Source organism: Myodes glareolus, chromosome 3, assembly GCF_982192425.1.
Source record: "Myodes glareolus chromosome 3, mMyoGla1.1, whole genome shotgun sequence".
In the NCBI taxonomy this organism is placed as follows: domain Eukaryota; kingdom Metazoa; phylum Chordata; class Mammalia; order Rodentia; family Cricetidae; genus Myodes; species Myodes glareolus.
In genome coordinates this window covers 36,709,913-36,818,230 of record NC_142028.1, presented here as the reverse complement: position 1 = coordinate 36,818,230, position 108,318 = coordinate 36,709,913, and the positions used below count along the sequence as shown (strand labels likewise).

Genomic DNA, 108,318 nt, shown 5'->3' with positions numbered 1-108,318 from the left:
ACACCCATTGGAAGGCTGAGTGAGGAAGATGGATGTCTTAGTCACTGTTCCATTGCTGTGAAGAGACACTGTGACCCAAGGTGACTCTTTAAAGAAAGCATTTCATTGGGGCCTTGCTTACAGTCTCAGAGGCTTAGTCCATTATCATCAGGCATAGAGCATCGCAACAAGCAGGCATAGTACTGGAGACACAGCTGAGGGGCCACATTGTAACCCATAGGCCAAGAGAAAGGAGATGGTCCTGGTATAGGCTTCTGAAACCTCAAAACCCATCCCCAGTGACACACTTCCTCCAACAAGGGCACATCTACTCCACAAAGTCACACCTCCTAACCATTCTAACCCTTCCCAAATAGTTCCACCATCTGATGAATAAACCCTCAAATACATGAGCCTATGGAAGCCATTTTAATTTAAACCACCACAAAGACAAGAACAGATACTGACAAGGTGTGGAGAAACGGGGCCCTTAAGCACTGCTTGTGTGAAATGTGTGACAGGTAAAGTGGTTCATTTGGAGCAGAATTTGGAGATTCATAAAGTTGACCAGAATTACAAGCCCTCTCCATCCCCAGCTCTACACCCAAATGGAGAGAATTCAAGTTCACACAAAAGCCTGCCCATTTGTCTATAACATCGTTATTGGTAACAACAGTAGACATAGCCCAGAAGGCTGTCAACTAGTGTACATGGTCACTAAAGGTACATGTAAAAGTACATGGTCAAAAGGTAGAACATCTGTACAATGGAATGAGGAGCTGATTCATGATATGATGTGGGGGGAAAAAAACCAAAGAAACCTTGAAAACACCATGTTAAATGAAAGAAGCAGCCATGAAACATCACAACCAGAGTTTGTTACCCATATGCAAGTTAGAAAGAGGAGATCTGCCCTTGTCAAGCAGATCCTTGGGTGTCAAGACCCAGGGAAGGGGGCAGAAGAGTTACAGCATTGCTGTGGGGGATGATGGAGTTGTTCTACAGATCGGGAGTGGTGGCAGTAGCTCAGCGGTGTGACTACACCAAAGCCATTGAATTTTCTGCTTGAAAGTATTTTCAATTGGAGGACTTAAGCACTGTGAATTTTAGCTCATAAAACTTGATTTTTCTAAGTAATGAAAGAAAAAAAAAGCAGCAGTCCCTCTGGGAGGCACAGCCTTGCAGACAGATGGCTAGGAACCAAAGGACGGGTTGGGGTTTAGTCCCTTGGGACTGGTGCCTGTGTGCAGGGCCCAGCTCAGGTGTTGATGTAGCCAGAGGTGGGTCAGCAAGGTTTCCACCCACATCTGGACTTCTGCTAGTCCATCTGATGGACAAGGAATGGCAGACCAAATGCGTTTGCTGAAGCTAGTGAAACCCCACCTGTCCCCCAGAGAGAACAAGGATAGAGACGATTTCTACTCAACAAGGAAAATAAGCCCTGCCTTCCTGCTCTGTGCAGAGCTGACTTTGGGCCCAGGCTCAAAGTTCTCGAGCATGCACACACCCTGCAGCTGCAGTCTCAACGAACCCTCAGACTGTAGCCACACCTCTGCCACACACCCAGCTTATTCATTCTTTCTATGCCAGTAATGTTCACCCTCTGTGCTCCAGCACGCCCTGGGAGCCCCGGCAACTTGCTCTGTCCCTCTCAGACCCTTTCAAGATCACGTTCTCCAAGAGCTCATTTCAGAACTCCACTGTTCAATCACTCACTTCTTCCAGAACCCTCTCCCAACTTGGAGGAACCCCATCTGCCTCCCCGCCCTCCCCCCCCATCCTGAAAGATTTGTAAAATAAGAAAGTGTAACTTTTACTGGGTGGTGGCCTTATCTGGCTCTGCCAGAGTCACACAGCTTTTCCAGCCTCAGTTTCCCCATCACACAAGAAACTTCTTGCTGTGTGATAGACTTTTCCTGGGGAGATGTAACCTACACATGTCTACTCACCCACAAATGGGGAGCCCCACAACAGGCCAATGTAACAATTGCATCAGAGTCCAACTTAGTAAACCAATGAGTTTTATTGGGGTTACTTACAGGAGCAGAAATGACTCAAAGATAGCGGCCTCACCAAAGCACAGCCCAGCACTGGTGACAGCTCACAGGAACTGGGAACCTGGAGCACACTGCACAGCCTGCAGACAGCTTAACAGGGTGGGGAGCGTCCTTTCCAGGTGCCTCTGTCGGCCTGGCCTCTTCCAGGTGGATCTGCTGATCATTATATTTTCTAGGCAGTTGGACTGGACTCGGCTTCTTTGAGACTCTCAGTGGTCTTTCCTATTTATACACTCTTGGGGAAGGAGGGGCCCAGGAATCAGCTTCAGGGATGACTTCTTGCTACTTTGAGTTGTTTACTTCCTGCCTTAAGGAGCTTCCTTTCAGTGGTTCTCAGCCTTCCTAACGCTGCGTCCCTTTAATACAGTTCCTTGTGTTGTGGTGACTCCCAAACATAAAATGTTATCCATTGCTACTTCATAACTGTAATTTTGCTACGGAGCAGTGTCTCAGTTGGTAAGACCATCAGAATCGTGTTTTCTGATAGTCACAACTCATAGGTTGAGAACTGCCGCCTTAGACCATCTTCCTGCCTCACCTCCCTGTCTTGAAGTTTCCCTCCAAGATGGAAGGTTTAACCTCAGAGGATGACTGCTGCATGGTGCCTGCTGGGAGCCATACTTCTTATGTGGGACTTACTAAGGGCAAAGTGCATCCCATGTTCTGATGGAAGTTTCTACCACTGTGTAGGCCAATCTATTTCTCTGCAGAAAAGCGTGCATAATCCAAGGCAAGAGCTTCCCAGAATTGTCAGGAGCTCTGAGGGAAGGGCGATGTTTGCTGTCTCTAAGACATTCTCTATCATTCCCGGCTAGGAAACCAGTTATTGGAAGCCAGACTCCAAAATTCCTCTCTCCCTCTCTGATTCCTGGAGTGTGTTACCTTGGGGCACTGAAAGGAAAGGGATTGTCTCGGGACCACCCCACCCCTCAGACTAAGTTTTCAGCACAAAGGAGATTTATTTGTTCCAGAGGGACAGAGAGCAGGGAATAGGAGACAAAGACAGGAGAGAGAGGAGAGATGATGAGGAAGAAGGGGAAGGAAACAAGGGAGGGGGAAGGGGGGTACTTGTTCTAGGGCAGGGGAGAGGGGGAAGAGACGAAGGACTGCTTCTGGATATGGAGACGACAGACTTGGATGATGTATTTAATTTTAATTGGGCATGTTAATTAGCTAAGTCAAAGCTGGACCTTGGTAATCAGCCTCAGGAGAAGGAAGTGGTCAAATAAGGGAACAGACTTTAGTGGTTAGCTTTAAGAATGCAATCTAAGGGTTTTAGAAAGGCAGAGGGAATGGAAGAGAAGGCAAGGCCTGCCAGAGCTCTGTTCACCATGCCCAGGTCAGCCAGCGTCTCAGTCATAGGTATCGGAGAGCAACTACGAAAGCCTCAAGCCAGGGTCTCTGCAGGGGGAGACTATGCTACTCCAAACTCCTTGCTTGTGAAATGGGGATTGCAAGTCTTTTCTAGAGGTTTGCTGAGAAGCTATGTAGGAAGCTCTCGGCAAGCATCCGTGATGGAGAAGAGAATGCCTGTTAGCTTGGCTGCTCGGTGAATCACCGCAGGCCATAGTGACTCACAGTAAGGTAAGGTCTGACCTCTCATAGTGTGGGAAGTTGATATTTCAGAAGCAACCATGCTGGGCGTTTTTAGCACAGTCTCCCCTGCTTTTGTCTTCTGACTTTTGAAGGCCTAAGTTGACTGAAGGAACCTGTTGCAATGGCTCACTCACCTGACCTCAGGTTGGTGCTAAATGCTGGCAGGAAGCCTTGGTTCATTTCATAGTGGCTTTTTCCATGAGGCTCCTAAGAGTGTTATGATTTAGAATGTAGCATCACATGTTGTCACTCTGAAGTGTTCTTTTGCTACACAGATCAACCCTATTTGCCATGGGCTCCACAAACACATAAGGTGTAGGAGGGAGGTGAAGGACATTGCACCAACTTGGAGATGAGCTGCCTCAGGCAAGGCTGAGGCCAGATGGAGAGCCACTGACCATGGGCATGGCAGGATTTAAAGTCAGGTTACCTGGCCCAGACTCTGAACTCAAAACTCTTACCTATGTGGTACCCACCATCTTCATTCAAGCAATTGCGTATTCTATTTGCTGAGCACCAATACGAGGGAGCTAGTCACTAGAAGGCACAAGGTGACAGAACTCCAGCTAGTTCCCATCTTCCCTGGCTGCCAGTTCTTTGCTCTTTCTACCCTAGAGATAAAAACTATCATGAGAGAGCCTGGCAAATCCTTTCACAGGAAAATGTGGGAAGAATTATAAAAAACTAACTGGCTTCAGAGCTCAGGCTAAACTCTGGTATTGACTTCAGGATGCCCTTGGTAAGTCCCTTCCATTTTCCAGGTCTAACTTCCCAGGTGTCTCTAAAGACTTTGGATGTGCCAACTGTTCCTTCCAGTGCTATTTGTTAGGCACCTGCTATGGATAAAGACAGAGCACCTGCCCAAGAGTCACCCACACTCAGATGGAGTAAAATACTCAGCTGGACTAGAGCCAGCCAGGAGAACCTGGAAGGCAACGTGACATACAGGGGGCTCGCCACACCCACCAGGTGCTAGGTGAGGAAAGATTAATGATGACGAGGTGTTTGTAGGCATGGCTAAGGTCTGAGTTTCCCTGGCAGACAGAAGAGACAAGGTTGAGACAAGGGCAGGGTGGGCACAGGATCAGATGACATGGGACCTCACGGCCCTTGGAAGTACATGGAATTACCTCTAGGTGCTGTCAGCTGTGGAGCAGCAGGGTCCTTGTTCTGTTGTGTGGGGAGTGGGTTACATAGAGGGCAAGGTTATGGTGCTGACAGTTTATTTTTGGTCCAGACTGCCAGATGTCCCAGTGTGGGGAGGCTGTATGACTTAGGGAAGCGAAGAGAGAAACATCATCAAGGATGATGGTGGAACCATCTGCCAGTCTGTGAGCTCACATCCATCCAGTTCTATAGGAACCTCAGATAACTCTGTTACCAAAAGGTAGTCTGTTCTCCCTTCTACACTCTTTCCTCCACTCCTCTTGCCAGGTAAAGTTGGCCTGGCCCCTCAACATTCCCTCAGTATCTCCCTTTCTTTTCCTGCCTACATGGCTTCCCTCCACCTGAAATCCAGCTTTCCCATGCCCAGCCAGGTTTTGCCTGGTGTCTTTTAAGCGCCATCTTAGAATTATGTCTCTACAAAACCATTTCATGGCTCCTTAAGCTTCTTTCTCTTACATTCATCATAAAAGCTTTTACAGGATATGGTTTGGATTGTGGGAAAGTAAGAACTTAGCATTTTAACCATTTAAGCATAGGCTTTACAGCAGAAGCACAGCCCAGTGTTGCTCAGCCATCACCTGCTGCCCACTTCCAGAATGTTCCTATTCTCCCGTGCAGAGGCTTGGTGATCACATAAAAGCTTTTTAATGGGGTCTGTACTCATTAGCACACCCTCAGTTAAGAGAAACTCCAGTCTAAACAGGACTGTTCTAAGACATAATGTATCATTTCACAAAAAGTCTTGGTTGGTTCCAGGCATGGCTGGATCTAGGTGCCAAACAGGAACACCCCGCACATGCTCTTCCATCCTTTGATTTCTGTTTGTTCAAGCGCTGGCTCACCCTGCCTTGGTGGCCATTGGCAGCTCTGGGTTTTCATCCCCCTGCTCAGAAAACCCTCAGAGAAGACAGACTTTACCAAGAGCACTGGTGCTTCCCAGGATTGATTCCTTTTGGCTCAGTGTTGGCTGTGTGCCAGTCCCTGAACCAGTCCTTGGGCTCAGAGAACTGGAACATGATGATTGGGCCAGAACAGAGTTCTATGTCCTACAGCCCAATGGCTGTATGACCTGAGCAAAGAGCACAGTGGTTCTCTACAGCACAAACTGGGTTGTTATCAAGGATGAGGGAACAGGAATGGGAATGGGCAGACCAGACTGCTCACCACGCTGACACTTGCAAATGTCCCTCCCCCTAATCTTTTCTTAGTAAATGACTTGTGTTGGCAGGAATCTCCTTAACTGTCTCTTCCCCTGCTGCTTAACAGGGCCGGCTCCCAAAGCAGTTTGGACTCTCCTCTCTTCTCATACCAGTCTCCAACTGTTCCTTGCCTGGCTTCGCATCCCCACCCCTAGCTCCTGGGCTATTAAAACCCTGTGACCATCTCCTTACCACCTCCAGGGTCATCTTTTCCAAGCTGCAAACTGATTAGCACTCTTGAGAGTCTACTGAGGCTTAGGTGGCTCTACTACATGGGACTTCCACTTCCATTTGTGGCCTCCCTTGCTGTTGGACCTCTCATGCACGACCTGAGTCTGGGGAGAGACGCCAGCATCTTAGACAATTCCCAGTAAAGCAGGATGTAGAGAACAGTACCGCTTTCCCCAGGCAGCAGGATGTGGCTACACAGAGGAGCCCTCTGTGCTCCAGCTGCTATGGAGCTGAACAGCTTCCTCGGGGACCTTGAGATGTGTCCTTGAGAGAGCTGGAGAGAGAACAAGGGACTACTTCCAGTGACCTGTGTGGATGGGAACAAGGATGTCTCCACAGATACCATTGTTGTACTTTCCAGGCTCAGGGGCTCCCCATGACACCCCTAGAATTAGCCGCCTGAGATCAGTCTCCCCGGGAGTGATGGGGTCACCGCAGGCCTGGGACTACTTCTCCTAAACTAAGCTGCCACTTTGCTCACCCAAGGATTTGGATTATGGGTCAGATGTAAGTAGAGTCTGAATCTCCCTGGAGTCAGCGGCTCCTGACCTAGGGTCTAGCAAGAGTTGGGACTGGGGATTCCTATACCAACTGTAAAGGCAAGAGAGACCCCACACATGTAAAGTCCTGTGCTGTAGGGTGCACAATGACCACCTGAGGACACTGACCATGCATATGTGTTCCACCATCTGGGTAAGTACATGACAACCTGTGTTCACAGAGCCTTCACCTTGTGCAAAGCCATTTTTTCCTGTGGAATTGACTTGCATAACCCTTTCTACTTGCAGTGAGCCAAATGCTACCATCTTCATCTGGGGATGGGGAGGCTTATACGCATAGTGCCCCAGTGCTTTTCCCAGGATCCTGCTAGCATTTGGGTGCGAGCAGCTCACCACCACTGCCCAAGTTTCTTTTCCCAGGCCTGTGCCCTGCTTCCTGGTGCCCTCCTATGCATGAAACCCCCTCCCTTATCTCCTGTCACAGAGTTCACCCAAAACTGAGCACTTAAGAGAGGAGAGAGAGGAGAGGCCTGGTCATCCCAGCGTAGTATCTGCCATTCGTGTCCCAGGACCTGGGCTCATCCCCGGTACCTTCAGATTATATATAATAATATTACATATATAGACAGACTTATATTCACACCATGTATCTAGCCAGCTTTGAAGTGGAAGAATCAGACTTCCAGTATTAGTTAGCTTTCCATCACCATGACAGAGAGCCTGGGAATAAATCAGCTTTTGCGACGAGAAGGCTGTTTTAACTCACAGTTTCTGAGGTCTGCTCCATTATTTGGGCCCTAAACTGAGGCACAAGTTCATGGCAACAGAAGTTTGTTGGGGAGGCAGAGGCTGCTTCTATCGTGGTAACCAAAAAGCCAAGGGACAGCAAGGGACAAAAAAGGAGCAGGGGCTAAAAACAACTATCTGATCATGCTCCCAGTGGCCTGCGCCCTCCCACTGGACCCCACCCTCTGACCCCTCCCTCAGTAGTCACACGAGCTGGGGACCAAGGCTTGAATACGTGAGTTCTTGAGGGACATTCCAGATCCAAACTCTAATACTGTCCAAGACCAGGAACTTGGATCTGAGTGAGAGCCAACTAAAAGGCTGACCTCGATGACTAAAGAGCCACCTGCCCTCTCTCCATTCTGGACCCATTTGTTCTCTCAACCCCAGCAGGAAAGAACAGCAAAGAGCCATCTTGTCTAATTTTGGCAGTTTCATAACAATAACCTTGGGGGTCTCTCAGCACCCAGAGTGTGCTGTCCTCGAGAAACTGACTAACCAGCTATAACAGGTGGGGAGCTGAAAGGGCGCTCAGCCCAGACCTCCCTCTCTTGTCTAGAGCTTGCAGCAGGACTTAAGAGCCCAGCGTAAGTGACACTCACTTCCTCTGGGTTGGGAAGGTTTTGTGAGTTCCCAGTCCCATCTATGCAGGACAGACAACTCCCTCCTCTTCGGTAGGGGTCTACAAGCTGTCAGCTGATTCCAGTGGTATTTGTTCCCCACTCAGGCATGGTTCTGTGGCTGACAAACCAAGGCACCTTGGGCAAGTCCCTTCTCTTCTATGGATCTTCCTCAGTTTTCCTGTGTGAACGGGAAGAAGTTAGCCTGGCTATGGTGAGCCACAGTTCCTGTTTTCCAGAAGAGGAAGGAAGGGAGGAGACTCAGTTACCGAGCACCCACCAGAGTCAAGTGGTGCCCCGACTTCCACACAATACACACATTGACCCGATCCCAGGAACACTTCTGGAGGGAGGGGACACCCGCAACTTCCAGATCCAGCGTCACATTCCACTCACCACACCTGAGTCTGGGGATCCAGCCCTTGCTTTCTTCTAGACCCTGGCGGCTGAAGAGTGACTGACCTTACCACTAGACCAGCCGTTAGCATGTGACTCTGGCTTGGCCAACCAGAGCAACTCTTATGATTACAGAGCCAGGTATGTGGCTCAGACCAGGCCAACTGCAGTTAGTCCTGGCATTTTTGTGGGAGTGGTGAGATGATTTCTTTGTCAATTGGTCATTCCTGCTTCCCTATAAGAAGACTCAGCTCGTAGTAAAGCAGACACAGAACAGTGCAGACTGGGGGCAGGCTCATAGTGATGTATGAGCTTCTGGGATAGGCTGTTCTGAATCCAGACTCATCTGGTAATCTGTAAGATTCAAGCACCCTTCCTGGCCCAAACTGGCTACTATTACTGGTTACTTTGCCTGCAGCAGAGAGAATCATCACCCAAATTCTGGCTATGACCTGGGCATTGTTCTCATTTTACCTACAGGTAGGGAAACTGAGGCTCCAAGATACAGAGTAAATGCAAAGGGGGCAACTAGCATAGCAGGGATGCTTGATGACCGTCTCCTCCTCTCCCTCCAACGACTGCTCTGGGACTCAGTTCCCCGCCTCTCACTTTTCTTCCACAAAGTGCAGAAGCCAGAGCCACCCAGGTTCCAGATCTGGCTTGGGACTTCTTCTCTGATCTTGGAATGACTTAATAGCTGACTGCACATTTTAGAACCAAGATCTCACCATGTGGTCTAGGTTGCCTCAAACTCAAATCCCTCCAGCCTCTACCTCCCAAGTGCCGTGATTACAGGCGTGTGCGTCATCCTGAGCTCTCATCTGCAAACCGAATGAAGACAGAGCCTCCTCCAGGAGCTGCTGTGGGAAAGTAGGCACATATTCTCAGGTGAAGCTCTCAGGGCAGAGTCTCCACAGGACAGGGGAAAGGGGACTAGCCTTAGTTTTTCACCTGCTGCCTGCCTTTTGCTAGTTGGTTGATCCCAGACAGACATGGCCCAGGTTACAATATGGTCTGTCAGTCACAGAAGCCATAGCAAAAATTATCCAGAAATCACCAGAGGCTTCAAATAATCTCTGACACATTGTTTCTAAAATGCAGATTTTCCTAAAACCTCCCCTGGGATAGAGCAGGCCTAAATTGGCCTTAGGAAGTGAAACTTTCCTCTAAGTAAAATTCCAAGTTATCAGGCCTTTGCTAACTTTCAGGAAACAGAGATGAAAGGACCCCACCATTTCCGAGGCTCCCCCAACTTCTGCACGCTCTCCAGCTGTGGAGAGGAAGTATCTTGCCTTCCAGTTTATAGCAGGTGCAACCTGGTGGCTCACTCAGTTCCAAAGGGTGCATTAGTCCCACAAAATGTAAATACCAAGGCCAGAAAGTAGCAACTGGTAGTGGAAGGAACTTGCCATGGATTCCTGTGCTCCTGAGGTACAGAGTGGGGGGGGGGGGGTTGAGCGGAGCCTTTATCTGAGTCACACCGGTCAGGCAGGGTTGGTACCCAGGTCTGACAGCTGTCCTGAATCCAGCTGCGTGTCTTTAGGGTTCCTAATGACATTGCTAACAATTCTGGAGCCCTACCTTTGCAACAGGCACACACAGGCTCAGGGTCTGTGGTTACTGCGGGGCCTTGTACCAAGTAAGCCTTGTGTGTAGATGACATCATTGAACTTGCCAACGGCCCCACTAAGATGAAGACTGGCTTGGCCTTGGCCCTTGGGCTCAGGCGAGGTGGGAGAGAAGTGTAATCCTCTCTGGGACCCTCTAGAAGCTACACAACCTCTCTAGGCCTCAGTTTCCCCACCTGTAAATGGGACTGATGACTGTTCTTTCCTCTCATGTAGTGTGAGGTTTAAGTAAGGGCACTCTTGTAGTGCTGGGAACAGAGTTGGGCCCATAGGACAGAATGGGATTAAGACCATACAGGTCTGTGGATATGAGCCCCATGGGGCTGGGCCTGCATTCCTAAGAACACTACGATAGGAGGATGAGTCCCTTCTAGGGGACAGGCTGTCATGCCAAGGAGGAACCACTTCCCTCCCTCCGTTGCCTTCCTCTCGCTGAGTGTTGCATCTGAAGCCATAATTATACATTTAAAAGGCTTTCCTGGAACGGAAGGAGAAAGGAAAAACGCCCTCTTCCAGCTCAGAAAATGAACACAGTTCCTCAAGTTCCATCCTGGAGACCTGTGGACACACACACTCACACACTCACACTCCCCTCTTCCTAAGTGAAACGGTACAGTGAAAGTTGAACTCTCTTCAATAGCTCAGTACAAGGTCCTTGGTTCCAGCTCTGCACTTCCAGGATGAGGAGAGAGGGAAGTAGAGAACTCTTTCTTCAGGGCCCAGGGAGAAACAGAAGGGTATACAGTTCTAAATCTCAGGAGTCTCAAGGTCACACATTTTTGTTTGTTTGTTTTTGATTTTTTGAGATATGGTTTCTCTGTGTAGCCCTGGCTGTCCTGTAACTTGCTCTGTAGACCAGACTGGCCTCGAACTCACGGAAGATCTGACTGCCTCTGCCTCCTGAGTACTGGGATTAAAGGTGTGTGTCACCACCGTCCAATTACACTTTTTGATCCCTCTCCTGTCTTCCTCCTTCCACCTGTGGTTGAATTTGCGAAGCATCCTGTCCGCACCTTCGTATCTGAGTGTGGTCTGCGGCTCTGGGTGCCCCCGGTTGCATGTGCGGTGGCAGTGGCGGAAGGCTGTCACCAGGTTTTCGACTCGTCCCTGGCCTATGGCCAGGCGCTGCGCTCTGCCATGACTCGGGGCGCGGCGGTGGAAGCTGGGCGGGGGTGGGTGCCCCGGGGCTGGTGTTGGGCGGGCCCCTCGGCGGCTCCTCCCCCGCGCCCGCCTCCGCGTGCTCCCGCCACCCCCGCGGCCTCCGCCACCGCACTGAGCCGCCTGGCAGCCGCCAAACTTTCGCCGGAGCCGGCGCGGGTGAGTCGGAGCGCGGCGCGGGCAGGGGCGGGGACCGGATGGCGGGCGACGATGCGCTCAGACCCGGCTCGGAGCGCATCCTCGCCCCCGCAGGGCGGCGGGGATACCCCGCAGGTAGCCGCACGAGGTGGGCGCGCCTGTACCTTGGCGACGGGGGCGGCCTGGGTAGGATGGCGAAGCTGTGGCTACTGCGCCCGGACGCACAAACACCTGTGGCTTCCTGCGGCTTGGTCCAGGCGCACCGATCCTCGTGGGTTTCTCGACTCCTGGGCCGGAGGGCTGCCTCTGGGGCTCCTCGAGCTTCCTGGGGGGTCTGACTTTGATGCAAACGGTGAACCCATCCTCAGGATGGAGGTGCGATCTCCGTGCCAAGCTCCGGGTATCCACTATCTTTCAAATCCTCCTGAATCCCCAGGACCCAGGTACTAACATATCCACTCTACAGAGGAGGAAACTAAGGCTTGGGGAGGGAAAGTTGTGCCGCAGAGAAGAGCCTTGAGCCTAAATTGGATGAATTCAAGCTACTTAGGTAGGTGGAACCCAAACCAGGTGTCTGGGTATGAGAAACATCTGAACCTGCACTCCCTTCTTTCCCCGCTGGCTATACCGTCTTCTGGCTGTACCAGAAGGGTTCCTTTGAGGAGAAAAGGGTGGATGCTGTGGCCAGGATGTGGATTATGGTGGCAGAGGTCTGTGGGGGACTGCCCTTTTCCGGGAGGGTTGGGGAATACCAAATTCTGGGATTTACGCCGGGTTGTTCTGGAAGCAGAGCACAGCGGGGCTCTCTACAGAAGCCACCTTTTGAGGCGCTTGCTAGCCGGGGATGCTCCAGGCAGGGTCACTGTCCTCCGACAGGGGGCTCCCACCTCAGACCAAGTGGAGCTGAGGGAACCGGCAGTATCCAGCTAGAAGATACCTGGGCTGGGGTACTTGGAAAGCACATTCCGTTGTTGGGGGAATTTGGGGGGGCGGGCAGGGAGAGGGAGGGCAGGAACCTGAGCACAGGTGAAGTGTGTCACTGGATCACGAAGAACAGGGCAGGTGGGGATCTGACAGGGAGGACTTGAATGCCCCCTTCTTGGCTTTGTTCCTGGGACCCACTAGCAGCCCAGTCCTTGGAAACAGAGGAAAAGCCCACTGGAGATGGTTATGGATTAACATAGTTTATCCAGCACTCATGCAAGGCACCATGACTGAACAATAGGTGGAGACTCAGAGAGGTTAAATAGATTGCCTAGAGTTGGCCAACTGGTCCGTGGTGGAGTGGGGATTGATTGGGTACCAGTCTTGCCTGTAGCTTGGACTGTCAGTGAAGCTCAGGTGGCAGATGGAACCTCACTCAGGTCCTTCTGTGCTGTGGCTGGCGGCAGTGGAGATAAACAATAGAGGGTGCTAGGCAACAGGGTCCACAGCACCCCTGCTTCTGCCTCCAGTAGGTCTCTTTGGGTGGGTTGCTGCCATTGAGTTCCTTCTTACAGGAATTCCTACTCACCTCGTGTTGATATCCTGCTGTGACCTGGGGCTAGATGGACTTTCAGTCCATGGCCACCTCGCCACCCCCAGATCGGTGCGCCTGGTGGAGAACAGGGTTTGCCTGATGCTGTTTTCAAATATGACAAAGACCTGAAAAGCCAGCACGTAGCTGGGTACCACCCATCTATAATTTCAGAGCTGCCTGCCAAGGTCCCTATCACCCCCCCAACCCCCAGAACATAATCTAGACAATCTAGGCTTGAAGGGGGTCCCCAGCCCTAATTTGAGTGTGGTGGGAAGGCCTTTATATGCGAATTTCTCCCCTTGTACACTTCCCTTTCTACAGTCAAGGAGTGCCTAGCAGAAGCCCAGGGGCTCTTCCTCAGTACCAAGGCATGGCAGAGAGGTTGTAGTGCATTTCTGGGCCCAATCACCTGCTGTCTCTTATGCGCCGTCACAAGCTGCTCTGCCTGTTTCTGTCTCCCCGTGTTTTGAATGGAGGTGTTCGTGGTTCCTTCCTCCCTGGGCTGGTGAGAGCATTAACTGTGTTCATTGACAGGGCGCTGCAAAGGTACCTTGTAATTCCCCAGAGTGCTCTGTAAGTGCAGCTGTTGTCACCGCCACCCGGACAGCCTCAGCACAGCAAGCCTGTGCGCTCCTGGCCACTGTCTGACATTTGCTGCTTTGGTTTTATTTGGTGATGCTGGGAATCTAGCCCAGAGCCTTGTTCATGTGAGGCAGACAGTCGACCACTGAGCTACATCTCCAGACACAAGGACCCCCACCCCCACCCCGCTTTCTCACCTGCAAAGTGGGGCAGATCTAGTGAGAGGTTGCATCCCTCAAAAGTCTTCCTGCAGCCTCTCATTTTAGCAGGTAGAAGACTCCTCGCTCAGCCAGCCCTGCACCCGGTCCTAGGGAAGCCCCAGGCATTGCCGCCATTGTCGCTGCTACCCCGGCCTGACTCCTTCACCTTGCAGTCTGAACTTTATGCTTTTGTGTGGTTCGGATCCAGAGCAGTTGTCAAGTAGATGTTTTCTAAAAGGAAGTGACCAGGCTGGGAGGGACTGGGGAGTTGGACAGAAGAAGGTGTTTTCTGTCTCTCAGCCTGGATTTGAACCCTGTGTTCATTGTCTCGGTTCCCCATGGAGAGGCAAGAGTCTCTTGACAATTACAGGGTTAAAGGGCATGTGTGAGGTCTGTTTCACAAGATCTGTCCACAGCTGTCCCAACAGAGGACACCAACCATTTCCTCTGAGCATGTGCAGCTGGCTGTGGCGATGCTGTGTGCCTTCAGAGGTCTGCAGGCTCTCTCCCAGGGAAGCACACGCAAGGTTGAAACCCATTTCCTTTCCTTAGAACTGAATGACCACGGACTCCAGTATCCTCATCTGTGAAATGGCCATGAATCTTCCTGTGTCTGGGATTAACACAGATAGACAGACAAAAGAAAAGAAAGGAAAGAAATGAAGAACCAGCTGAGTGTATAAATGGCAAAGAATTACATGCAATTGTAAATAATTCTCATTAGCATTCAGACTGGGCGTTAGCTGTAATTGCTCCTGATCCAAGATGCTTTATCTGCAGGCTGTACCTGGCAGAGGATCATTCAAGCCTCAGTCACCCGCTGCCCTCTCCTTTCACAGTGACGCGGAGCATTGCTGAATCTCGGGATGTAATTATAACAAAGCGTCTGCATCTTATAAGTGACTCACTTCTGCCATTAATGGTAGCAGAAGACTCAGCTACACTCTATCAGGGAACAATGCTGCTGATGCTGCCCAGGGTGGGAGTGGGGAGATGCCTCACCTCTTTTCTGCACTCATCAACCCCGTGGTAATTCTCTGCTGATCCTGCAGGAGGACCACAGGAACTGAAGCCGACAAGCTCTCACTTGGCCTGGTGGCTTGCTCACATGGTGAGGGACCATTGCACCTTGTTGCTGTTAGGTGGATGTGTGTTAGCAACCATAATACCATTAAAAAGGAGGGAGTGGAAGGGAGAGATGAAAGAAGTTCTGGGGATGAGTTGAAAACGTAGCCACTGGCGTCCGGTGGAGCTGAGTTTGGATGCGGGTTCTGCCAGTTTATTAGTGAGGTTTGGGTGGGTTCCCAACTAGAGAATGACTCTTGTAGAGCAGGGACTCTGTCTTGTTAAGTACCCCCATTACATGAAGGTGTGATGGCTGCCTAGTGGAGAATTGAACCTTGTCTTTCTCATCTGTAGAATGAAGCCAGATAAGATGACACCTTCTCTAGGGTTTGCTATGAGAACTAATTGAAGAAATGGTATGACCAGAGTAAGGATTCTGTGATGCCTTTGATGACAAATGGATGGACAGAAGGGAGGACACTGTTGTCCAGGTTAGAAGACAGAATATTAAGTCTCTAACCTCCAGACTATGAAGAAGCAATAGTACGAGCCAGAAGAGGGTCCTGTATTTAGCCAGCAGGGCAAGAGTGTTTTCACATTCATTTGCTCCTGACCCAGAGGCAAGAATCCCTGTCCTTGCTTTACAGGTGAGGAAACCGAGATTGATGGAATAGTGCAAATGCTTGTAGCTATTTCTACAAACAAGATTAATACACACCAAAGCCCGAGCTGAAAAGCAGTATGAAATGGAACCACAGATCCTTCTGTGCTGTGGCTGGTGGCAGTGGACATAAACAATAGAGGGTGCTGGGCAATAGAACTCACAGCACCCCTGCTTCTGCCCCCAGTGGCTCTCTTTGGGTGCGTTGCTGCCATTGAGTTACTTCTTATAGGAATCCCGGCTCATCCCGTGTTGATATCCTGCTGTGACTCAGGGCTTGCTGGACCTTCCATCCAAAGCTCCTCAGCTCCCCTCAGAGCATTGCCCCTGGTGGAAGAGGACACCGGTTAACCCAATTTCCAAGTCCCAGTTGCTACTCCCAAGCTCTCTGTTGCCCTCCAGAGGGTGGAAGGGGTATTGTTGAGACTTCCATGAACATTGTATCTCTTTTCAATGCAGGGTTTCTGTAACCACTTTTAACAGCCCATAGTGTGAATTCTTAACTTTCTCTTGATGACTCAGTACATCTTTTGTTAGCTATATTCCCAGGTACTTGATAGTTTGAGGCTGTTGTATCTGTTGGACATTTATATATTTTAAATTAATGTTCTGTTTGTTTCTTGTTAGGGAAATACATTTATTTTGCAAATTGATTTTGCATCCAGAAATATTTGCCAAACCTCTTACTAATTAAAAACTGCCCTAGTTAATTCTTTAGAAAGCATGGCATATACAACAATAGGAGATACAATGAGCAATTTTATCTCTTTCTTTCTAATTCTCTTTTTCCTCCTAAGACTTCAGTATGGTGAATTAAAGTGTCCTATGGGCATTGTGCCTCTTGCTGGGGCTGTGTAGGAGCTATTCTAATTTGAAGATTAAATATAGATTGACTCTAGGTTTGTGGTAAATCACTGTGTCAGGTTGAAGAACTCCCTTGCATTCCCAGTGTTTAGTTCTTAGTCATAGATGGAAGTGGGCATTTTACAGATGCTTTTCCTACATCACTCTGGATGGTCACATGATCTTTGCCCCACTCTCTTGGCCTGATAAACAACCTTGATTTTTGCCTCTTTGGCATAAACCCACTTTGCGTCATCCTGCAGCATCTCTGCTGATGATCTTTTAGCATAGGATTGTAATGTGAGTTTCCAGTGAAATTCCTGGTGGTTTACATATTCAAGCGTATTTATCAGACTTTGAGTGGTTTAACCTTTTTCTGGGCTGGAAGCAGTTGCTGAAGCAGGATGCTGTTCTTCATGGGGTGCTTGCTGGAGGTCACCAGTGGGGAAGAAAGCCAAGCTGGAGGTCAAGGGTGAGACACACAAGTGGAGGGTGGGGAAGAAAGCTAGCTCAGCCACGGCTGCGAGGAACTTTCCAGCGCTGGGAGACTCCCGCTGTGGAGGACAGAAATGCCTAGAGACTGCCAGCTATCAATCCTGAGCGACGTGGGGAGAGCCAGCTATGCACATTGTTTGAGAGGTCTGCCAACCCAGTACCCCAGAGGGGGGAGATTCAGCCCCAAGTGAAACCCAATGCTTGTGGGCTGCAGTGGAGTCTCCTCCTGAGCCTGCCGCAACTTCAGGCTGTGTGCTGGTGATTCATCATTCCCCCGTGGCCAGAGACTGAGGAACTTGGCTTCCTCCTGCATCCATCCTCTTTAGGGGTTGGCAGGGACTCTCCAGCATGTTTTACAGGACCCCGCCCCCCAGTGACCCAGTACTGTGTCTGCTCCTGACCTCCCTCCCACACCCTCCTCCACTCCTCTGGGTAACTAGATAGGGCCGAGTTTCTCAGCTGGAATCTTCTCTTGGTCCTCTTTGCTAGATGTGCCAGGTCCTGTACTAATTTGGATCCTCTTTCTTAGTCACTGTAACAACACTATGGGTGGTACTTCCTACTTCTCCCAGATGAGGAAAAGCAAGAGTTCTAGTTGATTATCTCTAAAGGTTTCGTTTTTCACAGTAAAATGATTTGCTTCTTACCTATTTAAGCAAGTTTTCTTTCGGCTCCCCATTCCGTTTACTGAATCCGCCTTCCTCCCTTATTGCTTCTCTTTGTTGCTTCATGTGTCAGAACTGGATCCCTTTGTGGAGACAGAGCCGCAAATAGAATGCTGCACAGCTCCAGAGGCCGCTGCTAGCATCGGCCACACTGGACACTGGCTGGAGGCTTCTGTCTGGGCTGTGGTGTTGTATTTTTGTCCTGCTGGCTCGAGGAGTCAGCAGAGGCAGGAAACAAGGTGTCTGCAAAGAGCTTGACCAAGGGGAGCTTGACCAAGGAACAGTTGCCTCGGGGATCAGGGCGAGAAGAGAGCATTTTTTTTTTTGTCCTACCTGAAAACACGGGTGAGAGAAGGGTGTTTATCGAGGAGCAAGCACACATAGCACAGAGCCTGAACACGCAGCCACCCTCAGCCACCCTTAGCCTCCCTTGGAGGCAAGGTAGGGAAGGAGTCAGGCAAGAAACACCTGTCTTATTATAGTCTCTCCAGCCAGTGGCCACTGTTGGCTGGGAAGAGGCAGACAGGTGGACGAGCAGACAGCAAGTTAGTCTTCTGAGGTCCATGCAGGCACAGAGGAGATATGGAGGAGTGGGGACTGAGCTGCACATTTGAGGGCTATTTGTATAGTGTGTATTTTATAGCTACCAAATGTATTTTATAGCTACCAAATGTCTACCCAGATGTATTTTATAGCTCTCAAATGTATTTTAAGCTGCCAGATGCCCGCCTTTCTAGGCAATTTCCCTGTGGTTTCTTCATTCAGCAGGGCTTCTTGCATTTGTCACTGCCTTTGCTCTGTTCTTGAAGAGGCTCTCCGGTCCTCGTTAGGTAAATGCACACTGCTGTCCTTTGCTCTGAGCTCATGTGAAGAACAGAGCCATGCCCTGGCCACACTCATGGCTCCAAGGCTTTGAATGGGACCTGTCCTCAGGGGTCTCACTCACTGTGGTTTTTGTGGTCTCAGGGACCTTTCTCTGGATTCTCTGGGTAACTAGGCTCCAGCCTCCCTGGAGGGCTGCAGACAGCCCTGCTCTTTCTAGTGTTTCCCAAGGCTCTCTGTATGAATCTGGGGGAAGGATGATCCTGCATTTAAATCAGGCCATTCCCACCTCTCCCTGAAAACAAGAACATTTGAGGCAGAAAGTGCCAAAGAGACTGTCGCATACACAGACTCAGCTGTACAGTGCTACTTGCCAATCCAGCCAAGGTCAGGGCTGGGGACATAGGGCTTTGTGTTGGTCCCATCACCTTCCAGATGGTGTTCTGGTAAAATGCCCTGGCTTGTCTATGTCTTGTGCCCTCCCTGTATAACGGGCTGTGTGACAGTATAGTCTTATGCCATATGATACTTTGGGCAAAGATGGATGTCTGTGTCTCATAGATTACAGTGAGGCAGAGTAGACATTGTCACCGCAGGAGGTGACAGTTGTGTGTGTTACTGCCGTCAGACTTTCCAGCGGGACAGATGTGATGACGATAGACCGCAAGGCCTCGGTTCATGTGCTTATGCCTTAAGCTTTAGCAAAGTGTTTAAAAAGTAAAATAATGATGATGATAAGGAGGCCCAGGTACGACAGCTCACGCCTGCTGTACCGGCACTAGCAACTGAAGGTGGTAGAGTCAGGAGTTCGTGGTCATCACTGGCTACATAGTGAGTATGAGGATAGCCTGGGAGACAAGAGGCCCTGCCTCAAACAGACAAAACCCAACCACCTCCACCACCAGTTACACACACACGCACGCACACACACACACGCACACACACACACGCACACACGCACGCACACACACACGCACACACACACACGCACACGCACGCACACGCACACACACACACACACACACACACGACTAGGGAAACGGCTCAGGGGTTAAGAGCGTTAGCTGCTCTTGCAGAAGACCTGGGTTCAGTCCTTATCACCCACATGGCAGCTCATTACCACCTGTAACTCCAGTTCCACAGAACCTGATGCCCTTTTCTGGCCTCCAGGGTACACACGTACATGGTACACATCCATACACATCAAATAAATACTTTAAACATTATAACCAGTCTTAGAGACTTCATGTATAGTATTCTTGGAGTCTGTGGCAGTGACGAGGCCTTTCCCTAGATAGACTTTACAGCTGATGACAGAGTAGTCACTACCCTATAGGATCCACCCACTGTAAGAGCAGGAATAGGGGGCGTCTGTTTATCCTGTTTCACATATTTTGACTGCTCCTTTTCTATATCTGGATGCTTTTTGATTCATTCATTCATTCATTTGTTTATGATGCATTTTTCTCCTTGAAAAAGTTTTTTGAGTTTTGCAATTTTACCTTTATGTCTGTCCATGTGTGCAGTACTAGAGGAGGCCAGAAGAGGTCATCGTATCCCTTGGGACTGGAGTTGCTGAAGGTTGTGAGCCGCCATGTGGGTGTTGGGAATTTAACTCAGGTGCCCTGCAAGAGCAACCAATGCTTTTCACTGCTGAGCCATCTTTCCAGTTCCTCTTTATGATTTTTTTTTTTAAGCTAGAGCTCACTCTGTAGCCTAGGATGATCTGGAACTCGCTCTGTAGCTCAGGCTGCCCCTGCCCTGCCTCAGCTTTCCAAGTGCTAGGGTTCCAGGTGTGCAGCCACCAGCCACATTGGCTTAGACATGTCCAGATGTGAATACTTAGAGCTGTGTCCCTGTCACCTGTGGTATTTGGAACACTCCGGGCTGTGCTGATTTGTAGCCAGGGGCAACGGTTCGTGCCATATAGCCTGGGTTGCTGCAGCCTCTGCCACTCTGGTACGCTCGTGCAGCAATGGAACCGCCTTCCAACGTGTGTCTCATAATGAATTCTGTCACATCCCTGTCGCTCAGTGACGTCCAACAATTTACTACCAGGATCGTTTATGAGTATTAAATGAGTCATGGAGCGTGAGAGAATTGATGTTTGAAAAGCATCTACAACAGGGGCGTAAGTATATTAAATAAGCTGATTAATAAACAGCTGCATGGGACACCCCCGCCCCTCCCACAGGAAGTCAGCCATCATTTTGTTGGGCTTTTAATTTGTAGAGGTATGGTCCTGTTCCTGAATGCCAGAAAAAAATGGCAATAGTATTTTCTGTGGGGAAGAGGCTCAGACACCGTGAGCTGCTGGGGAGAATCCTAGTGACTGTTGCTGAGACTTCCCTAGGGGAAGGTTCTAGGGAGGCATGCTGGAGCCTAAGGGCGTGTGGGTTTGGTGGTCATCAGTGGGGTTTCTGAGTCTTATCCTGGACGTGTTTTGGCTGCATGTATGCCTGTGCATGGTGGTGCCCACTGAGACCAGACAGAAAGCATCAAATCCCCTGGAAATGGATGGTTGTGAGCCTGTATGGGTGCTGGGAAGCCTCTAGAAGAGCAGTAAGTGCTTTTAACCACTGAGACACGTCTCCAGACTCCTGGACTCCAATCTTTAGTTTGCAAGGAAGCATTTTAATCTCCTTGGCCCCAGTTTCCTCATCTGGAAAAGGGACACAACAGTGATACCCATCTGACAGTATTATTGAGTGCCTAGTGTCCCAGGTCCTATAAAGGCCTGCACTTTCCCATCTCCAAGTCCCCAGTTGTCTCCTCCTCAGGGAGGCCTGCTCTGCCTCCCTGCCACCCCCATCATCTGACCATTCTCTTTTTGATTGTCTGCACAACCCCCAGCAGCCTGTAGGATGGAAACATATCTTCTGGCATCCCTTCATCTGTAGTGACTTTATTAGCAGCTGGCGCCTAGTAGGTGCACAAAACCTACCTAATGCAAGCTGAAAGGTAACAGGTGGCTGCACAGCCCACCACAGTGTCTCTGCTTAATGTAGGACTGGCACCAGGCCACTCAGACTGTGGAGCTGAATGGCCCGTAGTAGGAAACCCTGGACAGAGCCAAGCTGTCTTCACTATTGCTTCGGGAGCTCAATAAATATTTGTCGGTAATTTATCGATTGATTCTCACAACGCCTGGCACCGGGCTTGACTGAGGCCCTCCATTAGCAAGTCAGGAACACGAGATAGAGATAGATGGTGTTTCCTCCCGTGGTTTCTCCTGTAGGGGGGCTGGGTGAATAGTAGGCTTTGCCCAGCCACAGCTCTGTCCAACTGAATGAAGATAAAAAGGCCAGGCAGCTGGAGAACAAAATGTCACTGTGATTGCCAATCAGCATGGCTCGAGAGTGAGTGTGGTTTGAAGGCAGAGCTGGCTGGGTTCCTGCCCAGGTGCAGTGGTGCTGAGTACTAGCCAGGCGGTCCCTCTTTCCTTGGGGAGAGTCTGGCAGCCTGGAGGCTGCCCACCAGGCTATCTCTGGCTGGATCTGTTTGCACAATTCCTTTTAGAACTGTGTGAATGTGTGCGTGCGTGCGTGCGTGCGTGTGTGTGTGTGTGTGTGTGTGTGTGTGTTTGTGCGTATGTCCAGTTCTGTGGAAAGAGGTAGAAAAGACAGTTAATATTAGCTAGGGCAGGGAGGCGTGGCAGTTGAGGGTGTCAGGTACTGGCTTATTATCTGTGTAAGCAGAGGAGGATGGAAGAAACAGGGTCACTGGCCTTTTGGGGCTCCCACCTCATTGACAGAGGCAAGGAGCCGAGCTCTGGGCACTGAACAGTAGGGCCTTCCCTTCCTGAGGTATCCTGTTTGCCCAGTCACTCTGGGAGGTGAGCATTGAGGCTGAAGGTTCTGGCTGACATACCAGAGCAACCAGCAGACTCTGGAAAACTGTTGTGGAGGGCCAGGCAAGAGGAAACTGGTGTGGAGAGAGGGAAGCAGGGCAGCTCTTAGGAACCAGTGCGTGAGCACTGGGCAGGTGGCATGGTTGTCACCTGCTGTCATTGTTGGAGGTGGCGCTGAAGCTGTGTTCACGACTAGCTCGCTGTGCTTGTCTTGTTCTTCATTGTGGGAACTCAGTCCTGGGGTTTTGATTTTGCACTTAGGGTAGAAGAGACACTCTCCTCATGGGTGGAGCCTCTGCAGGGAATCCGGCACAGGGCTGTTTGCCCACTTGGGGGAGCTAGGAGTGGTTCTCTCTCTCTCTCTCTCTCTCTCTCTCTCTCTCTCTCTCTCTCTCTCTCTCTCTCTCTGCTGGAGCATATGCGGGAGTGTGTTTAGTGAGTGCAGTCTGCAGGGCTTCCGTGGGCTGGACAAATGGACTTGGGCCCCTGAGAGGGATGGTAGCTATCCAGATACATCCTTCCTGCACTTCCGTCCCTACAGGTGGCAGCATCTCACTGATTGCCAAACCTGTTCCCTGCTCTCTCCCTGCCCCAACTTTAGCATTGTCTCTTCACAGGACCCCTGATACCTGCCCCACTGCCTCCCAAAGCCCATTGTTATCACCTGACTATTCCAGGGTAGAATCTGGCCATGTCACCTCCTGTTCCAAACCCAGGGATGACGTCTAAGGCCTTTATAAGGAATGAGCCCTTGACTGAACCAAGAGAGACATCTGTGATGAATGTACTGGCAGGTGATGAAGAGTCAATGTCAGAAACACGTGGGCGTCATGCACAGTGTTCCGGTTAGTTCTGTCAGTTTGACATACACCAGGGTCATCCAGGAAGAGGGACTGCCAATGAGCATGTGTAACATGTGGGGCCGGCTTGTTGGGGTTTCTGTCCCTCCTAGTACTCCAACAGCCGGCAAGCAACAAAGAAAATCACACACAAGACTCCATAAGGTTATAAACTGATTGGCCCATTAGGTCAGGCTACTTATTAGCTCTTATAACTTATGTTAACCCATTATTCTCATCTATGTTAGCCATAATGGCTCCGTACCTTTCTCAGCTGGGCAAGTTACATGCTGCCTCTTTGGTGGTCTGCGCAGGAATGGCTGAGAGAGAGCTTCTGCTTCCAGAATACTCCCAGTCTCTTTGCTCCACCCCTACTTCCTGTCTGGCTTTCCCGCCTATACTGCCTGCTGGCCAATCAGCGTTTTATTAAAATATAATTGACAGAATACAGATAATTCTCCCACACCATTTCCCTCTCTTTTTTTTTTTAAACAAAGGAAAATACCCATAATCCATTTGTTGGGAACATGGGCGTAGTATTTCAAGCTACTTCCTGCTGGTTGGGGGCGCTGATAGTCTTAAGGAGGCCTAAAGAAAATTTAGAGTTATAATCAAGTCATGACTGGAGTATCCTGTGAGTCTCGATCATCTCAGGCAGCAGTCTTGGATCAGTTCTGGATGTAGACCTCTGTCATCTGGGTCATCTGTTCCTATCGGAGATTTTTCAGGTGGCCTCCCTTGGTCAAAGGTGATTATTCTTAACTCTGAATAAATCCAGAGTCTCTCGTTTTCTGTGGAAACAAAAACAGAATCTCTTCTCCAAAGTAGCATACCTTTTGACTTCAATTTTGAAGCCAAGGTATTTTCAAAATACCTATCTTGGGTTAGTTCAGCAGCATTTATAAACAAAAGTCTTTTAGCAGCTGTTGCTCCTTCCTCAGCATTCAAACAATTCAAAGAGAGCATAATGGCATACAGTATCAAGATTCTCTGTGTATTTTCCATCTTTATGCAGCTTTATTTCAACCTCTATTTTATTTTTTCTTTTATCTTTTGGCTTTTTGAGACAGGTTCTCTGTATATATCTTTGTCCTGGAATAACACTGTAGACCAGGCTGTCCTTGAACTCAGAGATCCTCTGTCTCTGCCTCCCCAGTGCTGGGATTAAAGGTGTTTGCTACCACACCTTGAACTCAGAGATCTGTCTGTCTCTGCCTCCCAGGCATTGGGATTAAAGGTGTGTGCTACCACACCCTGAAGTCACAGAGGTCAACTACCTCTGCCCCTTAAAGTCTCAGAGGTCAAGGTACCTCTTCCTCCCAGGCATTGGGATTAAAGGAGTGTAACACCACACCCAACTCCTCTCTTTTTACTTTAAGAACTTTAACTTTTATCCTGCATTTATTTTTAACACACTATAAACCATTTAGAGGTTTTCTTCATCTTTGAATCTCTCTTTACTGTATATCTCTCTTTTTCTGACCACATGAGCCTTTAATTTACAAAACAATACAGAAAGCCGTGGCTTTGACAGCTAGATCCTTAGCTTTCCAGCCTCTGTGGAGGTACTGGCTGTAGCCATTTTTGTTGCCACAACTCTATGGCGTTTCAAGGTCCTTGCTAGCAAGTAAGCTGGAGCATTCTACTCACAGACCACACTCAGTCGGACTGCCTGCCTGAAAGAGTCAGAGTTTGCCCTGGCAGGACGGCCCAGAAAGACGGCATTTTAAAACAGCACAGCTTTTTTCCAGCTACGGCTGAAAACCGAAAAGCATGCATTCAGCTTTTCATCAACACCGTTTAAGTGCTTCGTGGCAGGACCTCTTAAAAGAGCTGCAAGGTTTTGCAGCTAAAGCTGAGTCAGGAAGCCTCTCTTAGATGAGAGCATTTGCTTGCCTCTAGCAAGCAGAGCAGACCCGAGAAATTGCTGCTACCAAGAAACCATGCATAATGCTGTTATTTTGTTCTGGAATTACTTCCCAAGCTGTCTCAGGCTTTATGTGGATACAGTTGTCCACACGTTGGCGCCATATGTAACATGTGGGGCCGGCTTGTTGGGGTTTCTGTCCCTCCTAGTACCCCAACAGCCGGCAAGCAACAAAGAAAATCACACACAAGACTCCATAAGGTTATAAACTGATTGGCCCATTAGGTCAGGCTACTTATTAGCTCTTATAACTTATGTTAACCCATTATTCTCATCTATGTTAGCCATAATGGCTCCGTACCTTTCTCAGCTGGGCAAGTTACATGCTGCCTCTTTGGTGGTCTGCGCAGGAATGGCTGAGAGAGAGCTTCTGCTTCCAGAATACTCCCAGTCTCTTTGCTCCACCCCTACTTCCTGTCTGGCTTTCCCGCCTATACTGCCTGCTGGCCAATCAGCGTTTTATTAAAATATAATTGACAGAATACAGATAATTCTCCCACACCAAGCATGTGCTTACGTCAGTTTGCCGTAAGCAAGCCTGTGGAGGCATTTTCTTAATTGATTGATATGGGAGAGCCCAGCCCAATGTGGGTGGTGCCACCCTGGACGGGTGGTCTTGGGTGTCTGAGAAAGCAGACTGAACAAGCCACGGGAAGCCAGCCAGCAAACAGCATTCCTTCATGGCATCTGTTCCAGTTCCTGTGTTCAGGTTCTTATCCTGAGTTCTTGCACTGGTTCCCTCAGTGATGGATTCCAAGCTGTAAGCTGAAATAAAATCTTTCCTCCTTAAGTGGCTTATGGTGGCAGTGTTTTATCACAGAAATAGAAACTTAACAAGGACAGAAATCATAGACAGCCGAGTACCCTGGTCACAGCATAACTTAGGCCCGCTCTGACCAGGCCGCTTGGTGGCTGTGCACAGGAAAAAGTGCTTAACCCATCTACTCAGCGCCCTCACCTGTGGAACAAGAAAGAGTCTACGCCTCCTGGCACTGGATAGGTGGTAGGTGCTCGGCTCTCTACATTGCCAGCCCTTGCTGGGGACAAGGAGCATTTATGTTAGCTCTCTGATCCAGCCGCGTGACATACAAACACAGCTGCTTTCTCCTACTTTTCAGATGTAGGACTCAGGGTATGTGTGTCGTCTTCCAGGAAGCCCACCCTGATCACCCCCAGCCTGGATTAGGGTCTTCTCTGCCCTCACAACACCCCTGAACCTGTATCTGCCACACCCATCATTTCTTACTGTCGCCACATGTCTCCCTAGGGTATGAGCCATCTGAGGATGCAGGGCTGTGACCGGCCCCTTGTTATATGTTTGACATCCATCTCCGTGCAGGAGAGATGGTAATAGTTAGGAGGTTGTTTAAGAAATGGATGAGTGAGTGAGTGGGGGGAGGTGAGCAGGACTTTGAAACATAAGACTTCCTTGAGTAGACAGAGAAGATGGGCCATTCCAGGTGGAGGGGGCAGAGCACTGTCTAGGGTTGAGGGGTTGGAAGGGTGCACCCCATCAAGGGTGTATGAGAAGGTGCCCCTCGAAGGGTGACTTGGGAACTTAGCAGGAAGTAAAGAAGGGGAACAAAATGGGACAGGCTGGGATGCTTTGTGTAGTGAATGGAGTGTGGCTGTGTTGGGGTGGGCATAATGGAAGGAGGGAGGGGCTGAGGAGGAGTCCTTCACGTCTGTCTGACCCAATGGATCTGCTGAACACCTCTGTCACACCATGGATCGTTTATGAGTTGATGGGAGTAACTGACTCCTTCGAGGGCCAGGCTGTAGTGTTTCAGAGGTCAAAGTTGGAGGTCCAGTTGTGTGGTTGATTTTTGAGAAAAGAAATCTGTGTGTGCACAGAGATGTGCTGTTTGCTCCTCCCCTTTAACTTCCTCAGCACAGAGGATTGCAGGCATAGGGTGTGGGCTGCAAGCATAGCGTGTCCCGTGCATGCTGATGAGGTGCCCCAGCAACTGTCCCTCAGTTCCTGCAGGAGTAAAAATTATATAGCGTCTCCCTCAGATGAACTGTCTTTCCCAACTTGCCTCCTCTGTGGAGGCCTTGGATGGAGTAGTCAGATGCCAACACAGGCCTTTCGATGGGAGACTTCCCTCTGCGGTTTTTGGGACCAAACGGAATCCTGCTTATCTGAAAGCAATAGGAAAGACAGTGTATGGCCAGCAGCTGAGGCTCACAGAGGTTGGATAGGGGTTGGAGGTTGTTTATAGGTATTACGGGATTCTGCTCACTGAGGACCCTGTAGAGCCATGGCCTACAGTCCTGACAGGTGACAAAGTAGACGAGTAATGAGGACACAGGGAGGGGACAGTGCGAACGAACGGAGACTCAGAGACTGAGTGGCTCACTCTGCTGCGCGCAGCTAAAGAGGAGCCAGGTTAGAGTTTGAACTGGGATCTCCTGGCCCTCCTCCACGGTGTCACAAAGTCACTTGGATGGTGATGCCACGTGCCTGGTGCAGCGTGGGAATGGCCACGTTTAGCCGATCCTTACAGGTGGGAAGTCAGGCCACTTTCATCCACCTAACTCTTCCCGAACGATGAAAAGTGGATGCTTGCAGGACCTGTGTGTGTGTCGCCCATCCTTTGAGCTCCAGCCTGAATACTTGATTCTGGGGGAGCCTGATGTTGCTTGTTCCCTGATAGTTTTGTTAGAGGCAGGTAGGAGGAAAAAAGACTGCACAGACTAAGTAAAACCAAATACTGAGCATTGGGTAGATGTGCAACCTTGGGGTGAGTGACAGACACAGAAAGACACAGGCTTTGGACTGACACTGGGCTGGCTTGTTCTGTTGGTGTCAGGAGCTAAGGGTGACCTCAGTGGCCAGTCCCATGCTTTTCTGTGACTGATTTGGGGAGAAAGTTCCTCATAAGTGCACATTTTTGCTGAATGTGCCCTGTCCTTTTTATCTCATTTACAGAGCTGTGTGTCAGGGCTCTGAATGCCACTCTGAGAACACTTGTTTTCAAGTCGAGCATCTCCACATCCGTGCTTCCTGGGGTAATTGCCCTCATCAGTCTCGCCAGCATCACCTGACCCAAGGCTGGGTGATAATGGTGTGTGCTGAGCATCTACTGGGAGCATGGTGCTGAGCATTAGAGTGTCTGTGCTCTGAGCATCTCTGTGAGGTTGGGATTGCTGTTATCACATCTGTGGGATGAGCTGGGAGCTGGAGTTGCAGCATCAGGACGTGTCACCTCAAAGGTTTGCGTGTTAGGACTTGGCCCCAGCCTGTGCTGCTTTGGGAGTCGCAGAACCTTTGGGAGTTGGAACCTGATGAGAAGATGTTAGGCTATCAGGGGACGTGCTCTTGAAGAGACAGTAGGACCCCAAGCCCTTCCTCTCTGTCGCTGCTTTCTGGCTGCTATGAGGTGAACAGACAGTGACTTCGAAGTGACAGCTTGTGTTCCTGTCATGATATACAGTGTCAACAGAGACCCAAAACAGAAGGGCCAAATGACCATGGAACAAGGCCTCTGTGAGCCAAAATATCCCCTGTTCACTTTAAGTTGATTGTCCCTGCTGTTTTGCCACAGTCGCGGAAAACTAACACAGAGAGTAAGTTCTCCAGGGCATATCCTCTGTTGGTGGCAGTGCTAACCCTGGAGCCCAGGTCTCCTGACCCCTAAGGCCACCCTTGTGCTTTTTCTCCCAGGTGTGCCAAGTAAAGTTTGGAGTTCAGAACATAGGCTCTGTGAGGCTGTCCTGGGTACCATTTACTTGCTTGCCTGGTCCACAGCCAGCTCTCTCCTGCTATGGCTGTCTCCATCCTTAGCTCCATGTTTCCGTTGCCTGCATGGCTTCTCACCTTTCTGCCCACTTACAGCCCATGGTTCCATTTCACTGCATTCTTCAAACAGTGATATTAAAAATATTTTTATTGTGATGAAATTGATCTAAAGCAGGTGACATTGCCAAATGGACCACAGCTGCACTTGCAGCACCCAGGAGGCTAAGACAAGAGAATCATGAGTTTGAGGACAACCTACAGTAGAGTAATAAGATAACCACCCCCAGCTAAAAAATGATGAATGTCTGGGTCACCAAAACTGCTTAAAACCAATGAAAAGCACAGATGAAGGCTCCTGCCAGGTGTCCCCTGCCATGGCCCTGCAAGACAGGCAGATTCTACTTGCTGGGGTTGTGAATAGCTACAAGTCTGCACTAGGCTTGGGCAAGTGCTGGTTGCCCAGATGTGGGGACCTGAATAAGATCAAACACAATTTTATCACACGTGGCAGACCCTGTGGGGAGCTAAGGATCCATTTACAGGCAGGCAGCCCCTCAAGACCTGTTATCCTGATGCTCCCCCTCCCCCTGTAAGGGCTTCCCTCCCCAGTGCCAGGGAAGCGACAGCAAGAAGACCATTGGCTGCTCGGCTCTCTGCTCCTGTCAGCCTTTCCGTCCCTCTGCGCCTGCTTGCTGAGTCCCTGCTCTGCCCATCCACTCCTGCTCTGGCTCCTGGGCTCCCTGCAGGAGATGGAAAGGCTCCTGCATCCAGGCCAGATGCTAACTGGCTGTCATTGCTGCTCTGTGATTTCTCTTGCCCAAGGTTCCCGTTGTCCCCGGACTTCTAGGCTTACAACGTCTTTAGTTTTAACCTGGGTTGGTCCTTGATACCTTGATCCTCTCTTCTGCTGTCCCGTGCGGTTTTTCACTTTGGAAGCCTGCTGACTGTGCTGTCTCCTGGTCATGGTCTGAGGCCCCGCGGCTCTGCAGCCCCACAGCTTTGCGTCTCTGATCTGATTTTCCCTTGTGTTGGGTTTTGTTAGCCAAGGACCCCTTGGGCACAGTTTATCCCAGCCACACCATATAGAACCAATGGATGACTGTGACTGGCACTGTCCCCAACAGGCCTCATTGATTCTTTAGATTTCAGCAGTAGAGACTATTTCAACACCCCTCTCCACTTGGTATTGGAGACCATTCTGAGTGATGAAATACAAGAACAGATTAGACAAGAGGTTCTGCCTGGAAGTGTGCATGCACATGCAGAGCTTAGGGGTGAGAAGGAGCCTGCAGTTAGTGTACAGTATAGTACTCGGGAGTGAGCAGCATGAACAGAGGAGGGTCCTTACACATGAATAGATGTGCACACTAGGACTGTGAAGTACATGACAGCAAGGACTTGGGTCCCTGTGCTTAGACATCTTGCAGAGAGTATTAGAGGAGCCTCTCCCCAGCTCCTACCCAAAGAGCATTTCTCTAGAGAATATTCAATAAGCAGCAGACTGAATATCCTCTAGGGAGTCACTAAGAGGTCAGCAGGTGCCACCAAGGACCCTGGGAGATAATAAAGGGTCAGAGGTCCTCTAGAAGCAGTCCGAGCAAGCTTGGGAAGCCCCTTCTTCATCTTTCAAGTCCAGTTCTACCTGCCACTCCAGGGTCCGGGGCTGCTTGAAGACCAGAGTCATCTCCTTGGGGCCAGAACTATGGAGATTGTTGTCAGAATGGCAGAGGTGAGGTCCCTTTACCCAGAGAGTGAGAGGTGGGCGTTTGGATTGAGCGAAGCCTGGAGGTACACTCTTGAAGGAGAATATTCTGGAAAGAGGCCTTAGAAAGACCCTGGGGTGGAGGTAGTTAGAGAGAGTAAGAAGGCCTAAGTGAATAAGTGTAGTGAGCAGGCCTGCTGTGGAGGACGTGCCTGGCCATCGTGGTGTCTTGACTTTAGTTTAGATGACGCTGAGAGCCGCTGGGGGACTCTGGGTCACCAGCATCAGGACCAGAGATGGTGTGAAAAGCATCACTCTAGTGCCATTCATCTGGAGCAGTGAAGAAGGGAGGCAGCAGAGTGACACTAAGGTCGACAGCCAGGTAGTCAGGTCAGAGACCATCATGTGACCAGAGGCCTTGAGAAGTGGTGGGCTTCTGACGATTCTGTAGGCAGAACGGGCTAGCATGGCTGCCTCTCTGAGACACCTGCCCTTTCCTGGCTGGAGTAAGGAGTAGGGTAGGGCACCCATACAGAGGGTGCCTGGCAGGTTAGACCACCCTCCCCTCTGCAGCCTGTGCCTGTTCTCCTGTGTGCGATCCCTGCCAGCATTCTGAAGGAGACATCTCGTTGCCAGATGCTGTCATGGAAACGAAGGGATGGGGAAACAGGAGAGGCCCAGAGGAAGGATGGGGTTGGGAGAGACGTCATTTCCTTGCTCACCCTGTGGCCCACTCTCCCCAGCTCATTGTATCAGGTGACAGCTCCGAGGAACCAAGTTGGGGTGGGCAGATGGGGTTAGGGAGAAGACAAAGGCTGCTGATTGAACGGGGGAGAGGTGGGCGCCAGGGCAGCCCCCCATGAGGTCAGGCATAGCTTTGCTGTAGACTTTCCAGGACTCAGGCAGACTGGTGCCAGCATGTGACTCATCTGGTGACCCTTGCACATCTGCCATTGCTCCTGTGCTCAGTAAGAGCCACTTCCCTTGGACACCTTCAACATGTCATCGAATGAGAGTTTCTGATCGTCCAGTGCCCTCGTCACGGTGTGCAGTCAGGAGCTGTTCTGTGCTGTTGCCTCGTCCCCTCAGCGAAGTGTCCTCTGTCCCTCGATCTTTTCTGGCACCTTCTACTGACAAAAAGTGTTTCTCCTCTCTAGGCCGACCCATCCCACAGCTTTGCTGCATTCTTCCTGTGTGTGTCAGTTGTTTACTTAGGAAGCCAGCTTAGAGCTTTGTATCCCCCAAACTCAGCAGGACACCTGGGTTTTCAGGCCCCCAAGGCCGTGTTGGAACCTTGAGCTGTGGGCAGAATGTGTTCTCTGAGCTTCTGTTTTCTGATGTGTTCAAGGGGTTGGTTCTTGCAGCAGCCCTGGTAGGATTGGGTGGGTTTGCCTAGATCAGCCCTGTGTTACTGCCACTCACTGTATGTTGTTATTTTCTTCATTAATGAGACAAAAACTCCTGGCGAAAGCCATTTAAGGAAGGTAGGCCTGTTTTGGCTCATGGTTCGGAGGGTACAGTCCACCAGCGTGGGAAAGTGCGGCAGCAGGAGTATGGGGTGGCTGGTCACATCCTGTCTTCAGTCAGTGTCATGTTGAGGGGGTGTCTAGATTAAGTTGGCCTTTGGGTATGTTTGAGGGATTTTCTTTTAGATAGATAGATAGATAGATAGATAGATAGATAGTATTCTGTCTATGTGTATTCTGTCTATGTGTATGCCTGCAGACGAGAAGAGGACACCAGACCTCATTACAGATGGTTGTGAGCCACCATGTGGTTGCTGGGAATTGAACTCAGGACCTTTGGAAGAACAGGCAGTGCTCTTAACCACTGAGCCATCTCTCCAGCCCAGGGATTTTCTTTTTGAAGATTAAAAAAAAAGGTATTTATTTATTTAGTGTGTGTTCATGTGCACACACGTGTCTGTCTGTTTGTCCTAGTTAGCTTTAATTCTCACCTTTACATATCCTAGAATGGTCTGAGAGGAAAGCCTCAATTAAGTAATTGCCGAGATCAGATTGGACTGTGGTAGATCTGTGGGGGAGTGTCTTGATTATTAAACAGTGCAGGAGGACCCAGCCCACTGTGGGTAGAAATATCCCTAGGCAATTAGTCCTGTGTATGGAAAGTTAACTCAGCGTGAGCCTGAGTGAGCCAGCAAGCAACAACACTCCCCCCCCCCCCCAGCCCATGGTTTCTGCTTCCAGTTCCTGCCTTGGGCTTTGACAAGCTGTGGGAGGAGTTAGTTCTTGGCTTCCATCTCAGGTCTTCAGGCTCGACTGGAAGTGTCTTTGCTCTGGAAAGTCTCATTAACCCTGAGGGATTCTCTTAATTGCATTTATTGACTCACCTGAGAGGTGAGTGGCACTATTACTATTTCAAGGCTAGGTCCTGGTCCGAACGAAGAGGTGAAAGGGGCCTGGGCACCAGCATTTGATGCTCTCTGCTTCTGACGGTGATCCAATGTGACTGCTGCTGCAAACCCCTGAAGCCTTGACTCCCTGCCATAGTGGTCTGCACTGTTATGCCCAGTCCATGAGGCTCCCAAAAGACCACCAGGGAGGCCGACTCACCGAAATGCAAAAAGCAAGGTTTATTGTGTGTGTGTTACAAGCTGGCAGGGACCTCATCAGTACAGCAGCTAGAGGAGGTACCCCACCCTTCTATGTAAAGGCAAACCCAGAAAAGTTACATCACCATGGTGTAGGGTGATGGGCTCAATTCCGATTGGCTTGTGTCTTGGGACTTTTCAGAAATTTTATTTTCAAACCTCGCCTATTGCTTGTCAAGTTTTCTTATTGGCTAAACTTCAGGTGGGAACATTCTGTGGTTTCCTGTACTTTCCAGATGGCTACCCTGTTACTTTTGCCCCTAACCATTTCTGAGGACTGGAATGTTTTATGGGAAATAGCTTACGCAAGACACAAGATGGAGGCGGAGGACAAAATGGAGGAACTTTGGCTCTTCATGCACCTTGGACTGGGGACTGAAATAAACCCTCTTCCTTAAGTTACTTTGTCAGGATGTTTTATTGCTGCAACAGGGGAAAAACAAAACAAAACAAGACAATTAGGAAGCACAGAGACAAGTGCAAGTCTCCCCAGGAAAAATTTTACTGCTCCTCCCTCTTTCCCTTTTTATTCAGACTCAATCTCAGCACATGGGACGGTGCCACACACATTTCCTCCTCTGCCAGACCTCTCTGGAAATCCATAGACACTCTCAGAGGAATGTCTCCTAGGCAACTCCACATCCATCCAGTTTAACAGTCAAGATCACCATCACACTAACCTTTCAAAACTCCACAACAGAGGCGGGGAAGGGGGCTCCCCCACAGGCTTTGTTTATGAGTTGATCTTTTCTCAGTGAGGTGGAACAAATCTTCCAAATCTAATCCCCCCCTCCCCCGCGCCGTCCTTTGGGGAGATGGTGCTAGCCTTACACTAGGTCCTTTCTAGGCACTAGGCGGACAAAGGGAACAAGTGCAATTTGTGTTTGTGGGTTTGCTGCTTGATGGGACAGACAAATCTAACATGCACCACCTCCATAGTCTCCTCATGACAAGCTTTGTGTTATGGCCCAGAGGAACGCAGGACTGCAGAGCCTGAGGCTTGTAGCTCAGCCCGAGGAACCTGAGGACACTCCCTGGGGTGTCACAGAAGGGGAGAGGAGCACAGTGGCTGGCAGTAGCGTGGTATATGTGTGCTGGAATCAAGGTTGTGGACAGAGAGTGCAGGAGAGCAAACCTAGAGAGACGAGCTGAGACCTGCCACTGTTGGACTCAGAGTTAAGGCTGTGCCATTCCATCTCCTGGTCCAACCTACAACCTCTCCATTGCAGTGAGTTTGAGAGCCACCCGGTTTTGTGCATTGGTTAAGGATCCCTTCACAAGGCCTGTGTCTTGAAGGCTTGTTCTGTAAACTATGATGCCTTTGGGAAGTGGCAGAACCTCTAAGACATAGAGCCTAGGGAGGTCTGTGGGCCATTTGGAAGCTATCCCTGGGAGGGGATTGAGGGACCATGGCAACGTTCCCTCCTTTCTGTTTTGCTTCCTGGGCAAGGGTGCATGTGTCTATACTGCCACGTGTTCCAGCCTTTAGCATCATCTTAGGCCCAAAGCATCCGTGCCAGCTGCTTCCAATTGGAACTTCAAAGCTGTGAGCCAAGATTCACCTTCCTCTGTGTTGGTGGGTGATGGATTACAGGTATGCGTGGGGAAGAAGAGGGAGAAGCAGGGTCCTGAGATGCCTTTTGTGGCTTCCAGAGAAGTGACATGGAGCAGTGTTTCCCACAGTTGCTCTGGGGCTCATGAGTGAAAAAGGGTTCCCTGTTGAATAACTAGCCTGGAAATACTACTCAGAGTCCCCTGATCTCACTGAGAGTGCGACCTGTTTGGATAGAGCTTGGCTTTGAATCTCAGTCATTGGATTGACACATGGTAGTGAAACTTTTCTTCGACTTCTCTTCTTCTCTGTAAAATGGGAGCAATGGCAGTACTATTGACATAAAGTTGTGAGAATTTATGAGACCGTACACAGCAGGAAATGTTCAAGGGCAGCTGTCAGGTCACTATTTGTTAAATACTTGCTTTGGCATTTTTTTATTTAAAAAATCCATTTAAAATACATAAATTATGTTTTATTTTATCTCTAAAGGTTCTGAGAAGTGCTGTCATAAAACTGTTTTTGCTTTACTTGACCATTTTTTTTCTGAAATCTGTTTTGATTGTTTCATGCTGTATAATATGTGGGGGAGGGTCCTGGGGATTCACTCTCTGTGATACTCATTTGGGGAGACAATAAAGTTTTGAAACAGTCTGGGGAAGCCTTTGTCTTCGGGTCTGTATTCAGTCCAGATGGGTGTTGTGTTTCATCCTTGATCTCTCCTCTGTGTCCCCTTTTCTAGAGACTGTCATCTGAGAAGAAAGGAATGATGTAACTGTTGCCAGAATTATTAGTGCTGGGCCCTTGAAGGGGAGATTCTGAGTTCTAATCCGGTCCTGAGGAAACTCCTACAAATTTTACAGTACCCTATATTGTTCTTTAAAAAAAAAGGCGGGTGTGTTCCCTGGCTGGCTCACAGAGCAGCCGCTAGTCCGACAAGGATGGCCGTGGCTCCCTGTAAGATTTCCAGGGTGGCAGCGCCATGCGGCCAGGAGTCAGGCAGCGGGTACAGCGGATAAAAGGCTCACAGGACATAGTAAATAAACATAAGGGTAAACATTTATTACTTAAAAAGAAACAGAGAAACAGAGAGACAGAGATAGACAAACATAAAGACATAAAGACATAGAGACAGAGAGAAACACATGTACACATGCCGAGAGAGAAAGACCAAAGAGAGAGAGTTAAGATGGCGGAGAGGGACGTCAGAAGTGGCTGGGAGTGAGCGTGGTTAGTCCTTAAAGGCACCACAAAGGAATAACACCCTACCCCAGTGCTAACTCTTGCAGTTTCACGTCTAGTAGGCAGAACTGGGCCTTCCTTGTGCAGTCTCAACAGCGCTACATTGAACCAGCCACACGATTGCCATCCTGACTGGACCATGAACTCCGCAGGGCAGATGGATGGTGTTATCCTTAGGATCTCAGCCAGCTCTTGATGGAGAACAGATTTTGTTGCCCTCCAGGGACTGCTCGTGTCTTAACTGGAGGTCAGGATGAGGGGCAAGTTCAGAATACCCTGGGCCTTGAGGAGCCGTCCTCTGCTCCTGTGGGGAAAAGAGCACGACCTTGAAGTGTGTCACCTGCGGCAGGAGATAAGCCCCACTGGGGCTGCCCTCGGCCTAGGCTTGTGTAGGATGAGAACATCAAGTGTGTGACAATGAGCTGGGACACCAAGATGAAAAGAAAAGTCATTTCTCATCCTCCCCAAAGCCCCGCGTGCTGTGAGCTCTAAGTCTGGAGGCTTGTCTGAGCCAGGTGGAGTTCCATGGAGGTTCAGTCCCAGGGATGACATGGTCTCCTGTGTTGAGGACTGGGTTGGTCCTTGTGGACAGGAACCTGGCCCATCCAATGGGCTCTCAGGTCAGTGCAGAATCCTGAGAGGCAACTCCACAAGCCCAAAGCTCAAGGATTGACCCAGGGCTTCCCAAGGCCCAATAGTTGTGGGTGATTCAGGAAACAATATGGAGTCTGGGGAGCTCCTGACTTGTAGATGCCCTTCTGCCCACACTTCCCATCCCAGCATGCAGACAGGAGCTATGTCTGGTTCCAGTGCATTTAGTTATAGTTGTCTGCATGAACAACTGGGTGAGGGGGTCGTTTACTTAAGCAAAGGCAACATACCTGTGTCTATACCACCAGGACGGTAGCACGCCTCTCCCCCCCCAGCACCCATTAGCTGCTGGTCAGTTCTGAGGGATTGCGAGGCCTTAATAAACACAGACCCAACCATCTGAACTGTTGATGGATCTAGTTTTAAGTAGGTCTTAGCACTATTTTCTTGAGGCCCATCCGTTACAGCATCCACCAGAACAACATTCCTTTATATGGATGTAATAATAGTTTATGACCTGGCTGTGTCGGTTTTAGACCATTCATCCATCCACTGATGGACATTTGGATCATCCCTACTTGGTCGTCATGGACAGTGCTGCTATGAATGAGTTTTGGTACAAGCCTGCACTTTTCTATGGAATTTCTAGGGCACTTATGCTTAATGTAGCCGATGTTTTCATGGGCCGGCAAGTGTTCCAAGGTGGCTGCACCATTTTGCGGTTCTGTTCGCACTCTGTGAAGGTTCCATATCTCCACGTGCTCCCCACTTGCTGGTGTTGGCCACTCTGTGTGCGGTGCTGGTTTGCAATGGTGGCTAGTGATACGGGGCATCGTTTCATGGGATAAGGGTGATGTACACATCTTCACCGAAAGGTGTCCATTCAGATCTTCTGCTCATTCCTTTCTGGGTAGTGTGTCCTTTAATGGTTGACATATAAATGTGCCTTTCAGTTTCTATGCTGTGACACCTCAGTTCCCTTGCCTGTACCTCTCTGTGTCCCTTAGAGTGGAGACAGAGTGTGTGAGGAACCTGACTCAACAGGCAGCTGTCGTCACTGATGGAACATTCTTTAATTCTCAGACGTTTCAGGTTGGATCAGCTGTCTTATTGCACCTAGTCTGACCCTCTGCTACCTGCCCATTTCCTAGATGAAGCAGTTTAGGCTGGGGAGGGAAAGTTAGTGGCTCCCAGTGTTCAGAAATGGTTCGAAGAGATCTGGAGTAAACTGGCTGTTTGCCTCAGATAGAGGCCTCCCTCTGTACCTCATCTGTACGATGTAAAGTCGGGAGTTCATCACATGACCAACCTAATGGAGCCACTCTGCTGCAGATGTAGGTGAAGTGCCAGCTTTCCACTTCCTGCTCAGCCCCGCCCCCAGCCTGGTGCTCCTCTCTGCGCTTTGTTCGGATATAGAAACTGGCATGCCAGCTGAAGTTTCTTCCCGAGCTCATGCCTTTAATCTGAGAGACTTCCAGTCCCAGTGCCTGCCGGCTGTCTTCTCTACTGCCATTCCCTGGGTCCCAGGACACTCCCAGGCTTGAGAAAATCCTGAGAGAAATCCCCTCTCACTCCCTTCCAGTGCTCATCCTTGATCTTCAGTTTGGAATTCTAGTACCTGCAGAGGGAGCCTGAGGAAGATGGAAGGTCTGCCCCCACCTGCATCCCCGTTGTTTCCATCTTGAGACACTGTGTCCCCCCATCATAAAGTTCTGATGCCATCATACCCGGCCCAGGCCACCTTTGCAAAGTGACAGGGTCAGGGGAACTGAGCTAACTGAGTCCTGGGTCTGAGAGTCCCTTGGGTCTGTGGGAGACGTTATGGAGGTCAGTGTGTCTGTACTTTCATGATGGGGCTGGGGAAGGCTGGCCTCATCCAAAGCAATCTTCAGGCAGGAGTAGGGTACTGGGTAGGGTCTAGAGGTAGCAGGGGTGGGGGCTGCCCCAGCTTGCAGGGGAGGGTGCTCCTGACCACTAGTGATCTCAGACTGGGGGCTTCTGAGCTTCCGCACTGCCCAGAGCCTTCCCTGAGAGACTTACCTGGTCCCAAATGCACAGGGAGAGGGATTGAGACTAGACCAACCCAAAGGTGTGTGTGTACGTGTGTGTTTGCAGGTCTGGGTACTCTGTTCCCCTTTCTGTGTCCAGGGCTAGAGATTCCAAAGATCTTCCAACGAGACCAAGAGAATGCGCCCACCCTGTCACTCAGAGAGGCCGAGAGGCATCAGTGGAGCTTGTATTTCCCAGAGCTAGGATACACATGCTGCCTAGTCTCCAGGGCCTCACAGGATGCAGCCATGCTCCTGCCTGGGTGCTGGCGAACAGACACTTAACTTCTAGTAGATTGGGATCCAGAGGGCTGGGGTGCAGAGATTAGAACACAGAGAACTGGGGTACAGCTCAGTGACAGCAGTTGCCTGGCAGCCAGGCCCGTACTGCACCCCAGCATAAAGGTGCTAAGTAAATTAACTGGTTAATCAAGATAAAACCTGATAGTCCTGACCGCAGCCAGTCTCCAACCAGAATGCACTATAACTCACAAGCTAATCGCTAATATATCGGTAGCGGTCCCACTCAGCAGGCTTTTGACCAGCACTTGCTGCAAGTGCTGTATTGCATGCATGGATCCCAGTCTTCACACAACCTACAAGACAGATACAGTAATTGTCCTCATTGTACGGATGAAGAAACTGAGGCACAGAGAGATTGCATAACTTCTTCCAAGTCACACAGCTCAGAAGTAGCCCCAGTTCACCCTGAACACAAGCTGTTTAGTTTTGCTGAATGCCACCCCCTTTTCTTAAACAGGCAAGGGAAGTGCTGCCTCCTGCCTTGCCCGTGTCTGAGGCCAGCTTGCTCCAGATGGGTACACATGGTTCCCAGAACAACAGCCCTTCTCTGGGAAGCTTTCTCTGGTTCTTCAGAGGAGTTGATGGCTTCTCTGCCCATCACCACACTGGACACTGCAGACAGTTTGTGTCCTGGGACCTTTGGAGCAGTAACAGTCTCATCTGCTTCTCTGTCCGTCCTGGCACCTGCTGTGAGCCTGCTGGCTGTGAGACTGGTACCCTGGGAGTGTTCGCTGGATGGACACTTAGCTCTGGTCCCCCATGCAGTGGACCTGCTAGTCTAGAGTCTGATGTGTTTAGTACCATGTGGCAGCCTGAACCTCTGCCCTTGTCCTGCCACCCTCTGGGGTTTCCTTCTCTACCCAGCTTCCCTGCAGCTTTTAGGACAGGAGAGCCTGGGTCCTGGCCCCTCCCAAGAAAGACCTAGCCCGATTTTAAGGCCCCCTTTTTTTTCTTAACCCCAGGGCTCTGAGGTCTAGCATGACTTGGAAGAGCCCCACCCTTTCCTTCTCATGCCATGGGAGATCTGTGCACTTGAGGTGTGGCCACTACAACTTTAGATTTCTTAGGGCTGTTAAGGAGCTGAATAGCTCATTTTCTGCCAAGTGTAGCTGAGGGGGTAGACATCATGTGCCTCAGTATGAGGGAGGGTGGTGGGGCCACCAGCACCCTTAGACATTGGTCACTTCTCATCGCTCCTGCCCAGCATCTCGTGACTAAATGTTTGGGATGTGGCAGTATCACTACCATTACTGTTTTATAGTTGGAGAAACTGAGGCACTGAGAGGCGAGTCGAGTTAGCCAAGCACAAAGAAGAAACTGAGGCACTGAGAAACGAGCTGAGTTAGCCGAGCAGTTAGTCTGCAGAAGGCTGGGTCCAGTTGGGCTGTGCCGTTCCCTGACTCTGAGGGAAGGTGGAAGGACCTGGGTTTTACTGCTTGCAAGTAATGGTTCTTCTCCCTGACCTGGGGGAGCAGGAAGACAACACTCCATCTCTTGTCCAGAATTTGGAGTCTATGGCTACATTGACAAGGATCTGGTATCTCCGGTGTCACAGGCTTGTTGCAGGTTAATATGGCCATTGTGTAGAGAGGCAGGCAGGCGGACACTGGAAACAAATACACATAGGAGAGGTGTGCAGCAAGCGGACGGGAGCTACGTCTGGGCTTCCTGACAGCTGAAGCTCTTCAGTGAACTGGAGTTTAAACAGGATGGCAAATCCATAGGTCTGCTAAGGTGTGGATTCCCACAGTAACCCGAGAAGGGGAAGCCTTGTAAGGATGTTACCATGGTCACAGGTTCAGATGTTACCTGAGCAGGCTGTTTCCAGGTTCTTGGTCTCTTACTTACCCAAGGAAAATAAGGGTTTACTCAGATTTACAAAAGAAGTAAGATGACATTATTTAGAGCCAAGCAATGCAGATTAGTTATCTCTAATATAGATTAGAGGTAAACTATCATAATTGGTGGGGACCTGTGAGTGAGGGGCTTCCTTTGATTGGGTGCAAGAGGAGAAGTGGGGCACGGTGATGGTGGTTCTATCTCTTGATGATACCTGGGGCTATGCATTTCTTTTTCTTGCTGTGCACGACCCTTCCTATGATGCCTCTGAGTGTAATCATGTGCACACGCAGGCATCAGGTGATAAATAGGGGGTTTTCCTTAAAAGGTCACTTGAGGACAGAATTTTGCTTTATTGCATAGGCATCTAAAACCAATTCAGACTGGACTGGCACTTCTGTTATTTATACCTGGGTGTGCTGGGAATACACTTGAAGAGAAACTGTCTAAATCTGATTGTTACTAGAAATGGGGATGTTTATACTATTGTTCCTAGATGGAAGTATGTGTAGCTTGATGTATTTTTAGGGGAGGGTTAGGGTTTATGAAGATACTAGGTGTTGTGGAATATTATTTTAACTAGGCAAAGATGTATTACATTTGTTTATGCTGCAGAATATTTAACTCTGTAAGGGTGTGTTACATCTGCTTATACTACATTTGTTTAGCAATATGAGGATGTGCGTTTAATTATGTAAAGATATGTTCTATTTGGTTTGCTTTGCCTGCCTAAGGTAGCTGATTGGTCTAATAAAGAGCTGAACAGCCAATAGCGAGGCAGAAAAAGGATAGGTGGGGCTGGTGGACAGAGAGAATAAATAGGAGAAATCTAGGCTCCAGAGAAGAACAGGAGGAACAAGAGAAGAAGTAGGAGGAGAGAAAGAAAGAGACATGCCCAGGGCCAGGAGCCAGGTAGCTGCCGCCACGCAGACATAAAGACAACAGGAAAGAAAGATATGCAGAAAGAAAGAAGAGAAAAAGTAGCTGGGTGGGGGTGGGGCACACCTTTGATCACAGCACTCGAGAGACAGAGACAGGTGAATCTCTGTGATTTTGAGGCCGAAATGGTCTACAGAGCAAGTTTCAGCCTCCAAAAAACAAAAACAAACAAACAAACAAAAAAAAAAACAAAACAAAAATCAAAACCAAAAAAGCTCTTGAGGCAAAAACATAGATAAAAGATTAATTTAAGTTAAAAGATCTAACCATGCTGAGCATTTGTAACTAATAATAAGTCTCTGTGTCATAATTTGAGAGCTGGTTGGTCACCCAAAAGAAAAAAGCCTGGTACAGCCAGGTGCATTACTTGGAGGAGGGCCGTGTGAGCACCGTACCTGTAGGTGAAGGATAAGCTTCCAGATAACACTATTGCAAGGGAAGAGCAGTTGCAAAGCCCAGAGCCAAATAGAATCCCAGGCCAAACTATCTCCTGTGCTGGCCTGCCTCAGGTATGACATACAATCTAAAACACAAACATTTTTTAGAAACTTCAACACTTAACATTCAAGTGCCTTTTCATCACATACTATCAGCAAAGTCGAAAGGCAGATGAGTCTCTTGGAGAAAATAGTCATGAATGCAAATCACACCCTTGAACTAAATCTCTCAACGTGTCAAAGAGTCCTTGCCAGTCAACAAAGGCTCTTCCCCATTCCCATAGGAAAAATGATCAGAGAACTGGGACAGAAAAGGAAGTGAAGGATGTCTCTCATGGAAGGTTGTCCCACCTCTTATGAGGAACAGAAACTAGAGGACAGTGAGACATGATTCTAGCCTCCAGGGATCGCCAACAGTGCAAGGTTAAATGAGACATTCTGGTTTTGAGGTTGTGCAGCAGTCAACTCTGTTGTAAATGCCAGCGCCATAAGAGTAGTACAGGTTTGTTCAGAGAGGGCGCAGGGACTCACACAGCCCTAAAAATACAGGACCCGTGCCCCATAAGTCCCCTACCTGCGCAGGTCTGTCCTACAGATAACCCTGTGTGTGGGTGAAGCTGGGATGGTGCACGGGAGACGCCGTAAGCACACACTGCAGGTTCTTCTTAAGCAAAGGCTTTTTTATCCTAAGAGCCTCACTGTGCAGCTGTGGAAAAGGATGAGGCCAACGAGTATGAACACATGCATATAAGGAAAGGAGGAGAGGAGAAAGAGAAGGGGGAAGGGAGAGAAAAACAGATCAGGAACAAAGAAAGAAGAAACAAAAGAGATGGAGAAAAGCGGTTAGAAGGAAGAGTTGATCAGTGTTCACGCACTTGGGTATGGGTAGTGATGCCCTGTGGAGACACTGGGCTGTGGTCACAGATGTATCTGGGAATCAGACCTCCACCCCACCCCAGCTGGGGATTCTGTTTCCTCTAATGCTGTGGCTCGAGTGGATGGATAAGAGAACAGGGCAGACACATGGGATATGTTTGCTGTGTCGGTTTCCCTCTCCCTTTGCTAGCTGTAATTTTTCCTTTTGCATGCTGAGTCTTGAACCTGCTCTCGTGAAGATCAAGGGCAATCGTCATGTGTCAACAGCATCTGATGTCTCCCAGTGGCAAGGACCCTTTACCCCAAATATTGAGAGAGGTGTTTTGGATTCTAGAATTTTCTAGCTTCGGCAATATTTGCTTACCCACTATGAGATATCTCCATGATGCCAGGAGATGTCCTGTAGACCCAGCTTCTTGTCCTAATGACAAAATTGCCCTCTGTTTGAGCCTCAGTTTGTCATCTGTAGAGTGGGACATCTGGATCTAGTATTGGGTGATTCCTGACCCTGATTGTCCTCTCAGGGACTTTCCAGACCTCCCCAGTCCTCTGGAAGCCCCTCAAGACTACAGATTTGTCTAACTCCAGTCCTGTTTGTTTCTCACAACTTGGATGGAAGAACACCCCAAGGCCTGAAATAATCCAATCTTGGGTCTCCACTTCCCACTCATGACCTAGGCTTCTTTTCCTCTGCCAGACAGAATTGCATGGAAAAAAAAAAAGTCTTCCGTTTTCCTGGATGTTTTTGTAAAGAATTGGGGGTGGGGCTCCTGAGAAACTGGGATGGCTCACTTGGAAAATCCACTTGAAAAACATGCCTTTTGTCTATCCTTTAGCAATAAAGGCTGTAGGGTAGAATTGAAAAACATTCTGGGGAGATAAAAAGTGAAGCAGAAAAAGCATCTTCTGTATTTACAGCCTTCACCCACGGCTGCTGCTTTTGATTGCAGAAATGTGGAGGACATTTAATTTCCTGACTACAGTTTCCCTGAACACCTGTCCTGAGTGCGTTCCCGGTGCTTGGGAGGCAGAGGTGGGAAGCCCTTGAGTTCCAGGCTAAAGCAGGCTACATAGAGACCCTCTTTCGATGATGATGATGATGATAATAATGATACCTTTAAATGCTCGATAGTGAGGTGATGTTTATGTAAATTATGGTAACTCTACCATATCAAATATTGAAATGATGTCATTTGATATAACTATGAAAATAGATTTTGTAGAATAAGCCCTGAGATGGGGAAAAGCTCACACTGCCTTTGATGGAAAGCAGAGGATGTAAAGCCAGGACTATGAAAGTCATGGTGACAGGTGTGGTTTAGATAGCTACACACAGAGCTTCTATATTTCTGTATAGTTCATTATTTCTATAATGAACATAGAGGAAATACACCAAAGTGTATTCAAATGTTTGCTTCTGAAAATAGAGTTCCACTAATTCACGGCTATTTTAATTTTCTTATTTATGCCATTTTTTTTCTCTTTTCCATAACCATACTTCCTTGAGTAATGTAATACATGTTTTTATAAGCCTGGTCACATTTTTCAAACCAGATCATCAGACCAAATATTACAGTATAGTTTTATCATCTGGTAATGCCTTAACCATGAACTCTCACCAGGAGCTATAGATGTGTACTGCATGACCTAAAGAAGTTGGATAGATGAACTTGGCTTGGCTGCTCAAATTTCACAGGGGATTTTGTTTCTTGCTTTCTTGAAAATGCATGCACACAGCAGTGATTGCCAACAATGGGTGTGCATCCCTTTGGCACACTTGGCAGTGCTGAGAGGAAGCTGCCCCACTGGTTGCCATAGTCCCGCAGTTGGCCATCCCACTGTCCCCATTGTCTGCATGCAACTAGTTGGCGTAAGAGTGCAGAGTGAGGATCTGAAGATGCCAGACCCCAAATCTAGAACATCATGATCCTCATGATGCCATGGTGCAAAGCTCCAGGCCTGACCTTGAGTCACAGGTTCTAGCCCCATTGCAGATGCACCAAGAGCAAGACACAGATGAATTACGTTTGGCCTGTGTGTAAACACTGCTGGGGAATTATAACTGAGCTTTGTGTACAGGCTTGGGCTCCATTCCCAAAGATGCTTCTGGAGCTACAAAAATCCCCTAATCTAGAGAACTTAGAAACTGAAACATCAAATCCCTCAAGGTGGATCTGAGATCCCTGCCCTACCCCTCCCCTCAAAGCCAGGTTCAGGGCTGCACCGCTGCACATGGAGCCCAACACTAGATGCTTGGTGCACAACCGAAGGGGGAGTAAAGTCCGCAGAAGGTATTGAGATGTTACACAGCGGCAAAAGTCAGGGCAGAACACGTCTGTAAGCTCTTGGGAGCATGTGGCTGGACCTTTGTGTTCTGCACTCAGGGCTGAAGGGCTCATCGGGAGTTCTCTGGGGCAGATGTACAAGATACGCAGTATCTCCTGGGGAATTTTCTTTAAACAGGCAAAGAAGAAAAAGTGTGGGAGGATAGCCACAGTTCGAGCAGGAGGAAGTGTACTAAGGATGCTGATCTCTTGATTGGTTTGGGGTCCTCAAGCTGCCACATTGCTCTCCACCATTGATATCCACAGCCATGGGCCACCCACCTTCCCCCAAGTGACATATGGCTCCTAGGGGGAGGAGCATAGGCAAAGTATACAAATACACAAGTATTTATCATCTTGTGCTTGGCAGACCTTTCTGTTGCTCTATGTTCCCTTTTGCAAGTGTGGCCTAGACATGACCTGGGATGTCCTGGGCCATGCAGCCGACTTTCTTGAAACAAAGATGGACTCACAATGGTCTGAAATATTTATTGTGGTTATAAATTTCCAAATGATAAAGCAAACAGTTGCTTAAAGTTATAAACAAACAGGAAAAGCAAGGCGGGGCAGGGAAATTGACTGGAACATCTGACCATCTCCACTGGAGGAGCTTCCTTATGTCTTCATTCCCCTAATACACATGGGATAGTGCTTTCGAGAATGCGTGTGGGGCTTCACAGTAGCTAACATGTGGGCAAACATTAGGTGAAGAGCAGAGTTCACAAACAGTCCCCATGCTCCGCCCCAGCCCTAGTAGCTAATGAGGACAGTGGAGTTCAAAAACTCCAAAGAACTTCAAGAAATTGGTATGTGGTATATGCATGTCTATGTGTTCTTGTGTGCACATGTATGGGGATGGGGCACACATGTATGCACATACATACAGAAACTAGAAATCAACATTAGGTATTGTCATAGTTTGTTTTCTATGGCTGTGATGAAAACACCATGGCCAAGACAATTTGGAATGGAGAGGGTTAATTTGGCTTACCCTTGGAGATCACCATCCGCTGTTGAGGCGAGTCAGCACAGAAACTCAGGGCGGGAACCTGGAGGCAGAGCTGGAGCAGAGACCTTGGAGAGTCATGGCTTGCTGGCTTGCTCCCATGGCTCACTCAGCCTGCTTCCTTGGACAACCCAGAGCTGCCTACCCACGGGTAGCACCACCCACAGTGGGTTGAGCCCTCACACGTCAATCATTAATCAAGAAAATGGCCACAAATTGTCCTTCAGGCCAGTCTGATGGAGGCAGTTCCTTAGTTGAGGTTCCTTTCCCCAGATAGCTCCAGCTTGGGACAATGAATTAGATCAGTGAGTGGTTCAAGGCCCCCTTGGGAGGGCTCAAATGTTCCTTTCACAGGGGTAGCCTAAGACCATCGGAAAACACAGATATTTTCATTACAATTCAGAAGAGTCTGATTATTCAAAATTACAGTTATGAAGAAGCAATGAAAATATTTTTATAATGGGAGGGTCCCAGCCTTAGGAAGGTGAGGACCGCTGAGCTAGATGAACATGGGTGTTCTCTTTTACCTTCTTTTTTTTTTTCCTTTTTAAAAAAAATTTACTTGAGACATGGTTTCTTCTCCCAACCTGAACCTCACCCACTGAGCTAGAGTAGCTGGCGTCAAGCTCCGGGGATCCATCCTCCTGTGTCCACCCCACTCTGCCCTGACCTCACAGAGCTGGGCACATTCGTAGGTTTTAAGAGAGTGGGCGGATCCCGACTCAGTTTCTCCAGCTTGAGTGGCAAGCACTTAAGCCCCTGAGCTGTCTCCTGCTTCTGATGCTTTGTGTGACTTAGAGGACGCACACGGAGTAGAAATGTGGGTCTGTTTGGATGGTGCTTACTAGGGTTATTCTTCTTCATTAAGTGTGAATGGTCTAAGGTCGAAGCCCCTGGAAGACCAGGGAGCAGGGAAAGTCACCATATGTCCAAGGTGAGCCACTCAAGTCTCTTAACACAGTATGGCCTCTGATGAATTCCTGTTTCCGCCCCTCCCCCAAATACTTACAGATCGCAGCTGTGGATTGGAGGGAAGTCTGGAAAGGGGCCGGCACTAATCCTGTTCTGAGTGCTTCATCTTTCTTCACCAAAGATCCCAGCTCCATCTGTTACAGGGGGATTTCAATATAGGATGTAGGAGATGCAACTATTCAGGTCATAGCATCAGGGTGGGGGCAAGGAGAGGCTCAGGAAGTCTGTTTGGGTATCAGCTCTGATGGCCACAGTGGTGGGCTTTCTGCTTAGCGGGGACATAGTCTTTCTCGTTACTTTGTGAGGAAGCGCGAACTTTCTTAGTTTGAAGGTCTTGAACTTTCTTAGTTTGAAGCCTGACTGTTCATGTACACATGCAAATACATGGGCATACACAGTACATGCAGGGATAAAATGTGCCCAGACTGGGGAAAGAAGAGGTGTCCTCAGGAGATGTCCATGTGAAGGACATTTTTCTAGGGGAGGAGGAAATGGTTTGTGTCGAGGAGAGCATGGTACAGTTGGAAAATCAGAAGGCCAAAGGGAAACAGACCTAGCTTCGAATTTTAAATTTAACCCTTCTGATTCTGTGCACTTAGGCAAGTTTTTTCTCAGCTCTCTCTCTCTCCCCCTCCCACCTCTAACCCATGTGTGTTTAGTATGTGCATTTATATAGATGTGTCTCGGCTGTGTGTCTTCTGTCAGTCTCAGCCTTACCGCTTTGAGACAGGGCCTCTCGCTGACACTGTTGAGACTAGGCTGGCTGACAAGCCCCGGGGTCCACCTGTCTCCACTCCCCAGCATTCTGGTTACAGGCACACACAGCCAAGCCTGCCTTACGTGGCTGAGGGTTCTAAGCCAGGGCTTCATACTTACCCAGAAGTCCCCTTACCCAGAGCCCTCTCCCCAGCCCCATGCCTGTTTGGTTGTTTGCTTGGTTGGTTTTTGTGTTGTTGTTTTTTTTTTTTTTAGCTTTAATACAATAAAGATATCTCCTTCCCAGCTTACTAGAATAATTAAAGATAATGAGGCATGCGTTAAACAATGGCCACCACACTGGGTGCTGGCTGTCCTAGGCTCTGCCAGGTGCCTACTGTATGAGGCAGTTTTCCATCATGTGTGAATACCTGAGCTAATCACTTCACGAGAAGAACAGAGTTATCTGGGCTCTCAGTTTCAGAGCCTTCTGTTCGGGGTCCATCAGTTTGTTTAGCTGTGGTGTTGGCAGCGCAGTGCACCGTGGTGGGAGTGTGAGAGCCAAGCTGCTCACCTTGGTAAGGAAGCAAATGAGTGGGAAAGGAGACCAGGGTCCCATATCTCCTTCAGTGCCCATGGCCTGCAGACCTCCCACCTCTTAAAGGTTCCGCTGTACTCCCCACCCCCTGACAGTGCCAGGCAGGGGACTCGGAGCCTAGCACAGGAGGCTCAGGGACAGCCCAGGTCCAAACCTTCGGACTTAATCACAAATTTCACAGTGTTTTGTTAACTCTGGCCACACTGTGACTTCTTTAATAACCTCCTGAACCAGCTCTCCCTTTATTTAGGCCTCATGCTGAGCACTAAGAGCTACTGAATTGCTAGTTTGATATGCTTATTTTGGCTTTTTGTAAAAGACAAGGTTCACAGTCACCCTTTCTGGCTCCTGTGCGTGCTCTCTCTCCCTCTCTCTCTAATAACCCCTGAATTACTGTATTACTCTTAAAGCAGCAGCTTCTGTGTTAGAGAACCAGTTCCTGGTGTCACCTCCATGCTCACGCCCTGATCGGCAGCCCTGTGCAGGGGAGCCCTGCACCCCCCAAGCATTGGCAGTGGGTTTTCCTGCCAACGCTGCACATCTAGCCGGAACCTCAGCAAGGTCACTTTGACATTCTTCGAGACAATTTCCTTTTAAGAGAAGTCTTTCTTTTCCTGAATCCTCGTGGGGCCTGTAGCCAAAAAAATAGGGAAAACATCATTGCGAGCTCTTCCCAGGAACAAGCGGCTTCTGCGGGGGTGATTTCTGCTCCTTTTTGAAATTATGTTTTCTTTGTTTAGTGTGTGTTTGCTTGTGTGCCACAGCATGGGTGTGGAGGTCAGAGGTCAGCTTATGGGAGTCAGTTCTCTCCTTCCACCGTATGGTTGGGCTTGAAGGCAAGTGACCTCACCCCCACCCCGGTGCCATATTTCTGGTCTGGGTTTTCTTTCTGGAAAGAGTCTCATTTGCCTGAACTGCTCAGAGATCAAATCCAAGGCCCACCCTTGCATGAGACTTGTGTATCAACAGCCGTGTGAAGGAAGAGTTAGACAATCAAAGCAGGGCAGGGGTAGACCTGCCTGTCATGTGTTCTCCCAGGCACTCTGAGTTGCCACTCATACCCACTCTCCCCGCCTGCTTAGGCTAGAAATTCTATCCCCTCCCACCCACGGCGAAGACAGCAGCCTCACACGCTCTGGCTGCGTCTTGTCAGAACCAAGTGACTGCTGTACAGTGGTTGGAGCACATCTCAGGGCGTCTGGAGGTTCTGACCTTGTTCTTAGAGCCTTTCTAGAACTTTTGCATTGTGATAGCTGCAGTTCTCCAGGGCTTTCTGAACTGTAAGAAACAAAACCTTATCCAAGGGACTCCTCATGGATGGAGATGCTTCACAAGGGCATCAAAGCAGCAGTGGGCAGCCTCAGGCCGGGCTGGAACCAGAAACGGCTGGGCACTCCGATGTAGATCAACCCAGGACCTCATGTATGCTAAGCAAGCCCTGTGGGCTCTAACTGGCTGCACTCCCAGCCCCCAGTGACTTCTTGCGTGCCTAATTTCCTCTCTGCTCTCAGGCCATATGCCCCCGAATCCACTGACCTGGTGTCACAAACTGGTCAACGAATTTCAAGTCTTCTGTTCCCAGGAGACCAGAATGCTCTCTAGCAAGCCCACAAGCCCAGGGAAGAGGCTGAACATGCTCGTCCTCCCTCCCCTTCTTTGCTCTGTAGCCTGGCCATCTCTGCACGGTACATAGCTATGGGGGAGCTTCCACCCCAGCACTCTGCAGTGTGCAGTCTCTCTCTGCATGAACACAGGTCTCCCCAGGCCCTGCCTGACCTGCATGCTGCCCGACTTCGCAGCCTGAGTTGCCCCTGGCCCTGCCTAAGGCCTCTGTAGCCTCCTTCAGCAGCTTGGGCCCCTGCTGTGATGCTGTGACCTCTTCCCAGAGTTTTATTCTCCCATCGCCTCCCCTGACTCATGGTCTGCCATTCACAGTCACACACAGTATTTGTTTCGGATACGATTTGCCAGTGTCTTTAGGAGTCTTTGGATTTAACTGTCCGCTCCCTTCAGCTGTTCTCTCTACAGGGACTGCGTCATGTCTGCTTAGTCACCAGGCACATAGTAGGTGCTCCTTAGTTGAGGGTAGAACTAATGTTGGGGCCCTCTGGGACCCCCCTGCGTCATCTCTACTATCAAATGTCAGGCCACTGCCCTTGTTAAAACGACATTGTTCCCCCCACTGTGAATCGGACCCTGAACAATACGGTACTGTTCAGCCAGGTGTGATGGCACTGCCTTTAATCCCAGCACTCAGGAAACAGGAGCAAATGATCTCTGTGACGTTGAGGCTAGCCTGGTCTATATAGGGAGTTCTGTGATTCAGCCCAACCTCTCTTCCCCCAGTCCCTGGCTCACTGTGTGCTATGACTGCCTCCCAGCTGAATGGCTCACACCTGCATCCTTGCTCAAGACTCTGGCAGAGAAGCCAGGCCAGGTCCCTATCTCTCCCCAAGCTGTGCCACCTCTTCCCAGAAACCAAGACCTTTCAAAGCACTGACTTCTCCATCTCATCTGTGTTTCTAGATCTTTCTGCTACCGTTTCTAGTTCAAACTGCTGTCATCTCTTAGCTAGGCAGCGAGCCCAGGCTTTATGTTCCTGCTTTGGTCATGCAGTGACTTTCTCCTCAGCCAGTGTCTGCCAGTGTCCACTACAGGGTAACCTTTAGCTTGGCCTCTTCTCAGCCACCTGTGCCAGTAGTGGGTGCCCATGTCTCACACCTTAGCCACATATCTGTAACACAAGGGTAGCCGTTCAAGTGTTCTCTGGAGTCACCACCCCACCTTTGTCTTGGAAACCTCTCCCATATCCATCCCATGATGATTCTTCTTGGTTGTCAACTTGACCACATCTAGAATGAACTACACTTCAGAAATGGAGGGCACACCTGTGAGAGATCTTCTGCTTGGTGTGAAGTGGGTGCGTCTCCTTCTAGTTCAGACCTTTGGGGTGGGAAGACACATACTTTTGATCTGGATCTCGAGGTGGGAAGACACAGGCCTTTAATCCAGATCTTGAGGCGAGGAGACACACCTCTAATCTGGGCCACACCCTCTGCTGGAAGCGTGTCTAAGGATGTGGAAGAAGGAAACTCTTGCTCTTTGCCTCTTGCCCTGCCTTGCTAGCGCAGCCATTTCTTCACTGGCATGGGAGCCTGCTTCTTCAGAATTCCAGCAGATACAGCAGAGATTCTTGAACTTTGCATTAACAGCTGGCCTTTGTTGGATTAGTTGGATGGCAGCCTGTTAAGTCAGTCCAGCAAATTCCCTTTTTAAATATGTATAGAAAGATTCCACGAATTCTGTGACTCTAGAGAACCCTGAGTAATATGCATCCCGACCTTCTGTGCTCATTTCTCTGCTTTAGTTGTGGCTTTAGTGTTCCCATGGGAAGACTAGGATTTCTCCTCAATGCATCTGCCTCACCCGTCTCTGGTCTTAGCCCACCGATGCTTTGTTTTGTTGAAGGGATGTGCCCAGGATGCCAGTCCAATCATCCAGCTCTCCCCCACTGAACCCTTCACCTTCTGCTGTATTCCACAACCTCAGTCCCAGGCTTCCCCAACCCCACAACCCAAGCCACACTCCATTCATTTTCTATATTGCCTTGGGTCCCCAGATGTTAGAGTGAGTTCAGGGCTGGGGCATCTCCTGCATAAACCTGCTCACTTTTTACTTAATACATAGCTAGAGATGGATCCCAAGAGCCTCATGGATGCTAGGCAGGTGCTCATTCACTGAACCACAGCTCCTGTCCCTAGGTCAGCCATTGTGCCTCAAAGATCTCACTGTCCTATCCTGTCTCAGAGAACAGCCCCGCCACCCACATCCAAGTCCAGTCCAAGTCCGAAACAGTTGCTCATAAATAGCAGTAATTATTTGAACAATGAGAGATGGGTCTCTTGGCCATTCCCATGTTCCTTTCCTTTTGTTCCTCCAGTAAAGAAAATCCTGGCAGTGGAGCCTTGGGGAGATGGCAATTGGAGAGTAACAGGGGAAAAACTGTGTGGAGCGTGGGTAAGTGGGCTGGAGCTGGCAGCTGGCCGGGCTGTAGTGGGGGAGGGAAGCACCACAAGCAGTGGGCAAGCCTGTGGGCCTGCGTCGAAGGTGCGCAAGTACAGGCAGTATGGAGGCTGCAAGTGGCCTGGCTGTAGGTCTTTCACTGTCTTGGGGCTCTGCAGAAGCCTTGACTTGGGGACTCTATGTCTCTCTACTACAAGGTGGGGTGAGAATGGCTGAGGTCAGGCAGGACCACAGGTCACTGGACACCTCAGTGAGGTGGGGGTGTAAGTGATATCCAGGGGCCAGCAGAGTCAGAGGGCTGAATCCTTATTTCCAGGTGAGAAAAGAACAGAACTAGGAAGCACATGGCAAGTCGTGAGCCGCTATGAGACTCAGGGTGGGCCAACAGCCCCCCCCCGGGAGTCTGTCCCAACGGTACCTGCATTTCCCTAATGTTTGGCCTAATACCACGAACAGACTAGGGACTTCCCTGTTGTTGGATTTTCTTTTACTCTGGCCCCACATTGGACCACCAAATGTTGTTGGTTGTTTTTCATTCATTACTCTTTTAGGGGGCCCACCACTCAGCTCCCAAATCATGAGATGGAGGCTTATCGTTTCTTATGAATGCCCGGCCTTAGCTTGGCTTCTTTCTAGCCAGCCTTTCTTAACTTAAATGATCCCATCTACCTTTTGCCTCCGGGCTTTTTCCCTTTCTTCTGCGATCTTTCTTTCACTCTTACTCTGTAGCTGACTTGGTGGTTGGCCCATTCTTTCCTCGATTCTTCTTTTCTCTTGCTTCCAGATTTCTCCTCTCTATTCTCTCTGCCTGCCAGCCCCGCCTGTCCTTTCTTCTGCCTCACTATTGGCTGTTCAGTGCTTTATTAGACCAGCAGGTGCTTTGGACAGGCAAAGTAACACAGCTTCACAGAGTTAAGCAAACGCAGCATAACAGAATGCAGCTCATCTTTGCATCATTAAATAAATGCCCCGCAGCATAAACAAATGTCACACACCTTAAAATAATATTCCACAACACTTCCAGTCACAGAACTGCCACCTGTGGGCTTCCCAGCACGCTCTATGGTGACTGCTGTGGTGACAGGAAGGCATACAGGTGGGCGAGCCTGTGGCGAGCTGTCTCCCTTTAGAAGTAAATTCTGTGGTGTGTTTTGTAACCCCAGTACAAGCATATTCTACAGTGTTCTCATGGGTGGTCTTTGGTGACATTCAGCCAAGAGCTGTTAAGTCACATTTCCAGACACGCTTCTAAACAGGACTGCATCTGTTTACCTGTTTTTGTTGTGTCAATTATGCGACCACAGTAAACATTCAAGCCAGCGCTGAGGTCATTACCAGATTCCTGTGTTTGTTTCTTCTGGAGCTCGAGACTGAGCCAGGGCTCACACACACTGGACAAATACTCTACTACTACTGAGCTCTGTCCCTATCCCCAGCCTTTAAAATTTAATTTACTAATTAACGGATGTGTTTGTGGTGACTTGGCTCATGCCCATTTGCAGTGTGGGTTTCTGTGGTGCGGAGTCCCGGGCATGGCTTTTAGAGAAGGCGCTATTCCTTAGCTGCTCATAGAGCTGGAGTTGAGGTGGTGACTAGGACCGGGTTCCCGAGTGGGGGTGGGGAGGCTTCCTTCTAAGGGCATGGCCGATAAGATGGACAGCGGGACGTTCCTGGTGGATTATTGAAGGGCCTCAGCTCTTCTGTGGAGATTAGCAGGGCTGGCTCTGAGGTCCTGGTCATGTGGAGCTCTCTCTGCCACAGCTGCCATCGTCAAAGCCAGCAAGGAAGAGATGCACACGTGATGTAAGTGTGCGAGTGACATCCTGCCACCTTTGTCATGTTTTAGCTGTCAGACATGAGTCTGGCTCACACTAATAGAAGGGGATCCCATGGGGCGGGTATGGGTTTTAGGCGTCAGGGGCCATGTGTGACAGTGCCACACTGAAGTCAGCATCCAATCTGCTGGTCTCAGCGTCACCCTTTTGGGTCTCCCATGCTCCACCACCCTTCCCAAGCACTTCTGAAGAGGCCTCTAGAGTATTTACCCGCTAGCCATGTCTCCAGCCTGCTTCCAACTTTCAGCAAGCTGCAGGACCAGCTTTCCATGCTGTTCGCCTTCCGTGTGACCAGTGATGCTTTCAGTAGCGTAACTTCCTGTTTTGTGGGCTTTTGTGTATTATAAAAGACAGGGCTGACCCTTTCCCTGGGGATAATTTTAAAGAAAAATAAATCTTTGCCTTTATGCTGCAGGTGTAGGAGTTGCAGGGTTGGGGGACACATCCTAGCCCCCCCCAACATTTGGGAAGCTTGCAGCCTAGAAGAAAGGAGAGGTGCCCCACAATAATTAAGAGGCAGGCACAAATGGAAAAAAGCACAGTGGTGGCACCGAAGCTTCCGGAAGGTGGTCCTGGTCTGCAGTTTGACAGAGGCTAACATCTACACACCTCTTGGGCAGAGCTCAGAAGAAGTGGATGTGGTCAGACTTTAGAGTCTCTGTTCCTAACAAGCCAAGGTGATGCTGGTCTGTGGATCATGCTCAGAACATGTGCATACATGCATGTGCGCGCGTACATGCACACACCCTAGCTGTTGTTTCTAGAAAGCTGGATGCCAAATATAAGTGGAGCCACCACAAGGGCAGCAGTCCTGGTATCTTATATGCTTTTAAAAGGCTCTGAGAGGCAATTCCACAAAAGACTCCAGCATTAGCTCCTGCACCATTGAGGGACACATGTATCAGCATGCCTAAACAGCCATGTCCCCGTCCCCATGGAGGGGGCTACTGAAGGGAGTGGGTAGTAAAACCTGCTGTTCTAGGGCCCCACAGAGCTCTGGGAAAGAGGGACGTTTTACCTTTGCACTGTGTAGGGGGAAGAAGAGCAGGGAGGACTGGGGGCTACAGCCTCTTCCCTGGAATGTGGCTGTGAACTTGCTAGAGACCGTTTTAGTTTCCTTTAGAACTGGAGGCTCGAAAGCTGTTGACCCCTTTGTTACAAGGTCAAAAAACTGGGGCATATGGTCTGAGAGCAGTGGGAGTTAGATACTCAGGAAGTTATTGGGTCCCCAAGGGGCTGATGTCATTGACTGACTAGCTGGGCTGTGGTATGCTGCTGTCCCCCGAGGAAACACGGGCTGTGCCTGAGAGCTGACCCGCCAAAGCTGGGTGAGCGGTCTTCCTTGGGCCTTAACGTCCCTGAGCTCCAGGTCTATGGCCTACTCGAGTCTCCAGTTAGAAGCCCTCCAGCGTGCTGTCCCCCTGCAGACCAAGGTGGCTGCTTCGTGACAGTGGCCATCACTATAGAGATAGTGGCATCTTGGATTGGTGGAGGCCCAAGCACTGAGACCTCCATCTCAGCAGTCCCAAGTGGATGCATGATGGTTGCTTCTCTGCAGAGGAGTACTGAGCTCTGTGCCCTGGGAGGGGGCGTGTCTTCCTGTTTGTTTCTCTTTGTCTGGTCTCATCGTGACCTCTTCTCCTGCTGAGCTGGCTGGCTGACGAGCCCTTTCTGCAGGACCCAGGGCACAGCCGTAGTCCATCCTCCAATGTGTCTGCACTCTAATGGTGCTCTTGACACTAGTGCTGGGAAGTGGGACTCACTGAGCAGAGAGGCTGGGGCTAGGAGCAAGAGGGCCCCATCTGAGGACAAGCTGCAGACTGAAAGGAAGGGCAGCTAAGGCTCAGGCAGCCCCAGGCCTGAAGAGGAGGGAGAGGGGCTGAAACATGGCAGTTTGTCAGGCCTGGTAACTCAGCATACCCTCTGAATTGTTGTGCGTTACTGTGATCAAATACCTTACAAAGCAACCGGAGAGGGGGAAAGATGTCCCCACCCTCCAGTCTGAGGACATTTTTGTCTGTCATATCAGGGAAGTATGGCAGAGTGGCTCCATTGTGGGTGGGGCAGGAGGAAGCCTTGGCAGAGTTCATGGCCGCAGGAGCTTGTGGCAGTTTCCTCATGTCATGGCAGGCCAGGAAGCAGAGAGGTCTGAGGAACCAGGGACTCAGCTGGAAACTTCAAAGATCCATCCTCGTTGGCCTATTTCTTCCATCTAAGTCCTTCCTCCTCAGGTTCCACAGCCCTCCCCAAATAATAGCACTCCGAAAATATGGGAAGAAAGCATTCCAGCCCTGAGCCTATGGTGTCACTTCAGACTCAGACCGTCACCTGCCAGTCTGCCACCCAGAGGCCCATGGCCAGCACATCGTGCAGAATGCATTCAGTTCAACTTCGAGTCCCCAGATCTCAACACTGTTCAGAATTTCGAAATTCAGGAGCCTGGAGAGGTTGCTCAGTGGTAGCCTTGCTTCTCTTGCTGAGGATCCAGGTTTGAGTCCCAGCATCCACGTGGCAGTTCACAGCTGTCTGCAAGTCCAGTTCCAGGGGATCCAGTGACTTCTTTCAGTCTCTATGAGTGAATGCACATAGTTCGCATACATACCTATAGGCAAAGCACCTGTCTACATAAAATAAAAATAAACAAATCTTTTAAAAAAGTTCAAAATTTTCAAAATCTGCTCTGAGACTTAAGGTCTTAGCTGTGAGACCCGGTAAGATAAAAAATGGCATAAAGCAATCATTCCCATTCCAAAAGATAGGCCTGGAGTGTAGCAAGGAAAGGTTGGATCCACGCAAAACTGAAGTCCAGCAAACACGAAGTCTTGTGGGGTGCACGGTACTGTGATGGGCAGCCTACCCCTCTGTCCTGTGACTTGCAGTGCATGTGCCCCGTAGTCGAGTTCCCAGTAGTCCTTGTTCCCATCTGGAACCTTTTGAGCATCCAACTTTCCTGTTTGCACTCTGAAACCTCACAAATGTCACCCCAGAGCTGCCAGCATTCTGGGGCCTCTCTAGGCCACACCAGACTCTTCCACATTTCTCCTGCAAGCCTGTTAATCCAGAGCCCTGAGAACTGCATAATGAAGCTTAGTCATAGCAACAACCCCACTCCTGGTAGCAGTTTCTGTACTGGGCACTTTTATGTTGTAGCAAAAACGCCCCACAGAAACTACTTACGGGGGGGGGGGGAGGCAGGGTTTGCTTTGGCTCGCGGTTTCAGCAGATTTTAGCGTACAATAAGCAGAAATTCCCCCAAAGAGTGACACTGGGCAGGGCTTCTGCCCTTCTTCAATGCCACACTGACTCTTCTGGGGATTTCCCACCTCATAGAAGACTTAGAGTCAGTTTGTATAAATTTCACACAGCAGCTTGCTGTAATTTCAACTGGGGTTTCGTCTCTCGATGTATTGGGAAGAACTGGTATTCTAAGACAGCTGTGGCTTCTCTGCAGATGTGGAGCTGCATTGGTTAGGACTGGAGTTGCCTTTCAAGGCAGCCATGCTCCTCCTTACAGCTCTCCTCGTGCAAAAGGTAAGAGGGAGTGGGGAGGTTATGGTCTGCCGTGGTTCCCAAACAAGGCAATCCTTCTGTATTACCTGGGGGCAGTGGCATAATTCCCTTCAGATATTCGTGGAATCCTGAGGTAAATTTCCTCTCTGTTAAGCCCCAAGCCAGGAGCTAGCGCTACACAGGTGACCCGGTGCCACTGTTCCTCACCCTCTCGGAGCTTACTGTCTAGGAGGCAGAGAGCCACGAATGACCTTGCCCACAGATGGAGGGCATGGGGCATTTGGAGTGGGGCCTGGAAGTCTGCCTGTAGGTGGCACTGTTGAACTAACTGTAGGTAGATTGATAGGGACCAGGTGGAGAAGGGTCGGGGGACCCCAAGCAGAGCTCCAAGTAAACCATTGGGACCAGTAGGAGTTCAGCTTCCCAGAGACTCGGGGGTGTATGTGGCCAGAGCATGGGAGGAAAGACGGGCAAGATGAAGTCATTGCATCTTTGAGGAAAGATGTAGACTTGGCTCTCTGCATGGCCTTGTGGGATTGAAGACACAAGGGAAGCCATGGAGAAGGTGAACAAAATACATGCTAGATGCTTCATGGGACGCTGGTGCCCATGATCTCAGCAGTCCCCGTTGCCACCCAGTGGTGACCACCATCTTAGTGGCCATCCAACACACAAGAAGATCGAGGCTCAGAGGTGCTGGTCGACAACAGAACCAGGCTTCGCTCCTGTACCTGGTGAAACCCTGACTCAGCACCCACAGCCCCTGCTGCTGCCCTCACCCCTCCCTTCCCAGGTGTGAGGTGGTCTTCAGAGCGAGCCCTGCCTGGCTTCCTCCAGTACGTTCTTTTGGCCTCTGGCCCGTCTCAGTGGCATCCTTGCTTAGGCCCCCAGAGGGAAGTGTGGGGTCTGGTAATTGGATTCCGTTAAGCCTAATTAAGATGCAGACTTGTACAGTGAACGAAGGAAGCAATTTGGAGGCAATTTGGCCAGGCCAGGTCTCTCATCAGCTTCTCTTCTCTGTGGGGAGGTTGGGTGATGAGTGTAGTGCCACCACAGGCCACATCTGGGCTGTCCCTAGGGAGGAGCGCTTCCCACCAGAGGAGGACACAGTGTGCAGAAATGGCTGGTTCGCATTTCTGGGGTGAGACTCACCCGGCTCTGGCCTCCTCATACCTGCAGGGTCTGCCTGCTCCAGACCCCAGCGTGGGGTTTGATGGTTGGCAGCTCTGGAATCAGATGTCCTGGACTCGGGTCCCAGCCACACCGCATTCTATCTGTACTTCGTCAGGAAGTTTGTGAACCTCTCTGGGCCTTGGTTTCCTTCTCTGTGAAATGAGATAGTGCATCCCTAGAGGACAGCAGTGGAGGGGAGATGTGATTGTGCATGGAAAACACTTAGCAGCGATCTGGTGTGTGCTTAGGGATCATTGTGCTTAGAGATCATTGCCATTAGGAATCATTGTGCTTAGGGATCATTGCCATTAGGAATCATTGCCATTAGGGATCATTGTGCTTAGGGATCATTGTGCTTAGGAATCATTGCCATTAGGGATCATTGTGCTTAGGGATCATTGTACTTAGGGATCATTGTACTTAGGGATCATTGTGCTTAGGGATCATTGCCCAGCTCTGCCAGGCCCCTTCATTTCCTGAGACTGGTGCTATCTTCCAGCCCGAGGCTAATAGGTCTCCCCTGAGGTTTGTCATTTGGAGTTTGTCATGGGTAGCCCTGTCTCTGTGGTGTGTCTGACTGTGTCTCTAGGAATGTCTAGGAGGTGACTTTGTATTGCCACCTTTGGAAAGTGGTTTCTCACAGTTTTGACTACCAAGCTGGCCCTCTGGCTAGAACCGCTTCCAGAACCTGACTTACCTCTTGTTTCTGCCACAGTGGCTGTTTTTGTTTCTAAGTCAGTCACTGAACTGGCATGGTTGTTGTCATAGCCAGTATCGGTGGCGTACTCCCTGTGCCCAGTACTTTGCCTGTGACGTCATTTCATCCTCATGGTTTGGAGTCACTAGGCTCAGAGGGGTAGAGTGACTTGTCCAGAGCCACACAGCTAGGGAGATGCCCAGTTGAAACTTTCACCGTGCCTATTGGAGTCCCAGACACATTTTCAAGCCTTTTATTCAACATGTTTTCTGGGTTCCTGGGAGCTTTCCAGAAACCCTATCTCTGGAGGTCCTGTGTCCAGGAGCGTGGCAAAGCAGAAGCCTGCAGATATACAGATGAGGCTAGAAGGGGTTGAAGTGCCACAGAGGGGAGCCTGGGGGCAGAAGGTGTGTGGGAGTCCTGAGTGACCTTTGTCCTCCCAGGGAGGAGCCAAGAAAGGAAGGGGCCAACAGATCTCCCTTGGCCTCAGTGTTGAGGGAATGGGGGACTGTGGAAAGTTTACAAAGGGAAGAATGTCATCAGGGTGGGCAGGGCTAAGATGTTCAGTCATGTGGCAGTTTAGTGATGGACCTCAGAATGGCTGGGGGTGACAGGACAGACAGTAGAAGTAAACAGGGGCCATATTGGCCTGGGCAGAGGGTAGCTTCAGGCAGAACTTGGAGTGTTAGGGTGGTGGGTTCTAAAATCACAAAGGCCTGGCTCCAGCTCCGTGTTCCTCCACTTTCTTGCTACATGACCTTGGGCAAAACCTTTTACCTCCCTGAACCTTGTTTTTTTCATCAACAGACTATCTGTGGGTTAATTGAGAGGCCCTCTCTCCTGGGATGGTCAGAAAGATATGTGGGGAAACACTAGCCAATCTCTGTCCAAAGGGACCCCCCCCCCCCAGTTTGTCCTTCTCCTAACTTTGAAGACATGGGAAGCAACTGCAAGATCTGCACTAAAATAGAAAAGCAACTTTCAAACCAAAACAGAACAAAATGAAACAAAACAACATTCAGACAAAACAGGCTGAATAACCGACTCTCTGATTTAGATGGTATTACAAAACTATAGCAATCAAAACAACATGGCAAGCAGGGTGGTGGTGCTGCCTGCCTTTAATCCCAGCACTTGGGAGGCAGAGGCAGATAAATTTGAGGCCAGCCTGATCTATGTGGTGCGTTCAGGACAACCAGGGCTACAAAGAGAAATCCTGTTGCAAAGAAACAAAGCAAAACAAAACAACCAAGCAAACAAAACCAAAAAACAGCATGGCAGAAATGTAGATCAATGGAATGGATCAGAGAGTAGAATTCTACTCACACATACATGTTCAACTGATTTTTGACTATGTCCTTATGAAGAGTGGAAAGTCTTGTCTGTAACGGGTTCTGCGAGACTTGATTTCCACATGCATGTGGATGGACTTGGCTCTCAGCTCACTCACACAGGGAAACCACTGCAATCTCCCCAAAAAGAGAGTAGGGGAAGTCCCTTAATGTGGGCCTTGGCCATGGCTCAGACCACAGTCAATGGGTCAGTGGGTCAGCTTCTAGGCTCACATCCAATTAAAGCTGCGTGTAGCATGGGAAGCAGTTGACAAGGCAGAAGGGAAATATGGGAGATGCAGAATAGTAAGAGGCAGTCCTCATCTGGTGAAGGGTAATACTCAAAATGTACAAAGAAGCTTACAGCACAATAGCAGAGCCAGGCATGGTGGCGCACACCTTTAGTCCCAGCACCTGGGAAGCAGAGCAGGCAGATCTCTGGGAGTTTGAGGCCAGCCTCCTCTACATAGCAAGGTCCAGGTCAGCTAGGGGTACATAGAGAGACCTAGCTCAAAAAAGGGAGGAGGGAATGGACAAAAAAACTTGGGCATAAATTTCTTCAAAGGAGATGTGTCACAGTTGACAGGCTTTTGGAGGAAGAAATAAAAAACATTCAACACCACTCATCAATGGAGAACACAAATTAAAGTCCATGACAAGATGTTGCCAACTATCAGTAAATATGGCTGTTACCCAAAGTCAAAAAACAGCAATTTCACAAATGTTGGGAGCAATGTAGAGGAAGGTTTGAGAAGTAAATAGGCACAGCCATTACGGAAGATGTGTGCAATAAAGCCAAGCAGGATGGCACTCATCTGAAGTCCCAGGTACTGGAGGCATCAAGGCAGAAGGCTCACTTGAACCCACAAGTTCAAGGCCATCCTGGGCAACAGAGAGGTACCCCACCTCTTATAAAAATAGAGAAAAGCATGGTGGCGCACACCTTTAGTCCCAGCACTGGGGAGGCAGGGGCAGGTGGATCTCTTGCATCCTCTGCAAGAGCAGAACACACTAAGCTGATGAGCCAACACTCTAGCTCCCGTCTTTATTCCTGAGATAAGCTCAGCAGCCTCAGACTCACCATGTAGTCCAGGCTGGCTTCACATCCCTGATCCTCCTGCTTTGGATCCCTTTAACTTTTACATGGATTTTCTTGTGTGCATCTGGATTTACAACATAACTTTACAGGATGTGTGTAGACAGTAACGTGGTTACCGTAGTGACAGAGATGGATATAGTCATCATTTCATAGTTACATCCTTTTCTGACAAGAGCAACTGAGCCACTTACAGAACAAAAGTCCCTAGTCCAGTGCACCTTTACGTGATGCTCAAGAGAAAGACACTGGCTCTGCTCGCCTATCTGCGTGCAGAGGATGTGAGCTTGGTTCCCAGAATCCATATTGGGCAGCACATAGCCACCTGTAATCCCAGATCTAGGACATTTAATTTCTTCTTTGGACATTTGCAGATACTGCACTCTTGAGCATGGCTGCATGTGTACACATGCACAAATACACCCACGCATGCATGCACGCACATGCACACACACGCACACACACGCACACTTAAAAGATAAAATCTTTTTTAAAAGATGCAAAGAAAGAGGCATGGTCACCCCCACAGTCTGTCAGGTTCAGGTTCTGACAGCTATTGGGAAAGGCGGATGCCATCTCTCCCAGAACCTGGCCACAGTAAAGGAGAAGCCGTCTCACCGAGAAGGTGCGCTCCCACGCTGTGGATTATTTGCAAGAGCAGGAAGAAGCGTTGACAGCATGTCTGACAAGCTTGTCCTGACTTCCGCACATCTTTTCCTGTCTGTTCTGCCACTTCCTTAACCTGTTCCCTTAAATCGATTTTAAATTGTTAAACCAATTTTAAGTTAACTTGCTCCATTTTCTCTCTTAGATTTTTTTCCTCTAACATACTGTAGCAAGTTTTGGGGGAAGCACTTGGAATATTTCCACCGAAACAAAACCACTGTTAATATTTTAAGGGACGTTTTGTAGGCCATCTGCAAGCAGGCACACCCGTGCAAGTGCACAGAAATATGTGTGTTGTCTTCCTGTTGTGACAGAATGCCTGGCGAGCAATTGGAGAAGTTCACGTGGCTTGCAGTTCCAGCTGTCCGTCATGGGGACGCTATGTCAGGGAAGCCTGCTTGGTCACATTATGGTCATGGCCAGGGGGCAGACAAGACGAATGCTGGTGCTCCACTCACTTTCTCAGTTTTATTCAGACTGAGACCTTGGTCCATGGACTGGCCGCACCCCCATTCAGGCCGAGTCCTCCTAACTGAACCTAATCTAACCCCTCACAGGCTTGTCTCCTAGGTGACTGCTGTCAGGAACACCTTCCTGTGTCACCAGAGAAGCCACACACCTCCTCACAGTGTGTGCTGTTCCCATTCAGCCCCAGGATGACTGCTGCAGATACTGTTTCCAGGAGTCTGTAAGCACTCCAAAACATTGAAGCTTTTCTCCAAAGCTAGAACCCTGTTCTCAGGTTGCAGTAACAGTGTTGGCCCATTTGAGTACTGAATAAAAACTATCTTCTGCCTACAGGCACAGTGCATGGGAGACATACGGACATATGACATACAACAGTCTCTGCCTACAGGCATAGTGCACAGGAGACATATGTCAGTCTCTGCCAATAGGCATAAAGTGTATGGGAGACATATGACAGTCTCTGCATACAGGTATAGTGCACAGAAGACATGCAGGCTTATGACATATATCAGTCTCTGCCTGCAGGAATAAAGTGTATGGGAGACATATATTAATCTCAGATTTAGACCTGGGTCCCATCCTCAAGATATCTCATTATGGAAATAGTCCAAATCCAAAAATGTCTAAAATCGCCCCAGAGCTTCAGGTCAGATTCTTGACCTGACATTCTGATGACTATCTTTTACTGCTGTGTGGCATGAGGAACTCCCAGAAGATGACTTGCTGGGCCACAGGGCAGGCACAGTTTACATTTTAAATAAAGGTCGCCAGCTGCCATCCTGCAGGCGTAGTGGGAGCCTGGTCCCCTCCCTCTCCCTGCCTTGTGTTACCCATCCAAATGCTAAAAATTTAAAAGACCCAGTTCAGAAATACATATTAGCAGAGGGGTTTGGAAGCAATTGGTTAGGATAGCATTTTTAGTTGCCTAGAGAATCTTAGATCTTTGCTTTGTGCTTGATAATGAAACTGCATTGCAGGATAGAATTGAGTGTGTCTGTGCTTCCTAGCATCCAGCGACAACCCCACAGCTCCCAGACTTTCTGACACCTTGTCACACTTCTGGAGGCTGGAAGGGAAGTTCATGATCAGGCACCATCACGGTGGAGATCTAGAAAGGGCCTCTTCAGTGGCCTTCTTCCCTGCTGCATCCTTACAGGGCCGCGGAAGAAACTCATGAATGCTTCCTTTTCTTACAAGGACCCCAGTCTCGGGATAAGGCCACCTAATAATCTCCTCTAAGCCTGTTAACTCCCTGAAGATCTCACCCACTGTTGTCCCATGGAGGGTCTGGCCACAATGTCTTTGCCAAAGAGGGAACATGGCATCCAGTCCACAGGGCGGGTCAGAGAGATAGTGGGCTGGCTCAATGCTTTGATGGGCATCTCGGCTCTCTAGTGGTAGCCAGTGAGCCCTGTTCTTTATTGAGCACTTACTATGTGTCAGGTTCTGTGGTAAGCACACTTCAGTGTGAACCCACCCAGCCTTCCAGGCCACCTTCTCACTGTGTGCAAGCCTTATTAGCGCCATTTTACAGACGTGAACGTGGGCTTAGCTGGAGGGGAAGGAGCACAGCCTTAGGGGTTCACTCTTGTTCCTTGCTCAGTTTTCCTGCCCAGGAAGACTGTGAATTTCTGGGAACTGGAACCTTGGCTAGATCCCCTGAATCCCCACTCCAGTGTCAGCACGAGGTAATCACCTCAAACCTGTCATCAGAATGATGACCTCAGCATGAGGGAGCAAGCTCGAATCTTAGCTCTGCCTCTTCCCGCTGCCTTCACCTTTGCTCTTTTCCTCTCTCTCTCTCTCTCTCTCTCTCTCTCTCTCTCTCTCTCTTCTCGTTCTCTCACTCTCTGATTTATTTTTATTACTTTTAATTTGTGTAGGTGTAGGTGTGTGTCTGCTGGCGGACATATGCGGGTGTCTGTGAAAGCCAGACTGTTGACCCCATCACTGGACTTAGGCATGAGTATGAGCCTCTTTATGTGGGCTGTGGGAAGCAAACTCATGTCCTCTGGAAAAACATCGAGTGTTCTTAGCCACTGGGCCGTCTCTCCTGCCCCACCCCCACCTCCTCCTTAAAGATTTAAATGTGTGTGATTTTCCTGCATGTATGTTTGTATGCATGTGTGCCTGGTTCCCAAAGAGGCCACAAGAGGACAGCGGAACCCCTGGTGTTATGAGTTACAGACAGTTGTGAGCTATGATGTGGGGGCTGGGGAACGAACATAGATCCTCTGCAAAAGCAGAAAACGTTCTTAACTGCTGAGCCATCTCTCCAGCCCCCTTCTCCTTGTGCCTTAAATGGGGCTAAGCTCTGCCTTGTCAAGCTGCCTTCAGGACAAAAGGAGATGACATTGTTTGTACATAGCAAGCAACGAGTTAAAGCACCTGCTGTTATCCGTGTCCCATCCATCGAGAGGGCAAAGACCCCTGCACCCGGTGCGCAGGGTACCATGGAGACAGGTGTGGCTCTGCACTCTCAGAGCGTGTGACTTACTCGCTCAGTCTGTCAGTAAATATTAGCTAAGTGCTTGTGTAGTGCATTTGATCAGTCCATCAGAAGCTAAGAAACATAAACCAGAAACATGTGGCACACAGAATGCCCCTAACCTCCCGTTCCTAGGGCTGTTGGGAGTGTTCCTCAGACCTGAGGCTGCTAATTTAACAAACACTGCTGAGCTGAGTTAGCTCAGTTGGTAGGAGCTTGTCTGACGTGTGTGAGCCCTGGGTTCCATCCTCAACACTGGAAAAAGCGTAACAGGCAGCAGGCTGTGTGGCTTAGCCTGTTGGTAAAGCATTTGCTGTGTGAGCAGAGTTCAATCCCCAGCACCCACATGAGAGCAGAGTGTGTGCCCAGCACTGGAGAGGTGGAGATAGGAGGAGCTTAGGCTTGCTGACCAGCCAGTCTAGCCTTCAGTTTGACAGCCTCCAGGTTCTGTGAGAGACCCTCTTAAAAAGTGAGGTGGTGAGCGTGTGTGCCCACCCACACAGCTTCTGAGCTTTCACAGGTGGCCTCAGTGGGTTCTGGTACCTTTTGAGAAGGGCTGGGTCGAGTGAACAGCCAATCAGAACTCTTGAAGTAGAGTTTGTCCTGCGGCGTGCAAGGGCGTGCTTGCATCTTGCCTTCAAATAGCACTTCATTGTGAGCCCGGTGGCAGTCTCAGAGCCACAGTTATATTTTTGCCTCTGAGAGATTTGCAACAGGAATCTCAGAAGCCAGCTTCCCCCTGCTGTTAGGCGATTGTGTGCAGGGCTCTGCCTTCCTTCAGCTTTCTGTCTGTTCTGAGGGAAATGTGTCACTTTCAAATGGATTCTTCGCCAGCTTGGACACAGTTCTCATCTCTTTCTGGTGAGTCACCGCAGATGCTGCCTTTTCTTGCTGCCTCTCGTCAGCATAAGGCAGATTTCACAGAGCACGTCCCAGCGACAGTCCTGAGAAATCGATTCTCCGCTACCACTGCAGAATCCCACCTAGCCCTGTAGGGAAGGTTCAGAGACTCCTGCAGCTTAGGGGAGGGTTCTTGCTTGCTTAGATCTGGCTTTTCCAGGGTTGTTTTCAGGCTGCTAGGATGCCAGTCTGCTGTTTTTGATGAGAAGAGGCCCCAGGTCCCGTCTGATCTTCATGCCTACAGTCAGTCACTAGCAGAACATCGTAATCAAGAGTGTGGATCCTGGGAATCGTCTTCCAGAACTCCTTATCTCACTCAGATCAAAGCCAAAGTTGTTACTATGGCTCAATTTCACTCACTCTGAGCTCTAGCCACACCTAATTCCTTGCTGTTCGTCTTACACGCCAGGGCATGTTCATCCCAGGGCCTTTGCACCAACTGTCTTCTTTCTGGGATGTTTTTCCCCACCAAAGATGTCGGCATCATCAATTCCCTCATTTTTAGGTCCCTGTTTGAATGCCAGCATTTCACCTTGATCACTTTAATCCATCAGTTATAGCCCAAGCATTCCTCACCACCTGACATACTAATTTACTTGTGTTTTCCTTTGTGACCTATGTCTCCCTAGTAGAATGATAGCATTTATAGATAGGACCTCTCATTTTCCCATATGTCCAATGCTCTGTAAAACCATAATGAGCTGAGTGGTGATGGCACACGCCTTTAATCCCAGCACTTGGGAGGCAGAGACAGGTGGATCACTGAGCTCGAGGCCAGATTGATCTACAGAATGAGTTCCAGGACAGGCTCCAAAGCTACAGAGAAACCCTGTCTCGAAAAACAAAACAAAACAAAACAAAACAAAGAACCATAATAAGGGTTGCTTGACCGACTGACTGCCCAGCTCTGCTCTTTACTAGCTGTGTGGCTATGAGCTCGTTCGCATTGTTGATCCTTATGGTTAAAGAGCGTCCATACTAGACAGGACAGTGTATCCATCTCTAGTCTTTCTGTACAGCTCTCTCTAAAAGCCTGACGGGATCGTTTATAACGAACAGGAGTTTATTTCTCGCAGGGTAGTGCTGGTAAGGCCAGGATTAAAGTGTTGGAAAGTTCCTATCTGGACTCCTTCCAGAAGTGACACTGGCTGCCCTCACGTGGCACAAGAGGTGAAAGGGTCGAGTGGTTTTCAGGAGCTTTGTAAAGATGCTGATCCTGTTCTCCAGGGAGGAGTTGGCCTGGTCTCATTGCTTCCCACAGGCGCCATATCTTCTACTTACCATTGCCAAAGTTATTGTTACTGGTGCTGGGATTCAAAGCCCAGGCCTCAAACATACCAAGCGTGTGCTCTGCCACTGAGTCACAACCCAACCTGGATCCATGTTGTAATGCCATTGCCTTGGGGTTTAAGTTCCAGCTGGGCTGCCTGAGGGACACACACATTCCAATGATAGCTGCACACGCATCCTGGCTGTCTGCATGGCGCTCAGAAAATGCTGACTAGATCATCACTAAAACGGGCAAATAGGACAGAACACGTTAAGGAAAATGAAAGAGTCTCTCAAGGGACTGCCATGTTGAGAGTGGGCAGAGGTCTGGTCATGTGCTCAAGTGGAAAGGCTTCTCTGGGCAGATGTGACTTTTTGCTGCCCCCCCCCCCCCGCACCCAACATGTGGAATGGTGGTATGGGGAGGTTTAGAAGGGGGATGTGGAATGGTGCTGGGCAGGAATACTTCCAGAACCTGAGGAACCGGGAGAGCAGAAAGTGAAGGGATGCCTCCCTGCTTTTCTCTGTGGGAGAAGAGAGGCCCCTGGTGCCTTCTGGGAAGCAGAGTCAACAGAACTCAGAGAAGCAGAGAGGCTCTGAGCCTCAGAGCAGAGGGCTGCACAGCCGGAAAGCAGGCACCGGAGTATTGCGTTGCTCACTGTCACAGCCCGTCTGGAGGGTGGCAGAAAATACTGCAGGCTGGTTATTCTAATACCGGGATCAACTGCAAGCAGCCCTGGATGAGGTCTCATATCCAAAAGAAACCAGTTGTCGGTGGTGGTATTTCTGGCCACAGGGCACGCACTCTGTAGACTGGGAGGCCAGTCCGGGAGGGAAGCAAGAAGAACCAAGAGACTTTGCCATTTGCTCACCAAACACTGAGCATCTTACTGTATCCAAAACCGTGTGTTCAGGCGAGCATCCCAGGCTCAACACTCTTGCCTCAGTGTCTGTGTTTCCTTTTCTGCTTGGAAGGGAAAATTCTTTAACTGAAGAGACTTGAAAGAGGCCATTTCTGGTAGGTTCCAGGTTTGTGTCCTCTCCAGTTGGTTTCCCACCAAGACGAGGTTTCCGGGCCCCCAGGGCAGACCTGGAAAGAAGAAATCGGGTGCTGGGTTTGTCATTAGGAAGCAGGACAGGGAGACAGTGAGACAGTGTCATACCCTCCCCTGCAGCAGTGAGCTGGCCTCTGCCTGCACCAGACTGTCCCCCCTGCCGGGGAACACAGCAGAGCAGAATCTCCTAACTCTGCACAATTGGCATGTGTGATGAGGCTAATAAGGCGCTGTAGAGAACTGTGAAAGCTCAGAACAATGAGAGTGATAAGAATGGCTGCCACAGAGTGAGCGAGGTCCCTTCAGAGAAGTGCTGTTCCCCAGGCTTTTACAGTTGCCTCCCTGTCCCCCTCCACTTGTTTATTGTGCATTCAGCCTGCATCTCAAGACCTCTGGACTCACATTTCAGTTTCTCTTTGTTTGTTTATAGTTATTGGTTTCGTTGTTGTTTGGGGCTTTTTGTTTTTTCAGGGTCTTTGCTAAGTAGCCCAGGGTGGCCTTGACCTCCAGACTCTCCTGTCACAGCCTCCTGAGGCTTCTTGTATTAGATGTGTTGTTTGGGGCTTTTTGTTTTTTCAGGGTCTTTGCTAGGGAGCCCAGGGTGGCCTTGACCTCCAGACTCTCCTGTGAGGCTTCTTGTATTAGATGTAGTAAAATATCCCTCCTAGGTCTACAAGTGGCAGGAAACCCTGACATGTTGCAAAGTGGGTAGACGGTAAAATCAACCTGTTACAGCCAGAGAGACCGATCAGCAGGTAAAGGTGCTGACTGTCAAGGCTCACGACCTGAGTTCGGTCCCTGAGACTCACATGGTGGAAGGAAAGAACAGACTCCGACAATTGACCTATGTCCTATGTCCCATGATCTTTTATACATGCTATGGCATGGGGTACCACACACACAAATAAATACAAAAAATAATAAAATAGCCGGGCGGTGGCACGTGCTTTTAATCCCAGCACTTAGGAGGCAGAGGCAGGTGGATCTCTGTGAATTGAGGCCAACCTGGTCTACAGAGTGAGTTCCAGGACAGCCAGAGGTATTACACAGAGAAACCCTGTCTAAAAATACCAAATAATAATAATAAATAAAACCAGCGAGTCACAAGAGGACAAAGATTGTGCGACTCCACATGCATGAGGTAGTCAGGTTCATAGAGATGGAGAACAGAGTGGAATTGCCAGGAACTGGGAGTAGGGGTGGGGAGCTGTCTAATAAATATGGAATGCCAGTTCTTCAGGGTAGAGGGTTCTGGAAGCTGGCTGCAAAATATGAATATGTAACATCGCTGAATTGAGCAATTGTAGGGTGAGGAGGGCACATTTGATGTCGAGAATATAATAATTTTAAAAAAGTTTTTAAAGAAAAAGACAACTGTGTGAGGTGCCAATCACATCTAAAAATATGGGAATATAATATAATTAGCCATCCCATGTCTCCTAGAGAGGGCAAGCTCCTACCCGAGGTGTCAGACCTGCATCTCAGCTGACCTACAGAGCACAGGGGACGGGGCAGTGTGTGACAGTGAGCCAGGTGTGCAGCCTGCATTCCTGACCCATCATTTTTCAACCAGAAAGAATGAGGAAGTAAAATGTATGGAAGAGAAACCCACAAGTTAAAATAGGCTGAAAGGGGTCTAGAGAGAAAGCTTCATGTGTAAGGATACTGCAGGTCTTCCAGAGAACCTAAGTTCCCAGCAACCATATGGCTGCTCAGAATTATCTGTAAGTGTGTTCCATGGTTATGGTGCCCTCTTCTGGTCTCTAAGGGTACTGTACACATGCCCTGCACACACACACACACACTCATACATATAAAGTTTTTTTTTTAAGTCTGACTTAAAAGTCAGAGGCTGGAGTTCAACAGGAGATAACTTACCTCATCAGCATGAGCACTGCCCTGAGTTCTATTTTGGCACCTCAAAAATTAAAAAGCCATATTGAGTCTTTTAAACAGCAAGAATGTAAAGTCTGGGGGTCCCCTTCCTCCTAACCCCTCTCCCTCCCTCCCCTCCTTCTTGTGTGGGGGGGTGCATGGTCACGTGTGTGTACAGGCATGTGTAGAGAGGCTAGAGGCTGAGGTCTGGTGTCTTCTTTTATTCCTCTCCACCTTGTTTTTTGAGGTAGGGTCTCTTGCTGAACCTAGGGCTCACCAGTTGTCTAGACTGACGAGCCAGACAGTCCTGACATCCACCTGCCTACCCCTTCTCAGCACTGGATTCACGGGTGCATACGGCCGCAGCTGGCTTTTCTGGGGGGGGGGGGGCTGGAGATCTGTGTCTGCACAACAAACTCTTTATATACTGAGCCGTCTCTCCAGTCCCATGGGGTGCATTTTTGCAGATATTAGGAGTCCCTTAAGTCAGGATAACTTCCACTTGTGGGAGCCATAGGTGGGAGGGAGTAGATGCCAAACATTTCTTCCCAGGTTCATCCCATAATAATCTCTGAACTCATATGTTACTTTTGTGTTGTATTTATGTATTCTTTTAAAAAGAAAACAAAAGAACAGCCTTTGGAGTAAGGAAGTGTTGGCTACAAACAGTCGCCACAAGGACTTGGATCCCAATCCTCATTTGGCCTCTTGTCAGCTCCGTGACCTTCAGCAAGCTGCTTCACCTCTCCACGCCTTGCTTCCTGTCTGGAAGAGTAATTGTGGCAGTAATTAACTCTTGGCATTGTGGCGGGAACTTAATAAGAATGCAGAGAATCTTCAGGCCCCACGTCTGACCCCAAGCAAGCACAGCTAATTAGGTGGCACGAAGAGGACTTGGGAATGGGTCACCAATGCCACTTTAGCTACAGTCTTGACCTGTGACATGCTATGCACTCCTGGCGAAGTGGCCTCTGTCTGTATTGCTGACCCCAGTCCCCAGCATGAACAGAAATACTGAGTTTGAGTGTGACCTGCTAGCTGCAACAGGAACACATAGGAAAAAACTGTGGACTCCTGGTCACCCTGGGAAGCAGTGACAAGCAAGGTGCTACATGGCACAGCCTCCCGTGGATACCCGCAGGTGAAAATACATGCCCAACACACGGCTGCGACAGTAAATTGGTTTCTGTCACCCTATGTGTCAAAGTCAAGCTGACTTTTCCCTCCTAATCTTAAACTGCAAACCCTGCCCACCCTCCCGCATTCTGAGCCAAACTCCAAAGAAATGGATGAGTTCAAGGTCACTATAGCGAGCTCAGAACAAACAGTTCGAGGTTACTATAGCAACTTGGGAATGGCTGCCTGCTGCTCCCATCCCGTTTCCCCTGTGTTTCTGTTTTCTGTCTGTGTGCATCTTTTGCTGTCTGTCCTCTTTGGGCATGCTACCTGGGGCATCACCTGTGCAAGGCAGGCCCTTTGCCGTGGAGCCATACCCCAGTCCTGTGTGCCATATTTTTCAAGAGGGTTCCACACCAGTTATTAAACAAAATGTAACAAAAACATTTGCATTTTCCACTGGCGTTTCATTCAGAGTGCTCCTTCTCCCAAGGAGACAGTTTTCCAGTCCTTGAGTCCTAAGTGCAGAGGAGAGATGGGGTGTGTGTGGGAGGGTTGGAGTGGGTGCATTGTCTGTGGCATACAGGGAGGATGACTTCATGCATAGTGATTGCCTTTGGGGTACACTCTATCCACTTGAGTTCCTGACACTCTGCTACCCCAGATTCTAGGAATTTTCCTCACCTTGATAAACTCGTCGGTGTGAGGTGCAAGGCCCCATTCCAATGCTGTCAGGCTTCTCCTGATTCTGCAGTTGTGGTTCAGTGTGAGTAACACAACACTTATGGTTCTTAGGACTTCAGCAGTGTGATTCAGTGACACCCGGTGTGCTCACACACAGTCGCCTGCCCGGGTCATCTCTAGACTTCAGCAGTGTGGTTCAGTGACACCCGGTGTGTTCACACACAGCCTCCTGCCCAGGTCATCTCTAGATGCTTTTGCCTTCTCACAATTGAACTCCGTCCGCTTTAACACTCACTCCCTATTCATCCCACCCCCTTTCTAATCTGGACATTAAATCTGAGGCCTTCTGCATTCATCTTTTCTCTGAGAACTCATTAATCCAAAAGAGTGGACTCTGGTCTGGGGAGATGGCTCAGTGGTCTAGAGCACTTGCTGTTCTTACAGAGTAACCTGAGTTCTGTTCCCAGCACCCACAGGATGGTTTGCAACCATCTATAACTCCCGTTCCAGGGGATCTGGTGCCCTCTACTGGCTTCTGCGGGCACCTGCACATAGGGGTTATACATTCACATAGACACACACATAAAATTTAAAGTAAAAAAATTAAGGTCCTTATACCTTTTTTGTCAGTGCAGGTGACAAAACTCAGGGCCTTGCATGTGCTAAGCAGGCCCTCTGCCACTGAGCTCTCTGTGCAACTGGCCCTGCATGGTATGATCAAGGGCCTCCATGTTGTGGCATTGTGACTGAATAGCTTTCCTTTTGTAAGACCAAATCCACTGTGAAGGGGTTCCATTTCCTGTGACCCACCACCCAAGGCAAAATCGGCTCAAGGAGGGGAGGTCTCGTTTTTTTAAACTGATTTTTATTGAGCTCTATATTTTTCTTTGCTCCCCTCCCTGCCTCATTTTTGACTCGTGCTAGGGTTACATTGCGGCGCATCAGTGGAGATGCAGCGGCAGGGGTGTGAAGCAGCTGCTTGCATCGCATCTGCAGTCAGGAAGTGGAGAGATGGATGCTGGTGCTCAACTGTCTCTCTCCTTTTTATCCAGCCTGGGGCACCAGCCCATAGGATGGGGACACACACAGGGTGGGCCTTCCTGTATCTCATAACCCAATCTAGAACCCCCCTGACAGATGTACCCAGACGTTTGCTTCCTAGGTGTTTCTGGGTTCTGTGAGGTGGCAATCAATGTCAGCCTTCCTATCCTGGTTGTTGGGACCACAGTATGAGCGCTCTTGCTTATCCTCGACTCGCAGGTGGTTTGGCAGGCTGGCTGCCATGACTGGTGCTGTAGTATACATGGTTTTTCCCTGTTAGAGTTCAAAGCTGTGTCATAGAGCCTTCCCTATCTGCAAGGCCCTGGGCTTCATGCACATCCCAGAAAACCATCCTGTTATCCTTATGTAACCTGATGGTCCAGGCAAGCATCTCAAGTAGGTGCTATGGTCTGCTAGCAGCTTCTCTGAGCCCTGCCCCTGACTCGGAGCCTGGAAAGTTCCAAGATAACTGGAGGCAGGACCTGTGTGAGGGCAACAGGGCTGAGCTGCGACAAGGGGTCATAGCAGGCTGGATAAGTGGTAACCTCCTTGCACTGGGAGGTTCTCCTGGGAGCCATTTGTGGAAAGGACGATTACTTTCCACTTCCCAGCATCTGCAGCCGCTTCCCTAAGAGGCAGAATGTCTCTCTGTGGTTGGACGGCACACTGTCCTGTTGGGTTTTTAAAATATCCAAATATGGGCTGTTGGCCTATCATGCATCTATCCTCTTATAGATAGATAGACCTCTCTCGGGGAGTTCACTGTATGGTTTGAACCGGTTTTACCCACTGGAGGTTTGCATTAGTTATGGAAAGCAGCAGAAAGATGGAGAAAAGTGGGGATGCCTGTATCAAAAGCCGCAGGCAAGAAGGCGCAGTGGCTCCAGCTGCTGACTGCAGCGTGCTCTGCAACCAGATGCCACTCAAGGAGAAGACGGGACAAGTGGTCCCCTGCCCAGCGTGATCTGAAGACCCGGGGGAAATCCTCCCTCCCTCCTGGACCAGCCCAGCCTCATCTTTCTCAGTAAGCTGCCTTGCCTGCCTCCCTTCAGGGTCTTCAAGGCTTGGTCTGGAAGAAGCACCCTTTCTAGGGCTGCCTTCTGAAGAGCAGGCATCCTTGGAGAGCTGCCCTCTGTGCTGAGGACGGTTGAAGCCTTTCTCAGTGTTACTAAACTGCTCCACGCAGTCTCTGGGGGGCAGAGGACAAGGAAGGTGGGGACGAGCCAGGACACAGGGCTCTGAACCCTACCCTCTGAGTGTGGCAGTCCTCATTCACCGGTTTTAGATAAACAAGACGTGAAACAGCAGTAGCACGACCAAGGCAAAGGGGAGGGAGAATGGAAACATCTCTTGCCTTGTTCGACAAAAAAGTTGGAAGAAGGGGATAAAATGGTGTGATGGTGCCCCTGCACCCCCCCTGCTCATCGTCACCCCAAAATAAGTGGAGACAAAAGGAAGTAGTCATGTCTTCTGCCATTTGGTTTTCTCTTCTGAGACCCAGCAGTATGTAAGGCTGTTTATATTTAGACCTGCGCCCTTCTAGTTGAGCAAGGCCAGTATACCATGTACATGAACTAATGCAAACTGGTACTGCCCATGGCTGGGGCCTGATCCCTTGCTGTCTGCAGTTTAGGTCAGGGAGACAGGAGGCATCTCACCCGGGCTCGGTGCCTCTCTGGTATAGATTTTAGATTAAGGGTGTGTCAGAGGCAGCCATCTAGCCATCTGCAGCTCTTGTTTCCTTCACAGAGATGCCACATGTAACTGTGAGCAGAGGCAAGGGCGGGGCCCACTGAATATATGGCTGAGGGTTAAGTAGAAGAATGTATGGGGCTGAGGATAAAACTGAGCTGGGGATGTGGCTCAGACAGGGCGCTCAGCTATCAGACATGAGGTCCTGAGTTCCATCTTCAGCACCAAAGGAAGCCAGTAAGGATGACTGTCTGACTCTTCACTCTAGACCTTGGAGATCAGGGGAGGATGGAGTAGGAGAGTGTCATGGCTGCTGGTGCTCAGGACTGCATGAAGGAGGCAACATCTGAAAATGTTAAGGTCAGATCTGTGCCTCTGAGGCCGCTGGAGGCCGCCCCGAGGCCAGAACCCCAGAGATCACTTGATTAGAGCCAACAAGGGTTATCCTTGGAATCATGGACAGGATCAGGAGTGGTAAGAGAATGGCCAGACTTTCACCTTTCCTACCTGGAAACTGCCTTTTCTCCCTGGGGTGGCCGACTACTCAGAACCACTTGAGAAGCAGGCCTATGGGCACCAGGGTCAGAATAGGCCTCTCCAGAGGGCGAGCCAGGAAGGGAGGACAGGGACAGTCTCGCAGGGTACAGGCTGCCTCTGAAGCGATCGATCACCAGGGCGTGCAGGAGCCCCAGGGGAGAGCCTCCTGGGATCCTGGCATGGAGGACCCAGACATGACTCAGCCTTCCAGTCAACACCCACACTCTGTGAGCAAGTCTGCTTGGCAATTAAGCAATTACAGCCTAGCTTGACAAGGCTCAGAACCGAAGTATACAGAACTGAGAAAACCCCAGAGAAGGAAGTAGGTGAACCTAGCCTGTGAGGTCAAGGAATGCCCAGCAGGAAGTGACGCCAGAGCTGGGCATAAGGAAGACGGGTATTCCTGGCAGAGAACAGCATAGACACAGGTAGGTGGCGAGGTACTTGCCGGGACTGGAAATGGAAGCTTAGGTGTCCTAAGATGTTTATGGGGAGACAGCCCCTCTCTTTGCCCTTGACCCTTCCTCAGAGTGGATCCATAGGCTTGTTTTGGGTCCTTGATGTCGCGGATGGCATAGAGAAAGCAAAAGAGACTCTCGGGGAAAATCAAGTTGATTCATCTTACAAATGACTTGGTGCCCTTCCAAGGATCAGAATAACTGAAGTGGGGAGGGGAAGAGAAGGCGACACTGAGGCCGGCTGAAGGTTTTAGAGAAGGAAGGGGGGCTTGGGGGCAGGCAGATGACAGCAAGAGGCACTGTGGAGGGGCCCCCACCCCTCTCGGAGTCCTCAGTAGGGTTTAAAAATACGCTTTAGAATTATGTTTTTGTTTTAATTTTATGAATATGTGCAAGCCAATGGGGGCAATATTTGCATGTGTGAGTTCTCACCAAGGGCAGATGACATCGGATCCCCTGGAGGTGGAGTTCCAGGCAGTTGCAAGCCACCAGACTTAGGTGCTGGGAACAGAACTGAACATCGTCTGCAAGAGCAGTAAATACTCTTAACTGCTGAGCATCTCTCCAGCCCCTCCAGTAGGGGTTTTAGTGACTTGGAGTATATGCAGGTATAAGCACCAGTATGTGTCTCTGTGCATATTTATAACTTGACGCTGCACTTCAGTGTCTGTTGACTGTACAGCCCTGGGTGGGAAATGGGTGCAGGCCCAGCAACTCACCTCATGTGATTACATATAGCTAACTGGATTTCCATTATCACCTGACAAGGAGAAGCCCAAAGAGCCTAGTGCAGGGGACTAGGGTCACACTCGAAGGGCGGTATCCAGCTTCTGTGTGGAGGATGGGTGGAGGGAGCAGCCCTGTGAGGAGGCTGGCGGGGGTGGGGGACAGGTGTCTGCCTCTGGACATGCTGTGTATGGACTGGTTTGGTTTTTTGAGGCAAGGCTTCCCTATGGAACCCAGAGTGGTTTGGAGCATGAATGCTCCTGGCTCTGGGATCACAGTGTGTCCTGGGTTCATAATGTGTTCCGGCCTCACGGTGGGTTCTGGGATCATGGTTGCATTCTGGGATTGCAGTGCGTTCTAAGATCATGGTGTGTTCTGGGTCCACGATGCACTCAACTTACGTGTGGGGCTTTCAAGTAAGGCTGCGCACCGAGACAGTAGCTGCCAGGAATGTCCTCCTACCTGTGGGATAATTAAGATTCGGGTCTTTTTCTGGACCTTTACATTTCTTTGTGTAAACCTACACCCAGAGAGAAGTATTTGTTGACTATCCATAGTTGTAGCGGGCAGCTGACTCACCTGTCCCGCAGTAGCCTGTGGGGCCATCTAGGTGAAGCTGCTCTATATTTGGTCCAGCATCCAGGAGCTTCCCATCTCCTGAAGTGATAGCGTCTGTCCTCACATAACCTTTGCTAGAGCAAACAGCCCAAAGTGAGTGAGGTTGGCTGCCTGCAGCCAGGGAAATGATGGCCCGTGAGCCTGACCAATTAGCCAGCAAGACAAAGTTCTTGGAAGAGCTGGGTGGCACAAAGCCCCCATGCTTCCTAAGGCTCAAGGGACCATGGGAAAAAGTGGGCATCTTGTTTCTGGCCCCATTTTCAGCAGCTCAGCCAAGCATAGCACCTGCTACCATGTTATTGCTTAATTAATAGTTCCTGAATATATTAATGAATTAACATAACATGAAACCCTATAATGGATGCCATTGGGTAAGAGCTGGCTGAGTCGAATGCGGGAGTCACTGTTTGTTGGACTTCTCTGGCTACTATGTGGTGGGTTAGGGCGTCAGATCACAGTCTCAGCCTACATTGGAGCCATTTGGGTTTTTAAGTCCTAGACTACACCCTAGGCCAATTAAGTTAGAATTGTGTCCTAGGTGGGACTCGTGCCACCGTCCTTTTTAAAGCTCGCCGTATGTCTTAGGTTGCATTTGCTTGCTGTGAAGAGACACCATGACCATTAAAAAGGGAGACATTTCATTGGATTTGGCTTACAGTTAAAGAGGTTTAGTCTATCATCATAGTGGGAAGCATGGCGGAAAGCAAGCAGACATGGTGCTGGAGAAGGAAGGAGCTGAGAGTTTTACATCTTGATCGGCAGATAGCAGAAGTGAAAGTCACACTAAATCTGGCTTGAGAATATTTAGACCTCAAATCCTACCCTCTAGCGACACTTCCTCCAACAGAACCACATCTACTCCAGCAAGGCCATACCTCTTAATAGTGCTACTATTAAGGCCCTGTGAGCCTATGGGGGCCATTTTTATTCAAACCATCACACTTTATAACATCAATAGCAGCCGAGGCTGAGAGCCACTGAGCCAGGTGCTGGAGATGTAGGTAAATGTCTCATTTCCCCTGTTCATGTGAGGACAAAAGTGTGCGAGACTCTCGTTCACTCGTTTTCATTCATGCAGCAGAGCAGAGAGCTAGAAGCCTGATTAGAGAATTGAAATCCGTTGCAGAATGGCTAGCACTTGAGTTATGAAAACAGTTCCGTGAGAACCCCAGAAAGGAATGCTTCTCTTCCACGGCTTACACGTGTCACCTTCTGAGACTACTTCAGAGCCTGCTGAAGGACACAGGGAAGCATTGCAAATGGGCTCTGTGGGTGGGCCATCAAGGTGTCTCTGCAGAGAAAGGCCTTTGCTGCCAGGCTTGACGACTTGAATTTGATCCCTGGGAACCCATGGTAGAAGGAAAGAATGGCTTACACAGATTGTCCTCTGACCACACTGTGTAATATGTACACACGCACGCACACACACACACACACACACACACACACAAACACACACAAACACACATACACACTCTTCAAATAAATGAGTGGAGGAAGTTTTTTAAGATGGGCATTGTAGGATAAATAGAAGCCCATCAATATCTTCTTTCCTGTTTCTCTCTCTCCCTTTATGTTTTCCCTCCAGCATTGGAGAATGGGGTTTTGCACATTCTTGGCCATCATTCTCATATTGAACTATTCTTGAACCTTTTATTATAAATAATACTTTTATTGTTATTGTCCTGTGAGTGATGTATGAGTGTGTGTGCATGTGTTTGTCTGCATACATATGTGTGGGTGAGTTCACACATGTACATCTTTGCTGAGACCAAAAGAGGGTACCAGATGTCGTCCTCATAACTCCCTACCTTGTCCCCTTGAGATACTCTCTCACTGAACTTGGGGCTCACTTATGCCCTCCACCTCTGTTAGGCTAACTGGTCAGTAAGCTTCAGCAATCCTTCTGTTGCAGCTTGCCCACACTCCCAGTACTGGGGATGCACAGCCACACCTGACTTTTCAACTTGGGTGTTTAGGATCTGAACTTAGTTCCTTCTGCTTCAGCAGCAAGCACTCCCCCACCGAACCATCTCTCCTGCCCAATAAAGAATTGCCATGTCTTTATTTTACTCTCCCCTCCCCTCCCATTCCTTCCCATTCTCTTCTTTCCCTTCTCTTCTCCCCTTCCCTCCCTCCCTCCATCCCTTCCTTCCTTCTTTTCTTCTCAGTACTGGTGTTGGAACCTAGGGCTTTGTGCATATTGGCAAAGTGTTCCCAACCCATTTTAGACATATTGTTTTGAAAGCTGGAGAGATGGCTCAGTGGTTAAGAGCGCTGACTGCTCTTTCGTAAGACCCAGGTTCAAGTCCCAGCACTCATGTGGCAGCTCACCACTAGCCACAACTCTGATTCCATGGGCTCTGACACCCTCTTCTTGCCTTTGTGGGTATTGCATACACACAGTACCCAAACATCCATATGGACACAACAGTCATACACACAAACTAAAATAAATGTATCTTTAAAAAAACTGAGATTCTGCTTTACCACATTGTTTAGGCTCACTTTGAACTTGAGGTCCTCCTGCCTCAGCCTCCCGAGTGCTGAAATTACAAATGAGTCACTTAGACTGCCGTGTAGTGGTTGGGGGGTCTTAGAACACTTCCTTCAGGTAGAGGCAAAGCAATTGTGTGATAAGAGTCCAAATGTTTCCTCAGCTAATGGCATCTGGACTGACCAGAGCACACAAATGTGATGGTGATTAATACTGACTCAGCTTCTTGTTTGTGTCCAAGCCCCTTCATTTATTTCAGAAACATCTAAATATAACTCTGGGATTGGAGGGTCTCAAACTCCCTCTTTTTTTTTTCCCGAGATAGGGTTTCTCTGTGTTAACAGTCCTAGCTGTCCTGGAACTCACTTTGTAGACCAGGCTGGCCTTGAACTCAGAGATCACCTGTCTCTGCCTTCTAAGTTCTGGGATGAAATGTGTGTGTCACCACTGCCTGGCCTCAAATACCCTTCTTACACAGGCTTATCTTCCCTTCCTCAAGGCAGAGCTGCCTTCACAGTTGCAAGCTAGAACTCATTCGAACTCAGTCACGCTGTCAGCTCGGTCTCCTGTTGTCACCAGGTTCAGGCCTATTGAAAGCTTCCCCGGGTGACAAAAAAAGACCATGCCTGGTCTTTACATATTTTTCCTAGTTGTGTGCATATTTAGGGTAGAGAATGATGTTTGGATATGCTAAGTAGCACGTTTGCTATCTTTTCATTTTATCGCCCATCCTTCTGAGGTTTGCAGCACTCAGAATCTTCTCATCCAGCTGTCTGGGGCTATTCTGCAGAAACTTGTTAGGCGTGGCTGCCCACTGTGTACAGAGATCTCTACTCGCTGTGAGGCTGTGCCTGATGACTGACCCCTTCTGCTCCTGCCCGCTCCTCCCCAGCATCTGGGAGCTTCCTCTCTTGTTCCTGCCCCTGCTGGTGGTGTCTTCAGATGCCACACACAGGAGTGACATCATTTCTGCTGCTTTCATGTGTGGCAGTAAAATAAGCAGAAGTGCTTTTAAAAGTAGGCTCTTTGCAAAGTACATAAAGTAAATGGTGGCTTAGGAAACACGCAGTAACAATGGTAAAGCGAAGTGTTAAACAGAGAGATACAGGTTTGGGGAAATTGCTTTTTATTTACTTTCTAATTTCCTTTTATGCGGATGGGTGTTTTCCCTGTGTGTATGTCTGTACAACATGTGCGTGCGATGCTCACACAAGCCAGAAGAGGGCATCAGATCCCCTGGAACTGTAGTTAACAGATAGTTTTGAGCTGCCATGTGGGCACTGGGTATCGAACTCACAGTTCCTCTCCAAAAGTAGCCAGCGCTTTTAATCACTGACCGTTGTCTCCGGCCCCCAAGAAATTGCTTTCTGATTGACACAGGTGGGACTGGCAGATGTGAGATGAGGAGGAAGCCATTGTGATGGAGACCTTTGCAGTGGCCTGGGTAAGAGAACTTGAGTCTGGACCCAGCGGCCTCCATGCAGGAAAAGGAAGTGGGTCTGTGGCCAGCATTCAGTCATCGCCAGGAGACCTAGAGCAGATCTCCAGGAAGTGACACCAGCAGGAGACACAGACAGGCCCTCCAGCAGACAAGGACACTGGACTCAGTGCCCCGCCCTGGTGCTTAGATGAAGAAATAACTGGGAATGAAGACAAGAAGGTTTGGGCTCAGTTATTGCCCTGGGGCCACAGGGAGTTTGTTCCTAGAAGAAACGGGGATCAAGAGACACACCTGACTGCCATGCCCCAAATCTGGCACCATATTTCCTAGGGAGCAAGGGATTAAAAGCTAGACTCCTAAACTCCAGGCTAGACATCCCGGATTCTTCTCCAGAATTGGGCCCAGTGTGGTTTTTATAGTTGCCCTGGCAATTCTTTTCTCTCTGCTGATTATCATCTTTTTAAATGTAGATTTATTTATTTTTTTTATCATCATCTTACTTGTACATACCCGTGGAACAGAGTAACAAGGAGATCCATATCTCCATATCTCCATATATATGGATATATATATATCCATATATCCATATATATCCATATATATATATATATATATATATATATATATGGTGTCTTGATTGAGTCAGGGCAGTGAGCACGCCCGTCTCCCTTTGCCAGTTCTAAACCTTTCCAATTAGCATGTAGCAACTACACACATGGAATAGTGTCTTAGATAAGGTTTCTGTTGCTGTGAAGAGATACCATGACCATGGCAACTCTTATAAAGGACATCATTTTATTGGGGTGGCTTGCAGCTGAGAGGTTTAGTTCATTATTATCCTGGTAAGAAGCATGGCAGCATGTATTTACATCCTGACCCATAGGCAACAGGAAGTGGTCTGAGACACTGGGTATGACTTGAGCATATATGAGACCTCAAAGTCCAGCCCAACAGTGACACATTTCTTCCAACAATGCCACACCTACTCTATCAAAGCTGCCACTCTTACTAATACAACTCTTATGGAAGTCAATTACATTCAATTTACCACATCCCACTCCTTGACCCCCATAAACTTATAACTTACATCATTATGCAAAATGCATTTAGTTCAATTTCAAAAGTCCCCAAAGTCTACCACAGTCTCAACTGTAGTAAGGAGGCCACTCATTTGTTCCTAGCTGCTTAGATCCAAAATAATTTCACAGAACTATATTATTTAAACCACTGCTTGGTCTATTAGCTCTAGCTTCTTATTGGCTATCTCTTACATCATAATTTAACCCATTTCTACTAATTTATATTTTACCACAAGGCTCGTGGCCTACCAGCAAGGTTCCAGTTGGCAGCTCGTGTCTTTCCCCTCTGGCGGCTTCATGGTGCCTCTTTGACTCTGCCTTCTTTCCCCCAGCATTCAGTTTAGATCCCCCCCCACCTACTCTGTTCTGGCATACATCACCTCCCACATCTCAAAGTTCGCAGTCTTTTCTGAGATTCATGCAGTCTAATAACTGTCATTCCCTATAAAATCAAAATATAAAGCAGATCACATACTTCTAACATATAATGGCACAGGATATACATAACCTACGTAAGACCGAAAACCAGTTGGACAAACTCCAAACTCTGCATTTCCATGTCTGATGTCAAAGCACTCTTCAAATCTCCAACTTGTTTCATCTTTGTTGACCAAAATCATACTTCTTCCTCTTAGGCTGGTTCCACTCCCAGTTAGCAGCTTTTCTTGGCAGGCATCCCCCAGCACCAGCATCTCCAAAATCTTGGGGTCTCCAAGGCAATCCAGGCTTGACCTCACATCTTCACACAATGGCCTCTCTAGGCCTCCATGCAGGGACACCCCTGACACATGCCTGGCCTCAGTAGCTTTCCTTAGTCACAGAGGAATATTCCATAACCCCTTTCTTCTCTCCTTAACTCCAGAACCATGTGGCCGAAGCTGCCAAGTTCTGCTGCTTGCTGGAACTGGAGCATGGTCCCCTCGTTCAGTTAAATCATCACCAATTTTCTGTTTTGGGTGGTTTTCTTTATTGCCTAAGTGTGGATGTCCTGAAACTGGATCTGTAGATCAGGCTAGCTTCAAATTCAGAGATCAGTCAGCCTCTGCCTCTAAAGTGCTAGGATTAAAGGCGTATACCACCACACCTGGTTCTAAGACTTTTTAAACTGCTTTTCACAAATTGGAAACTTAGCTGAGTGGGATCTTGCCTTGAAAGCGCCTCTCCCTTAATTCCATTTCTTAATCTATTTATCTTCCTGAATACAGGATTTAGTTTCCACTCCCAGGTTCTCTGTTTTCCTCCAAATTTACATTTTGTAATTTACCCTGCTCTGCTTGCACCCTTTCATTATAAATCTTCGTTAGAGTTACCACTAATAACCACAGGGCAGAGTCTATACTAGGCTGTTTTGATATTTATTCTGCCAATGGAATTAATCTAAAACGTTTCCCTTTAGCCTCATGCAGACTTTCAGACAAGGGCAAAAAGCAGCCACATTCATAAAGCAATCTCTAGGCCACATATTAATAGTCTTCTCTGAAGTCATTTGATCTAGGCACCCACAGTCCAAATCACACTCAGCATCACTGTCTCCCGTGCTCCCACTAGTATGGCCCATTAAGCAGTGCTTAAAGTGTTCACTGCTTTTCTAATCCACAGTCCCAAGGTCTACATTCCTTTAACAAAAGCATGGTCAGGCCTATCACAGCAGTACACTGGTCTCTGGTACCAATTTCTATATTAGGGTTTCTATTGTTGTGAAGAGACACCATGACCATGGTGGCTCTTATCAAGGAAACCATTTAATTGGGTGGCTTACAATTATAGAGGCTTAGTTCATTATCATCATGGTGCAACACGGTGGCATGAAGGCAGACCTGGTACTGGAGAAGGAGCTGAGAGTTCTTACATCTTGACTCTTTGCAACAGAAAGTGGTCTGAGACACTGGGCATGAATTGAGCATATCTGAAACCTCAAAGCCCACCTCTACAGGGACACATTTCCTCCAACAAGGCTACACCCATTCCAACAAAACCACACCTCCTAATCATACCACTCCTTATGAGCTTATGAAGGCAAATTACATTCAAACCACCACACACCATGTGACATTTCACATGCACATAGCATGTCATCCCTGCTATCTCTATTTTGTGGCTGTGTTTAGAACCTTCAGGCTCCTCTCTGCAGTGACTCTTAAGGCATCCATCATTGTGACCCAGTCTAATCTGCCCTGAAGCACTGTGCCTCGAACCTAGCATGCAATCTCCCTGCTCTCTTATTTCCTGCTCTTCCCAGAGTCACCTCTGCCTGGCATTCAGATTGCTGTTTTTAGCCCATGCCAAATAGCATGCAGCACTGGTCTTTTGTGTCTGGGTTATTTCCCTCACATGCTATCCTCCAGTCCCCTCCTTGTTACAAAAAGCCACAGGACAGTGTCCTTTGTATAGCCAAATAGTATTCCACTATGCGTATACAGCCTCTTCTCTTTCAATCTCTCCTTCCATGATGTTTCCCTGGCGATTCTTATGATCTCAATCTAAACGCAAGCATTGTGCAGAAGCCCTGGCTGCGAAATGAGCCAGCAGCATGGGTATTAGTGGGGGTCCTGCCACAAATGCAGCACCCCAGACATTTGAAGTTGAACCTCAGAAAATGTTTGTGTGTACTAGGACACACAAAGCACTAGCTGAAGCCCGGCTGCCAGTGCACACCTGTCGTTGCAGCACTTAGGATGTGGAGACAGAAGGCTCCAAACATCAGAAGTTATCCTCGGCTATATGGAGAATTTGAGGCCAACCTGGGCTACCTGAGACCCAGTATCCATTAAATAAATTAATTCATGAATACAGAGCAAAGAAAGCATGCAGAATGATCTCACGTCTCTTTCCTCAATTCCTTTTATGGGAACTGCCTGGGAAACTCCCGCCCAGTATCATAACCAGCATCCTGATGTCACTGCATCAGAGAGCAGCATACCAGAATCCTGAAGCTGCTCTTCTGCTTCTCGACTCCCTTCCCCCATCCCTTGCCTCTGGAGGCCGCTCATCTGTTGTCTGCATCTTTAATACCTCCAAGGATGCTGTATGAACAGAGGCATGCAGTGAGCGCCTTTTGAGACTGGCTTCTCTCATCAGGATGCACTGGAGCACCATTCACACTGCTGTGTCTGTTGGCAACCTGTCTTCTCGTGGAGGGCATGCGAGGGCACGCACCCCAGGGCATCTGGGAAGCTAAGCATGCAACCTACTACTGGGCTACACCAGAAGCCCCTGGCTCCTGTTTGATTGCTGAGTGGTATTCTGTGGTGTGCTAAATTTGGAGGCTAATAGCAATAGAGCCACTAGGTGATCCATGAGTGGGTCTTTGTGTGAGTATCACTTTCCTTTCCCTGGGACAGGCACTCGGGGTGCGTCGCTGAGCTGCGGGGAGCCACATGTAGGACCCTTAAGTCGCAGCTGTACTTTCTTGTATGTGCCTGCAGTTTCCTGTTCCCACTGGGAGTAGGAGACAGGCACGGTACAGTCTCTCGGCGCCCTCAGCATTTGTGCCGCTGTTCTTTATTTCATCCATTCGAGAGGTGTGCAGTGGTGTCTCATTGTGGCTGCCATTTGCATTTCCCTCATGGCCAGGCGTGTTCAGTGTGTGCATGCGTGCGTGTGCGTTGAGAAAGAGAGAAATGTCCTCTGTTCATCTCTTGGTTAAATGTCTTCTCACAGCCTTTCCCCTGTCTCCTGATTGGATTATTTGGTGTTTGGTTTGGGGTTTGATTTGTCTTGGTTTGTGAGGCAGGATCTCAAGTAACCTAAACTGATCTCAAGCTCACAGTGACCCTGACCTGATCCTCCTGTCTTTTCTTCCCCAGTGCTGAGCCCCCAGGCATAAGCCACCGTGCCTTGCAAGAGCTCTTTATGTGTATATACTAAGTGCTAGTCCTTGGCAGCTATGTGGTTTGCAGAAGTGCTCATTTTGACTTTTCTTCCTCTTAGCAAGGTCTCTTCCAAAGTTAAGCATTTTGATGAGATCCACTTTGCCATTTTGTTCTCCTTCAGTGCCCTGGTTTTGGCATCGAGTCTGAGATACCCTAATCTGGAGCCCTGGAACTTGGAGAGTTGTAAAAGATTTATGGTTTCATATTTTACAGTTTTGTATGTAAACCAGCATGAGGCATGGTTTAGGTCAAGGTGTATGCTCTTTTGCCTGAGGGCTCATGAATGCTTCAGTACCATTAGCTAAAAGCCTCTCTGCTCTTCCTTGAAGTGTCTCCACTCCTCTTTGTGTCTGGGAACTGCTTGCTGGTCTCTGCTCTACTCTGTTGTTCATGGCTCCCCCACTCGTGCCAGAGTTGTAGGTGTTCTGTCCGTGTGGCATCTCAGAACTGAGTGAGCGAGTTTCTCTTGTTTCGTTATTTTCAGAGTGTTTCATTCAAATTAGGTGTGGTAGCACATATTCCTATAATCCCAGGATTTTGCAGGTGAAAAGTGACGAATTTAAGGTCAGCTTCAGCTTCAGCTACGTAGTGAGTTCAAGGCCAGCTTAAGTTCCATGAATACATGAGACCCTGGTGCGGGAGAATTGTCTGTATTCTGTCAATCATGTTTTAAATAAATGCTGATTGGCCAGGCAGGAGGTGTAGGTGGGAAAACCAGACAGGAAGTGGAAATGATGCGAGGAGAGTAGAAGAATTCTGGGGAGGAGGAAGTTGATTCCTCCCACTCCTTCCCAGACCACCGAAGCAACAGGATGTGACCTGCCCCACTGAAAAGGGTACTGAGCCACATGGCTAAAATAGATCAGAAAAATGGGTTAATCAAGATGTGAGAGTTAGCCAGTAAGAAGCCTGACCTAAGGGGCCAATCAGCTTTATAACTTATAGAGATCTCAGTGTGATTTTTCTCTGGGACTAAACAGCTGGGGGGCCAGGCAGGGCAGAAACACAAACAAGCAGGCCCTTCATGTTACAAGACCCTGTCTCAAAATCAAACAGGGCCAATGAGATGGCTCAGTGGGTAAAGACAACTGGTGTGAAAAGTGACCATCTGAATCTACACACATGCTGTGACATGCTCATACCCCCCATATATAGTAAATAGTGTAATTTGTAGATGTTTTCATTATTCTAGTTCTTTTGCATTTCCACATACATGTTAATATAATGTTTTACTTAATTTTTATTTGTAATTATGTATACTTGTGTGTGTGTGTGTGTGTGTGTGTGTGTACACATGCACATGCAGTTATATTTGCATGAGTGCAATGCCTACTGAGGCCAGAAGAGGGCATCAGATCCTCTGGAGGTGAAGCCCTCTGGGTGAAGCCCTCTGGGTGGCTCTGGGTGTCTGCATTCCTTTACAGCTTACGTTTATCTGTTTGTTTTCACCATGATGTGGTTGTTTCCAGCGTGAAAACCTTATTGTAGTTCTTTATCTGAGGACATGTCTGTAACATGAAGGGGCCTTCTTGTTGGGGTTTATGTCCTGCCCAGTTCCCCACAGCCAGCAAGCCCCAAAGAAAATCACACAGAAATCTCCATAAATTATAAGCTGATTGGCCCATTAGCTCTAGCCTCTTACTGGCTAACTCTTACATTTAGATTAACCCATTTTTCTGATCTATTTTTGCCAAATGGCTCGGTACCTTTTTCAGCTGGCAGGTCACATCCTGCTTCTTCCGTGGTCTGCGCAGGACTGAGAGGAATCAACTTCCTCCTTCCCAGAATTCTTCTGTTCTCACTGCATCACCTCTACTTCCTGTTTGGTTTTCCTGCCTATACTTCCTGCCTGGCCAATCAGCATTTATTTAAAACATGATTGACAGAATACAGACAATTCTCCTGCACCATGTTTCCTTCACTCTGTCACTGCTTTCTGTCACCCTCCTAGCTTCACTACCCACCACTCTGTTCTCTGGTGTTTTCTGATGAGATGCAGTGTTTTTGCAAAGGACCCAAGTTCAGCTCCCAGCACCTATGTCAGGCAACTCACAGCCACATGTAACTCCAGCTTCGGGGGATCTAGTGACCCCTTCAGGCCTCCTCGAGCAGCTACAGTTCAGTGCACATACCCTAAATAGTCATACATATAATTAAGACTGAAATATAGAGTGGTTTCCGGGGATTGCTCATTTGCTTTTGAAATGGAGTCTCATGATGTTACCAGGCTGGTCTCACATTACTAGACTCAAATGATCCCCCTGTCTCATCCCTCCAGGCAACTGGAACTATAGCTAAAATGTCCATTTTAAAATGAGCATTGCAAGTGTGTCCAAAGGATTCCAGTTATGCTTAGGAAAGACTGGGGAAAACCATGTCCACCCATCATCAGGAAGTAGAAGGTTCAGAGAGCTGAGATGCAGTCTGGGAAGGCAGGGGTGAGAGCTACGGATGGGTAAGAGGTGCCCCCTACAGGACAACAGGAGCTGGGTTTGCTTTTTAAATGTTGTTCTACCTACTCATGAGGAAAATTTCCTCCAATAAAGGTTTGTTGACTTTGGTTTCTCTTCCGCCCAGTCCCGCAGCTGTTCAGTCCCAAAGAAATACACAGAAGTCTACATTAATCATAAACTGGCTGGCCTATTAGCTCAAGTTCCTTCTTAACTCTTTCTTACATCTTAAGTTAGCCCATAATTCTTGTCTATGTGAGCCACGTGGCTCAGTACCTTTATCAGTGAGGCATTCTCATCTTGCTTCTTCTGTGTCTGGGTGATGACTGCAGACTGAATCTTTCCTCTTCCTGATTCTCCTGTTCGCAGTGCCCCACTTCTACTTCCTGGCTGGTCACCCCACCTATACTCCTGCCTAGCTACTGGCCAATTAGCGTTTTATTAAACAAGTACAAGAAACAAATCTTTACAGGGTAAAACCATTGTCCCAAAGCAGAGGTTTTGTGAATGAATGAGTGGGTGAGGCAGAATGAATGGACAGATGGGTGAACACACACCGTGTGAATGAACATCAGCTGGCACCCACAGCCGTGCTGGTTTCCACTTCTGAGCCAAACCTGGTGGTGCTGAGGACCCCAAGTGTGGGAGCAGGATGACAGCCCGAGGGCTCTAGGTTACTTGGCTGAGGGAGACAGCCATAAGGGAGTGCCTGATTCCAGGCATTTCCATAAGCATCAACCCCACACACTATTTTTCTCTTTTGCTTACTGCAGCTTGTAAGTCTGGTTTTTTGCTTTGTTTTGTTTTTCCTTTCGAAGCAGAGAACATCCTGTGTGGACTTTAGTTTTTGGAAGTGTCTTTCTCAAAGCGGAATCTTCAGGGATTTGAGAAAAAAAGAAATCTCATTCCTTGCTTCCTGAAATGACAGTCATGTGCTGGGTCGGGTATAGCATTCACTGGTCCTGTCTAACCTTAGCAACAGATGCTCATATTTTCCGTTCCCTGATGTTTTTATTTAAAGCATGTATTTCCTTCTCTCTCTTCCTCTGAAAAGGAAGTCTGGGAGTGAGGGGAGCAGAGGTTGCCAGAGGTCTGAGAAGATGGATGTGCTGTGGTGTGGCCCTTCAAGTGACACTTACTCTCATGGCTGCTGGACTTTTGGGTTGATGAAGCCTACGGCTGGAACCCAGGGCCCCCAATACTTGGCAAGCACTCTTCAGTGTCTCCCCACCTTGGGTCTCTTTATGTGGGTGTCAAGCTCTATCAGCCTCAGTTTCTACATCTTTGATTTAGGGGAGACCGTTAGCAGAATGAGGGTGAGAGAATGGGACCTTTCCCAGCATCCAGTGGATTCATATGCCTTCCCATCACTGATGCCCAAAACCAGGGGTAGAAAGAGCTGAATCAAGCTTTCCCTACATTCCTTTTGGGGGCCGTCTATCCCTCAGCTCCCTTCCCTGCATTTGGCTGTCACTGTGGGGATGGGCCAGACAGTCAAACAACTGCCATCTCCTAAACTCGTATATGACTGTGACATTGGAAGACTGGGCAAGTTCTGATGAGTAACTCAGAAGCTAGCTGTGACATCTCGTTGTGTCCCCTTACCAGGAAGCTATGAGATTAACGAGGGATTGTGCATGCACATGTGTGTGTATGCACAGGGGGTTAATTTGTTTGAGAGCCTCACATGTGCCAGGCATGTGCTCATGTGAACTAACCATTACCCATGAAAAAGGCTTGGTCCTGGCTGAAGCTGCCATTCTGTTAATGAACGAGCTTGCTGTTGTTTAGATGACACCGAGAGGCTGGGGAGATGGCTCCACAGTTAAGAGCACTGTCTGCTCTTTCAAAGGACCCAGGTCCTCATCCCTTCATGTCTGTCTCCCTTAGTCAAATAACATGGGGCCCAACAGGCTGTCACCCCGCTCCTACACTTGGGGTCCTCAGTGCCACCAGGCTTGCCTCAGAATCAAGAGCATGCAGAAGTGGGAGCCAGCATGGGTGTGGATGCCAGTTGACGTTCATTCTCCCAGTTTTGAGTTCATCCTTTTACTCCGAGGATCTAGCCACCCATATGGTGCCTCATAGCCATCTATAGCTCCGGGGATCTGATAGGGGATCTCCCTTCTGACCTTTACTTGCAGGCACTCACACACATGAGATGCAAATTTAAAATTTTGGAGTAGATAAATAAATTTATGGCCCTAAGAATGTTGGAATCCATCCTGTTTCACACACTGGTAGAAGATGATTTTAACAGATGCGTAGATCCAGAGGCCCAAGCAGCCTGTGCCTCCTGAGAGCTGTGGTTTCAGGTGCATGCCCCTGCACAAAGCCCTGCAGCTTTTTTCTTAAGCACTGACATGTTAATATATTTCTCTGGGTTTGGTTTTAATTTTTGAGGTAGGGTATTATTACACAGTCCAAGCTGTCCTTGAACTTGTAATCCTCCTACTTCAGAGGAATTTAAAATTTTTTTCAACTTTATTGTTTTATAGTATATTGAATATACTATAAAATTCACTCATTCACAAAGTGAGGCATACAATTTAAATACGAGGATAGATGACTCAGTGGTTAAGGGTGAATGCTGGCTGCTCTTGCAGAAGACCCAGGTACAGTTCCCAGCCCCCACATGGCAGCTTAGAACCATCCTTAAATTCACTTCCGTGGGATCTGATGTGCTCTTCTGACCTTTCCAGGCCCCAGGCATATACACACTGCACATATATACATGCAGGCAAAGCAGTCGTGCACATAAAATTAAAATTAATCTAAAAATAAAAATGTAATTACTAAATGTACAGGTCCTCATTAACAGCCAGTTGCAGCACATTCCGTCATTTCCCAAAGATCCCTCCTGATCCTGAGCCACTCGGAGCAGTCACAAACTTTCTCTCTCTCTCTCTCTCTCTCTCTCTCTCTCTCTCTCTCTCTCTCTCTGTCCTCTGTTGTCGCTTGTCTGCTTCTTTCTCTCTGTTTTACTGGTTCTGGATAATCACCGCCTTTGGGTTTCACTGTGTCTTGTTGTTGTTGTTCATTTGTTTTGTTTTGATTTTTCGAGACAGGGTTTCTCTGTAGCTCTGGAGCCTGTCCTGGAACTAGCTCTTATAGACCAGGCTGGCCTTGAACTCACAGAGATCCGCCTGCCTCTGCCTCCCGAGTGCTGGGATCAAAGGTGTGCGCCACCACCTCCCAGCTGTTATTTTTGTTGTTGTTGTTGTTTTGCTTTTTGTTTCTTTTTTGAGACAAGGTCTCTTGAACTCTTGTTCAAGAAGTAGATCAGAGTCTTTAAACTCACAAGCAGATCTATCTGCTTTTGCCATCCAAGTGTTGGGATTAAAGGCATGCACCACCATGCTCAGCCTATCCGCTTTGTTCCCTCTCACTGATGGACATTCAGTGACCCTTTTAGCGAGCGACTGTGTCGTTAGGATGCAGCCACCAGCTGGTGGTCTTGGATTTCTCTGGACCCTCGTGGGGTAACACAGTGAGCACTTGCCTGCTTGTTTCCTGTGCATGTGGTCTTGGTTCTGGGGTGGTAATAATGTCTAGGCATGTGACTTCAGCTCTTAAGGCGACCATATTTAGCCATCTCAGGAACCTGAGCTGCCTTTTCCTATTTCCCGGCAGCCCTCATGGCTACCCTGTCTACGTGCAACACTTGCTTTGTTCTTAATTACTAATCGACGCTATAGACATGAAGTAGTGTGTCACTGTGATTTCGCTTTGCATTTCCCCGGCGACTCACATTATTGCAAACATTTTTGTGTGATTGTAAAGGTACTTCCTACCCTTAAGGTCTTTTTGGTGAAATGTCTGTTCAGATCCTTTTCTGGTTTTTAAATGAGATCATTTCTCACCTTCTCATGGTTGTGCAGGAAGAGTTCCCTTCTTCGTGATCACGTGTTCCTTCCTGATGCTGTTGTGTCTGAGAAAGGCTTGCTTTTTCAGGCTGTTTCATTCATGTAATTGTGGTAGAGTATGTTTGCCCAAAGTGGTCAGATTCACCACTTGCTCGTTTATACATTCCTACATGACCACAGGCACAGTGCATTGTGGGCTTTTCCAGATAACATCACATATAGAGCAAATATAGACTAAAGTATCCTCTCCCATTCTGCAGCCTTACACTTTCTTTTGGAACACAAAGTTTCCCATGATTGTTTGAGAAAGGATCTCCTTCTGTTTCCAGGGATGGCCTGACTCTCACTATGTACCTTGGACTAACCTCGAACTCATGGTGCCTTATGGGTGCTGGATTACACCCCACACTGTGCTGTTCTCTCTGCTGGACTCTAAGTCCGCTGAACCAATTTCTCCTTTCAGGTTTGAGCCTTTAGTGCCATATCTAAGAACTGCTATGTTTCCTTTTAAGATTTATTTATCTTAACTATTTTAAAGATAAGACTTCTTTTTTAAAGAAAAATTATTAGTATGCATACAGCATTCTGCCAGCATATGTGCCTGCAGGCCAGAAGATGGCACCAAATCTCATTTCAGATGGTTGTGAGCCACCATGTGGTTGCTGGGATTTGAACTCAGGACCTCTGAAAGAGCAGCCAGTGCTCTTAACCCTTGAGCCATCCCTCTAGCCCTACTTATTTTAATTTTATGTGTGTGACTGTTTAGCTTTCATGTGCACCATGTGTGTGCCTGGTGCTGTCAGAGGCAGAAGAGGGTGTTGGATCCTCTGGAACTGGAGTTATAGATGGTTTGAGCTGCCATGTGGGTTCTGGAAACTGAACCAAGGTCCTCTTTGGGAGCTGTAAACACTCTTAACCACTGAGCCATTTCTCTAAGCCCAGACACCACGATGTGGACCTACACTCTCAGTATATCTGTGAGAGTCTCCGTCCAAACTCAGGGTCCCTAGCCAACTACTTCTTCCCCTGAGGCTAAGTCCTGCAGCAGAGCCCAAGTGGTATCCTGCTGCTGGCATCTGTCTGTGTGCTCAGAAAGTGGCACTGCCAAGCTTGGGGCTTCGTGAACATGATGCCCTCCCAGACTTGACAAGGTTCTGCTGTCGGGCTCACCCTTGCTCGCAGTGCTTTCTACTTGGGATGGGAGCCGAGAAATTAATGTTTTGACTTCCTCAACTAGAAATGTCACCTATGCAAATGAAGAGAGCAGGCTGGGATGGGGAGCTGTTCCGAGTGTGCCAAAATGAAATCCTGAATTCTCATTTCTGGTAGAGAAAACACGTAAAAACATTGCTTTATTATTTTTAATGAAATTTATTTTATTGTGTTTTTAACAACAGACGTGGTTACTGAGTTTTTATTTTTCCCATTATTAACTGAAGACAGATCTCATCCTTGATACCTTGGGAACTGTTTAAGATAACGCTTTCCACAGCCCAGAGAAAGCTGTGCACACACAGAGGTTCACCCTCTCCCAGAGCCTTTCCATTAGAATTGGCACTAGCCTGTGCAGACAACATTGTGAAGATTTTGTTTTGTCTTAAGATTTTCCCGTATTGTCGTGAGCGCTCTTAGATTGGGTGTCAGTGACTATGTGATGCTCTCTTCTGTAGTGGCCCCACTCGGTTACTGTAACAGAATGCCCAAGGCAGGTTAGCCATAAAGGAAAAAAATAATTCAGGTGATCGAAAGGTCAAGGTTCAGCACTCCCAATGTGGTGGCCACTGGTGGGGGTGAGTCTAAGAGCCCTTGTGGAAGGCAAAAGCCACCCCGGTAAAAACAGGCAGCCAGAGAAAGCTGCGATCAGGTTCAAGTGTCAGTGCCAGCCCCGTTCTTCCAAGATTTAAAGGTCCCAGGAGCATTACCTGGATCCCCGTGATGAACAGTGTCCCCTACCCCAAGGGGGTGGACACCCCACTAGGCTCCTTCCATGGCTTTTAGGAACCCTTATAGGATGTTCTGCATCCACATCCAAAGTACACAGCCACAGGTCAGTCTTCCCTGGGACTAACACAGTGGAGATCAGTTCTGAACCTTCACTGTTGTTTCTGTTTGGATTTTTATTTTTGAGGTCCAGAAATAGCCAAAGATAACTTTTAACTCCTGTCTTGTCTCTACTTTGAAGGGGTTGAGATTACCCACCCCAGGCCTACATCTTTGTTCATGTGATGATTACCAGGAAACAAATTTCCAACTCTGGGACTTCCAGAGAAGGCTAGACAAGTTATCTAAAAGGCCTGGAACAGTATTCATCAATAAGATAAATCATATCTAATGTTCAAGTTGATGCTGGCACATGCCCATTACTTGGGAGACAGGGGCAGGTAGATAGATCTCTGGTCAGCCTGGTCTGGATAGTAAGACCTTGCCTTTAAAAAAATCAATCAATAAATAAATACATAAAGCCAAAGCAATAACAAAAACAGAAGGTGGTCCCTTTAGCTAGACTAGGGCAGCTTGGCTGTTGGAAAATATGGAGGTTGCAATAATTGAGCACCTCCTGTATACCAGGCACAGTATTAGGTGCCTGGAATGCTACACCCGAAACCACTACCTGCAGGTTTTAGTTAGATCCTTGACCTTGAGGAAAATGGATGGTTTTTAATTTAGAGCTGATGGAAGCTACTTCCCATGAAAGGGTGCCTAGATCTCTCAAGGTAACTCTTTGCTAGAGAAAATCTGACTTGAGAAAGACCCACTTTGAGTTGGGGATGGGGCTCAGTTGGCAACATTCAGGAAGCCCTGGGCTCTGTCCCCAGGACTGCACAAAGATGGACATGGTGGCACATGCCCGTCATCCCAGCACTCAGGTGATGGAGATAAGAGGATCGGGAGTTCGGAGTCATCCCTCAGCTTTATAGGGAGTTTGAGTTGGAGGCTAACCTGGGTTACATGAGCCCCTGTCTCAAAAAACAAAACAAAGACTGGAGACGTGACTCAGTGGCAAAGAGCATGAACTGCGCTTGCAGAGGGTCCCAGCACCCAAGTCCCGCAGTTCACAACTACCTGTAATGCCAGCTGCATGAGATCCAGTGCATTCCTCTAGCTTCTGAGAGTACCTGTGCGCACACATGCATGTGAGCATACGCGCGCACGTGCACACACATACACACTTTTTAAACCCACAAGCAAGTCTCACTCACTGCGAGATGCATTTTGTGTCCTAGTCTAGACAAATGTGCCATTGCTCTGGGCACATTTTCTTTGTCCCCCATGGATCATCTGACATCAGATATGTCATTGTCACATTGGGAGGTGTCGGCTACTGGTGTTCCTTGCACAGAGGCTGGGGTTGTTTGTACATACCAGACACAGAGAAGCCCCACCACCACAGAGTGAACCCTCCCCCTGGTGCCAGTGGTACTCAGGTGAGAGACCCAAAGGGAGCAGACTTAGACTACAGTCTCAGCAAACACTCTAGCTGTGTGGCTTTAAATGAGTTGCTTGGCCTCTTTGAGCTTGGGCCACTCAGGTCAATATCATTGATGTGTGGTCCAGAATGTGGAAGGAACATTGACCCTGGCCTTGTTTCCTGGTACTTAAACTTGATTATATTGTAGTGTTTGCAATCACTACAGAGGCTGCACCTGCTGGTGGCTTTGGTCTGTATCCACCACTGTAACCCAGAAGAATGTCACCCTAACCCTGAGCCCACTGGGGAAGAAGGACCCACTGCTCCCTTTTACTGGACCCTCCGTGCCTCATCCTGCACAGTCCATGACAAACTCACCAGCTCCGTGCCTCCCCCACCTCTTAGCAGTAGAGGAAGGGAGGGAGGAAGGGAAGGTGGGGAGGAGGGTTGACATTTTTTTCTGCTTTTGATATAAGGATGCCTTGCCAGAGCTCTAGGCTACTCAGTTTGGGAGCTAGGGAAGGAGGGTGTATAAGGCTGAAGGTCTCCATGCCCCCTCCTCCATCCTCTCTGCAGTCCCCTGTAAGCCATGAGGCAAATGGGCCCTGAGCCCTGGGCTCTTGTCTCTGTGTATCCCCACTTTCTCTTTAGTCCCCTATGGTCCGTGAAGTCAGATGGAAGCCCATGTCCCACATGTTGTCAGTCCCCTGTGGATATGAGGCCAGATGGGGATCTCTGCTCTGTGTGTCCTCCACCCTCTTGGCAGTCCCTTGTGAGATGGAAGGCTGGATAGGGTCGTGCCCTGCACCTTCTCTGTTGTCTTTGTGGGCTGGAAGGCTGGATGGGGTCTGCCTGTTGTTGGCATGTCTCCCCGCCTTGCCACAAGCATCTGGCCCTCTTTTAGAAGCTGCTTATGAATGTGCTGTTCAAACTGCTAAGCCATAAGAAGGGAGAACAACACTGATGTGCTATTTCCAGGATAGTAAGGGCTGGATAAAGCACACATACTTCCCAGCCATGGTAACCCTGTGACCCTGCAGCTGCCCAGAGGCCTGTGCTCAGAATGGTCCCCAGATGTCAGGATGTTCTGCATCCCTTGTCACCAGATTCCTGATCATTTGAACATTTTTATTTAGGGCTGTGAGGCTTGGTGCTAGGGCACTTGCCTGGGGAGGGAGAAGCTTTACGTTTGATCCTTGGTATTGAAAAACATTTTTTTCTTTTGTTTTCTTTCATTTTATTAGGACTATCAATAAAGTAGCTGGACCTGAGTGGGACTTGGAGTGGAGGAAATTCCTCTTGTGGGCCCTGCATCCCTCTCTGTGTGACCATAGGCCCCAGGCCTAGAACCCGTGGGTCCCTGAGGCATCTTTTTCCTGAGAAGTCTCCAGCATTCATCAAGCCTGTCCCTGAGGCTCCCCCTCCTCTTGTGGAATTGCCTTTTGAAGACCGGTGCTGTTAGCTGTGTTCCCTGTGTGGCCAGTTTTTTTCTGGGCTTCCAGCCGGCTCCCAGAGTTCCCCAAGGCTTTTCTGCTTCCAGGGAACTGCAGGCATTCCTCAGACCTCCCTGTGTGAGCTGAGTACTGGGGTTTCTCTGCAAAAGCTGTGCCCCACAGCTCCACCCGACAGGCCTTCCCCAGCAGCTCTCCCCAACAGCCCCACCAAGAGCCCTCCTCCTGCAGCCCCCCACAACAGCTCCCTCCTTCCAATAGCTTCCCCACCAAAAATCTCAGCTCTTAAGTGCTTCTATTCGCAGGCCCGCAGCTTTGCAGGGCAGAGCAGCCTTCTTCCTCTTGGGTTGGATCCGCGGGAGGCTGTAAAGGATGTGCAGCAGCAAGTACTGGCTGAAAGAAGAAGCCCTCCGAGCTAAAATGCTTCACAGCATGCTGTCTCCCGCACATTCGTTTTGTTTATTAACTGTTAAGGATTTTAATTTTAAAATTATTTGTGGAGGGTGGTATGTGCACATGAGTGCGGTGTCCTCTGAAGCCGGGAGGTGTGAGTAGATCCCTTTGAGCTAGAGTTCCAGGTGGTTGTGACCCAATGTACTTGTTGGGAGCAGAACTCTGGTCCTCTGGAAGAGCAGCAGATACGCATAACCACTGAGCCACCTCTCTAGTCCTACTTACTTATCTTTGATGGTGTGGGGAATAGAACTCAGGGTCTTGTCCATGCCAGGTGGGCGTATTGCCACTGAGTCAGCTCCTTCTGCCATTCATTCATTTGTCTAACATACAGTTATTTGTCTTTTTAGTTTCTGTTTCTGTGATGTAAATACTCCAACAAGAGCAATTTAAGACAGAAAGAGGTTAATTTGGCCCACAGTTCTTGCTTTTAGCTCATGGGGGAGTGGATCACAGCCGCAGGTGCTTGAAACAGCTGAACCCATTGTATCTGCAGCCAAGAAGTCAAGAACAATGAATGAATGTGTGTTCAGATGGTTTTCTCCATTTTACACAGCCCAGGATTCCCTAAGTGCCTCCCACTGCTGAGCTAGGCTTTCCTACATCCATTAATCTAATGAAGATAGTCCTTCTCAGGTATGCTCAGGGGCCTGTCTCTTGGGTATTTCTAGAACAGCGGTTCTCAGCCTTTCCAAGGCTGAGACCCTTTAATACAGTTCCTCATGTTGTGGTGACCCCAACCATAAAGTTATTTTCATTGCCACTTCATAACTGTAATTTTGTTACTGTTATGAATCATAATGTAAATATGTGATATGCAGGCCATCTGATACTCCATCCCAAAGGGGTCGTGACCCACAGTTTGGGAACCACTGGTTTAGAGTCTGTCAAGTTGGCAGTTGATACTATCATATTCATTTATTGGTTTGTGGGATTTGTTTTTTTTAAAACATTTTTATTTATTTATTATATATATATAGTATTCTCAGTATTCTGTCTGCATGCATGCCTACAGACCAGAAGAGGGCACCAGATCTCATTACAGATGGTTGTGAGCTACCATGTGGTTGCTGGGAATTGAACTCAGGACCTTTGGAAGCTCAGGCAGTGCTCTTAACCGCTGAGCGGTTTCTCCAGCCCCCAAAGATTTATTTATTTGTTATGTATACAACATTCCTTTTATGTATGCTTGCATGCCAGAAGAGGGTGCCAGATCTCATTATAGATGGCTGTGAGCCACCATGTGGTTGCTGGGAATTAAACTCAGGACCTCTGGAAGAGCAGTCAGTGCTCTTAACCTCTGAGCCATCTCTCCAGCTCAAAATATTTTATGATTTATTTAACTTTATTTTATATGCATTGGTGTGAAGGTGTCAGATCCCCTGTAACTGGATCTTCAGACAGTTGTGAGCTGCCATGTGGGTGCTGGGAATTGAACCTGGGTCCTCTGGAAGAGCAGTCAGTGCTCTTAACCACTGAGCCATCTTTCCAGCCCCCCCCCCTTTTTTTAGAGTATTTATTTATTTATTTATTTATTTATTTATTTGGCTTTTTAAGGACAGGGTTTCTCTGTAGCTTTGGAACCTGTCCTAGAACTAGCTCTTGTAGACCAGGCTGGCCTCGAACTCACAGGGATCCACCTGCCTCTGCCTCCCAAGTGCTGGGATTAAAGGTGTGCGCCACCACCATCCGGCGGGATTTGTTTTTTACTTGGTTTTGATGCTAAGGATGAAAGTGAGGTTTCCCTGCACGTTAAGCAGCTTTTGTTCTTTGCACAAAAGACATTCCACAAATATGAAGGAGAAAGGGAGATGGGGAATAGAGCGTACATCAGCCAGGCATGGTACACACATGTAATCTCAGCATTCAAAGGATGGAGGCAGAAGGGTCAGGGGTTCAATGTCACCTTCAGCGTCCTAATGACTTGAAGCCAGCCTCGGCTACATAAGACTGTTTTTTTAAAAATTGCATTGAACTGTATGTAGTAAGCAAATGAAAATTTGTATTAATTTGATTATTGTAATTTATAAATTAATAAACATTAATATTTTGATGCAAATATGGTGACTCATACCTGCAATTCAGCCCTGGAGAGGCAGAAGCAGGAGGATTACTGCAAGTTCAAGGCCAGCTTGGTCTACACTGAAAGTTCCATGCAATTCATGCCTATACCAAGAGCTTGCCTCCAAAACACAGACAGACATCAATAAACAAACAAACAAACAAATAAATAAATAAATAACATCTTGTTCATGGTGCTAATGACCCCTCTATCCCTGAGCTATCTCCACAGTGCAAGGACCTCCTTCTTGGGGCTATGCTAGATTCAGTTCATGTCTCTGTACCTCTTTTATCCCCCCAGGGTCCCAGTCAAGGATGCTCATAGCTACAGGTCAGTTCACCAAGACTCCAGGGTTCCTTCAACAGCTGAACCCTAAAGCCTAGAGCCTCTGAGGTTTTCTTAACACTTTCCTGACCACCTCTGAACTACTCCGAACACTCTGTTTTCACTTCCTTCTGGGAAGAGGGTAGAGGGAAAGGGTGGTTTTCATAGTTTGGCGTCTGTCACAGAGAGGGAATGCTTTGTGAGTCCCACTGCCTCTTTCTAGCCACAGGGTTTTGTTGTTTTGTTTTGTTTTTGTTTTTCTGAGACAGGGTTTCTCTGTGTAACAGCCCTAGCTATCCTGGAACTAGCTTTTTAGACCAGGCTGGCCTCGAACTCACAGAGGTCCACCTGCCTCTACCTCCCCAATGCAGACATTAAAGGCGTGTGCCACCAACGCCCAGCTCTAGCCACAGTTTTGTCTCAGGACCAGCAGCCAGCAAAGAGGACATAGGTGAACAAGACAAAACTCAGGTGAATCAGGATATGTTCAAAATAAGACTTGCACAAGGTACTGATTGCCCTGTTCTGGTTAAACTCTGGCAGGCATGATCCACGAGATCAGAGTATCTTGTCCAGTTTATGCACTGCTATCTCTGATATTCAGAATGATGCCGGGAATCCAACAACTACCCACTGATGGGATGACGTCAGAAGGAATGCATGAGTGAACACATGGGTCCTGATGGTGGGGTGGATGCCCACTACCCCCAGCAGCTCCCAGTCTGACCAGCATGATGCTCTCGGGTGACCTCTGACCCTGATCTCCTGTCATGTCTTTTCTCCTAGGGCCGAAGCCATCATTGAAGGCTGCCCTTGCGCCAATGAGCCTTCTCAACACCTCAACCTTCGAAGACAAGATGTGTGAGGGGAACAGGACCGCCATGGCCAGCCCTCAGTTTCTGCCTCTGGTGGTGGTTCTAAGTAGCATCTCCCTGGTCACAGTGGGTCTCAACCTGCTGGTGCTCTATGCTGTGCACAGTGAACGCAAGCTGCACACCGTGGGCAACCTGTACATTGTCAGCCTGTCAGTAGCAGACCTGATTGTAGGTGCAGTCGTCATGCCCATGAACATCCTTTATCTCGTCATGGCCAAGTGGCCCCTGAGCCGTCCCTTTTGCCTCTTTTGGCTCTCCATGGATTATGTGGCCAGCACAGCATCCATCTTCAGTGTCTTCATCCTCTGTATTGATCGATACCGCTCCGTCCAGCAACCCCTCCGGTACCTGAGGTATCGTACCAAGACCCGCGCATCAGCCACCATCCTGGGGGCCTGGTTTCTCTCCTTCCTGTGGGTTATACCCATTCTTGGCTGGCATCACTTCACACCCTCACCCTCAGAGCTTCGGGAAGGCAAGTGTGAGACCGACTTCTATAATGTTACTTGGTTCAAGGTCATGACCGCCATCATCAACTTCTACCTCCCCACTTTGCTCATGCTGTGGTTCTATGTAAGGATCTACAAGGCCGTGCGGCAACACTGCCAGCACCGCCAGCTCACCAATGGCTCCCTCCCTTCCTTCTTAGAGATCAAGTCAAAGTCAGAGGATATCAAGGAGGCTACCAAGAAACCTGGGAAAGAATCTCCCTGGGGGGTCCTGAAAAGGCCATCAAGAGACGCTAGCGGAGGCCTGGATCAGAAATCAACATCCGAAGACCCCAAGAAGATGAGCTCTCCGACTGTCTTCAGTCAAGAAGAGGATAGAGAAACAGTCATGCACCACTCTTTTCATCTCGACATCACACAGACTATGGCTGAGGGGGGTGGCAGGGGCTCAGAGACCAATGACCAGGCCCTGAGCCAGCTCAAAATGGATGAGCAGAACTTGAATGCTTGCCGGCGGATCAGTGAGACATCAGAGGACCAGACCTTGGTGGATCGACAGTCCTTCTCACGGACCACGGACTCTGACCCCAGCACAGAGCCAGGGCCGGGCAGAGACAAACTGAGAAGTGGGTCTAACAGCGGCCTAGACTACATCAAGATCACCTGGAAGAGACTCCGCTCACATTCCAGGCAGTATGTGTCTGGGCTGCACTTGAACCGAGAACGAAAGGCAGCCAAGCAGTTGGGTTTTATCATGGCGGCCTTCATCCTTTGCTGGATTCCCTACTTCATTTTCTTCATGGTCATTGCCTTCTGCAATAGCTGCTGCAGTGAACCCGTGCACATGTTCACCATCTGGCTGGGCTACATCAACTCCACGCTGAACCCCCTCATCTACCCCCTGTGCAACGAGAACTTCAAGAAGACATTCAAGAAAATTCTGCACATTCGCCCCTAAGGGCTCAGCAAGAGGATGCCATAGAGTGGATGGACAGCGTCTGATGTCCAAGAGGGAACCAGAGGAAGAAAGCGTGGGCGTCACTAGGCCCCTGGGCATTGGGGAATAGAATCTGAGATCCTGGGCTGAGCAGTATGGAGGTGTTCCCAGGGACCGTCAGAAGAAGAGCAGGTGGTGGTGGTTGGCAGAAAGATTGTACTTTGGGTAGAAAGCAGAGTATTTGGAAGAAGAAACCTGGCAGAGTATGCCTGGTCCTCAGGGACTGTGGAAGTCTCAGGTGCTCATGGGAAGTCTGGCTCTCTGACCTTGAGTTCCTTAGTAACCAAAGTGGGGATGTATGGCTAGAGTTCTTCTGGAAGGTTAGCCTGGATTCTGAGACTTCCCACACAAGAGCTATGTGACTGCAGAGACATCCACACAGATGCTGTCCCCTCCCAGGAGTCACCTGGAGAGGCATGGCAGCTATTCCACGGCAACACCACTTCTCAAAACACAGTCCTTCTGAGCCTCGCCTGTAGCTTTCTCCAGAGCTGTCTGCCCCACCCTGAAACCTGCCTTACCTGTTGCTAGGAAATTAGGCAGCTTGCAAGTCCATCCTTCTCAACTCCTGATTCCTTTTGGCTCTTAAGAGCCAAAAACAGCAACAACAACACACAGTGTCAAAAACTGCCCTCAAAAGCCAGGAGGAGGAAGAAGTGGGTTTTGAATAGTTGCATCTTAAAAGCAAAGCAAAAGAAAGGCAGGAGAGCCTTGTTTCTTGGGATCTCCACCAGGGGGCTCTCACTCAAAGCCCCAGATGCGACAGAAAACATGAGTAGGTCCTGCCTGAGTGACTAACTGAGAAACAGGCAGGGGAGATGAGGTTCCTGAGATCGTTTGGCACTCGTGTGAGAACCTTAGAATGAGAACGCTGTGTGGCCCCAGCTCCTTGTCACCAGTTTTCTCCGAAAGGAAAAAAAAATGCATCCTGTCAAGTACTCATGGTGTTTCCCAAAAGAGGTGACATGGAGCATATCTGTGTCCACAGAGGGTGACCCTCGGAAGGGACAGTGTGGGTCTGTCTGAGACTGTATGATTTCTAGTCACACATCCTAAGTGAATATTTTGAAAGCATGGGAGCATCCAGTTTTATTTATTGCCACAGTCTGGCTGTGATGTATATTGTAAACTGTAATGTTAAACCTCAGTGTGTGTTGTAGTAGGAACCCCTGTAAAAGCTGGTCTTTTGTGTCCCTGTTTGCATGCTCTGTTCAAGTGAGACACTTTTGCTTTCCTTAGACAGTACAGTTGGAAGAATAGTGTGACGTGACCGCTTTGTGCCTACTTTCCTGAGTCCCACAGGCTGTGGGAGCAGGTGGAAATGAAAGCCTGACAGAGGACTTCTGTCTGGTTTCTGCTCATTTTGCAAATGTCCTGTCAGATGACTTCTGTTTTCAAGACTGCTTCCCTCTCACCTTGCCTTGCATCCTGGGATACTCTTCATGCCCAGGCTCCGGGGATCTTGGGGACTTTACTGCTGGGTTTAGAGGCTGCTGCTGCTCCATTTCCAGAAGCTCAGAGAAGCCTGTGAGTGAGCGCCTCCCCAAGGTGCCATGGGATGGAAGGACACTTAGAAGGATCGCTCTAAAGTGGCCGAGTGCCATCATGCATGGGATGAACAGCACAGACAGCAGGTGCAGAGAAATGGCTCTGCAGAGAAACGAACTTTGACTTGGGGTCTTGCAAGGACAAGAAGGGATTAATAAATACAAGTTGTCACCTAAAAAAAACAAGGTGCCTGTGCTGGGTCTCGGGGTTTCCAATACTTATATGATCACTTCTATGCAGAAGGCTTTCACATGAACCTTCAAAACATAAAACAGAGCCGCGTGGTGGTGGTGCACATCTTTAATCCCAGCACTCAGAAGGCAGAGGCAGGTGGATCTCTGTGAGTTCGAGGCCATCCTGTCTACAAAAGCTAGTTCCATGATAGGCACCAAAGCTATAGAGAAACCCTGTCTCGAAAAACAAAGCAAAACAAAAAACAACAACAAAAAACAAACAAACAAAATAAAAGGTCGGGGCTGGAATGATGGCTAAGTGACTAAGAGCAATAACTAATCATATAGAAGACCCAGGTTCAATTCCTACCTCCTACACAGTGATTCACAGGCATCTCTGACTCTAGTTCCAGGGAACCCAGTCCCTTCTAGTCTCCTCAGGCACAAAACACACATGTTGTACACATGTCTACATGAAGGCAAATACACACACACACACACAATATAAATCTAAAATGTAAAGTTGAGGCTGAAGAGATAGCTCAGTAGTTAAGAACCTGGCTGCTCTTGAAGAGGATCCAGGTTTGGCTTCTAGCACCCACATGACAGCTCACACCAGTTCCTGGGTATCAAGTGCCCTCTTCTGGTATCTGTGGGCTCCAGATGCACACAAAGTGCAAATCTAAATGTGCAAACAAAACACTCATACACATATAAAAAGAAAACCAATCTTTTTTTAAAAAGACCAGATGTGGCAGCATGCATGCATCTGCAATCCCAGTCCTAGAGAGACAGACTGGGGGTCCCTGACATTCAGTATCCAGCTCATTTAGCTGAATTAGCAAGGGCCAGGTTCAGCAAGTGACCGTCTCAACCAGGATAGAGACAGATAAAGGAGGACACCAACATTTTTTTACTTCTGGGCAACCCCACCTCCACAGCCACCACCATTGCCAAGTATATGCCAGCAGCCAGGCTTTGTGCCTTACCCCCACCATCTAGAGCATCCTGGATTCTGTTTTCATGGCCCGGCAAGCAGAAGCACAGAGATGTTAGGAAGCACGGAGTCCACTGTGCGGCTCTGGCTGCGCTTCCTCTCTGCTCTCTCAGTTCTGCTCCTGTCTAGATGGATCCGTCTTGGAATTACAAAAGCCCTGGGCTGTGGTGCAGAGATGACTCAGCCTCGGCCCATTTGGAATGAATTGGGTGGGTAGGTGGCTTGCACAGAGTCTGGGGGAGACCAGGCTTTTGCCCTAAATAAAAACTACCTACAAATAAACATTAAAACCCTCCATGTAGAGGAGTCAGTTATGAATAAGGGCCTGCAGACCGTCCAATTTCTTCAGGATTCTCCCCATGGGCTGATGAACTTCAGGCAAATTCTTTGGATGACCAACTTGCTAATGTTACCAGTTTACCAAACACCGACTCCTGCATAACTATGTGCAGGGTTATGAATTACTTTGGGTTTGCTACTATGACAAAATGCATGAGGTAGGATCCATTTTAAGTAATGGAGGTTTATATTGGCTTACAGTTCTGGAAGTTTGGTATGAAAAAGCATGGCACCTAGGCTACATCACATGGTAATGCATGTCTGTCTGTCTATCTGGTCTTTCCTTAGTCTTGTATAAGCCTTCAAGATTTGGTCATTAAGCCCCATCAATGACATTAACCACTTCCCAAAGGCCTGCAGTTCCATCCACAGTGCGATTCCTTTTTTATCCTCTTAATTCCTTTTACATACAACTTTGAGTGTTAAACTCCTGCATATGCTCATGAAAAGACCATATTTGAACCATGGCTATTTATAATAATTCATACGAGGTAAAGAGTTCCTTTCTGTGAGACTTTATGTAGCTCTGGCTGGCCCAAAACACACAATGTAGTCCAGGTTGGCCTCAAACACACAGAGATCCACCAGTGCTAGGATTAAAGTATGCATCACCATACCCAGATACAATTTTCTTAATAATGACTTCCTAGAATTGTGATGTTATCATAACCGATGTTTTTAAAAATATGCGATGGGTGTTTGCCTGCATGTATGTCTGTGCACCTCATTTGAGCAGTGCCCGTGGAGGCCAGAAGAGGGCACCAGGTCCCACAGAGCTGGAGTTACAGAAGGTCTAAGTTGCCTGGTGTGGGTGCTGAGAACGGAACTCAGACCTCTGGAAGAACAGCTGGTGTTCTTAACCTACTGAGCCATCTCCCTGGGCCTGGAACTGATTTAGAAACAAGGTGCTGCTCACTGCAGGAGGGAAGGGCTGACAGGGCGGAGGAAAAAGAGGTGGAGGTGAGGAGACTGAGGTTCAGTGGGGGGGAGGGGACACTAAGAGACGTCTGAAGCTGTGCCTGGAATCCTAGTTCTCCTGAGGCGAGGGCGATCAGAACTTCAAGACTGAGCCCCTGCTGGGCTGCACAGGAGGACTGCCTGGAGCCACGGGGAGATGGAGGAAGGACTAAAGGGGAAAAATGGGGACATCAGGAAGCAGGAAAGGGCGAGTGGATGGCTACAGTTATAAAGAATGACACTAGGGACAGCTCGGGAACAAAACTGTGGTGGGGAGACAGGAGAGACAGCCCAGGATGGGGCAGAAGAGGGGAGGCGGGACAGCTGGGGAGGGGAAGAGAAATTACACACTCAAGAAAATGCCACTCAAGAAACCCCACACCGGAGCTGGAGAGGGGGCTTTGCAGTTAAGAACTTGCACACACTGCTCTGGCAGAAGGCCCGAGTTGACTTCCTAGCACACATCAGACTGCTCACAGCCGCCTGTAACTCCGGCTCTGAAGACCGTAGCTTCCACAGGCACCATCACTCACACGCATAAACTCACAGACAAATACCCCAAATTCAGGATAAAAATAAACCCTCAGAAAAATTAAAGCCTCCACCCATAGGAGAATGGATCTATCCACTAGGATGTATCCAGAAGTCAAACAATACAATGACATCTGAGAAACAGAAAGTACCTTAATGCTCCTCTAGTGAGGCCTCAAAAGGAAATGCTGTGGCATCCCACACACCTACGTCTGTGTTTGTACTGCATGGGTGCAATACTCAGGGCTGTGAATGCTCAGTGCATGGCTCTGCCACCAGGCAGCAGTTAGACCTGAGGTTTGAAAGGACGGAAATCAGCTGTCACCTGGGTTCTTTAAGGGACGATGGTAAGGCTTCCGTGACCTTCCGTAAGGAAGTGCTGAGCCAAGTTCAGCAGGATTTTGAGGAAATACTCTCTGACATAGTGTCATTGTGCCCTAACAACTACTTCTCTCACCTTGTAGGGGCCTCCATTCAAATGGCCAGAGTCAGGTTCAAGAATGCCCTATGTCTGCTGAGCCAGTGGGGCTTGGGGGGCTGGAGGCAGAGCTGAAGAGGAATCATACCTGGAGCCAGTGCTGATCTTTGTATTTCTTACCCAAGACAAAACAAGCACCATAGTCAAGGCAGCTTATAGAAGGAAGGGTTTAGGCTTACGGTTCAGGAGGGATAGGAGTCTCTCTTGGTGGGGAGCAGGAAGCAGGAAGAGCATGCTGGGAGCCCACATCTAAAACCACAAGCAGAAAGGAGAAAGTGAACTGGAGGGGAGCACGTTAGCTCTCAAAGTACACCCCAGTGACATACTTCCTCCAGAAAGGCCACACCTCCTAGACCACCCAATCAGTGCCACTGAATGGCGATGAGCTTTTAAAATACCTAGCTGCTCTAA

General features: G+C 48.8%; 1 protein-coding gene across 2 annotated transcripts; it reads left to right on the top strand.

Annotated features, from left to right (window-relative positions):
- The first annotated feature begins 3,316 nt into the window (after positions 1-3,316).
- Hrh1 (histamine receptor H1) lies at positions 3,317-104,627 on the top strand. Of its 2 annotated transcripts, none has more exons than XM_085686862.2 (2): positions 3,317-3,620; positions 101,350-104,627. In XM_085686862.2, exon 2 carries the CDS (start codon positions 101,385-101,387, stop codon positions 102,843-102,845), a length of 1,461 nt encoding a protein of 486 aa, XP_085542988.1. In that variant the 5' UTR covers positions 3,317-3,620; positions 101,350-101,384; the 3' UTR covers positions 102,846-104,627. The 2 variants fall into 2 exon arrangements, with proteins under 2 accessions (XP_085542988.1, XP_085542987.1); XM_085686861.2 differs by lacking the exon at positions 3,317-3,620 and adding an exon at positions 11,423-11,476.
- Positions 104,628-108,318: the final 3,691 nt, after the last annotated feature.

Excerpts from the sequence above, each read along its gene's own strand:
- Hrh1 (XM_085686862.2), top strand. The coding sequence starts at position 101,385 with ATGAGCCTTCTCAACACCTCAACCTTCGAAGACAAGATGTGTGAGGGG.